The sequence below is a fragment of the Amblyomma maculatum genome, chromosome 4 (assembly GCF_055883805.1).
Source record: "Amblyomma maculatum isolate TAMU_Amacu chromosome 4, ASM5588380v1, whole genome shotgun sequence".
NCBI lineage: Eukaryota > Metazoa > Arthropoda > Arachnida > Ixodida > Ixodidae > Amblyomma > Amblyomma maculatum.
Window position 1 is genome coordinate 120,860,097 of NC_139347.1, and position 144,179 is coordinate 121,004,275.

The 144,179-nt window shown below is 46.7% G+C and overlaps 1 protein-coding gene across 2 annotated transcripts; it reads right to left on the reverse strand.

The window, feature by feature from the left end:
* Positions 1-15,447: 15,447 nt before the first annotated feature.
* On the reverse strand, positions 15,448-112,281 carry smo (smoothened, frizzled class receptor). 2 transcript variants are annotated; one of them, XM_084602413.1, is made up of 13 exons: positions 111,254-112,281; positions 104,677-104,913; positions 89,303-89,512; positions 78,823-78,995; positions 67,928-68,147; positions 61,436-61,559; positions 61,298-61,348; positions 53,745-53,837; positions 48,721-48,829; positions 44,165-44,359; positions 29,607-29,752; positions 19,049-19,192; positions 15,448-18,107 (listed from the first exon to the last, which is right to left on the reverse strand). In XM_084602413.1, the coding sequence occupies exons 1-13, from the start codon at positions 111,704-111,706 to the stop codon at positions 16,201-16,203; spliced, it is 4,062 nt and encodes a 1,353-aa protein (XP_084458539.1). In that variant the 5' UTR covers positions 111,707-112,281; the 3' UTR covers positions 15,448-16,200. The 2 variants fall into 2 exon arrangements, with proteins under 2 accessions (XP_084458539.1, XP_084458540.1); XM_084602414.1 differs by lacking the exon at positions 61,298-61,348 and having other exon boundaries at positions 111,254-112,280.
* Between the last annotated feature and the right edge of the window lie 31,898 nt (positions 112,282-144,179).

Here is a 144,179-nt window from a genome sequence, read left to right on the forward strand (position 1 = left end):
ACATGTGACACCCCTCATTTAGATGCATTAAGTCAGTCTGTAGGATAACTGCGTCAGTGGGGTCAGCTATCTTTCTATAAATTACACAGTCATCAGCGAAGAGTCGTGCGCTGGATGATATATTAAACGCTATGTCATTAATATAAATTAAATATAGCATAGGCCCTAAAACATCACTGTGGAACTCCGGATATGACGCGTGAACTCTTAGACAATACTCTTTAATTTTGATCCGTTGGGAGCGATTTCTTAAGAATTCTTCGATCCATCGGGTGATGTCGCGATGCAGCTGAAGGTTATAAACTTTTTTCATTAATCTTTTATGGGGAACGCGGTCAAAAGCCTCTGAAAAATCTATAAATATGGCGTCATGATATATTAATTCGTGTACCGATTCATGAAGATCTCTTACGAGCTCGAATAATTGTGTTTGATAAGATTTCTTCTGCCTAAAGCCATGCTGGTTGCCAATAAGCAAGTTGTCGTTTAGATGAGCCATTATGTGCGAGTAAAGAATATGTTCAAGTATTTTGCAACAAATCGAGGTTAGTGATATGGGGCGATAATTTTCCGGAGATGTGCTGTCACCGGATTTCAAAACTGGGCTGACGTTTGCTGTTTTCCAGTCATCTGGAATGCATCCGGTATCTAAAGACCGCTGAAATATGAAAGTTAATATGGTAGCCGACACGTGTGTTGTAAGTTTTAGAGGTTTAGTGTTGATACCGTCTGGACCAGGGCTGCAATTAAGTGGCAATCGCTCAATGGCACGGGCAACACCAGCCGGTTCTGATGGATGAAGAACTAATGGCCTCAGATGTTCAGGAAAATTAAAAGGCACTGATTCGGTAGTAAAGATGTCTGTAAAGTGCTTGTTAAATAAATCAGGCGTTGCCTCTGGAGCCATCACGAGTCCGCCCAAATCTTTCAATACAGGAATCTCGTGGCTATTCTTGGGGTTAATTACTTGCCAAAATTTCGCAGAGTTGCTTCTGAGCAAACTCGGTAATGTATGGTTGAAAAAGTTGTTTTTAGCCTCCTTAATAGCGACTGCAGTTATAGCTGATACGGCTTTGTACTTCTTCGAGGCGTCGTCGGAGTTAATTTCTTTTGCTCTGCGGTACACTCTTTTCTTTTTGTTAAGATATTTCTTATCATCTTTTGTGAACCAGGGGGCATCAGTTCTCTGCTTTTTGTGTAATTTTGGAATGCAGGCATGCTCAATTTCCTTCAGCTTATCGCGAAATAACAGCCAATTTTCGTTCGTCATGCGAGTCTCAAAAGCGGCTTCGAAAATCTGCGCAAAGTCTCTTAGCACGCAGTTCATTTTTTCATTGTCCCACTTTCGGTAGTTCAGTATACATTTCGTAGCAATCTGCTTGACAGGAAGGTGCATGGTTATGAATGATTTGAAGGGCTTGTTTCATGGCCGCCATTAGAGGAGCAGTTTTCCCTTTCGGGGGCTGTATATTCGACATGAAGACTCGGGCCTTTTAGCTCTTTAAGAAGCACGGTCAGATCAGGCTTTGAAATGACCTATGATGAAAAGGGGCCGTATCTGTCACACAATTCATCTCTTTCCGCTTTCATTGCCACCTTCCTCCTTTCCCCTTAAGGCGCGGTTTAGGCGTCCACAAACATGCGTGCGACAGATACGGCGCCTGTTCGTTCGTGAGAACCAATTATTGTTTCTCTGTGAATGGAGGAAGTAAAACCAGAAAGAGATTGCATAGTGAAGGGCTGATGATCTTGAACATGCAGTGACATCGCACAGCACGCGGACGCCTCTCAGTTTCGCCTCCATCGAAACAGCCTGCCTGGTGGTGCAGTGGTTGTGGCGCTCGATTACTGTGCTGAAGGATGCGAGATCGAATTCCGGCCGCGTTTCGATGGAGGCTAGAAGCAAGGCGCCCGCCCATTTGCTGTGTAATGTGCATTCTATGCGGCGGCCCCCATTTCACGGGCTCCCGCGGTTGTTCAGAGCGATTCAACAGACCAGGCAACAAGAGCCTGACACCCTCGACAGCTGGTGCAGACGCCGAGCAAACAACCTGGCAATCCCGAAGCAAGCACTGGACGAGTTCCACTAACCGCGTCCGCTCCAGATCCGCCGCGTCCGCCGCTTCGACCAACGCCAGGAACCGCTCGCCGTCCTTCCCGCCGGAAAATAAGGTGAGCTTGGGCCCACGATCTTCCTCCCTTGTCCAAGAAAATAAGCAAGTTAAAGAAAAGCTTTAAACTCAGGGCAAGCACAATAACAACAGAATGATCATATAAAAAAACTCAATGACCCTATTGCAAAGGTCACTCAGCAAATGCAAACACTAATTCACAGGCTCTCCCCCGCAGAGGGAGTGAAAAGTTTTTCCACTTCCCTCCTAGGTCTTCCCACCCCACTTCCAACACCTCCTCCCACATGCAACAACACAGCATCTGCCGCTAAAACTCATACACCCGCCAAACGCAAAGCACCTCACCAAAACATTTCTACAGTGCATGGTCGACTCCCAAAAGCCTGATCTGGTAGCCTCAATAGCTTTACTCGAAGAGAAGCTTGGGCAAAATTTTGAATCTATGAAACAGGTCACGGGCAGAACACTTAGAAACCTTGAGGAAAACTCAATCCAGGCAATAACCGAACTCTTTAACAAACACTGGCAAGAGGGAACGCTTCCCTGAGAGTGGACACACGCTCAGGTTATCTTTATTCCTAAACCCGGCAAACCACTCATATCAAACCTTAGACCTATTTCCCTAACTTCATGTCTTGGTAAACTTTTTAAACACGTTGTCTTGAATCGGCTACATACACACATGCAAACCCGCGACCTTTTTCATCACACAATGCAGGGTTTCCGCAGCCACCTATGCACCCAAGATGTCATGCTACAGATATCCGAAGACATTCTCCATCCCCTACGCTGCAAACGCACAAGAATATTGCTGGCTCTAGACTTGCAAAAGGAATTTGACAATGTCTATCACTTCTGTATAATGGATGCATTATCCACTCTGAATGTGGGAAACCGAACACATGCTTACATTTCAGCATTTCTCCCTGATCGCACAGCAAAATTCGATTCGGTCTCCTAAAATCCCCCACTTTAACCCTCGATAATAGAGGCACCGCGCAGGGATCAGTCCTTTCCCCTTTTTTATTTGACGTCACACTCATCCCCATGGCTAAAAAGCTGTAGCAGATCCCAAACCTCTCCCATTCCCTACGTGCAGATGACAGCATCCGTAGGACCACCACTGAGAATATAGGTAGCTTGGAAGAAACTCTTCAGGAGGGGCGGACATGGTGTCGAGATGCGCTGCAGCTTCAATAGGCCTTGCATGTTCCTCCACCAAATCTGAGCTCCTGATACTCTACCCAAGCCCGCTGAAGCACCACTACCCCCCTATGCTCATCACCATAGATGGTCAGCCAGTGCCACAAGTTCACAAACTTCGAATACTAGGTATGTTCATACAAGACAACGGCCTTAACACGAATACACTCTCCAGACTCACTAACACAACACATCAGATCACCCGCCTTCTCAAACGTATAGCCAACAAGCACCGCGGAATGTGCGAGCATGACCTGAGATGCTTAGTAGAGACATTTATTATAAGCTGCATTCTTTACTCGCTTCCGTACTTATATCTAACAAAAACAGAGACAGAAAAGGTGGATGCCCTCATCAGACAAGCTATAAGGCAGCCCTCGGCGTACCTAAACGCACCCGAACCTATCGACTCTTATGCAGGGGAGTTCACAACACCCTCAGCGAACTGGTAGAAGCCCACCGCATAGCCCAACTAGGACGGCTCTCCACTACCCCAACTGGTTGCCACATTCTTTCCTATCTCCAACTTAGACCGTTAGGTGCCCCTCCAGTAGAAACTTATGCAGTTCCAAAGATAGTCCGCGATCACCTCACTATCCACACACTTCCTAGAAACATGCATCCCTTCATAACCAAGCCAGATGGAAGGCGAGAGCACGTGCCCTACACAGAGCACATGCGAACAAACCCGGCACGGTTTACGTGGACGCCGCAGAATATCCACACCGCTCAGCTTATGCGATATGCACGGTATCCAGTCACTTCGAGCGCATCACATCAGCCTCTATCATTGCCCGAAAGTCGGTAGAAGCGGAATAATCTGCTATAGCCATCGCAATAGTCTCTCCACTGCCACCCTTATCTCCAGCGACTCTAAAACTGCCATACAAAACTACCTCTCACAAAATCTTTACCAACGTTCAGACACCCCTACCCATAGAACTTGTATGGGTACCAGCCCATTCGGACATCCCCGGTAATTAAGCGGCCCATTCTGCTGCTCGAGCATACGTCGACCGAGCAACAGATACGAAAGACCTAGGCAGCGCCAGGGGTCGGCTGATCAAGTACAACGACATTACACTACACTACCAGTCTGAAAGACTTCCCTGCCCTCCCCCACACCCCTCCTTAACTAAACCACAACAAACAACATAAACGCCTTCAAGCCCGCACCATTCCTTCCTCAGCACTGCTGGCACTCTTCTCTCTCTATACTCATCAATCCGAATGTTTCCTTTGCGAGGCCCCGAGAGCTACATTCGAACATATTATGTACGGATGCCCAGAGTTTCAACCACTGGCCGAATGGGGCCTTGTTATGAAGGCGTTTATGGACAACGAGACTTGGGAGATCGTGGTCTCCAGCTCAGCACCGGCTTCGCAAAGGAGACTGATCGACTGGGCTGAAGCGGTCGCCCACCACCTGTGATCAGGAGCTAGTCCAGCCCTTGTAACAAGTATTTTGCGGCTCCACCAAATGTTTTTCACCACCACCTTTAAAGAATCCCAGGGGATCGAAATATCTGGAGCCCTCGACTACGACGTCTCTCATAGGCCGATTTGCTTTTTACGTTAAACGTTAAACCCCGTTAAACGTTAAACCCCATAAACCAACCGATATAACCGAAACAACTGCCGATGTTCAGGTTCGAACCCGAGTCTTACAAATCAGTGGTCGCTCGTCTTAGTTACTGAGCCACAGAAAAGTGGCATACTCTCACGGGCAGAGGCTCTTTATTTTTCTTTACTTTTGCATGCCTCAGCATAGAATATGTCACTTTCGAAAGGAAGGAAAGAAGGAAAAGTTTTATTTAGCCCTTGTAAGGGACCGACGGGCTCAACGAATTAGCGCGGAAAGTCGGGGAAGGTATGTGGCTATGAGCCCAGCTCCTCTTCAGTCTTGCAGCATGAGGGGACGCACGTGGTGCGCAGACAGAATTGCGCCGCGAGGTGCAGGGCGCGTTACTAGCTGAGTGACAGGCAGTGAGTCTCCGAAGAGGGAGACATACACTGCGCTGTGCACACTAGCTTGAGCGCGCCATCTCGACCCTCACTCAGAGGTGAGACGTCCATTAATCACGCCAGCCCTTGATGAAATGTGGTGGCGAACCCTTAACAAAAGCGCTACAGCCTATCAACAGGCGAGCGGGGGCAAGGCCACTGATCGCTCCTTTCTTTTTCTCGTCTTTTTTTCTCTTTTTTTACACCACTAAGCAGGAGTACCGAATGTGACAAGTCACTGCAGGCGAGGGTTGAGAGACGGCGACTGCCGGCCGGGAGGCAACATTACTCATTCATTGACTCCAATGTTGTAACGGCCAGGTGCACAGTGTACTGTAGGAAGGACTTGACCCTAGGAGTTTGGCATTCCTTTTTTTTTTTTTTTTCAGTGAGAAAGAGTTTAGTCCTTTTAAAGTTGAAGTGGGAGCTGTGTGTCAGAACGAACCAATCAGGTTGATGTTTGTTGTGATTGGACGTTGGGTAAATTAGGCCTGGACCTCACGGGGTTAAAACCGAGCCTGAGGGCCCAGTCCGGCATTCTGGGCTAGGTTTAGATGCACTGCATCGTCGGCCATGCCGAAGTGGGAATATTTCCCAGTTAGCCAGTTCCACCTTGCATCTCTGTTGTAAATGTTGTTGTTGTAAATACTGTGTATATCTTCGCTACATACTGTCTCCGACGGGGCGCCTCTGGCACAAGGAACCTCCGCTGCAACACGTATACCGTCTCTGACGACGCACCCCTGGTGCGAAGGAACTTTACTACCCTATATTATTTTGGCGGTTTTTGGGGCGTCTTCAGAGGTGTCTCCTTGTTACATCCAGGTGTCTTCTCCGTCGACCTCGTCCACGTCTACTAAATGGTCGGTTGCCCTCAGTCAAGGGCTCCGCTGGCCACTGCTGCCCGTTGAGCCAGCGCCAGCTAGAATTTTCAAGGCCTTCTCCCCCTATGTGAAGTCACACTACAATGACCGTTGACCTGCCTCGACCCGTCCGCGAACTCCGCATTCCACGTGCACTGACAAACGCTCTATTCTCGTCTCTTTGAATGTTTGAATCAGCCGTGCAACGTCGCCTCGTGTTGCCGGATACCCGAGTGTCAGCACGTGGTGCTGCGTCTTATTGCTCTTGTGCTTGCCAGTTCCGAGTGGAAAGTGCCTTGTAATATTAGAATGTGAATTTGTGCTTGCCCTGGGCCTGCTGTGGAAGCGATGGGTCGCTGCTGCGTTCCTAACTGCAAAGGCAACTATGAAAACGGACCAAAAGTGCGTGTGTTTTCGTTCCCTAATGATGCTCGTAGGATTAAGGGGAACGCGCCGTTCGTCGCGACGACGTCGAAATCCGCACCCTGCGAGACCTAAGGTATGTTGTTGCTGCGCATTGAAGCAATCGTTGAAGGGTTATAATTTGTAATCATGGTGCTGAAATTCTGATAAGGGGCGGTATGAAATTGTGTCGCGAAATTTGCGCTAACCTGCAGGTCTAAGTAATTTTTTTCGTTATATGCAAGGCAGTGTTGTTTAGAGATCTAATTGGTTAAATTTAAGAACTCTGCAAGCCATCGGTCATAATAGTTGACGGAGAAAAGCTTGCTGAAGATTACGAAAATTTTTGTAACAGATGAAAGGAACCTTCCATGCCAGCTATAGCATATATATCAGATTTCTGTGCTCTTGCAGCACTAAAACTGCCATGCGAAGCTTGTGCTCACAAGTCGACCACACAAGGCAGAGAACTGGAACTTGATAGAAATGTCCTAATAACAAGTTTAACCAGAGGCCTCTGAAATTCCCACAGCCAGTTTTAATCAATGCTGTCTTGCAAACACAAGTAATATTAGAAAAAACTTAGAATAAAAGAAAATTCCACCAGGTTCCATGCGACAGGCGTCAAAGAGACATGGTTTGGTCTCGGCGCATCCAGTAAAAAAAAACAACACTGCAATCCCAGAAAAAATCAGATATGCCGCCGCACGTTATAGTCGTGCAGTGGGAGCGTGTAATCATTCCCTCTGTGTATTGGTGACAGCGGTTCATAATACGTGGCGTGTAAGCCGCATGGGCGGTGAGCTCATTCAAGACATCTTGACATCGGGTGAGATCGGTCTTACGCGTAAAATGCGAGTCTCGTGTGGTCACCTGTGTGCGGTGCTGACTGAGGCTACGGAGACTGGCCCGTGTATAATGCATGAGGGCAAGAAAAGGGTTGTGTTGCTCGCCCAAGGTCGAGTAATTAATGGACGAATCAAGGGGGGTGGAGATATAATGTGGACGTCCCACCTGCCAAGGTAGCCGCGGCGTGCGCCGCCGCATTACCCTGATTCGTCCGCGTGACCTGGGGTCCACTGAATGACGACAGTCCTGTTTGCGAGTTGGTGGCGTTTAAGGATCGAGGTGCTATATGGCCGTAGCAGTTCCTCACGGAAAACCATTTACATGAGTTTCTATAATATTCCTTATGGCAAGCTTGCGTACAAAAAAAAAAAAGAGTAGTGATCTCCTTGTAGGCTTTATATAAATCAGTAATACGCATTGAATCAGTTCCGGTGCAAGGCACTCTTGAAAAGGCTCTCAAAATCACGAGTTCATCATGAAGGGGGTACCTTGAGGTAGGTGGCAGATATAAGTGCCTGAGAGGGAAGAGTTGTCATCGCATACCCAGGCCATAGAGGCAAGTTCGTTAGTAATAGAAGCGTCAGCGAACATGTCAGTCGTATCAGGGATTTGCTCTTGTCGGTGATGGGCAGCGAGGAGCTCCCGGGGAAAGAGAACCCTGTCCAAGGACGTCGCCTGCTGGCCTGGGATCAACAGCTCAACACACCAGCCCTATATGCATCTCTTCCCCCTTGGGAGATTCCAGCGGTTACACGCCTCCATTGCCGACCTATACACAGCTTTACTAACATATTTTACGCTCCCTGCGCTACACCGCCAGTACACACGCGGGTGCACTCGCGCAAGGCAGGCTTGGAGTGATCGGTGTGGCCGCGTCCGACTGCTATTGTTGTGGCTGAAGGAAGAAGGAAAAGAAAATGCACGGGTCTGCTGCTGGCTCTGTAGCTGTGAGCTACGACCAGCAGCCGGAAGGCCACCCACAGAACGACGGAAACATTTTTATTGCGAAAGCAATACTACTTTCACTTTCAGCCTTTGCCGTGGCGCGGTGGTGCCACCATTGACCTTAGTTGACCTCTCTGTGATGTCATGTGTGAGATCACGCTGAAGAGAAGGGCGACCGACTCGCGCCGTCGCAAGACGCGGCGGTGGTGGCGGTGCCACCACCGGCGCCTAACTCCTGCGCTCTCTCATCCTCATCTCAACACTCACGTGACATATACCGCGGATACGTGCACCCCTCTGGCACTGGAACTTCAAGCAATTTACAATGCTATACATTCCCTTCCACCAGTTCCTACATTCAATGAAGTTCCTCTTTACAAAGACTCTCTCACTGCCCTTAAACAGCTTAAGGCCGTTCGACGCACATTCCAAATAACACAGTCCATACATTTGCTATGTTCAAAGTACCCATGTTACAGTGGCTAGAATAGCCACTGTACCCATGTCCTATTCGCATACATTGGATTCGTGGCCATGCTCGCGATCCACATAACATGCAAGCAGATGCTATGACGCATATAGACACATCTGACGATCCACCACCTTCCCCTCTTCCCCCAGATCCGTTCCTGTCCCACGTTTCCGATTCGCAAGTTCTGCGCCAGCGAACACGCGCTCTCATTCCTCCGTGTTCGCACCCTCTCCCCCGTAGTCTTACTCGGCAGGAGGAGGTGACAGTGCGCCGGATCCGGGCAGGGGCGGCTCTGACCCCATCTGTTCGACATCGATGGCGGGAAAAAGACCTCCGACCCGGAGGTTCAACTCCGAGTCACGGAGCGGGCTGAAGAGGTCGCCGAACGACATCTTCGGTCGGCCACCTGGCGTCCGGCCTAGAAGAGGAGCCCACCGCGGGGACGGGAACGTCAACCCACCCCGCGCCTACGACCTCTTCTTTAAATAAAGTTTACCTCCTCCTCCTACCAGTGACTGACAGGTGCCCTCACTGTGAGACTCCACCTGACGTCTGCGATGTGCGTCCCTTGTTGTGGACGTGTCCATCAACAACGCGCATTAGGCAACGGATAATCATGAAGGTGGGCCTGCGGTGGAATCGCGATAGTGATTATGAGAAATGGACAATGGACAATCGCTATACTGCCAACCTTCTCGAATACATAAGCACAACTGGACTGCACTCCTTCTTTTAACTTTCTCTCTCCTGCATCCCATTCCCCCTTTCTCAACTTATGCCTTGTGGCAAACTCTTCAAAAAAAAAAAAAAAACTCCTGCGCTCTCCACTAGGAGCGCAACAGGTGCTGTGACGTCACGCTGAGAGAAGGGCGACCGACTCACGCCGTCGCAAGCCGCGGCTAGACACCCTACCGCGGCGGTGCCACCACCGGCGCCTAACTCCTGCGCTCTCCGCTAGGAGCGCAACAGGTGTTGTGACGTCACACTGAAGAGAAGGGCGACCAACTCGCTCCGTCGAGTTGCCACCAGCAGCGCCTAACTCCTGCGCTCTCCGCTAGGAGCGCGATTGTAGCGTTACACTTTAGTTACACTGAAGAGATTAGGCTCGACCACTGAGCGGCCGTGGCTCGACTCACGTCGCTAGAAAGCAGTAGCTGTGCCAACCACCAGCGGCTTAACATTGCTTCGCGGCGATGCCGCCTACCACTAGGCGGTCGTAATGCGCGTAAAAGAGAGCGGCGAGCTACAGAGACAGAGGAAGAGCGTGAAACAAGACTCGCTAAGCGACGTGCCCAGTATGCGGCTCGTGTGACTAGTGTGTACCTTGGATTTTCCAGGACACAATTACCATGAGTGTCAAGCATGCCGTTGTAGCCAGTGCAGGAACAGCAGTTCTACAGTCTGCATTAACATCACCAGCAACCATATATCCTCACAGCCGCAGCAATTATAGTTTCACTATACTAGTTGTACATAGAATAGCCAATTGTGATCACCACAGCAGCACAAGGTATACAAGTTTCACACAAGCACCACAACAGCCCGACTATCATGTGAGCGAGGGCGTAGCCATGGGTATTGCTTTCGTAATTTCCCGGCATTACCAAGTTGAGCCACAGCCGTTTTCTTTTTGGCCTTCACTAAATAAATTTTTTACCATCACCTCTGCTGCATCGTGCGGACAGAAAACAGAGAAAAAAAAAGAAGAGGGAGACAAAGACGCGCGCCGCAACAGCCGTCGTCCACCCCTGAAGCGGTGGCGGGTGCTACGACGGCCTACAACAGATAAAAATTCGGTGGCAGGCTAGCCCCCGCTGCAAGCGGTGGTGATCTACCTATCCCAGCCCCATCAGGGCCAGGACCAGCCACCCTCCCTGTGCCAGCATCCCCAGGTGGCCAAATTACACCGCAGCCATTCACTATGGCCCCTCTTTCTATCCGCCTCGGCGGCCGCTTTTCGATGGAGGCAAAAAGCAAGGCGCCCGTGTGCTGTGCGATATCAGTGCACGTTAAAGAACCCCAGGTGGTTGAAATTTCCGGAGTCCTCCACTACGGCGTCTCTCATAGCCTGAGTTGCTTTGGGACGTTAAACCCGACAAAACCAAAACCAAACCAACTTTCACTCCCACCTTCCTCCCATCCCTTACGACGCGGTTCAGGTGTCCACAAAAACGAGTGCGACAGATACTGCGCCTTTCCCTTTCTGTGAACCAATTATTATTATTATTCGAACGGACGCCAGCTGTGCAAGACGCTTGTTAACCCACTTGCAAGAAAATTCGGAATACGGCTCCCCTTTCCACTTTCATTCCCACCTTCCTCCCTTCCCTTACGGCGCGGTTCAGGTGTCCACAGAGCAAGTGTGACAGATACTGCGCCTTTCCCTTCCTATGAACCAACCAACCAACCAACCGTCTACCCAGTACGCTCGCGTTAGCAGTCGCTTTCCCGGACGTATACACAAGCGTCATGTTTATAAACAAAGGTGGCGCTTCGATCGGCAGCGACATGGGATGTAGGAAAAAGCGCAGTGTACACTGCGCCAAGCGACGCTGCCTTCGAAATCAGATCGCGCGTGCGGATATTCTGAAGTGTAAGCTTCCCTTCTGCGTAGAAATAGTTTGGTTTATGCCTGGGGAGTATTTCAGCACGTTATCAGCCGATTACTGCTGGAATTACATGGCAAAGAACGCTGCATTGGCTTCCTTATCCGTGACCGCAACAGCACGCGGCTACGGTGCTTAGGCGACTGCAGTTAGTGATGAAGTTAAATTAAAAGTAGAAAGTGCAATGTACAAAAAAAGACTAATAGTCAACATATTGCTCAACCCCCGGGCCTATTAGCGCATGCAAGGAGGAAGATGATGTGAATAACTGGTGATTTCAAATGCCGACTCTTTTGACTGCGCGTCTTTCTAGCAGCTTCAAGCACTTTCACTTAAGGAACAATATTATCGGCAACTATATATAGTGAACTAGAAATTAAATTTCTAGCTCACTTTACCGCCAACTTAAGTCATAGAATTTCATATTTGATAAGAACTCAATCTTATAGTAATTGTAACATGTTCGCATAGTGCGCTGCCAACTTGTTTTCGCCTGCTCGATAAAAACGACATTTGACGTCTGTCTCATCTTACATACGTAGCCAAGGATCCAGGTAGAACGAAAGGAAGAAGATGGTTTGCACGGCATGAAAAAGAACTGAACAAGGGTGAATGGGGCACGCCTCAGTTCGCAGATGAGCGAACGTTTCGACAAGTGGACTTGTCTTCGTCTGGGAAATGGGGTACGCCTCAGTTCGCAGATGAGCCAACGTTTCGACAAGTCCACTTGTCGAAACGTTGGCTCATCTGCGAACTGGGGCGTACCCCATTTACCCTTTTTCAGTTCTTTTTCATACGTAGCCAAGGTCATTCAGAGGTTAATATATACATGAAGGCCTGTGAGAATGCTCTCATTTTTTCCTCTTTGTTCTCTAGGAGAGACGCATGAGTGCAGATGCAAATTAACGTTCTCCACGATCGCTTGCAGAGAAATTTGCGCGATCTGCTGATGTTTTTGAATATACTTGAAAATTTTTTATTCGAATGTGCGTCATCTATTATGCTTATTTTATACCCCTTATAGCCGATTCCACTTCGGGACATTAAACTCCATGTACCATATATACTTAAATATCCTGCTCAACCAGAGCTAGGTTGTATGTGGATATTTAATTCGTACATTCGTCAGGATATTAATGATGTTCAAAAAGAAAATTTAAGAGTATGAGAAATAACGCTGCGGGACTGCCCGGATCACACCGATGTTTAGAACCGGTGATAAAGAGTCAATCAAAACTCGCGAAAATAAAAACAAAGAACAGCTACTTTACAATGTTATATCGGCAATATCGCGCTGGAGTGACCGCTCAAGGTAATTGCAGTTACCTTCGCAGCAGCTTTTGTCTTTTTCTGCGTGAATATATGCACGGGCAATACTGCAGGTGAATGGAGCTAGTGCAGCTTCCCTGCGGGATCATACGCACATGGAATATCGCGTCTAAACTTCTTACGACTAGATGTATATCAAAACGGCAACGAGCTGCAGGCGTTTATTGTTATTGCGCTCTTCGTAGTGCCGCCGAAAAGCAATCCCGACAATTAAGGGTTGCAAACGAACTCATCTAGTTGCAGTGCAGGCCGAAGTGCAACGCACGTTAGCCGCGAAGGTAATCACCGAAGTCTACTTGTCGCGCTCAACGCCGCTGCCCTTCGCTCTCATCTTTATCCGACCGCAAGAAACGTAAAACAAGTGCCATTTTGTTTTTTTTTTTGTGCCTCGTGACACTATCAACCGCACCACAGGTTCCAGAAATATTGGGAATTATGCCCGAAAACGCAGCAAGCGCCGCGCATCCAATGCAGACTGTTCGGGCTTTTGCCCTTTTGCCTACACCACTAAAGTCACTGCTTTTGCCAGCGCCGCCGCATCTCCACTGACGTCACGGGCTGATGGCAGCAAACTTTCGGTAACCTCCAGCACGCTTATCGGAATCAGATACTAAACATTTCGGTTTTCGACGTTAGCCTCGAGCATCGTCCGCATAGTAACCGAGTGCTAATTTTGAGATTGCATTGTTGCGAGTTTATTGCTGTGAGCTATGCATATGCCAACGTGTCATAAGAATGTGCGGCGGTGGGTATATGTAGGCATCGACTTATAATTTTGCATTTTTTTTTTTTGTTCAGAGCGGCTTGCGAGTATGGGGCTTGCGAGTCTGCTTGGCAATGCACCATATAGTATTCTGCATATTTCTTAAGAGCTTTTAGGGCGTGTTCACGAAATCGCGTGAATTGCGCATCCCGTTTTCCAAGCCTTAATTTAAAGACGGGCGTGATATACGCGATAGGCAAGCGTTAACTTTCGCAGAATGATAATTGGGCCCATATTCCGAGTGTTTGTTTTGAATGTCAAATTCAGCTTCACCGAATTGATGGAAATGCCGAAACCATGGTCACAGTCACAACTGAAATGACATCCACTCTCTTTGTTTTTGTCAGTCGGGTGAAGGCGAAAATCGCACTTATGAGATCTATACACTAGAAATGCGGACCTAGCAGATATTTAAAAATGCACTGGGAAATGTACTGTAATGAATTTTGGCAGCCAAAGTAGCAGGTGCGGGCCTAACGCAAATGCGTCAGTTTTGCGAGATTTTTGATCACACGAGGCACAGATCATTTTGATACGTGGTGCTCACGAACAGTGCGACGATGTCTAAGAGGGTGAAGAGCGAAGGCACGAGGGCTAGGAAATTGACAGTTCCATGACGTCCCCAAGCCTTGTAAATAAATTAGTTTTGCCAACCGCTACTTCGTAACAATATCCATGTATCGCGAGGCTTCTTGTCATACAACCGAGGTCCTACACTATGCACCTCTTTCAAATTCTCTACCAGCATATCGCAAAAGCCAACCTACCTGAAGAGCTCTGCTCAAAATTTATCATTACAGAATATTGCAAATCATATGCCATTTTTTTTTCCTAGTCACGGTGACGCTCGACTACTGTGCCGGAGTACACGAGTTCGATCCCGACCGCCGGCGACTGCATTTCGATGGAGGCGAAATGAAGTGGCGTTGTGGTTGTGGCTGTAGGAAGAAGGAAACAAAAAATGCACGGGCCTGCTACTGGCTCTGTAGCTGTGTCACCTCCGCTGCCTCGTGCGGACAGATGAGAGCAAGTAGAGAAGAAAAAGAAGAGGGAGAGAAAGACGTACACCAATACAGCTGTCATCCACCACCTAAGCGGCAGTGGGTGCAATGACGGGCTCCAACAGATAAAAATTCAGTGGCTGGCTAACCCTCGCCACAAGAGGCGTTGACCTACCGTCCCAGCCCCATAGGGCCAGGAACAGCCACCCTTCACCAGCCGTGTGCTATTGGATGTCATTGCACCTTAAAAGATCCCGGCACCCCTTTCTCTTTTTCTGCTTTCACTCCCACATTCCTCCCTTCCCTAGTTCAGGTGTCCACAGAGCAAGTGTGACAGATACTGCGCCTTTCCTTTCCTTTAAACTAATTATTAAGGCTCTTTAATGCTTTTTTTTTATTGCTTTAATGGCTCATACTCCCAGCGTCCGTGGGTCCACTGCCTTGGAACTGTGCTAGCTGTGGCCTCTCCCCTGCACATCGGCGCATTCCTCTTTTGGGGCACAGCTGTGCATAGCAACCATGTGGTCAAGTGTCCGTGGGCTTGCACACAAGCATCGGCGGCAGGTGCCGCGACGCGCTTTCGACAGACGCCTGGGTGCAGTTGAGTGAGTGGGACACAAGGCGCCGCAGCAGCCTAGTGACTGTGTGGAGAAGTGGCGAAAGACGCCTGATTCCCCCAACATAAGGCGTAAGAAGAATCAGTTCGGTTGGCACCATTTCCGGTTCCGGCATTTCCTCCAATTAGAAGACTGGAGGTCAGAGAGACGGGGACAGTTTCAATAACAACGCAAACTCGAAATACGGACCCAGAGGCAGACGCAGTAAAGCAGGAATCACGAGGCATTTCAAACAAACGCTTTCGCCTCATCGCACTTCAGTTGTCCTAAGTGCCATGCAGTATTGTTATTATTATCCACCATATTTTACATGCTCATGACTACACTTCCAGACTGTTCAGTATTTTGGTAGTTCCAAGCGTCGCAAGAAAGTCAGTGACTGCAATCAATTCGAGGCACAATAAATAGACATCACGAAGAAAAGTGACAACAGATGCCTTGACGTATAAGCTATTCAGTTTGGACTACTACATCACTGTTCCAACTTTTCGTCAATAGCTTGATGTTCAGTTTTATCCATAGGCCATACAGACATTCATACAGATGTCAAGGATATCTGGAACAACTGCTACAGACATCAATAACACGAGAACTTTTTGATACACAGTGGCAATGCTTTGGTTGTTTCCCTTTGCCTTTTAAAATTATGCAAATTGTAATGTACAGCTTCCTAAAGCACACAAATGAAAGAATACGAATATGGCCATTGCATCCAAGCTGTCATGAAAATCAGGACAACCCCACACTTGCTTTTTTGAAAAGCATGTTTTAAAATGTCCAGCAAATCTATGAAATAAAAATAAGAATAAAAGGGCTACCAATAGAACATAGAGCAGTGCGCTTCAAAGAGTAAAATTTCAGGCACGCAAAATTGAGGCCCCAAAGGAAAGTGTCAGAAGACTGCCTTGGGAGCAGCATGGGCACAGTCAGTTTTTCCTTCTTCAGCATGCATGCAATATGTGAGCACATTACAATGCAGCTAGCAGCCACCTCGGAACATGTCCAATGGAGACATCACCTCGATACAAAGCCAGGCTCGGCAACACCTTGCGTGCATCCGTTGGCATTCGGCTGGTGCGACGTAGATGAATCCTCGCAACACCCACTGAAAAGAGGTCTCTGAGAAGGCGACGATGCATTACAACCATCCCCGAGCTGCTCCTGAGGTTGTTGACACTGGTGGCATGGTTCTAGGGAATGCGCCGCACAGCCATTTCCAGCACTGTCCACTGGTGCAAAGAGGTAGGTGTGGCAGCTGTGTGGCTCGTCAGAGTTTGTGTGACCTGATGTGGTTGAGTCCAGAGTGTTGGGCTCGGTGCTCCCAGAAGCCAATCCAGGACAGAGGGGGTACTGGTCCATGCACAGCATCCCTTGCTGGTAGCCACTGTTGTGCGATGGGGAGTGCAATGGCACTTCAGCGTTGTAAAGAGGGCACGAACAGTGCTGCAGTCCTTGGTGCACTTGCTGGTGGCATGCTGGCCACGGGGTGCTGTTCAAGTTCGTCAAATGAGTATTATTGTTGTTGCTGCCACAAGGCTCATGCACCGCCACTGCCTGGTAGTTGTCGCAACACCGCGGTGACACACTTTCCCTCTGCTGTTGTTGCTGGACTAGAGGTGACATGGCAGCTGGCGACTGAGTAACGGGTGGGGTTGCGGCACTGAACCTGTGCAATGGACTCTTGGATGCCTGCGAAGAAAGTCTCTGATGTTGAGCCATTGGAGATTTGGACATCCGTGCCAAGGATGTGTTTGACCACCTCGACTGGTTAGACTTGATCTCTCGCATCTCAATTGTTTCTGGTTGTTGCTGCTGCTTATTCAAGGAAGCCAACGGTCGTTCATTCTGAGACTTCCTCAATGGAGTTGGTGTCAAGACAGTCTCTTGGCGCTGCTCGGTCTGTGTCTCCTGGTGTGTCTGAGGTCGAGGCGGTGAGCCCATTGTTGCTGCTGCAAGCGCTCTCTCCCGCTCTTCCACGGCATGTCGCGCCGAAAGCACGTGAGGGCTACATATGCCTGCATCAGTAAAATCCGAATCCGATGTTATTATGGGAATGAATCCAGTCTCACTGGCACTGTCTGGCATTGGGTGCAATGGAATGAGTGGCGTGTGTGCCGGATCCAGCCCCGGGTATGAGGCAAAGCCTTGACCATAAGGGTAGAGCCCAGGTGCATAAAAAGGAAAACCTGGGTAGCCAAATGGAGCAGGGTAGCCAAAGGGAGGCAAAGTAGCCTCGGGTGGAGGATGCCCCGGCAAACGAAGACCATTCAAGTAGCTCAGGTAAGCAGCGTAAGGGTTGGCAGTGGACAGAGAGGGGTAGCCTGGAATCATGCCAGGCATTTGGAGACCTGCTGGATTGGCCTGCCCGGGCTGAGCTGTGGTGGAGCTGCTAGTTGCTGCCATCCCTGCAGAACTGTCCACAGCACCGGCCGCAGCACTGCGTCGCATGGAAAGACGCGTGGCTCCCGACTCGGACATCCCATGTGTGAACGGTGGGTTGATAAGTGGCTCGCCGCGTCTTTGTGCAGCTGCAGAAGGCCTCAGCAGGGAGAGGTGGTTCTGGGACAGCACGCAGCCAGGGTTAAGGTCTCCAGTGCTTGTGGCCCGTGCCACTGATGGCGGTTTAGCCGCGGCCACCGACAGGCCACGGTGGAATGTCGATGATGCCGCAGCAGCAGCAACCAGGCTTTGCACAGATGAGTCACTGCCCCGCCTTGCTACTGCAGGGTGCGGGAAGGGCGAAGGCCGCTGCAGGGCGCCCATGTTCAGCAGCCGCTTTCGCTCGCGTCGAGTCTTCCGTCGCTGGTGGCGAGTGAAGGCACGCTGCATTGCCAGCCAGTGCTGCTCGGCTGCTACCTGGTAGCTCATTTGCGAGTCCAAGGACTGACGGCGCACACTGAGTGACAGCTGCCGGCTCACGTCTGCACAACCAAGAAGAAGGCCACTCAATGCAATGCAGAACAAAATGTAAAGCACCAGCAAAATCTGTTAAGCGGAGTCCCCTAGGGTAGAGTGATATTAGGAACTCAGGGAGAATGTACATCATCTAATGAATAGACTACTCAGATCCATTAAGTTATGAATGAAGAAAAAGAAGCGGACTGTGGCATGGGCAGGAGCACTCACGCTAGGCTTGCCGACATTATTATAAAATCATTATAAAATCATCCCATCACCATCAGTTATGCTCCTTGCGACTGGCTTGGCACCCTGTCACAATATTTTAAAGCTTTTAAGCTAACGGATGTGCTTGGTTGGATGCTATTAATTACTCCTTTGTTTTCAAAACGCATGAATGCTGCAATGGCATAACCACATGTTCAAGAGCCCTTACAAGGAAGCTCTATAATTAGGCGCCAACACAATAACTTGTGGTGGAAGAAAAAGGATCACACACCAGCTGCCCCTGCATCTTGGAACTGTGCAAAGGCTTGGTGTCACTTAACTAAATATGGTTGTCAACTTAAGCATGCTGTCTTCAGGGCACTCCCACATAATTTGAGCCTAACTGCCACAAAACGTGAAACCGTAATGCCAAAACTCTCGTCACGGAATTCTTCAAGCTTTCAAGTAACATTGTGAAGCCTACAGCTGAAGACTTCGCAAGCATTACCCTTGCAACAACGTCACTGCAAGAAAAACGAAGTTGTGATTACCAAAAACTACATGTGCTTAAAGACACTTCAGTCAGTGAACTTGCTTCATGAGACTTGCAACTTGTCCTCTGACATCCCTAACAGGGTGGCTACCAGGACGAGACTGTCTGATTCCGAGGAACCTTCAAGCTTCTACTCAGTGTTTTCTACGAAACCGAAACCCATGAACAGGAGAGAGAGAGAGAGTACAGGAGAGGTGCGCTCACCAGAAGTGGATGAGTAGCGCCGTGCTGGTGGGATAGCGGTGGGGCCTGCCACAGCGCCACGCCTGTGCATAAACCCTGGCAGTGCAGCGGCCCAAGTGGACGACAGGTCCTGGGAGGTCACACTGTTCATGTCCAGAGTCATACCTGCAAAATAAAAAAAATTAGCTGTGGTTTAGCTTGTGGCTAAACCTGGAGTTACGCGAAAGCAACCTGCATGGCTACGCTTAGGTTCAGCTTCAAAGTAAAGACATGGCTTTTGCGCATAGTAGTTTACTCTATGGTTTTGCTTTTATTTATGCCATAGGGGAATAACTTCACGTATGAGCACCCTTTGCCCCTCGTCGTTGACCATTTTCATTCGGGTGTAGAAGACTTCTAGGGGTATGACATCGTCTCTACGTCGAACTCCGGGGCACATTGCCGTCACAGCATTCAAACGAATATTCTGTCCTAGCAACTCGCTGTTGTTGTTCGCTTCTACCAACTACCGAGTTATCTGTCTTTTTCTTCTTTTACTTCTTCTTGGTCTTTTTCTTCTTCTTCTGTTATTTCTCTTTCTTCTTCCTCTTTTTCTTTTTTTATTTTTCTTTGTCTCCTTCATTGTCTTGCACAGTGGCACAGTAACACGGTGCCACGCCGACAGCTTGAAAACCTACCGTAGTGTAGCTTTCACTACAAAAATGGCGGGATTCAACCTGGCTGGACCAAGTTGGCGAGCATAAGCTCGCGCTATGAGCATGGGGTCAGACTTTTCGCTGTTCGGGAGCATTGGCTGCAAACCTTAGACATAAACTAAAACTTGCCCCACCTGAACTTAAAATATTAACCTACTTTTCAATAATAAGGCCATCACTAGAATATGCGTGCACCGTCTGGGATCCCTACACTAAACGTAACATCGAGGCCCTTGAAATGATTCAACGCAAAGCCGTCCGTTTTATTTTTTCAAAGTATCGTGTAACTGACTCACCAACGACCCTCATGAGAACTCACGGTATTGAAACATTACAGCTGCGCCGGAAAATTCAAAGACTGAAACTACTTTTCTTACTAAAAAACCATAAACTGCCTATGAATGCAGACCCCTTCCTTAAACCTAACACTACGCGCCAAACACAAAATCATTATGCACAATCATTAACCCCTTACAGTGCTAGGATTAACGCCTTTAAATACTCATTTTTTCCACGCACCATTGAGGAGTGGAACAGGTGTCCGCCAGATCTTTTAACCAGAGCTGATTCTTTTGACTCAATGTTTTCTTCACAGCATTTAATTTGAGAGCCATTTATTTCTATGTTTACTTTTTGCATTTTGCATCTGAGCCTTGTATTTATTGTTGTATTTTGTGTTACAACTTGTATTTAACATTTTTCAATTTTGCTAATCCTGTTCTTTTTGCATATAATATGTATTCGCCCCTCCTGCTTGGGCCTACTGTAGGCCTGCAGTATGTTCTAAATAAATAAATAAATAAAACCTGGCATGAGTGCATTCCCTATGGATAGCGAGATAGGGCTTGTGCTGGGCTACATCAGCAGGATTGTCCGAGTCAGCCTGATGCTTGCTCCAGCATGTATACATCAATGGCCCGGGTACCGCATCGCTCACAGCTAGACTGAAGAAGCGAGCTGCAGTTAGGCAGCTTATATACCCTTTCTAAGCAGCTGTCATATGGCGGCGAGAGCATCAGTTTAAACCAGCGGGGCAAGGCAGAGGAGTGCACGGTGCAGCTGCTGGTCACATGATTGCGAAGCTGACGTCACTCGCGGTACGGCTGAGGATGAGTCGAAGGAGCACGCGCGTGGTATAGATGTGGCGAGATGCAGATGAAACTGGCGCATGACCAGCACCGAGCTTGCGCAGCTGAATGACTTCGGAAAATGGTAGCAATAGAACTTACACTCTAAGAGTGCGCAGTCAATGGATTCAAGTGATTTAACAAGGAGACTAAAGCAGTATTCGGAAAAGCACTGCAGTGCAACGACACTGAAATGGCGTATGTAATGTTTTTCCTGTTCTGAAATCACTATACTCCACTTGTGGACCTTTCTAGAGCCCAGCCCTTCAGTGCCCATTCGTAGGAAGAGCTGCGGCATCAGCATCATAACTGGCAGAGTGGACAAGGAGCGTAATGGGAAGCACGAATAAGGAGGTGCCATAAATTCGTCCTGCTATCAAAAGATATGGGTTTTCTGCCGGTGCTTTTCTCAAGTATTTCACCCCTGAAGAGCCAAACGCCAGGCCAGGGGAGCTCTTGTACCCTTTGGAAACCGGTGGGTACCCAGCAGCACCAGGGATTGAACCCGGTACCTCCCAAATGCGAGGTGGATGCTTTTCCAAAGCGCACTAAAGAGCACCTCCAAGGTCCCATGACCTTACTAAAAATAATGTTGAGCCCACAGTATAATTTGTGCTGCTCACTGATTATCCTACAACAGGAATGCATGCGTGCTGTTAAATGTATCTCATCCAAATACAAGGAAACCCACGAGGAAGATTACCACTGAAGAACCCTTTATATCCTCTTTTGTGACGTCACTTGTAAGCCAGGAGGCAGCAGCAATGATACAGTATTTGCTTTCTATACAGTGTCAACGTTCCAGGTGAGGCCGGTGAGGCAAAAGCAAGAAAAGGGGACTCCAGCAATGGCACTGTCCTCCCAAGCACAGTACACCTGGAAATTGTGCGGCTGGAGGTGGCATTGTCTGAAAGGCTATTCTCTTTAGTGCACACCAACACCTCTGAAGCACATTTTCGAGTAGCTTGTTTATGCGTTCTTGTTGTGATTGTTGCGTAAGGTGTCTATGGCTCCGGCTTCCCACATGTGTGCTGCATCCAGACAACAACACTCCAACTCGGCTGTGTTTTTGGGCACTGTCTCAAGAACGTTGGCCTCACTGCTCCTAAAATGCCAGCATAGAAAGCCCCCCCGGTTACGACACGCTTTCATCCACTAGTCAAATGTAGCTTGTGACTGCCCATGAGTGCACTTTGTGACTCACTCCTGCAGCCCTTTCTTTCACTATCAAGAGGGGTGCCCAGATGTATTACACTGCCAAAGGCTTCGAAAGCAGCAACATATTCAAGCGGTCTGCTTTTGGTCGTGAGGTGAGGATCTGTTCATTTGTGAGTGCGAAATTTTCTTCTCAATACTAATAATTTCTTGTTTTCATCCTTGTGCTTAACCCTTCTCAAATTTTGCACCATTTTTTACAAAGCTGAAGCTGTTGGTATTGCACTAACTGCAAGCTGATCTATACATGAGCACGTGCCCTTTTCAGGGGTCTGTTTTTGCACCAGTTTCTTGGTTCTCTAGGGTACTTGGGGGTTTCTGTTGCTGCAGCAATCGCTTGGGAGGAAGTGGCTGCGGTACCAGTAATGCACCCCTTTTATTCAATGTTCCCTTTTCGTTGTCAGTACACGTTAAGAACCCTAGGCGGTCAAAATTATATAAAGTACCTTACTACAGCGTTTCCTATAGCTGGGGCAATGTTTCAGGAGCAGTTTTCGTCACTTAGGCTGCAGAGACCAGTTTGACGCAAAGGATTGCCACTAATCTCTCAGGAATAAGGTTGCTACCAATCTACCTACCTTAGATGTATTGAATGTTCCACTGAATGAAAGTTCAATGAATCTAAACACTGCTGTACTTTTGCATGGGACTTTTAATGGTATATTCTGAGAGTACAATCAGCTGTACTGTCAGCACCTCGGTCAGGAGCACGTGACCACTTTGGAAATCTCAGAAAGCAGACTGACAGGGTTTTGTTCGAAGAAACAGACATTCAATATGAATTAAGAAAAAGAATTAAAAGCATATTTTTGCCTTACTTCATATATTTTTCTTTTATGGCAAGTCAACTTACTACCTGCTTTGGGTACAATGAACGCAAACTGCTTGACTGCACATCCTTACAATGTGAAGAAACTGAAATCAGGCTAACACCTAATTGGCTCAGGGAATGCCTTGTATAGAGAGTACTTTGGAAAGAGCATAATTAAGGTGCTTTAAGTACGTATTTACTTAAGAATGCTGACTATAGCTGAAATTCCGAGGCCGGCCTATTTATTTACTGCACATCTATTCTATCACAAAAATAGGACACAAACACACGAGCACTCACACTTAACCTTAATTGCTACTTATCTGAACTTAATTAACGCCGCCTGCGTGTGGCTTCCCCTGCTGACCCTCATTTGCGTACACTTCCTCTCCAACCTGCTCAGTCACCAATCCCTTAACTTGAGCCTCTATTACCTCATAAACACTTGTTAGCGTGCAGTTGTAAGCTACCGCATTATGTGAAAAATAGATCGACATGGGTATGAAGCCCCATTTTAACCAAGCCACAGAACTGACTTAGCGCCAAAGGGTTCCATGTTAGATTCCCATCTCAATAGAGCTACCAGAAATGTCAAGCTCCAGCCAAAGGGGCCACCTCATACAGTCTCACAACACTACGCAACCTGTTTAGCAGTCAGTGCATGGTCATGCCAGCTGCTAACCACCACATACCAAAGTCATGTCCATGATTTCTCGCTCACAACGCCGACAGACAATGGAGTTATTGCAGAATGGGGCCCTTAAAACTAGCGCGTTACAAAGCAACGGTCTCAGTCAGCATTCTTAGCCATCAGGGACAGCAGAAGTATGCACCAGCACCGAGAGCAGGGGGCATTTTCAGCACATTTAGTTTAGTTGGCGTTGGTGCGTTGGGGTTTTTGGTACATAAGCAATTAAGGCTATAATGCGCCAAGAACAAGGCTGTTTGTCTTCACTTTTTGGATGTGACTAATCATTTTTAAATTGTTATAGCTTGTTAAGGTTCATTGCTCCTTTTCGAAACCACAAAATGCGAGAAAATTCAACAATTGCATTTTCTCCCTAAAGCAGTCTAGGATGAAAAGGGACCTGTTCAGTGTAAAACAGTGCAAAATATTTCTGCCTTAATTTCTCTAGTTTAGTGCCTGAGAGTAGAATGTGATTTGTTGTTACTAGTTCACCTCCGCACTCTTCACATAAAGGTTTGTCTTCTTTTTTAAGAATGAAGCCATGTGTTAGGTGCGTGTGCCCAATGCGAAGCCAAAATAAAATGACTTCAACAAAACGTTTTTGGTGGCTGCACGATGCCCATTCTTCAACGACTGCTTTAACAAAGTGTAATTTTTTGTTTCATTCATTGTTCCATAAAACCTGCCATTTTGATCTCAGTTTTCCCTTTATGAGCTTCATAACATCTCTATCTGGCATGCTGACTAGTTGTACTTCATCATTACAGTCTGCTGCGGCACATGTGTCAGCTCTCTCGTTGCTGCAGATTCCAACAAGGCTTGGTAACCAGTAAAACTTAATCGACTGCCCCTGTGTTTCTGCGTCTCCGATTAAAGGTTCTGTAGCATTTCTGTGATGCAGTGCTGTGATTAAGCTCAGAGAATATGTATAAATGATGCTGTTTCCAATACTTTTCTGTAATATTTCTTCTACAACCTCAGCTACAACCTCAGAAAAGACACGACACTCAGCTGTGAAAACCGATGAACACTCAGGCAACCGGACTACTTTCTCCCATTTACCTTGTACTATAGCACTTCCAGTGTACAGCTGTATTAGAAGCATCTGTATAGAATTCTATATAATCTTTGTATTTTTCATTCAGTGTCAAGAACTGTTGAACTATGTGTTCATGCGGTGTTTGTTTTTTATGAAAGTGGGTTAACGTGAAGTTGCACACAGAGGGAAAATGGTATCAGGGTGGCAGTGCACTTGGTCTCCGGGCAAGTAAGACCTCGTTACAAGAGGACACTCCAGGGACCCAAAAAAGTTGTCTCTTGTAAGCAATGTCTCTTGTAACCAAAAATTCTAAAAGCACTGTGTTGATGAGTTTACTCCACATCAGCATATAAATGCATTCACACACATTAACAGAGAATTTTTCAGGAAAGCTTAAAGAGGTTATTCGTAGTATTTTTTGTGAGTGCAGAGTACATTCCTTCCCAAATTCTGAAGGTAAAGCACTTCACTTTGCAAGCCTTCCTGTTGGTCTAATAGCCTTGAAGCACTATTACATGCTCGTCAACCTGCGATGCTGACACTTTTCCTCTGAAATGTCCTCGTTGTCATCCTCTGTGGCACATGTGCCATTTACTTGCGCGATACTTGCACAGTCTGTAAGCTCTTTGGGAGCACACAAGATCCATATCTGCAGATATGAGTTCCTCAAAAGATTCTGGTACCTCAGCAGTCTCTTGGATGCTCCCCCAAGCTTCATTTTCAAGGAAGCTTTCCACTGTAGATATGGGCCCTCTTACATTATGCCACCACATTTAAAACCTGTGTCTGAAACAGTTTTTCGCAGCTTCACTTCTCAGGCCATTCCAGACACCTGAAATCACCTGAACAGCAAACTTGGCATCAGTTACTATTGTACGGTCTTGCTACCTGTCGAGCAACGGGCATTCTACCATTCTTGTTTTGCACAGCAACTTGACAGAGTGCATAATGCCTTTGTATATTAGTTGAAGGTAGCGTGTGGAGTTTGGAGGCAAAAAATAACTTTGGTGGCTTTGAGCACGAGAACTTTGGTGCTGCTAGAAGCATTGTCCACAAAGAGAAAGACATCAGGATTCTGAGCTTTCATCTTGCGATCAAATTTTAATGAGGAGTTAAAATGCTGGATGTCATTCATGCATTTTGATCTGCTTCGCAAGTGACGGTAATGCGATGCCAGTGGTTGAAACAACGGGGTCGTTTTGACTTTCCAATCATCGGGAAGCACTCCTTAGTTCTCGACATATTGCAACAAAAAGGATGCTGATATTGAACAGAATTTAGCTAAAGGAATCTGAAGTGCATCACGTACGGGTTGGTACGCTTCAGCTGCATTGCATAAGCACACCTGGGTTGTGTCTCTTCTAAATAGTGAACAATTTACACTAGGGACCTGAAAAAGTTGTCCTTTGTAACCGAGTGTCTCTTGTAACAGTGCCTCTTGTAATGAGATTAAACTGTATTTGGAAGTGAATCCAGTATGTTTAATTCATGGCATGCCTGTTCAAAACGAAGGATTAGTGGTTTGATTGCTCAGGGTTTGTTGTTAAAGAGGGTTCTAGATGGGCAGCTTGTGACTATCGGGTGACATAGGTGTTTCGGTAAGGATCTTATTTTCAGTACATATGCACATGCAAGCACTGTTCTCCTGTCTTTAAGGGGCGGTTAACTTGTTCCAACATAAAGGCTTTTTATTGGAGATGTCCTATATGCTCCAGTTGAGAGGCGCAATCCCACGTGTACCGGATCCAAGCATTCCAGATAAGAGGGTTTCGCTGAACCATATACAATGCTTCCATATTCTAGGGTAGAGCGTATTATAGATCGATAAATATATAGAAGGCATGTTCTGTCAGACCCCCAGTGTTTTCTTGACAGTACTTTAAGTATTTTTAATGATTAAGATGTTTTCATTTTTGAGGGTGTTTATGTGGAGTAAAAATGTCAACTTTTTATCAAAGGTAATGCCCAAAAATTTATGTTCATTTTTTAACTCGTCTGAGGGTGAACAGAACAGCCACCGATTTCTGTGGAGAGAATTGGAACACATTTTTATCTGCCCATGTGGCTAGTCTATATATAGGTAGCTGCACTTGCCATGGTTATGTTAGAGGACATACATGCAATCTGCAGATCATCAACATAAAGCAAGTACATAATGGATTTCGGGATTTCTCTGGTTATTGAAGTTTTACAACAAACAAAGTCGTACTTCAAATACATCTTTAGGGAACTCCGTTCTCTCGAATAAAGCTCCTCAAAAGGGCGTACTTTAAATGGACGGTTTGATAGGAAATCATTTAGACAGTTTAACATCCGGCCTCGAATTCCTAAATCTGCTAGGTCACGTAGAATGCCAAATCTCCAGGTTGTGTCCTATGCTTTTTCCATGCCAAAGAAGACGGCAAGACAGTGTTGCTTATGTATAAATGCTTCTCGGACAGCATTTTCAAGTCTAAGAAGATGGTCTGTCGTTGAGCAAGTTTTTTAAAACCACACTGATGATTGTTTAGAAGTTTATGTGATTTTAAAATAAAGGTTAACCGAATGTTCAAAACACTTTTGAAAGATTTAGCAAGGCAACTCGTGAGGGTTATAGGCTGGTAGCTACTGGGGAGTTTGGCGGCTTTCCGGGTTTGAGAAATGGGACTATAACAGCTGTTTTCCAAGCTTCTGGTATCTTTCCTGACATGAATATTTTGTTAAAAGATTTTAAAAGTGCATGTACAGCCGGAATGGAAAGATGGGCCAGCATTTCACAGTGTATTCTGTCGGGCCCTGCGGCAGTTTGTTTTCCGGCACAGTACTCTATTGATTTCATGGACAGTAATTTGGCTGTCATAATGTTTATTTTTGCAACCAGCTGTTGGAAGTCTGTTTTTCAGCAATGTTTTTGTGCTTTAGAAATGACTGTGCGTAGTGGGAAGAACTAGAAACTGCTGCAAAGTGTTCGCCTAATATGTTTGCTTTCTTCTGTAGGGTTATTTGAATACTAGGTGCTGTTAAAAGAGGAAATGTAAATGGTGAGAAGCTGCCATTTAGCTTCTGCACCTCCCCCACATTTTTTTCGACGTAGTTAAGCTATTTGCAGACGATACATAACGTTTCCAAGAGTTTTTCTCGGCATTTCGCCGGATGTATCGTGCTTTTGCCTTTGCTTTCTTGAAGTGTATGAAGTTGTCCTAGGTTAGGTACCTCCTGAAAGTTCCCCACACTTTATTTTGCTTCTCTTCTACCTCCCTACAATCTTTAGAATACTAAACTTTGTAGTTGCACTGCACTATTTCAGAACATTGAGGGATGGTGATTTCTGTTGCAGCGATACTGTAAAAGCTCGTTAATTCGAACTTCACGGGACCGGCAAAAAAGTTCGAATTATCCGATGTTCAAATTATCAAATGGCCTCGAAAAAAAACTGACAAGAAGCATTTGCATTACGGAAAAAATGTACCGTATTTAGTCTCGTAAGGAAAATGAACCCACCCAGTCCCGATTTGTGCCTGCGAATCTGGAGAAAAAAAAAGCGGTCAGTCGTAGGGGGTCCCTCGGTTTCCCGCAGTCACCCCGGTCACGGTCCACAACACATTTCTTGGCAGTGCGCCAAGATGCTGCGCAACGATAATGGCGCGGGTGCCGTCTGCCACTCCAAATGCATGCTAGAACGATGCTAAAAGCCGGCGTCATGATTGCAGCTGACTTGCGTGCTTCCGTTGACGACTGGTGGGTGGAAGGATGGATGGCTATCGCAAAAAAAAAAAAAATTTAACCTATAGTGCGATCATAGCCTTTCATGGGCATTGGCTGGGACTGCGCCCGAAAGTACTTATCCGTATTTCCAAATTAGCAGGGCTGGAATTAAAGAGTAGTTGAAAGCGAAGTTGCGGAGAAGAGAGAGCAGGCAGCCGCCGCCGCGGCCATGCATTGACCTTGCCTCTGCCGCCGTCCCCTCCCTCCAACACAGCCGGCCGCCACGCCGGTCAAAGCACCATTTAAGTTTTACCCTCTCTTCCATGGTTTCACCTGGTTCCATTTTCTGTCCCTGTTCTGGACGTGCGCAGCCTCTAATTATGCTCTTTTACTTACCTGGTTCTATTTTCCGTCCCCGTTCTGGACGTGCGCAGCCTCTAATTATGCTCTTTTACTTTACTGTTAACTGTGTTTTACTTCTTTTTTTCACGTGATGTGCGCCAAGCCGGCCAGACATGGTGGCGTGTAGTTCGAATTATCTGTAGCGGAGCCGACTCGCGTTCGAATTAACGGGCTTTTTTATATACAGATTTCTATGGAGCTTGACCGGACTAATTAGTGTAGCTCGAATTATCTGAAAATTCGATTTATCGAGGTTCGAATTAATAAGCTTTCACTGTAGTACAATTTGTGAACTTTTCGTTCAGTTCATCAACATTATGTATGTCTTTTTCTTTAAAAGTTTGCCAATCAGCTAAATGCGGCTTTCAATGTTGTGGTTTCGTTGGAATAAAGGCAGGTGATCATTTAGTTCAGTATCGTGTTTGTGTTTTCCTTGCCTTCCTTTTCTTTGGGTGAAGGAAAGGCACGCATGCGTTTAGGTGCCCAGGAAACCCAAAGAACATCCCACAAAACCTCAGGTGTGTTCTGCTGGACCAAGCATGAGAACCATCGTCCTGAGCCTCTGGCCACACACCTGCCAATCCAATGCTGGAAGACTAAAGTTGGTGCTGAATCCGATAGCTCTCTTGTGCCCTATGCTAAACACCTCCCACCCCGTTTATTATTTAGATATGCCATGGATGCAATGCTACCAAGCAGGTGGGCACCTTTGTACAAACAGTTTCAGCAGCATCAAAGAATACCTGCCCTCTAGTGCCAAATGTATTGAACAGAAAAAGGGAAAGGAAACAGACATGAACAAGCTGGCATTTCAGAATGGAAATGAAGACACAGTGGTCTGAAGACAGCAGCAGAAACACCAACCCCATCCCAAAGCTCCCCAGGGAGGCTGAGCCTGGGAGGAAAAGCGCCACTCACCGACGGGGTCGTCGTGTGCACTGTGGAAGCTGATGGAGCCGTGTCCTCCTCCCCGGCCGAGTTCATGCCTCCGGGTGAAGGCTTCTGCAACGAGCTTGTGGCGCTGCACGCGGGGGGGATCCTGCGCCGGCTGCCGCAACACAGTCCTGCACACGGTAACACCAAAGTGCTGAGGGTCACACCAAAGGGTCATGGTAACACCAAAGTGGGAAGTAGCAGTGTTTTTTTTACTCCGGTGGAGGAGAAGTGAGTTTGTTAAAATTTCTGTAGAAACCAAACTATACAGCTTTCAGCGGCATGCACAAACCATCACACAATGTTCATGTTTAAAAAAAAAAACTTTTGCAAGTCAGATTATGACACTTGTATTCACCTACATGTACTGCAACCCAGACCAATTAACATACAGTGAAATCTTGCCGACTTTGTCCCGCATAATATGTTTTTCTGCATTTTTTTTGTTCCTGACCGAAGGCCTACAGAGGAAATGTATTCTTGTATTGTTAAAACGATCATATTAAGGCAACAAACAGCCTTTAATGCTGTTGCTGTCGGCAGTGTCGGCAGAGGTGTCACGCTTTCGAGAGCGAGAGTTAGAAATAAATTAATAAACCTTGTCTCCACCGGGAATCGAACCTCCATCCTTTGGATCCCCAGCCAAGCGCTTTACCAACTGCGCCACGCCCCGGATCGTGAAACGCTCTTCATAATTCCACTTGTCTACCGTGATGATGATAGCAGGATTCCGCGAGTGACAGACGCTGTGCCTTTTCCTTCCTGTAAACGAACTACAAAACACTGGTGAGCTTTGATGCGGTCAATGAAATGCTGGTTCTGTTTGACAAGGGGCGTGCGATGTACTGTCACAACAGGTCATGACATCACCAGGCGATTCATGCATATACGAAGCTGACCCCGCCGAGCGTCCGATCCAGGCATTCGTGCGGAGCCTTTCATTTGCCGCTTCTTCGAACGCCACACCACACAGAAAACAGAAGCAGACCCAGATGTCTAAGAGCCATTAGTACAACAGGCATTAGCAGCGTTCGAAATTGATTTACAGAATAAAAAAGCTGCTGTATCTGTAGCAATTTTCCACGAACACATGTACCACAGCGTAAAGGAAGGGAGGAAGGTGGGAGTGAAAGAAGAGAGGGAGATAGAGGTGCTGAGTGGAGGGCTACGATTCGCTGTGCTCTAATGGCTTTTGCCTCATCACACTTTACTGGTCCAAAGCGCCCTCTAGAAATTTTTTTTTCACGTGGGTCGCAATAGTATGATCGCAGACACATGTGAAAAACTCACAAGGTTTCAAATTTCCATCCAAGAGGCAGTGAAAATGTGCTAGTAGGGGCTGACAATAGCCTCATGGTGATTTCCACTGGTCGATCGGAGCTGGGCGCCCGAGCCGACCTAAAGCGCTACAGAGCGAATCAGCCTTGGTCGACCAGCGGAACGCGTAGAGCGCGCGGCGGAAGTAAAGCTGAGCCGGTTTCCAAAGTTGTAGTGGTTGTAGCCGCATCCCAGCGCCAAAATGTTTGCGGTTGATAAATAGGCAGGATTGAGGCCCTCAACAACTTGCTTTCTCATTTTTTTAACGCTGCAGACGTTTTTCGATAGACGCACTTCGACGTATTCGCTATTCTAGGCACTATATATTCGCGCAAAAAACGGAGACATCCAGCCATAGAGTTAATACAAAGTCTTTGTATTAACTCTATGCATCCAGCGTCCTCTGCCGATGTCGCTGAAACGGTCAAAAACAGCCAAAAGAATCCAGCAGCATCCGGAAGTGACCGCGTCAGCGACTAGGACTTCCGGCGAGATCCGACTTCGGTCGGCGGATCGAGCTCCAGCTCGATCCGCCGACCGAAGTCGGATCTCGCCGGAGCGCCCCGAGCTGCCCCAAACGACCAGCGGAATACGCGCAACCTATCTTGGTCGACCAGTGGAAATCGAAATCGTCGTCCCGGAGCAAGAAAACGTGCTCCGTAGCGACCAGTGGAAATCGCCATCAGTAACATTAACACTCTCGTGGCTGTATGCTTGCATTCCTGCCACTGCAAATTATGTACACGTCGTATGTGCCATAAAAAAAAATTACAAGGGTTCAACGCTGCTGAACCAAATATTGAGCGAAAGCATTCGCTGTGGGTGACCGAGCGTTCTTCACTTTTTCTTCTTCCTCAACCCACATACAAACCCCCGCTTTAGGGAACCAAAGCTGGAGTTTGCTCAGAGAGGGCAGCGCTCAGTTTCTAGTGGAGCGGAGAGGAACTACAAAACCTAGGCACATCCGCACCCGCGCTACGCACGGCTGTCTGCGCAGCCCACTCGCTTGGGAGCGTGTGCCACAGGTAGCCGCACGTGCACACAGAGCGGGAGGAGAAGAGTGAGGACGAGGAGGGTGGTCGCACATCTGCGCGCGCAAAGCCGGTGCTCTTTGCCAGTGGGGTTTCTAATTTTTGCTTTTTTCTGTGCCCCGGCTGACATAGAGGCTGGGTGGAGGCATGTTTTTATTCAATATTTTCGAAAGCAAGAAATTATGATTAATTGATCGTCACGGACATTGTTTTGAAAAAGCGCTTGTTGGCAGGCTCAGACATTAAAAAAAACAACAAAAAAAACAAAAACAAAACATGAGCGCGTATTCGCTACTCGAAGGCAGAAGCAAGCGATAGGTATTTTGAAGGACTTGAGGCGGCACCTCTCGATGTCTCTGTCCATGTTGTTCAGAGAATGAAGGGTCCGGCCTTCTCGTTGAGAATTGAGATACTCGTGTACACAGTGACGAGCGCTCCGGCCGCTGGCTGGGGAGCATCCTTTCTATTTGCGATGCGCCGTATTTAAGGCAACGGTTTCCCGCTTCGCCTCATTGTGAACAAGGCTCCCGTGTGGGAGCCGAAACGTCATTCCATCTTTCTTCTTTTGGCCGGTGTCGTTTATTTTCCGTCATTTCTATTTGCGACTCCTCACTTGAAAGGGGCCTATTCAACTCTTTGGGGACAGACTTTTTAGGCGATGCTTTCGGCGCGTTTAGGGCCCGTTCCCTACAAAGGCACAAAGCATGCCGGCAGAACGTGTTCCCTACAAAGGCACAAAGCATGCCACCTTACCCTTTGGTTCCTGCTGACAGAGGTCAGGGGGAGTTCGCTGCTGCAGCGCTTCCATCCGAAATCAATGACCTATCTACCTTTAACAATGAGGGGTTTCTTAGCGGCCAAGGTCACTGACGAGAAGCCGAGAAGCCGAGGCATGCCATTTTTGCGGCAGTTTCCTCTCTCCACGAGACGAAGAGCGAGAAAATGCCTGACAACTTTCCATGCAGGCAGGAACATCTCTCCAAGTAAACCTTCGTCTTCTTAATTCCACAGCTACGCTCCAGTTCAGTTATCTTCTCTAGCGAATGCGCAGTTTTGAGCTCCCGAAGCAGAATCGCGTATGAGGATAGAACGATTGAAGTATGTGTTTTTCCTTTACAGTAAAAGCTCGTTAATTCGAACTCGTGGGGGACTGAAAAATTGTTCGAATTAAGCAGAGTTTGAATTAAGGAGCGGGCGGCAAAAAAAGATGGCCACTGCATTTGGCTGCTAGGGCCGAAGCCAAAATAGCCCTATCTGGGATCGTTATCGAGGAATACGCATTACTACTCTTTGAGGTCGGCGATTGCGGGTATTAAAATCATGCGAGTCCAAACACCAAAGGAAATAAAGATATCCAATCAATTTATGCGCCTGGAACTAATGATAAATGTACCCACGTGAGCGTCAGGCTTAATGAAAAAATATGACACTATTTATGCTTCAAAAACATGTTCATTAACAAAAGAATAATGATCGAAGCATATCAACATGAAAAATAATCGGTGATTTGCATTTGTTTGCGCTTTCTTCGCCGCGACTCGAGAAGCATTGTCTGCAACTTGCCCAACATCTCCAGCGCAGCATCCGAATTCTCATCGGTGGAGAAATAGCGCGCAGCCAGATCGAGTCCCGATGCTGCTTCACATGTGCTCGGAGGAGGCAACGGATCGTCCTCTTTGTCGGACTCGTCGTCGCTGTCAGGCGTGCTCGCCGCGCGTGAGCCATGCTGCTGACTGGACGCAGCCTCGATAATCTCGGCGTCAGTTAAAGGCCCCGTTGTCTCCACGCCGTTGTCTACGTCGACAAAGCTCTCGAAGTCCACACCCTCCGATAAAACAGCGTAGGCAGGGTCCAGCACGATGGAGCCATCATCTTGATCCACTTGAACATCTAAGTCGGCTGTGCAGCAGGCTTCTGTGGCTTCACTGAAGCCACACTTGCGGAAACAGTTGGCGATAGTGTCTGCCTTGACGGCGTTCCACGATGTTGCCAGCATGTGGCAAGCTCCGAGCAGGTTGACATCATACGGCTTCCCGCTTTCCATGCATACAAGAATCCGTTCTAGGAGGTGGCGCTTGTACAGAGTCTTTAGATTTTTAATAATCCCGAGGTACATAGGCTGCAGTACAGCAGTAGTGTTTTTTGGCAAAAATGCCAGACGGATCGCCTTCAGTCCATTGATGTCACAATGCGCCGAACAGTTGTCGACGAACAAAAGAATATCTCTATTCTGTGCCGCGAACTTTATGTCTAGTGTGCGCAACCAGTCTGTGAAGATTGCTCGCGTCATCCACGACTTCTTGTTAGAAGTGTACTCAACAGGGAGAGTCTTCACGCCTTTAAAGCAACGAGGCTTCGCTGCTTTGCCTATCACGAGCAAGCGGCACCGTTCCGTGCCCGTCACATTCGCGCACACTAGCACGGTAACTCTTTCCTTGCTGCGCTTTCCGCCCGAGCACGTATCACCTTTATAGCTCACAGTCTTGTTTGGGAGCAACTTAAAATAAAGTGCGGTTTCATCAGCATTGGAAACATCGCTGAGCGGGTAATCGGCAAGATATTCCTTCAATTCACCTGAGACCCAATTTTCACAGGTTTCTTTGTCGACTGCGGCTGCCTCTCCGCAGACGTTCTTAAACGTCAGCCCGTGGCGGGCCTTAAAACGTGATAACCAGCCTTCCGATGCATTGAAGTCGCTGATGCCCATTTGGTTGGCGAAGTCCGCTGCCTTCGCAGCAATTATGGGTCCACTTAATGGAATATTCCTGCTGCGAACATCCTTTATCCACGTAATGACAGCAGTCTCCATCTCGGGGTGAGTGGAGGTCCGTAGTCTTTTCCGCGAGGGCTCAATCTCCTTTTGGTAAGCATCGATGATAGAGTCCTTGTTCTTGATGTAGGTAGACAACGTGCTTTTTTTGATGCCATACTTTTCGGCAATCGCTGTCTTCATTAAGAGACCACGTTTAACCGCCTGCAATATTTCAACTTTAGTCTTTAAATCCTTTGTTGAGTACTTTCCACGGCTCGCCATGATCGGCACAGTCGATGAGACGTCAGCGGCGAGATACCACACAAACGAGCAAGCTCATGCAAAATGCGACAAGAAAAGACTACTCGTGCACTCCACCGATCGCAGCCGCCGCAGCGCAACGAAAATCTGAAACGGCTTGCTCCGGAGCATCGGCGGCGGCGGAGCCCGCGCCACCCGCGCGTCAGAGAAACGCGCTTCTTTTCTTTTCTTTCTTTCCTCTTATCTTTGAACTCTCCTCTATCTGCACGCGGCAGCGGCAGGCCCGTGCACTTTCCTTTTCATCCTTCCCTCAGTCGCAACAACAACAACGCCGGAGGCTCCAGCAAGGAAATAGGCGGCTCGCCTCGTGCGTGCAAAAATGCGCGCTGCTTATTTATTCTCGTCGCTGTGCATATTAAAAAAAAAAATTTCAATGCATTGTACTCGTTACGAGGCGACTTCTATTTACAAGAAGCAATGTCGGCTGCCGGCTCCTAGTTCGAATTATCGGGCGTTCCGGCCCATTGATATACATAGGGCTTTGCAGGGACCCGGGCATCAGCTCGAATTAACCGGCGGTTCGAATTAAGCGATTTCGAATTAACGAGCTTTTACTGTATAAGCGCCAAGTGATGGCATTATTGACGTATATCTGTTTCTTGAGGCCGACTTGGTTCCGTGATGGCTGCTGCGGTACCGCCAGTTACAAACAGAGGTGCGAGATACGAGCGGTATGTGATACCTAAAAAAAAGCCGACAACCATCTCGTTACCGTTTCCACACAAGTTTTGCGAAAAACCGCGCCGTCACTTTATCATTCCAGTTCTTTGTTTTTTGTTTTTTTTTTGCCCCCTTGGTTGGAGCACGACGGCGGCCAGAACGCGGCCGGAGGAGGAGAGAAACAACCGAGCGCGCGCGCGCAAACATGTGCTAGAAAATAGCGCGGAGCGAATGACAGCATGCTTTTCGATGTGGCGGGGAGCAGACGATGCGGCCGCGCTGCGCAAAGGTTTGGACGGGGTCTCCATGGAGGGCGCTGACGCACAGAGCGGCGCAGCGCCTCCTGGCCCAAGCTTTCTCCCAATTAACCAACCCATATGAATGTGCCTTAGTGGCCTATAGGGGTAACGAGAATGCCGGGGTCCTAGCAGGCTGATTCTGACATAACCGTCCCATGTGAAACAAGAGACCCAAGTTGGCAACTACTGCCAGCCCACATATAAAGCCCCGCTTTAACCAAGCCGTATGAACATGCCAAGCTCTCACCGTAGTGTCACATGGGGTGTGATGTCACAGCGTCAAGTGGGTGTGGCCGCGCCACGCTGAAGGCTCGAAACTTATACAGTCGAACCCGGTTATATCGAACCCGGATATATCGAATTTTGGTTATATCGAACTCACGAAATATCCCCTTAAAAATCCCATGTAAAAGTATAGGAAAGCTGCGTCATATATCGAACTCAATTTCACCGGTCATTCGATATATCGAACTCCACACCACGCACTGGAAAGTGTGCCTTCTCCAAAGACGATCGCATCACCCTTGGCCGTTTGACGCGTGACGTTTTCAAGCCATGCGAGGAAGGAATGAGAGGGGCCAGTTAGGCGACGGCTGGTCTGGGCAGCGCCGCGCCCATTCCCCAAAGGCGCGCGCATCTGCAGTTGTCGTTTCCCGCGCGCCAACACATGACGTTTGCAAGCCATGTGCGTGGGTGTGCCCATTCTTTTGCCGAGCTATCTCTCTCCTTCAGCACGCGCAACGCATGCGCCAAGCCAGCTCAGCGCGCTTTCAGACAGACGTTTTCAGACAAACGTCGGACGCTTTCTCTAGCGTGGGTTGTGAACCCTCTGCGTGCGGCGGCGCGGCGGCTGACGTGGCTATGGCGCCTGCGGATGTTAAAAAGCGGCAGCTCTGTTTTTTGTTTTTTTTTCGTAGGAGTTATTCTTTCTTATCGTTGTGCTGTACGCGCAGCGTAACGCAACATATGGCGGCTGCGGACGTTAAAAAGCGGCAGGGTCTTTTTTTTTTTTTTGCGGGGATGTTTATTTTATTTATTTTTTTATCGCTTATCCTTGCACGTGTGAATCAGCGAAAGCACGCGGTCAGCTGCTGCGATCATGACGCCCGCCCCAAGCGCGGCGTGATAAATCGAACCAGGCTTGTGCAATCAAGCTATCACGGGCACTCTGCCAAGTTCGCTCCCCGCCACCGCAGGAGCTATCAAAAGATAAACGCGCCCCGACGTTATCATTGCGCAGCATCTTGGCAAGCTGCCAATGAGCTGTGGGTGAGACGACCGAAACGGACTGACGCGCGCCATCGACATGCAAGCGAAAATGCTCACGATTTCTGCCGCCGCGGCGACACAGTAACCTTGTTTTGAGCTGCCGCAGTGACTCGAGCGGCGAGAGGGACGCAGTTCCAACAACTTTGAAAATTTTCGCTCTGTCGCTGCCGCTCGTCGCTGAGATCGCTCAGTCGCTTGCATGTAAGTGAGCTGGCCTTAACGCATTTTTTTTTTTTTTTTCAAATTCTCGGGTGCAAAAGTGGAGGGTGGGTTCATTATGCGAGTGGTTTGATTACGCGACAAATACAGTATCGTTTTTTCGCATCGTAAGTGCCGTCACAAGCCGATTTCTGTATATCGAATTATCGATATATTGAAATATTTCGCGATCCCCTTCGAGTTCGATATATCCGGGTTCGACTGTAGTAGTATTGCTTTCGCAATAAGCTCATCAAGCCTAGGCCTGGCGTCATTCCGACATCTACACAACAGTGTTCAGCAGTGCATGTGTTAAAATCTGCATGTGTAAGCAAAAGAAAAAGCAAGCTCCATTCAATTCAGCTGCACTCTTTGCACCAGTTCTATAAAGCTCTGCGGTGGTGCTGCAAGCGTGCAGTGCCAATTCCAGCAGTTCAGGTGCAGCATCGGCACCCGCTGCTTCCAAATGAATGGTGGAGTGTAGGCCGGGCCATCTGCTAGCCTCGGCGTCGCCAACAAGCTGCAGGCGGATGTGTGCGACTCGCGTCAACCGACGCCAATTTCGACAATGACCAGCAGCGATGTTTCTGGCTTGTGCGTTGTAATAAATGGCGAAAAGATCAGAGGTGATTATCCCACTTGTCAACAAGAACACGAATTTGCCAAGAAAACGGCTACGCGTAATTCACATCTAAGAAGCAAACGCACGCATGTGGTGTGATGCATGCTGATTATATATACTTCAGTCATGATCGAATGTGTTTTGATCGCCCGCTGCCGCAATTAATGTGCATATGTATGCGTTTGCACAGTACGTACACATACTTATTGCGATGTGCTATTTGAAAATCCTCATGTTTGGGCCGGATGACAATATGAGCATCATTGATAGCATACATTCACTAATGAATGCATTGCACAATTATAACAGCCAACCACAATCATGTGGTCGGCTGGCTGTGAATAACTGCCCCTAATAAATGTCGAATATGGTGATGAATTTTCAAATAGTACACCGTAGTGAAGCGTTGATACAAACCAGCCTCAATGCATGTGCACCATGCGGCAGCTGGCACCAAGAGACACAGCTTTTACTGATCATGATTGAAGTCAGCATGCATGACAGCACATGCCCATGCTTTCTTGCTAGACATGGTTTGAAGTACGCGTTGTCGTCCTTTTGGCGAACACTGGCATCATCACGCAAACTGTCGTCTGCTTTCGTGCGGTGGCAGCAGCTGCATCATTTCGGCACTGACCGCTAAGCTAGTGGACTGTTTTGCTGAACTTTTCAAGACCTCCACGACCTCTGCACTTTTTGAAACGAATAGCACTCATGCAGAGGCCGCCATGCTGCATCGCTGAAACGAATGGTGAAGTGCAGCACCACATGAACCAATTCACGCAGTGCAAGTGATTTGAACGACCTGAAATTATGGGCGTATTTAAGGGGAGACGTGGGTCTTAGAATGGTCGAAAATGGTTAAAAAAACCTCAAAAACCTTTTTTCAAAATGGGATTTTGAGAAAAACCCATTTTTGGAAAGTTTAACCTTTCGAGCACCTGCACTCAAATTATTAAGGCTGAATTCGGTCAAGAAATGCGATAAAATCGGTTTTCAAAACATCACGGCAGCATCCTGGGCTTGGTTTGAAGCTGTTTTCTTTGTGTGCAATTTGCGCCATCTCAAACGCTCAAGCGGCATGGCTGCGAACACCAGTTTTTTGAAGGCCGTTCATGGTCTCTGATTAGCTCTCTCGCAGCGCGCTTCTCAAGCGCGCCTTCCCGCATCTCCCATTCGCTGGCGTGACCAGCGCGTCGTTTTTTTTCTTTCTGTTTTACGTTCACCGTCCTTTGCGCTCGCGTTTCTCGACGCACCGTTCTGTGCAGAGTTTCTTCTTTTTTTTCCCCTTGCGATCGAGATGCTGGAAAACGGTAGATTGTAACCGTGCACGCAGCGAGCCTTTGGAAGCCGTAAGAAACAGCGCTGAAAGCGTGCTGTCGGGACTTGCGTTACAACACCGCGGGTTCAAATTACAGTGCGAACTGCATCTCGGATCACGATACACCTTGTGTTGATGTCGCCGCTGCGTACTAGGTACTTTCCGGCGCTCACTGTGTTGAGCAGTTGGCGCAAAGTCCGTTCTGTCGGGAAAGTCGGCGAACCAATGAGAGTTTCACCGTGGCCTCAGCACGGTATGCGATGCCAGTACCAAGTTCACTATTGTGGACATTTATTGCACACACGAAGCGCGGAACCTGCGGCAAGATCGCGAAGATGCGAGCGGTCAACCGCACAAGCGTCACAACAGAGCTTTTCAGGGCCACCCAACTGTTTGCCAAAGGCCTCCTTGGCACCGGATCGCTAGTTCCCTTAAGAAACCGTTTTCAGGGCTGAAAATACTGTCCTTGGAGCTGGACATCCTAGCCCTGCGCTCCCGTTGGCTAAAAAAAAAAAAAAAGAAGTCAGCCCAAAACTTCGTTAACTTTTCTTTTTTTTACAATTTTGTCATGTACACATCTTCAAAATTTTTAGGAAATGTTTCCTTGAGTGGAATAAGACACTTTTTGTTTTGTTTTGCTCGAGGACAGATAGGGAACACTGAAATAAAATCTGCAGTTCAAGATTCCTCCCAAAATTTTCTGCAGTCAGAGTCAAAACTTCAAATGCAATTTTCTCAACTTCATATTTTTCGCCAACATGACTAGCCTTACGGAACTTTTCATTATGTTCTTGCAGTACAATTTTAATAAGTCTTACACCGTTGCATTCAGGAAGAATTGAACTGTGGAGCTATGCTATTGTTATGTTGTTAGGTTGAACATATAAAATTGGGGGGAGAGTAATGTCAGCTAACTATATTAAAAATTATGGGGCATCGGCATAATTAGACATTTTTATATGGTAACGCATCTTAGTGACAATATAAATAGCATAACTCAACATGGCAGGTCTTTGGATACAGCTACATTTTAATCAGAGCCAAATAATATTGAGGGAAAGTGTCTTAATCACCCGTAAGAAATTACCTAATTAGGCACCAGTTATGATTCCATAGTATGAGAACTAATTGAGATATAGTGAAACAAATTATATTTTTGAAAGCAGCAGGGAGAAATACATATACACACCGAATTTCATTGTGATATTTCTAATACAGTCGAACTCGGATATTTCGAATTTTGGTTATATCGAACTTGCGGAATATCCGCTTGAAAATCCCATGTAAAAGTACAGGAAAGCTGCGGCGTATATTGAATTCAATTTCACATCGAACTCCACACCACGCATTGGACGGTGCTCTTTCCTAAAGATGATCACATCACCTCGGCCGTTTGCCGCGTGACGTTTTCAAGCCACGCGCGGAGAAAATGAGAGGACACAGCTCGGCGACGGCTGGTCTAGGGCAGCGCCACACCCTTCCGCCAAAGGCGCGTGCATCTGCGGTGATTGCTGCCGCGCTAGCACGTGACGTTTGCAAGTCATGTGTGTGAAGAAACGAGAGGGAACCAATGCAGACGTGGTGTTCGGGGGAAGAACGCAATAGAGCGAAGTGCAAGGGTGTGCCCATTCTTCTGCTGAGCTTTATCTCTCTCTTTCCCGGTCTCATTCACAGCAGCACGCACTACACATGCGCAGACACGCCAGCTTAGCCCGTGGCAGACGCTTCTCCAGTGTGTGTTGTGAATGCTCTGCGCGCGGTGGCTGGCGTGCGATGAGCGTCTCGTGTCGTTGTGCTGAACGCGTGTAAGCTACGGCGGCTGCGGACGCTAAGAAAACGGCAGATCTATTTTTTTTTTCTTTTGCGAGAGCCGTTTATTTTTGCCATCGGGCTGAATGTATGCTATGGCGGCTGCGGTGGTTAAGAAGCGGTAATTTTTTTTGTTTTGCGAGAGTTGTTCTTGTAGGGCTAAACGTGCGGCGCAGCGTAAGCTATGGCGACTGTGTTAAGAAGTGGCAGTTTTTTTTTTTTTTGCGAGAGTTGCACATTCTTGCATCTATAAATCAACGAAAGCATGTGGTCGGCTGTGGTCATGCCACCGGCTTTTAGCATTGTTCACTCCAAACGGCATTTGCATCTATCACGCTTGCCAATGATTTTGTAGCAGTGGACTAGGCCCGCCCCACCTCAAGCGCGACACGATAAATCGAACCAGGCTTGTGCAATCAAGCCATCCCGCGGGCACTCTGCCAAGTTTGCTCCCTGCCACCGCAGGGAGAAATGCGTCCGGTACTGGCGAGCGCAGAAAGTCAAGCTGTCTGCATGCAATGCGTGGAAGACCTCCTTTCGCAGGCGCCGTGCAGTGCATCCTGAACTTGAAGACAAGATGGCAGATTTTGTTCGCGAGCATTGTGCCAGATCCTTGCCAGTGACAGCGGAACTCATCTGCATCAAAACTATTGAGCTCGCCAGTGAATCCGGACTGTCCAAGGAGCAGTTCAAGGGGCTCCATTTTCTGGGTTCATCGCTTCATGTGATGCAAAGGATTTGCACTTCCTCGGCGCACATCAATCTGCCAGAAGCTGGCAGAAGCATACGAAGACAAGCTTATCGATTTCCAGCGCTATGTTATCCGTCTCCGGCAGCAACATGGCTACATGCTGGTAAAATCGGCAATGCTGATAAAATGCCGGTGTGGCTTGACATGCCGTCGTCCACTGCAGTGTGCGAATGCGGCGCGAAGGAAGCCAAGCTTCTTTCGACGGGCAACGAGCATTTGCGCTTCACGGTGATGCTCGCATGCACTGCAGATGGCAGAAAGCTGCCCCCATATATAATCTTTAGGAGGAAGACGCTTACTTCCGAAAGAGGCTTTCCAACAGGATGTTGTCATTCGCGTAAACGAAAAGGGCTACATGGACGAGGTCTTCATGTTGGATTGGATCTATACTGTCTGGAATCGGCGACTCGGCGCACTCCTGCAGTGTCGAAGCATGCTAGTCCTGGATGCTTTTCGCAGGCACTTGACCGCAGGTGTAAAGTGGGCGCTCCGCGACAGGAAAATAGACCTTTCTGTCATTCCAAAAGGGTATGACATCAACGCTCCAGCCACTGGACGTCGTGCTGAATAAGCCCTTTAAAGACCGTGTCCATGAACTTTATAATCAGTAGATAGCTGGCAACAACCCTAAAACTCCAACCAGTCAGTTGCGCAGGCCACCTCTCGCCACTTTGGCCGCATGGGTGCCGCATGCATGGCGCTTGCTGCCCGACAATGTGGTCGTGTGGACATTCAAGAAATGTTGCAATAGCAACTCACTGGACGGCACCGAGAATGACATGTTATGGGGAGCAACCAGTGAGAAAAAGTTGTCTTCGGAGGAGAGTTCGGACAGTTCTGAAGAATAAGCAGGCAAGGAGTCTGGTGGCACGTAAATAAAACGTCAAGTTTTGTGCTTATAATTTTTATGTTGAGTTCTTTACTTCAAAGTAAAGGGGTGGACCTATACTCTGCCTCGACTTATATTCCACATTATACGGTATTTTTTACTTTTTTTCAGCGCTTACAGAAAATTGTGGATCCAGCCTACCATCACTGCTCTTGGCACCTGAAAACTTGGCCAAGTGATGTGGTCTCACAATGTCATGCACTTTGGTGACGAATCAGCACTTGGCCACCTGTCATCTGCAAACCCGCTAGGACTCCTGCCATCGAGGTCACGTCACATGGTCTCCTAGCATCGTACAACCGTTGACCAATCACTGCCAAGCCATGTTACCTGTCAACTGCTGGAGCACCCGCTGAATCAACCGGCTTTTTGCGTCACGTGGTCTCATGACATAACAGACTCAGCAGGCCAATCATGCTCAGATACAGAATGATGTCACGTCTACATCACAACTCTCTTGACCTGCCACAGTACCTGCTAACTTGGCCATGTCACATGGCCTTGTGATGTCATAGAGCTTGCCGACAAATTCCCTTGTCGGTCAGCCGGCTGGTGATGACAGTGATACGGTCTCATGATGTCACACAACCTACAGACCAATCAGTGTTCAGCAGCGTTCGGCAGCCCGCTGAGCGCTGATTACTCATGAGGTTGACGAAGTTACAAGGCCACGTGACCTTTTTTGACCAATAAAAAAATCCTGTGACGCGCCTGCTTTTTTTCTAGGAATGTGGACTCTAATACAGTGACACATCCAGAACCTCCAATGTTCACCTGCTACAAGAAAGCAGGACTACATTGCCCTAAAACTGGTGACACACTTATTGCAACAATGTGCCACCCGCTAGCCTTCCAGGGAACGAAGAATTGTTGGTGCCTAACATGCTCTGCACTGGATGCAGTAAAACGCACTTTTGAATTAGGCACTGCTGACTAGAAAAAGTCTAATCTTGCTACTGCTTAGCACTGGCATATGTAGTTTGTGATGGAATGGGCTATTGGCATCAAAAGTAAGAGACCGTCCCTTCCCTAAGCTCCAAAACATGCCGTACTGCATGAGGGTGTTGCCCGATACACTAGTGGTGTCAAGATCTGCCCCATGTGCCTGCCTCAATGGGGTAAAGAGAAAGAAAAGGACAGGATGCATGGTACACAGTACTCATCCCATGTTCTTCTCTTACTCAGTGCGTATGTGCAGTGCCAAGTGCCACTTTCTCATTGAAGAATACAAAAGAAAAGCGTGCAATGGACAGGAAGTTTGTGAGTGGTCTCCGAAAGAACAGTGCATCCTTCCTCTTAAATACCTGCACCAGAAGTGGCGCCAGGTGGCTGCGGTTGCCGATGTGAGTACCCAGGAGGCCAGGGCCAGGCAGGCACCCAGGAAGGCCACCAGGTGGAGTTGCAGCATGGCTAGGCTAGGTCTAGCATCCGGCTCACATGGCCGCACAGGCAGCTCCGGCACAATGGGGTGCTGTGCCGCCTCAATATTGGCACGACAGCTGCGCACAAGAAAAACACAAAACTAGGATTCACAACAGGACCTGCAGATCGGAGCCATTAATGCTATCACGCCATACTCTTAAAGACAGAGTTTAAGTGTCTACCAAATTTTTTATCTATTCTGTGAAACAAACATTTCGTAAAAATAATAATTCAACATATTCAGTGCCAACTGTAGTACTAAACAACTTTGTACAGCAATTTGAGCAAAACTTTTCAGTATTAAGTAATTCTATCAGTGGAAGAAGAGTGAAGTCTGATAACACTCACGGACAAACCAACAAATGCCTCTCAGAGGAGGCCCTGTGACCAATGGTGTGGACCTATTTTCATGATCAAAGAGAAAAGTTGGGCTGGGCTGAAGCCGCATTCACACTGGTGACTTGCGAAGGTCGCAAGACAGCTTCGTCGACCTGCGACAACCACTGATCGATAACGAGTGTTCACACTGGCATGTGACTCGCTTCATGACAACCCTCTCTCCGAACGTGATTTGAACAAAGAGCAGACTTTTGCACTTTCTCGGCCCCTTTTGTTTACTACCGCGCTCAGTGCTATGGGTAGATCAGCTTTCACTCTTTTCAGGTATGAATATGTGCAGTTATTTCAGTGAGGAAGAAGATATTATTGTAATGGCCATGCGCAGGGCTGTCTCGGCAACCACAATTGGTCTAGCTTGACGGAAGCGACAGTGGAGTGCTTGTTGTTCTGCCACTTCAGTGATAGCAAGAGAAAACTATAATTCCTTACCATTTTTGTTCTTTAGACATTGCGTGAATAGGTTTCAACAGTAAATACCGCTTGTTAATTCAAACCTTTCGCAACTGGGGGAAAAGTTTGAAATATCCGAAGTTCAAACTTTCGAATAGCCTTGAAAGAACTGACAAGAACCTCTTGCATTACTTTAAACTTCTTTGGTGAAAAGCAAGTGTCGAACCGGAACCGGAGCGAAAACCGGAACCGAACCGGAACAAAAAGGAGGAACCGCTTCGAACCGGTTCACGGTATTGTTCCGACCCCCTTTTGCTGGCAACTTACCCTTTCTATTATTTTCTTTTATGGCTGCTTGATGCATTCTGTTGAACGCATCAAGTTCATCGGTGTTCTATAATTGGTTTACAGGAAAGGAAACACGCAGTATTTCTTACTCGTGATATTTCGCTGACACATCTCTCGGACAAATCTTGCCGACGCGAGACTTTGACACTCATTGCACATTTCTGATCACGATCAAGCATCAGTTTGGCTCATTAAGTCAGAAACACATCCACTTTCGGTTGGCTTGACGTCACATGCCTTGGACGTCGACATTGGTCGCATGGTTATTTCGACTTCTGATTGATTGTTCTTTTGGATATAATTTAGCTAAACTAATCACCCTATTGACATAATTTTATTTCTGCAGCATCCTTGCATCATCCTCTATCGATCACAACCTTACGTTTGATCCTATTCCTTCTGAAGACAGAACAGCTGCGGACACTTTCTGTACACAGGACCCCATCGACATAGCCAAAAAAGGCTTTTGATCACCTTAAAAAAATTGGAGGGTCTTTTAGATGTCTCTTAACCCTTTCACTGTCGGGCATTTCCGGCCGTGATGCACCTCCAGTGTCGGCTTGGTTTCAAGGAACGAGCATAGTGATTTATTTTTTATTATGATTGCTATACATATAACATAGTCATTGGAATATACACATTTCAGTGTTCTGCAGGTATTGTTAATTAACACCATCATCATCATCAACCTGATTATAAATTAGATAAATGAGGATATTATAAGAAAAAACCGATCGATACTTCTTGAGAGTCCCATTCCGAGCTCGGCAGTCGAAGGTTTCGCGTGGACAGCCATCCAAAGTGACCAGGCGCAGAGAGGGCGCACTTCCGATGGCCCAAACACGACAGAGGGAGGTGAAAAGAGGCTAAAACAACCTCCTTTGCTGCTGCTAGCAGCAAGCAAGGGCGCGGCAAGGGACCGAAAGCTGCGATCGAGTCATGTGTCGACCTATTGGAGAGGACACACACGCCCAACAGAATAAAAATAAAATCCTGCAAACCTGCGGCAGATAGCAGAACAACCCTTGAACCTGCACACACGCACCGTGAAATGCGAGCACCGCATGATCGCTTACTACGATAGAGTAGCGCACGCGGAGTGACCGCGCCCTGCAGAAAAGAAGGTGGCGGGGGTGGGCATGGTTGTTCCATACTCTTAGTACATACATACCAACACAACACGGGGCGAAAATACGAACTTGTAGAAAGATATTACAGATGGCGCAGCCTGTACAAGTGCGCCAGCTTCGCACTCAGGTGCGAAGTTTTGAATGCATGATAGAGAACGTACCGGTACGTCGGTAACACTGTGGAGGGGAAGCACGAAAACGTACTGGTACGTTTGTGACAGCGAAAGGGTTAAGAAGAGAATGGCGAAAGCCTACCCTTCCTTTACTATCATTTGCCTCTCATCTTTTGCCTCTTATCGACGTTCTTTGCAGTGCTACATATAATTATAATTCATTTACAGGAAAAGAAATGCACAGTATCTGTCGCTCTTTCTCCGGCAAGTGCACGGACGATATAACATCGCTCCTGGTATCATCATGATCCATTTACAAATGGAGGCAAGAGCCAATAGAGTTAATATGAATCTTTAGATCAGCTAATTTTAATATAAATCTCTAGATCAGCTTTAGATCAGTGGAATGGCTGCGCGCACCGGTTTTCCAAAGGTCTCTGATTAGCTCTCATGCGGCATGCTCCTAAACCGCGCCTTTCCGCGTCTCCCATTGGCTTGCATGATCGGCACGGCATTTGTTTCCCCTGCTGTTTTGCGTTCGCCGCCGCGGCCGCCACTTCATGCGACTCTACGTTTGTGCTTGTGTTTCTCGATGCACAGCTTTGTGCAGTTTTTCCTTGCGATCGAGATGCCGGAAAACAGTAGATTGTAACTGTGCATGCAACGAGCCTTTGGAAGCCATAAGAAACGGGCGTGGAACAAAAACCAGGAGACGCCGCAGCCACACGAGTGCCATTGGGACCAGAATTACAGCCGGTGCCAGACTTGTTAGATGTGCAGCGAACATCAACCCCGCTGTCCGATGACGACGCAGCAGGTTTAAATTACAGCTCGAATTGTATCCTGGATCACGGTACACCGAGTTGATGCCGCCGCCGCATACTTCGCTATGGCGGAAGTCCATTGTGTAGGAAAAGTCCGCAATCCAACGCAAGTTTCACCTCGGCGTTGGTGCGGAATGCGATGCTGGTACTGAGTTCATGATTGTGGACATGAAAGTGTCAAGCAATTTTATCTTGCACACGAGGTGCGGAACCTGCAGCAAGATCGCAAGGACATGAGCGGTCAACACTGGAGTGTCACAATGGACCTCAGCTGTAGCTCACAGCTCGCTGATCACTTTCGTGCTGGCCGCTGCCGGCGAGATTATTCCCAATTTTTGTCGCATACTGCTCTCACACAGCGTTACCGCATATTTTATTGAGTACCCATTACATGTGCGTATTAGTTTTTCTATTGTGGCAGCTCAGCCATGTGCTGGCGTCAAAATAATATATCGCGCCTCACCTTGCAACGTGGCCATAGTCACTGCGCTCAAAAAAAAAAAAAAATCTGCATGAATAACATAATTGATGTGCGCCAGCTTAAAATGAAAATGCACTGCAGAATATATCGTGCCATTTTCCCTGACTTCACGAAATTTTTGTATGAAATTTCCCTGACAATTCCCGGTTTTCCCAGTAGCTAGACACCCTGATAAGGCTTTTATAAATCTTCACCGGACTAAGCAGTGGAGTTTGAATTAACCCGAAATCATATTATCAAGGTTTAAATTAGCAAGCTTTCATTGTACCGATTAACTGTGACACCAGAGCAAGTTACAAGACAGGTAGAAAGCAGTCTTGCAAACTAAGCAGCCGTGCATACTTTGCAGTTAGAATAAAATGTTGTACCATAGTTTATATGCTTATTAGGGATGTGTATGTTAGATGGATGCAGAAATGCGGCGATACATCTAGCAGGTTAGTACAGTAAGGAGGGCTCGTAAAACAGCATTCATGGAATGACCATCCCTTTGGGCTAACTGCAAACCTGCACAGCTCAAAGCACTTATGTGTTTTATGAGAGACACAAACTTGATTGAGAAACTGTGACTGTGCTCCTCGCCGCCTTACCTTTCCTATCATTCTCTTCTATCTTTCTCCTTTAAACTCCTCATTCCCCTTCCCCAGTGCAGGGTAGCGAACCGGAAGCTTTCCTGGTTAACCTCTCTGCCTTCTCTCTCTTTCTCTCTCTCTGCACAGCTCCCTTAAATGTGTGCTACAGATAGCCACTTACGCAATGTAGTTGCGTAAGCTGCTCTCCCAGATGGGCTGGTTGCGGAACTCGTAGATGTGGCAGACGTACGTGCACGATACAAGCAGCACAGCAGTGATCAGGAACAGGCCTGCAGCGACAAAGGCATCAGAGAGATCAGTAGCAGTCTCTCTCAGAAAGAGGTATTGTTGAAGCCATTTATAAGCGACATAGATGCAACAGTTACTAAAGAACAACAGACATTTTTCCCTCAATTGACCTCCATAGCCTTTCCATCAGGCGGACCACGTTTGCAATAGACATTGTTTACGGAAGATGTTCGGTTATAACTGATAAGTTATTTTCGAATTTTGGTCAAGAACCTTACGTTACAAAAGATACTTTATTTCTGTTGTGCGGCTTTCTTCCCTCCACTACTGGGAAATAATGGTCATGCCTGTGCACCATGAAGGAAGCAATGTGTGATCCCTCCAGTGACGTTTATTATGACAGAAACTAACACAGAGTGGGCTCGCGAGATGCAAAACATCGAGTAGGGCACATTAGTTCCGAATGTTGCATGAAACACCTCCTTGAAGCTATGCTGAGCTGGGGCATGGGTGAGAGTGTGTGCCCATGGCAAAAATGTCAGAACTGGGCCTGCTCATGTTCCTCGTTCAACCAGGAAGCTCAAAAGCTAAAAAGAATTAGAGCAAGGCTATGCTACAAACAAACGAACATGCCTTCACAGCATATCGCAATGCGTGACCCTTGCCAACGCACTACAGCTGGCATGAATTTGGTGCAGTGTTGAAATCCATTTCTAGCTTCGGACCTTCAAAAATATATGGCGAAGGCCTTGAAAACGTTGCAGCAGGACATAAAGTAGGTCTACTTCCAAAGGCAGTAACAGGCATGCTAACGAAGGAATGAAAGGAGCCAATACTCTGTGAGAGTCCAAGGTAAACGTAGGAAATATTTCTTTATCTTTTGCAGTTGATACTGACCAGAATTAGTCATGTAATAATTTTAGGGAGAAAAATTATTAAATACAAAGTGGAAGAAAAAACAAAAACATTGACAACAAAACATTAAAAAATAAAGGTATCCCCTACGTTTACTTGCACTCTCGTAGACTGTTGGCTCCTTTCACTGTATCATATCATATTGTATCAAAAAAGTTGACAATCTTCAGCTGCATTGTGACATCACCTGATGGATCAAAGAATTCTTAAGAGATCACTCTCAATGTGCCAAAATTAACGGGTATTCATCTAACAGTTCATGTATCATATCCAGAGTTCCATAGGGACCAGTTTTAGGGCCTCTGCTTTTTTAAATTTATATCAATGACATTAGACATAGCATCTATGCATCACCTAATGTACAACTCTTCACTGATGATTGTGTAATTGACCCCACTGACGCAGTTATCTCACAGACTGACTTAATTAATCTAATTGAGTGGTGTCAGATATGGCAGATGGAAATTAATAGGAAAAAAAAAAAAAAGAACAAGCTCCAAACGCAGTAATACGCCTTCTAATGTGTACATGATTAACGGCAGTTTAGTTGAAAGAACAGATTGCTTCAAGTACTTTGGAGTTTCCTTTAGTGCTGGAGCGCCCATATGGATCACATCACAAACAAAGCATTTCATAAACTGGGACTCATTAAACGTCGTTTACACCTTGCCAACTCAGAGACAAAACTTCACGCGTACACTACTCTCATAAGCTCAGCTTTAGAGTATACCTCAATAATATGGAATCCAAGCAGCGTTTCATTAACAGTCTTGAGTCTGTCCAAAATAAAGCTGCCAGGTTTATTCTTTCATCATACTCACCGCACCACAATGTGTATAATCTTAAACAATCTCTCAATATTTCTGACCTTGTCACTCGACGCAAGTTCTCTGGTTTATCATTCTTTTATTCCTTACATCACAGTGACTCTCCATTTGAAGCATCACCCCTGCCTATCATATTTCATTCCAGACTGATCATACCTGCAAAGTACAGCCAATATTCGCACGAACGCTAAAATATCAAACCTCACTCCTATAGAAAACTGGAACTCATTACCGAGTGATATAGCTACTGAAACTACTTGATCATAATTTCAAATAAAACTTTTAGGGCAATTGGTTGTCTATATTCACCATAATATTGTTTTAACTATTGTCTTCTTAAGGGGGGACACGGGTCTTTCGGACCAAAAAATCGCGAAAAAAATCACTTTTTAGAAAATGTGATTTGCGAAATCAGTAGCTCTTTATCCACCTATCTGCTAAGTTTTTCATCTCTAGGGTCGGTATTTTAGTCACAATGCCAATTTATATAATCGATGTCGCCCAAATTTGGGCCGAAAACGACCCCCGAAACAACCATTTTCCGCGAGGCGTAGCTCCCATTTTGTGCGCGGCACCGTAGCCATCTTGGTCTCATTCGAAAGAGCTGCCTTTCGTCTTCAAATTGCCTCCTCTGATGTTTACATTCGCCCATTGGTTGCATAAAAAACAGCAAAAAAGAAAATGTGGCATTTGCAATCCCATTGGCTTTCGGGGTGCACGTGACGATAAGGCGTCACCGCATTGGTAGAGCTGGCTGACGGCGTCTGCTCGGCGCGCCTGAGCCGCGGGGAGACGGCGGAGACGTGACGCCGGCCGCGCTTGGCTCCGAACTGCGAGGTGCGTTCACGGCAAGAATTTGTGAAAAAAGTGAAAAAAAAAAATAGTTGAATAATCATCTCAAGTGACGCCCTGCCCCGACTGTGCGCGCTCAGGCCGACGAAAATCGTGCGTCGAACGATCACGTGTACGAGCTTAAAGTAGGCCTAGCGTGTTCCCAACCCCAGCACGGGGGACTGCTACTGCCAGCGGTCGCACCCGCCGCGACAGTGATAACGGAGGCCGCAGATGAGCAGAAAGATAATAAGCTCAAAACAGGAAAAGCTTGAACTTACGCCAACTCCAGCAATGAAGCGGTAGACGGATTGTGTTCGTGACAATGACGGCAGCGCGGCGGACAGTCCGCTTGGCGATGCGGAGTTCACGATCGTCAGATCTAAACAGTTTGCCGAGATTGGCGAAGCGTAAAACATACGGCGGCTATATTGGCATTTAAAAAAGTGAACGGGGATAAGGAATCGCCGTCAAACTTATTCTCCAATGCGTAAACTGCGGGACACGTCGTCTTCGTAGAGCTCGCCGCGCGTTTGTGCCGATCGGACCTCGTTCATAGTCCTTAGAGAATTCACTTGCTTCCAGTGCAATGCAGAGCACTGGGAAGCAGCAAACAGCTCCAAATTACATTTCTTTTCCGCAATAAACGTTCCTCACCGCGGTCTTGATGCGAGGACGTAGCAAAACGACGTACGTAAAAGAAAAAAAAAAAAAAACGCTGCCTGCATATGACTCGCGCAGCCGGAAAAGTGACAACTGAATGTGCTGCAACTGCAAATCAAAATGAAAGAGGCGACACTTGGACGTTGGAAAGCAATGAGACTACATTCCTGGATGTTTATAGCCATTTTAAATTGTAAACGTGTGCATTGCACCAGTGAATGTCTGTTAAATAATGCCCTGTTTCTTTTTTGCTCTTTTCTCAAAACATGCATTCTCGACCACTTGCAGTTTTGTGGCCTTAATATTTCGGCAGCTATTGCTGATAGAGTAATAATTTCTTTTTCAGCATGAAGCCAAATATGTGGAGCACACAATGTTGCAAGTAGATTTTTTAATTTCTTGTTCAAAATTTTTAAAATGGCTTTTTTTTGTGACCTTTATATGCTATATTTTGACCTTTGAACTTTGTTATGCAATAAAACAAGAAATAATTGCTTAATCAAAAAACTGCTTGCAACATTGTGTTACTCATTCTTTCTAGTGTCCAGCAATGTGTTCACCTGAAGTTTTTCTTCAGTGATCATTTTGTAACTGTTCTTGTAAGAATTAGACTAATTGGTGTAATTATCTCATGAAATAATTGGATCACAAAATAAATAATTGCAGTTTTGGAATCTGCACAAAAAACTACACAAACCCACCAAGTTGCATCAATTTTGATTGGTAAATAACGAAAATAGTTTTAAGACCAGTGTCCCCCCTAAAGCGCTATGTGATGTGCCCCGCGCCTAGGGTATCCATTAGTGAATATAGTGCTGTGTACTTTGATCTGTATGTATAATTTTTAAGTGTATTTGTTAACTAATATGTCTCAAGATTATGTATTGTGCTGTTTTTCAAACTCTCGCTGCATTCAAGCTGAAGCGGGACTTCCCCGAGATGTAAACACAAAAAGTTAAAAAACTGATAACTGAAGAAAAAAATTGCATAGATAGAAGACAAGAGAAGTATAAAAGATATTTCAGAGTGTTTCTTTCACAAACAAGATGTGTTTAGTAAGTAGCCCCTTAACCACCAGAAAGCATCTTCATTGGATGGTATGAAGGTGAACTGTCTCTAGAAGATTTAATTTCAGCACACTGAGCACTGTAGGTGATTCGAATACAACTCAATACAGTAGACAACACATGAAGTGGAAGTGACATAGGAATCGGCGCATTTAGATGCTAGCAGAACATAACCAGCAATGAAGTTGCTGCTGGTGGACATGTACCTCAACTGTTACTACATCTTGTGCGGACATCTGCAGAGTAGATGGGTGCGAGCTAAGCTGAAGATGGCAGTGAGAGCACCACATTAAACCCACAGGCGAGTAGCGGATCTCTGCTAGGAAGTCGCGTTTTCCAGCTTCTACCGCAAGAAGTAATGCTGACCCAGCAACCCTGTTGTGTGGCCAGCATAACAAATCCCTAAAGTCTGGCAGTGTTTCACTCGAGGCAAAACATCAACACATCATTGTAAGAGGTCTGGTCTGTTTAAGACCTGTCCCACGTTTGCCAGCACAACTTCGGCTTTTGCATGATGCTGGCACTGAAGAGAACCTATCACAATTAGAGCAGCTGATGACTGCCAAATCATCTACGACACAAAAATTTGCCTTCCACAATGATAAAATGTGCTTACTGTGGCGACATGAAATAAGAATCTGACGTGTCCTTACCAATGCGCAGTATCATGCTTTGGATCTTGGCTCGCACCCGATCGTTCATCATGTCACTGGTGCCACCTTTCAGGCGGATCAGCTTGTACAACTCTGCAAGTAAGACATTGCCAAGCAATAACTGAGAGCTTACGCAAACACCAGGAGAGGGAGAAAAGCAGGCATCTGGACTTCCAAAGAAGGGCTCAGAATGAGTGCAATCATCACAAACGGCAAACACTTTGCAAAGATGCAGTCTAACAAAAAAACACGCAAGTACAAAAGAACTCTGCACATGCAAGCACACAAGCGACCTGTACCATCAGCATGAAGAAAGCTGAAGGACACACTCAAAGGTTCCTTTGTGGCTACATACTTTGTCTTCAAGTATAAAATTTTAGTCAAAGGAGTTGAGACACAGATTTTTTCCTTGCGTAACTTAAATTTGGAACTGCGCTTATGTCACTAAACATGGATCACTACATAAAATTCACCAGAACTCAATAAATAATTTAAAAATAATTTTTCTTTTCTTTCAGCTCCAGGTTTCAGAACAGAGACTCCCGACATCACACGAGTGAGTATGAGATCACGTGATGCAAATGAAAGCTGCAATACATTCACCGCTTTGTAGTTTTAATTACATAAACTCTTATACTAAGATGCTCCTGAAGTCATAGTGACAGCGACTGGATAAAAACCTATTACATTGCAGCTCTTGGTCTCAATGACATCATACACACTTGCGATGTCGGTACCAATGTTCCGCAATCTGAAAGTTAAACCAAAACTGTCTGGTAGGATAAATTCAATTGTAAGTTATTTATGAAGCTGAGGTGAACTTTACAAATATGCTAAGAAAAATTTGATGTCTTTACCTTCTAAAAGCCAGAATTATTACAAATTCCAAGGGATTATTTTTCTTTCTTCCATGACAAGGCTATGAAATCTCTGCTGGTGGTTTCTGGCCTTGCAAATGTAGAGAAGTCGCAAAACTGTCTACAAATTATCCCAAATTATTGGCACCGAATGCAACTGCAAAAATGCAGCTTTCTAAGTACAAGTCATTTACAGCACCTTTAAGCAGTGTGCTGTTGCTATAAGCAATAACAGACCTGCTCAAACAAAATCTAAAGAAGTTCATGCTTCGGTCGTTTCCATAAAATATTAAACCCCAGATCAGAGTGCACAGGACAGATAGTTTACTTTCCAGATGTTAATCGCACATACTTCGCTAATGAGTTCCATGAAAGCAGAAATTGATGTAAGCAATAAATTTCCATGGGCAACTTGGTCTGTAAGTTTTGTTCTGCAAGCTCCGCTAATAACTATCCTCTGCTATTCCTAGAACTTTTGTCAAAGTAACCCCCTACCTGGTCCCTTGCCTGCTTCTTGTCTATTACGGCATCTATGTAGGATGCTGTACTGCATTTTTATTCTGCTCATTGCCAAGTCTAAATAAAACCTTTCGACTAAGTGGCCATCATGACTCGATACAGATGCATAGGCCAGCACAATCTTCAATTTGCGCCTCTTCAACTTAACTGCAATTAACTGCCATCCTTCTGTGAATGCAGATAGAATGCTTCTACGTTGTCCGCTACGCATATGCTTGCGGACCAGAAATCCATGCGCTGCTAGCATGCTAAACCACAATAGCCTAGTATAGGCCCAGCTTTTTAATGCTGTGCATGCTTCACCTGTCTTCCTAGATTCACTAAGCCTATGGCCTGCAATTTCTAAAACAATCGTACTAGTTTAACCTCACTGGATAGGATAGTAGTGTAAACATTGCAGGTTCAGTTCAAATTGCTGCCTGTCCTGAGCCAGGAATATTTGGCACCCCACGCTGCATCACAGATTATGACCGCCGCCATGGTCAGTTGTCGCTGCAGCCACTGGGAACTGAGGGGAGTGAGGCTGAATCGTGAGTTTAGACCAGGTGTTTTAGCAAACAATTTCAAACATTCCAACTATAGGGATAGCAAAACAGAAAAATAAGCACTTTCAGGAAGGAACCATCAGCTGTGACATACGTAATTTGTTGCAAAAACCTTTCTACTTAACATTTCTTTAACACAGTTGGATGGTTAGTCCTGAAGGACAATTTGAAACTATGCATAAGATAATGCTATATCAGTTTTTGAAAGGAATAAAAAAAAGTAACCTTCCTTTTGTAAATCCTTGAAGAATTAGAAATCCAGTGCCCTTTCGGCCCTAATCCGGAAGTGTGCCACGTGCGCACAAAGCTTGGTTGCAATGCAATGTGTGATGATGATGTTTTCCAGTGGCTATGATGACCAACTTGAACTGCAAGTGGTGTTGTGCCAAGCCATGTACAAGCATAACAAACTGTGTGGTCATTTATTTTTGAGAGAGACGAAGCAAAAGAATGTTCACGATGACACAACACAGTAGAGACGTCTCTCATAGCCTGAGTTGCTTTGGGACTTTAAGCTCCATAAACCAAACAACATAGCACCCTTTGCGTGGCTGCGATTGTGATGATGATAGTGCTAATTTTATTCTGTTTTCATCGCATATCCCCGTTTGCCGCATATGTCGAGTTCTCACGTCATTGCCTTCTAAATATTTTATCTTTTATTGAATATTCAGTCAAATTTTTGTGGTAAACACCTACCAGGCGGCGATAAATCTATCATATCTGATGTACCGCCAATAACCAATCGTTATACTGTATCTGGCTTATGTTTACACAGGCGCAACGAAAAAAATGATAAATCACAGGCATTTGATCACTATAAGTGATATAGTTATATCTGGTATCGTTATAAGTGGACTGCACTGTAGAACAGGAAGTTTGGATTAGGTGCCATAGTCCTTACCCTATGTCATGATTGAATATGTATGTTTCCACTGAGCTTGCTGTGCATCTAATGTGCTTAGCTTGTTTCATGTGAAGCGTGAAAAAAGTGGCAGATGTCTTCATACTCCATTGCTTAAAATATTGGCTTTTCTTAGTTTGAAAAACTGATATGGTACTGTCTTATCCATAGCTTTCAATTCCCCATTGCCACTAATTGCACAGATGTACCATTTACTTTCAATTCCCCATTGCCCCTAATCGCTCAGATGTATCATTTAAAAAGGTAACTTGCAAGTTTTACCCAATTATGTACGTAAGTGTTTCGTTAGGAGAGCTTGTACAGTAAAATACCTTCGAAGTGACAATAATTTGATCCTGAAAATATTTCCTTCTTTTGAACTCCCTGGTTTTACAGATTTTTTTGGCAGCGTTCACTTAAGCACCCAGCACCCATAAGCAGCAGCCAAGTATGCTACACCACAATGGTAGAAACTTGTTCTGGTGCAGGTCTGCGTCATTGTATCTGGGTGCCAGGTTAAAGATGCATTTGACGCCCGGTTATTCAATGCCATCAATACTATATTTTTTTCTTGCAGTGTGAACTGCAATGTTAACAGGCTTCAGATCATGCTCCGCTTGCATGTGAGGTGGATGTCCCACCTGTCTACCACGGCTATGTTAAGCACCCAGTTGGAGGTCACAAGCAGATTGTCGACACATTCGTTTGAGCAAAAGTACAGTACTTTCATCCTTTGCTTCAAATACTAAGCAGGGTAATTAGTGCTACAAAAAGCTGTGCACTTTCTGCATGGTTCTCATGGCCAAGCAAGCACGACAGGAGCTTGCGCTGGCACAGAAAAAATAGGACACTTGCAGGTCTACAAAGGCCCTTATGCCCTAAACTAACCTGAACAAAAATTGAGTTGGTTCTCACATGTTATGAGTGACCATTACAGCTTACTAAAATGCTAATGTGATTTGATAAGAATGGCTCTGATGCCATGAGCACGGCTACTCACATGCAAATCGTCAGCTGCAAGGGGAGAGAAAGAGGCAAGAGGAACAATGAACATGACAAAAAGCAAGACTAGTGACAATGCACAGCAAAGCAGGCAAACCAGATTACTGCAAATGCAAACAAAAATGAGGTTGCAGCTGCATAGCACAAGCCATCGCAGAGAGTTAAAAGAGAGCGCTGCCTTTTGCCAACAGTAACTTAGCAGTGCAAGCAGCTAGAAACACCTTGGCTATGTTTCTTTCCCCACAGTTATTCCCACATAGCCGATTCAAGTTACTGCAGCCCAACTTCTAGGTTTCAATGCACAGATGCTTCCCAGGATGAGGAAGCAGTGTGGAAGAGGAAATCGCGCTGTTTCCTCCACCCTATTCTGTCCCATTTAGTCGTCCCCACCAAGGCTGCAGCCAGTCTGGCCACGACTCATATTCTTTATAGTTAAGAAAAACTCAGCTGCAACTCCCCACCTTGATACTGAGGCACGCGATTACGAAGGCTTTGACTGAGAAGAAGAACAGCAATGGACATTCTTTATTATCGAACTATTTCGAATTATCGATATATCGAACTATTTCACGATCCCCTTCGAGTTCGATATATCCGTGTTCGACAGTAATAATAATACCAATGGCAGCTGCAGATGGCAGCTATTAATTGCGCTGTGCCTTCCCTCACATATAATCAAACGCTGACGACCGTCCTCCAGTAGAGAAGCATGTGGCCATCTTGAACAGCATTAAGAAAGCCGCTTTCATAACTGTCGCAACAGGTTGTACACTGAGAAAAATTATATAGCCCAAGGAACTAACTAGTCTACTGGAAGCCTGCTACTGTTGCTTCTATATTGTTCCTGCTCTCTGGTGAGGCTTACGGGTATAGTAAATTATGCTCGTTATGCGTGGAAACACAATTTGCGACACATTTGCTTCTTTTTATATCAATACTTTGTGGAAATGTGCGGGTTTTCTATATTTAGTTTTAACTCCCAGCATTGCTATTCAATACTAGAAAATTTAATTTCATTTGCAGATAATTTTGATTGTTCATATTTGATTTACGACCGAAATTTTGATATTCAAGCACCTCTACTAACATGTCGACTTGGCATACGGCCCAAGCACTTATGACAGTGAATCCTTGCACACAGGAGTTATCTCTGTTGCAGAACAGCGCACAAACTAAGCCTCCCGTTTTTGGCTAAACGGAAACATTAAAGGGACACTAAAGAGAAAACCGAAGTGGGCTTGCATTGATAGAATGCCAATTCTTGATTACAAAAAATCCACTCTTACTGAAAACAGAGCTGTTATAAGGAAGTAAAGAGTAAGAACAGAAATACAGGTATTGCCGCCACAGCCAAAACTTGCAACTACAAATCATGTGACGCGCTAGGGATCCCGGAGGCTGACAAATGCGAATTACGTTGCCCATTTGAATGCGGTCGTAGGTTTTGTCTCGAACATGATAGCATGCTTTTATCACACGTAAACGACGACGAAACGGCAATGTAAATGTTGCAAGGCAAATATAAAAATATACGTGGCGGCGTCCACTTCGGTTTCGGTTATGTTCCGGCTCAGGCACTTCGTGCATGCTCATTAGTTTCAAATTTGGACCTGCAGCGCCTAAATTACGAGCTTGGAGCAGCAGGTGCGCCTGGCTCGTTCACATTTGAGCATTCAGAGGTGCGAGCGAGCGAAATCCGCTGCCGCCGACACGCTCCTTCGTTCACACTTCTGCGCCAATATATCGCTGCCGTTGCCGCTTCGACTGCGAGCTTCCGTTAAACCTGACCTGACCGCTCGACTGCAGCTATGTACACCACGAAAAGCATACATATGCTAAGTACCGAAGGAAAAACTTATTATCATTCAATTCTTTACTAAATCATGGCACATCTGACCAAATACTGCGGCAACAAGACCTTCAACGTGCTATTTGCAGGCATCGTAAACAAAAGGAACATACTTGCCGCTCATACCAAGGAGAGCGTCGATATATTGCGCTGGTCGCCCAGCGAAAAAAAGGGCCTCGGGTAAAAAGTAAACACTAAAAATAACGAAGCACCACAAGTACATTACAAAAGGTAAAAAAAAAAAAAGTCTATTTGCAGCAGTAGCAGTTGGATTCAAACTCGCCACTGCTTGTTCATTAACGTTCTGCGCTAACCGTTCGGCTACGCCATGCTTTTTTTCTTTATTGCTAAATGAACATGACAAAATATACAGTATAAAATATTTAAAAGGTTGGCAGGCCACTTGCCGGCCGCGAAAAATGCAGTCGTTTCATTTTGGAAAGATTTCCACGCAACAGGAACCCCCAAATATTTCTGCACTTTACGTCATGGCCGCATTTACAATAGAACATGCTTCTGCTGAAGGTCTAAAAATTACAACTTCTTGACCATCGGAGCATGCTGCCTGCTCTCACGACTTGCAACTAATGTTCTGGATGCCTATGCCTACTATATTGTGCACTGGATTCATTTTAACATGGAATTTCACAGTGCTGGCACATTTAGTGGTGCCGGCCCTTCGTTCATGCTCTGCTATCGTGGCCGTAGTTTTCGCTGAACACGGAGCTGTAGCATAAACCTTAAAGGAAAAAAGTGTGATGAAGCTTCAAAACTGGCAAGCGCAGCAGCGAGGACACTATATTTGCTGGCAACTAAATCTTATTTGTATCTAAACATTTCGGGAAGCGTTGCGATGACCGAGGGCTCGGTTTGTTTATACGCAGTGCAAGAAGGAGCGCAAAAGCTTGAGAAACATGTAAAGTATTGTGCATTACAAGTGCTCTATGTTGTTGTTTTTTCTTCCTTTATGGGCCCATCACTCTGTAAATTGCTCTCTTCATCGTTTTATTTATTTCGGCTGTGGCCGTCATTGCGAGTCATTGGCCCCTGAAAAATGCTAATCGGTCGACACCGCGGGCAGCGCCGGCTCGCTAGCAATCACGGAGACTCCGCTTACGTCATAATGTGCGTCACTCTACTCCGACTACGTAGTCGGAGGGAACAGTCTGAATTCGACCGGCGGGAACAAGAAAAAAAGCTCAACTTCTTATCGCAATATCTCAGCAATTATTCGATTTTTTGCTGCCGGATATGCAGCAACAGTGTCCCCAAATGTAGTTTATTAGATTTTCATAGCATCTTTGGGTATCTCTAGTGTCCCTTTAAGCCAACCTTGTTGGACTTCTTCTCAGAGGCACAATACAGGCTGTTCAGGTACAAGAGCAGAGTTTAAACTCGGCATTGCATGCTCTGCTAGAGGGGTGTAGAACTACACCACTACATACCATAAATCCATAAATAGTCTCTCAGATAAGAACTTTCGAAGGGAGGTATAACCTCTGTCTAGGAAGACATGCAATGACGATGCAGAACTGGGCATCCTTCATGAAATACTGGGCCATCAATTCAGTTCTTGGCGTTTCCGCTTTCCCTTGTGACAGGAAGAGTGAAAAAAAAAAGTGGCATTGGCTAATTCGAAAAGCCGTCGCTGCCCTGTCAAACACAGTAGAGGCTTACAGTACGAAGAACATGGACGAATAGCTGGCAGACATAACATAGCACATACAGACCTCTTTTTCCACGGCAAGTAAGCGAGGAAAGCTAAACACTGCACATGTTCACACCACTCAGCATCTGAAAGCCAACTCTTGTCGAAAACCATACTCATCAGTCCCTCAGCTTACAGTAAGTTCAGAAATTGCTTCAGACTGATTTACCTTGTGACTCTCGAGCACAACCAGCCCATCTCAACCTTTTCCAATTTTGTTCTGTAAAAGAGATTTTTTTATCTTCCTCCACAAGCAACAGCACACCAAGAAACACAGCAGGACAAGCAGGGGCAGACAAACACACACCTCGGACAAGAAAGTAGCCCCCAGCGAAAAAGGCAGCAGTGACGGGGAAGAGCACAAGCATCAACCGGGCGTGTGGGTTGGCCGCCGTCACAAAGCAGATGCCTGAGACGGGGTCCCCATCCACCTGCACATCATACCACATTAAGCACACTATCAGCAGACAATGGATGCTTCATTCCCAGTAGCGGCGGCAATAGACTCTTGCTATAGATCAATTTGAGAAAAATTCACATTTTAGGCTGGTTCTAAACTTGCACCATTTATTAACACTGCATCAAAAGGTTACCACACAACACAGTGCTTTTCTGGGCAAGAAATTTTACAATGTGGCTGCTCTTCTTTTTCAAAGATGGGAGTAACTGCTAAGTAGTATCTACGCAAGCAGAGCCATAAGAATACAAAGGAAAGGTATAGAGCTTTCACAGAAACATCGCCACTAAAATAAAGAACTCATCCTTCACAAGAGGTCAACCCCAGTTCAACATCTGTCCAAGGCAGCAGCTTTACCATGTAAGCTAACCGTTGGATAGGTTATCAAATGCCAAATGAGGCGAAACTGATCAACAACTGGAACACTGTGTATAAGGGAATGCTGCAAGTAAGCGAATGTTCCAGGTAAGGGAGTGATTACTCATTATCATTCACCCAAACACAGCCAGACGGCTACGAGAAATGCTAATGAGCAGTTACTCCCTTAACTGAATCCTACTCAACCTTGTGGGATTCCCCTTAACACATCTGCCTAGCTGCGCAGAGGCACCACTAGGATGGCACATACTAGCATACAAAAGGAGGAGCCAGCGGGAGAAGAAGCACCCCTAATTTACAACTTTTACTCTGTAGAAGGACATATTCAAAAATTAGCATATCTCATTGGCAGTCTATGCACAAGACACATCCGAAGTCATAGATAGGGAAATGACAACAGAAACCCATCATCATCATCATCATCAGCCTGATTATACCCACTGCAGGGCGAAGGCCTCTCCCATATTTGTCCACTTAACCCGGTTCTGTGCTAGCTGCATCCACTTGACCCCTGCGAACTTCTTAATCTCATCCACCCACCTAACTTTCTGCCCCCCCTGCTACGCTTTCCTTCCCTTGGAATCCAGTTTGTTACCCTCAGCGACCATCGGTTATCCTCTCTTCGCACTACATGTCCTGCCCATGTCCATTTCTTCTTCTTAATTTCTACTAGAATGTCGGTAACTTGAGTTATTTCTCTGACCCACTCTGCACGCTTTCTATCTCTTAATGTTACCCCTACCATTTTTCGTTCCACAGCCCTCTGGGCTGTCCACAACTTAAGTAGAACTCTCTTGGTTAGCCTCCACGTTTCAGCCCCATGGGTGAGTACAGGCAAGATGCAACTGTTGTATACTTTCCTCTTGAGCGATACCGGTAAGCTGCTAGTCATAATCTGCGAGTGCTTGCCAAATGCGCTCCATCCCAATCTTATTCTTCTCGTTATTTCCTTTTCATGGTCCGGATCTGCGGTTACTACCTGTCCAAAGTAGACATATTCGCCTACTACTTCCAGTATTTCGCTACCTAATGTAAACTGCTGTTCCTTCCCGAGGCTGTTGAACATTACCTTAGTCTTCTGCATATTGATTTTCAAGCCTACCTTACTACTTTTCCTGTCTAGGTCATCAATCATTATTTGCAGTTCATCCCCCAAGTTGCTTAACAAGGCAATGTCATCAGCAAATCGCAGATTACTGAGGTATTCTCCATCTACCCTTATCCCTAACTGCTCCCATTCCAAGTCTCTGAATACTTCCTCTAAACAAGCTGTGAATAGTACTGGGGAGATTGTGTCTCCTTGCCTAACACCTTTCTTTATGGGAATTTTGTTACTTTCTTAATGCAGAACTATGGTTGCTGTGCAGCCACTATATATATCTTCCAGCACTTTCACGTACGGCTCGTCTACCCCCTGATTTCGCAATGCCTGCATCACCGCTGAGGTTTCAACTGAGTCAAATGCTTTTTCGTAATCAATGAATGCTATGTATAAGGGCTGGTTATATTCCGAGCATTCTTCTATCACCTGATTGATGGTATGGATATGATCGAGAGTAGAGTACCGTTTCCGAAACCCTGCTTGATCCTCTGCTTGATTGCAGTCTATGGTTGTCCTGATTCTATTAGCGATTACCTTAGTAAATACCTTATATGTAACAGACAGTAAGCTGATTGGTCTGTAATTTTTAAGGTCCTTAGAGTCCCCTTTCTTGTGAATGAGGATAATGTTTGCATTCTTCCATGGTTCCGGTACCGTCGATGACACCAGGCACTGCGTATACAGGGCGGCCAGTTTTTCTAGCACGATATCTCCCCCGTCCTTCAGCAAATCTGTAGTTATCTGATCCTCTCCAGCTGATTTCCCCCTTTTCATAGTTTCTAGTGCTTTCTTGACCTCGTCCTTCGTCACTGGTGGAACGTCTGACTGTTTTTCCCTACCGCCAATCTCATTACGGTCCTGACTACTTTGGGTACTGTAGAGATCTATATAGAACTCCTCGGCTACTTTGACTATCTTTACTATATTAGTGATGACGTTGCCCGCCTTGTCCCTTATCGCATACATCTGGTTTTTGCCTATGCCCAATTTCTTCTTTACCGCTTTAAGGCTTCCCCCGTTCTTTACAGCATGCTCAATTTTCTCCATGTTATACTTCCTTATATCGGCCACCTTGCGCTTATTGATTAGTTTTGATATCTCGGCCAATTCGATCTGGTCTGTTGGATTGGAAGCTTTCATACTCTGGCGTTTCTTAATCAAATCTTTGGTCTCCTTAGACAGCTTACCGGTATCCTCTCTAACTATCCTACTACCTACTTCTACCGCGCACTCAGTGGTAATATCTCTGAAATTATTGTTCCTTGCCTCTAGGGTAATGTCGCCATCCTCAGTTAGAGCTGAATGCCTATTCTGTAGCGAGATCCCGAACTCTTCTGCCCTCCCCCTCACGGCTAATTCGTTGATGGGTTTCTTTCTTACTAATCTGTTGCGTTCCTTCTTCAGATTTAGGCTAATTCGGGACCTCACCATCCTGTGGTCATTGCATCGCACTTTCCCGATTACCTCTACATCTTGCATAATGGCGGGGGTTGAACACATTATGAAGTCGATTTCATTTTTAGTCTCTCCGTTAGGACTCTTCCATGTCCATTTCCGGTTCTTCCGTTTGCTGAAGAAGGTATTCATGATTCGTAAGTTATTGCGCTCTGCAAACTCAACTAGTAACTACCCCCGCTATTCCTAGAACCAATGCCATAGTCACCTACTGCCTTGTCTCCTGCCTGTTTTTTCCCTGCCTTGGCATTGAAGTCGCCCATTAGTACAGTATACTGCGTCTTTACTTTTCGCATTGCCGATTCTACATCTTCATAGAAGCTTTCAACTGCCTGGTGATCATAACTACATGTAGGTGCATAGGCCTGTATAACCTTCAGTTTATACCGCTTATTAAGACTAATTACGATGACTGCCACCCTCTCATTAATACTATAGAATTCATCTATATTGCCCGCTATATACTTATTGACAAGGAAACCTACTCCTAGTTGTCGCCCCTCGGGTAAACCTCGATAACACAGTACATGCCCATCCTTCAGTACAGTATATGCCTCATTCGGCCTCCTAGCCTCACTAAGCCCTATGACATCCCATTTCATGCCCTCTAGTTCCTCTAACAGCACTGCTAAACTAGCTTCACTAGCTAGGGTTCTAGCATTAAACGTTGCCAGGGTCAGTTTCCAATGGCGACCTGTCCAGCGGAGCCAGACTTTCTTAGCACCCCCTGCTGCGTCACAGGTCTGACCGCAGCCGTGGTCAGTTGTTCCGCAGCCGCTGGTGACCGAGGGCCGGGGTTTTACGGAGCTCATCATAGGAGGTTGCGGCCAATTACTGCACCAGGGTGGCCAACTCCTGTTCTGGTGAGGGAGTGCGTTGCCGGAGGTGTTCACCGGCATCAGGTCGCACCCCAAACCTGTGTATGCAATTCCATCGTCACGCAGATTTTTTTTTTTTTTTCATCCGGTGGAGAATTGCGTGGCACCGGGATTTGAGCCCCGGTCCTCTTGCATGCGAGGCGGATGTTCTACCGCTACGCCACGGCTGCACCGCCAAGAAATCCAAGAAACTCCTTAATACGTAGACATCTGCAACAAAAACTGCAGTTTTACAGACCCAGTACTCTGACAAAAAGAGAAAGGGATTCCAACAGTTTCTTGGTTATATTTTTTGCTACTGCCAAGATCGGCCAAATTTTCAGGACTGTGCGTGCTATGGAAAGTGCCCACCCTCTTCGTTATGCATGAGCGCATGTTTCTTCAATCGCCATTCTATACATTACTCGGATGGTCCTGCACAATACTGCCTAACTAGCACTGTTTTCTTTCTTAGCTGTTTTAGCATGCACTTTTAATTCCTCGCTTCCATGAAGGAATGTTTATTAAAAAAGGATGAATATAACTGTGTACAGCTTAGGCTTTTCTTTTTTTTTTTTTTCTCATCATTGTTTTTGTTGATTACTGCCATCACATGGTCTTGTCTTCTGCTGCTCACTAAAAAGCTAATTACCTTAAAATGCTGTCAGATAACCCTACCTGCTCACAATGACAGAGATAATCCGTGCGTGACACTGTTTGATTCTGAGCTGCTTATGCTCCTTTGAACTTCAATCGAGTGAAAAAAATGAACAAAAACATTCCAATTATCCGTATGCTAGATTATCGAATGGCCTTTACAATAGTGCCAAAAATGCTGGTGCATGTTGAAGAATCCCAGGTGGCCGAAATTATTGGAGCCTTCTGCTGCAGCATCCCTCATAGCCAGTGTTGCTTTGGGAAGGTGAAAATTCATTTGTTTATATGCCTGTAACTGGATTCAAAGCATCTTTGCTGCGGCCTTGATGAAGAGCACGTTAGGCCTAGCAACACCAAGTGAATGGTGCACTGGCGCATGTTCCACTTGTGCCCGAGTCTGATGAAAGTGTATTGCGACGTTGCAAGTGAGCTCCCACAATGTAGACGCACCCTATTCTGGCTTTTTTGTAGAGTAATGTTTTGTCCCTTGTGATGCAAACACTGAGCACACAAGACGAGCTGGCAGTGCTGGAGCACAACATGCTCCACGCAGCCTCCACAACCTCCAGCTTGCTCCATGCTTTCCAAACTCCTGGCGGAGTTTGGAAAGACGGACGTGCTTGTGGCTGTACTGGCGATTGAAGAAAGTTATCGTCTACAGTAAAAGCTTGATTCACTTGAACTTCAAGGGACCAGAAAGAAAGTTCGAATTATCGAATGGCCTTGAAAAACCTGACAAGAATCATTTGCATTACGGCAAATTTACATGGGTTCATTACTAGAGTAAATCGCTTAAGGAGGTTTTATACTCCGAAGTAGCGCGCACGCGGCATGGCGACGTCATGTCGGCCTAAACGCGACCTGCTATACTCCGGCGGCGCTCGACGCCGGTGCGTTCGGCGGCTTCCGGCGTGGTTCGACGGCGCCCGCCGCCGAATGCATTCGGATGCATTTCGCGTGGGTCACGCCGAGGTATTGAGAGAGTGTTGCTCAGGGAAGGCCGCATGTGCACCCTCTTCCCTCGTTGCTTCTCGCCTTCTGCGCATGCGCCTGTCCAGTTGCAGGTGTCTCTCCGCGGTGGAACCAGTTTCACTGTAGGGAGCCGGTTTCGTGCCTAGTGCGGCGTCGCCGACTTGACGTATCCGACTTAGACCGACGCTTGCTGCGCGCCGAAAACGTCGCAGTATAACTCCGCCTTTACAGTGCCATGCAATCGTGCCCGGACACGGTCTAACTGGGACGACACCCGTAGCGCTTCTCCGACGCCATAGCCTAACACTGAACAGACAAGCAGCCGTTACTACGGCCACCGTCCTCTACCAGCCGTCAATAACATACTACACCCTGCATTTGGGTCTCATCAGACAATGCTAGATTGGACACATCAGCTGACTGTTGGCAAGACAAGAACACACTCCTCTGCTGGCTGCAAACATTCCAACACACGAAAGGTTTGCTATCCACATCAACAGATGCCACTACACATGCATTAACACTTCTAGTTGTATGCACACCCACTTGACCATACAGAAGTTCAGCCACTAGGGCATGCTCTAGTTTCAGTGGTCAGATGCATCGCAAGTCATGTAGTCAGACTAAGGCGAATATAAAAAAGGCCAACAACAAACGAGACTATGAACACACTAGTGACCAGTCTCATTACCGAATGGAGTGCAGTTAATGTTACAGCAGCGTGCCACTTCAACAAAAATACGGCAACAACCAGGATGACCGAAAGACGCACTGGCTGGTGCCATGTCTTGCGTCTTGGGTTCCTACACTGTTCCTTTTCTGGGTATCCAGAAAGGGGTCGAGCTGTACATGTACCCACTAGTCCTTTCCAGAGTTCCCAGGAAAGGGTAGAGTTGTGGAGTTGTGTGCGTGTGCGCTTACCAGTCCCAAGGCCATGACCACGATGAAAAGGACGAAGGGCACGCTCCAGGCCATCAGGTGGAAGTAGGCAGCCTTGGCCTGCAGCTGTGGCACTGTGCCCCCTTGCAGCTGTAGCCGGTGTTCCCAGGCGTACGCCAGCAGCACCAGCCAGCATAGAGCCGCCAATAGGAAGTAGTAGCACAGGAAGAAGATGGCCACGCATGACAGGTTCTCACCCGAGCTGCAGGGTTTTGGTGGACCCTCATTCGCACATTCCAAGAAATGTTCAATGCAATAACACATCCTGTCAATCCAACCTGCGAATTCTTGTCATTTCACAATTAATGTAAAAACGCAGCTAGATGACATACAGTAAACCCTCGTTAACACGAACTCGCATATCTCGAAAAATCGTTAAAGTCGAAAATTTTCCACACCATGCTTTCACCTCCCATAGGTGCTACGTATTGGCTCCCGTTTATCTCGAAGCATTTTTCGGACATAATGTGGATATCTCAAAATTTTGACCGGGAGGACCAAAGGCAAAGGTCAATACCGAAAGGTGATAGGGGCTCCGAGCAAGCGCTTTTACTTATACTAAGGGCCAAATGCAGTCACGTTCGAAGAGTGAATACGAAATTCCGCCTCGGGAGCAGTCACGTGAGCGCCGATCGCGCCGTGGGGCTGATGGGTCATGCCGGCAAGAGCGATTTATGATTGCGTAGTTCTGTTTCGTCGCACTATATGCACGAGGCGTCGACTGATTTTTGTTGTGTATGTGGTGTCCACAACGCTTGCTTCGCAACGAAGTTGAATGCCGCGGCGGCGACCAACGGCTTATGCGACGCGTTTAGCAGCTCGAGGACGCTTTTGTCGGGCCGAATGCCAATGCGAAGCGGACAAGCATTACCCAGTTCTTCCTTCAAAAATTATGATGTTGAGTTTTTCCAGAGAATCCTTTTCTGTTTATTACAAAAGCTCCCTTTGTGCAGTGGAGCGTCGACGGACGCGACGGGCCGAGGGCTGCCAGAGCATTTTCGCTCGTCGCTGTCACACTCGGGTTCTGGGTTAGTAGAAAATTTTGTGTATCACCCTGGCTAGACAGCCAATCGCATAAGGCTTTTGGCTACTCAATTTCTGTCCTCGCTTTTCTTTTTTTCTTTTTTTGCACGAGCAAAGTTGGTTTTCCTAGTCCGGTTTGAGCAAAGAACTTGCAGACGCTCACTTTGTCTGATCCGCGCGCATATGAGTGCATCGAGACAATTCAGTAAAAGCTTGGTAGGGTAGTAAAGGAAAATATAAAGGCTAATGGCTAGATAGTGTTAATTTTCAAAAGAAGCAAAAGTAAGTCGCTGCTTGCATCGCAGTGTAGTAGCGCATCGCTTAGCTGTGACCTTTTTTTTATTTTTTTATTTTACACGTGATGCGTTACAAAAAAATTCATCACTGTTTTACCGTTCGTCACGCTGTTTAGTGTTAGAAAAGGGATACAGCGTACAGTCGAACCCGGATATATCGAACTCACGGAATATCCCTTTGAAAATCCCATGTAAAAGTATAGAAAAGCAGCATCATATATCGAACTCAATTTCACCGGTCGTTCGATATATCGAACTCCGCACCACGCGCTGGAAAGTGTGCCATCCTCAAAGACAATCGCATCACCCTCGATATATCATTGCATCACCCTCGAGTTCGATATATCTGGGTTTGACTGTAAATGTACTCCCCCTGACCGAAAGAGGCGGCGGTAACAAAGCAACGCTGAAAACGTGCCTCTGTCGCAGAGTTCCACCGCTCTGTGCGGTGTGCACCAACGGCAACGACAAGTATTGGTGGCGGCGGCGCGCGACTGATCGCCAGGAATTGTCACCAGAAATTTTTGGCATTTTGCTTAAGGGGGGACACGGATCTTTCGGACCAAAAAATCACGAAAAAATCAATTTTTAGAAAATGTGATTTGCGAAATCAGTAGCTCTTTATCTACCTATCTGCTAAGCTTTCCATCTCTAGGGTCAGTATTTTAGTCACAATGACAATTTATATAATCGATGTCGCCCAAATTTGGGCTGAAAACGACCCCAGAAACAACCATTTTCCACGAGGCGTAGCTCCCATTTTGTGCGCGGCACCGTAGCCATCTTGGTCTCATTCGAAAGAGCCGTCTTTCGTCTTCAAATTGCCGCCTCTGCTGTTTACATTCGCCCATTGGTCGCGTAAAAAATAGCGAAAAAGAAAACGTGGCATTTGCAATCCCATTGGCTTTCGAGGTGCACGTGAAGATAAGGCGTCACCGCATTGGTGGAGCTGGCTGACGGCGTCTGCTCGGCGCACCCGAGCAGCGAGGAGACGGCGGAGACGTGACGCCGGCCGCGCTTGGTTCCGAACCGCGAGGTGCGTTCACGGCAAGAATTTGTGAAAAAAAAAAAAAAAGAAAAAAAAAAAATAGTTTAATAATCACCTCAAGTGATGCCCTGTCCCGGCTGTGCGCGCTCAGGCCGACGAAAGTCGTGCGCCGGGCGATCGTGTGTACAAGCCTGAAGTAGGCCTAGCGTGTTCCCCGCATGGGAGACTGCTATTGCCAGAGGTCGCACCCGCCGTGACAGTGATATCGCAGGCCACAGATGAGCAGAAAGATAAGTTCAAAACTGAAGAAGCTTGAACTCGTGCCAACTCCAGCAATGAAGCGGTAGACGGATTGTTTTCGTGACGATGTCAGCAGCGCGGCGAGCAGTCCGCTTGGCGAGGCGTTATCACGATCGTCAGATCTAAACAGTTTGCAGAGACTGACGAAGCGTAAAATATACGGCGGCGATATTGGCATTTAAAAAAGTGAACGGGGATAAAAAATCGGCGTCAAACTTATTCTCCAATGCGCAAACTGTGGGACACGTCTTCGTAGAGCTTGCCGCGTTTGCGCAAATCGGACCTCGTTCATAGTCCTTAGTGAATGCACTTGCTTCCAGTGCAATGCAGAGCACTGGGAAGCAGCAAACAGCTCCAAATTACATTTCTTTTCCGCAATAAACGTTCCTCACCGCGGCCTTGATGCGAGGACGTAGCAAAACCACGTACGTAAGTAAAAAAAAAAAAAAAAAAACGCTGCCTGCATGTGACTCGCGCAGCCGAAGAAGTGACAAATGAATGTGCTGCAACTGCAAATCAAAATGAAAGAGGCGACACTTGGACGCTGGAAAGCAAAGAGACTACATTCCTGGAGGTTTCTAGCCATTTAAATTGTAAATGTGTGCACTGCACCAGTGAATGTCTGTTAAATAATCCCATTTCTTTTTTGCTCTTTTCTCAAAACATGCATTGTCGACCACTTGCAGTTTTGCGGCCTTAATATCTCGGCACCTATTGCAGATAGAGTAATAATTTCTTTTTCAGCATGAAGCCAAATATGTGGAGCATAAAATGTTGCAAGTAGAATTTTTAATTTCGTGTTCAAAATTTTTAAAATGGCTTGTTTTTGTGACCATTATATGCTATATTTTGACCTTTGAGCTTTGTTATGCAATAAAACAAGAAATAATTGCTTAATAAGAAAACTGCTTGCAACATTGTGTTCATCATTCTTTTTAGTGTCCAGCAATGTGTTCATTTGAAGTTTTTCTTCAGTGGTCATTTTGTATTTGTTTTTGTAAGAATTAGACTAATTGGTGTAATTATCTCATGAAATAATTGGATCACAAAAGAAATAATTGCAGCTTTGGAATCTGCACAAAAAACTACACAAACCCACGAAGTTGCATCAATTTTGATTGGCAAATAAGGAAAATAGTTTTAAGACCAGTGTCCCCCCTTAACTCGAAACTCCGCTTATCTCGAAATTCTTCCTGGATTTTACAACTTCGAGTTAACGAGGGTTTACCGTACCTTGTTCGATTCCCCTGTAGCCTTTCCGTTAGAGTGGCGTTATGTAATTTGTTCGATTCAGTTCGAGTAGCATCGCCGCGTAAAAGTCGGTCTCCCAACATGCAGTCCTTGTCCTTACTGGCTAAAAAAAAAAAAAAAAAAAAAAAGAGAAAAAGAAAAAAAAAGAGCCTTGTATATAATTTGTCGCTTACCCCCCCAATCCACTCCCCCCCTCGTTTTGCCCCACTGGTGTACATTGTTTTGTATTAGTTTCCCACAGCAGACTGATGCTAATGCAGATCAAAAGCAAAATAAAAAATTAAGCAGAGACACTTAGGACCGCCAACGTCTGCAGCCGCCAAGCTATGCCCCACATTCAGCACGATGGCACAAGACACATCGCACGTACAGAGGGTTTGCAACACACACTGGAGAAAGCATCAAACATTCTGTCTGCCATGGGCCGAGCTGGCTTGTCAGCGCATGTGTAGTGTGTGCTGCTACAAATGAAGACCGGGACAGAGAGAGAAAGAATGGGTACATGCTTGCGCTTCGCTCTATCGCGTTGTTTCCCCCCTCTCGAACACAACGGCTGCATTGGCTGTGTCTGCTCTATAGTGGCCATTGCCAAACCAACTCCCCCTCGTTCCTTCACGCACATGGCTTGCAAACATCACGTTTGCAAGCGGCAAACGATCACCGCAGGGCGCAGTGCCGAATGGTTCTCTCATTTCTTCTGTGCGTGGCTTGAAAACGTCACGTGGCAAACAGCCAAGGGTAATGCGATCATCTTTGAGGAAGGCGCACCTTCCAGTGCGTGGTGCGGAGTCCAATATATCGAACGACGGGTGAAATTGAAGCTCGATATACGATGCAGATTTTCTATGCTTTTACGTGGGATTTTCAAGGGGATATTCCGCGAGTTTGATATAACCAAAATTGGAATGATCCGTGTTCGAATGTATTAGATATACAGTCGAACCCGGTTATATCGAACCCAGATATATCGAATTTTGGTTATATCGAACTCACGAAATATCCCCTTGAAAATCCCATGTAAAAGTATAGGAAAGCCGCGTCATATATCGAACTCAATTTCACCGGTCGTTCAATATATCGAACTCCGCACCACGCACTGGACAGTGTGCCTTCACGAAAGACGATCGCATCACCCTTGGCCGTTTGCCGCGTGACGTTTTCAAGCCACGCGCGGAAGGAATGAGAGGGGACAGTTCGGCGACAGCTGGTCTGGGCAGCGCCGCGCCCATTCCCCATAGGCGCGCGCATCTGCAGTTGTCGTTTCCCGCGCGCCAACACATGACGTTTGCAAGCCATGTGCGTGGGTGTGCCCATTTTTTTGTCGAGCTATCTCTCTCCTTCAGCACACGCAACGCATGCGCCTAGCCAGCTCAGCCCGTTTTCAGATAGATGTCAGACGCTTTCTCCAGCGTGTGTTGCGAACCCTCTACGTGCGGCGGCGGACGTGGCTATGGCGCCTGCCGATGTTAAGAAGCGACAGCGCTCTCTGTTTCTTTTTTCTTTTTCTGCGAGAGTAATCCTTTATCATTGTGACATGCGTGGCGTAGCTTAAAGGGACACTAAAGACAGCCAAAGATGGTATGAAAATCTAATAAACTACATTTGTTGACACTGTCGCCGCATATCCGGCAGCAAGAAATCGAATAATTGCTGAGATATTGCGATAAGAAGTTGAGGTTTTTTCTTGTTCCCGCCGGTCGAATGCAAACTGTGCCCTCCGACTACGTAGTCGGAGTTGAGTGACGCACACTATGACGTAAGCGGAGACTCCGTGATAGCTAGCGAGCCGGCGCGGCTCGCGGCGTCGCATCCCTCAAGGGCCAACATGGCAACGGCGTACTCGCAATGACGGCCTCAGCCGAAATAAATAAAACGATGAAGAGAGTAATTTACCGAGCGATGGGCCCATAAAGGAAGAAAAAAAAAACATAGAGCGCTTGTAATGCACAATACTTTACATGTTTCTCAAGCTTTTGCGCTCCTTTTTGCACCGTGTATAAACAAACCGAGCCCTCAGTCATCGCAACGCTTTCTGACATGTTTACATACAAATAGGATTTAGTTACCAGCAAAATAGTGTCCTTGCTGCTGCGCTTGCCAGTTTTGAAGCTTCGTCGCACATTTTTCCTTCAAGGTTTGTGCTACAGCTCCGTGTTCAGCGAAAATTACGTCCACGGTAGCAGAACATGACCGAAGTGCCGGCGCCACTACATTTGCCAGCGCTGTGAAATTCCACATGTTAAAATGGATCCAGTGCACAATATAGTGCGCATAGGCATCCAGAACATTAGTTGCAAGACGTGAGAGCAGGCAGCATGCGCCGATGACCAGGAAGTTGTAATTTTTAGACCGGCAGCAGAAACACTATTGTAAATGGGGCCATGACATAAAAACTAGAAATATTTCCGAGGTTCCTGTGGCGCGGCGTAGCCGAGCGGTTAGCGCCGAACGTTACGGAGCGAGCAGTAGCGAGTTCGAGTCTTACCGCTACTGGCGTTTTTTTTTTTTTTTTTTTTTTTACAAATCGATTGCTTTTTTTTTTTCACCTTTTCTAATGTATTTCTGGTGCTTCGTTATTTTTAGTTTTTACTTTTTACCCGACGCCCTTTTTTTTCGCCGGGCTATGAGCGCAATATATCGACGCTCTCATTGGTATGAGCGGCAAGTATGCCCCTTTTGTTTACGACGCCTGCAAATTGCACGTTGAAGGTCTTGTTGACGCAGTATATGTTGGTCAGATGTGCCATGATTTAGTGAACAATTGAGTGATAATGCGTTTTTCCTTCGGTATTTAGCATATGTACGCTTTTCGTGGCGTACGTAGCTGCAGTCAAGTGGTCAGGTCGCAGTCGAAGCGGCAACAGCGGTGATATGTTGGCGCAGAAGTGTGAACGAAGGAGCGTGTCGGCGGTAGCGGATTTCGCTCGCTCGTGCCTCCGAATGCTCAAATGGGAACCATCAAGGCGCATCTGCTGCTCCAAGCTCGTGATTCAGGCGCTGCAGGTTCAAACAAACTATCCGAGTGCGCACGAAATGCCTGAGCCGAAACATAACCAAAACTGAAGTGGGCGCCTGTGGCGCCTCCAAGTATATTTTTGTATTTGCCTTGCAACGTTTACATTGTCTTTTCGTCGTCGTTTACGTATGATAAAAGCGTGTTATCATGTTTGAGAAAAAAACGTACTACCGCATTCAAACATGCAACGTAATTCGCATTTGTCGGCCTCCGGGATCCCTAGCACGTCACGTGATTTGTAGTTGCGAGCCTCGGCCGTTTGGCTGTGGTGGCGATACCTGTATTTCTGTTATTCTTTGTTACTACCTTATAACAGCTCTGTTTTCAGTAAGAGTGGTCTTTTTGTAATCAGGAACTGGCATTCTATCGATGCAAACCCACTTCCTTTCTCTCTTTAGTGTCCCTTTAAGATATGGCGGCTGCGGACGTTAAGAAGCGGCAGGGTTTTTTTTTTTGCGGGGATGTTTATTTTATTTATTTCTTTTTATCGTTTATACCTGCATGTATGAATCAGCGAAAGTGCGCGGTCAGCTGCTGCGATCATGACGCCTGCCCCAAGCGTGGCGTGATAAATCGAACCAGGCTAGTGCAATCAAGCCATCACGGGCACTCTGCCAAGTTTGCTCCCCGCCACCGCAGGAGCTATCAAAAGATAAACGCGCCCTGATGTTATCGCTGCGCAGCATCTTGGCACGCTGCCAATGAGCTGTGGATGAGACAACCGAAACGAAGTGGCGCGCGCCATTGACATGCAAGCGAAAATGCTCGCGATTTCTGCCGCGGCGGCACAGAAACCTTGTTTTAAGCTAAGTCGAGCCCGCTTATAACGAACCTGAGCGTCACGCGGCGTCCGTTCGTTATATCCCGAAGTTCGTAGCAACTGGACCACAAACTAAACAAGAGAAAAAAAAATGTTGGCGGTCAAAACACGAAATTTATTTCTTAGCAAAAAAGTCTGTGATGCTCGTCTGTTTCTGCAGTGCAGATGCGATGAGGGCGGTCTCCAGTTTATTTAAAGCACTAGCGTGCTCTTCGCCGAGTCCCTTGGTATAGACAAGTTGTCTGAGGCCCTCTATAGCCCATTGCTACAGATGTGCTTACGGGTGCTGGCCGAGACGTTTCATCTTCATCTGATTCTTTCGCGTCGCTCTCGGCCCGCACTTAAGAAACGATGCCTTCGTCCGTGCACGGTTCCGCAATATCCGCGTCTTCATCCGCAGAAATAAAATCCTGCCAACCAATGCCAGGGCCTCCCATGTCGGAGTCGACGACGTGCTGATACAAATCGCCGCCGGAATCATCATCATCGGAGGCATCAGGCTTGACGTCCGGTACTGCGTCGACGAAGCCGGCCTTGCGGAAACAGTTTCGCACGCAAGCGGTCGTCACCTCCGACCAGGCTGCCTTCACCATCTCAAGGGCTGAATACAATGAAACTCGGAGCGGCAAGTTAGCGGCCGGACGGTCAACGGTGATGAGCAAGCGCTGCACAATGCGGCGCCTATACGATGCCTTAAAGGAGCGTATTATGCCCAAATCAAGAGGCTGCACTTTAGAAGTGGCATTGGGCGGCAGGAAAAGTACAGTCACTGCCGTCAGAGACATTTGCACGTGGTGCGCTGAGCAATTGTCGAGCAACAGCAGCATGCGCCTGCTTTGCTTCTGCATGTCGCGGTTAAACTCGCCCAGCCACTCTGCGAATAAATCCCGTGTCATCCAGGACTTAGTACTGTGCCTGTAGCGCACGGGTACATGGTTCCGAAAGCAACGTGGCTTCTTGGATTTTCCGATTACAAACGGCATGCGCCGGTCGCTGCCATTCATATTAGTGCACAGAAGAACTGTAACGCGCACTTTACTGTGTTTACCGCCAGCGCATGACTCCCCTTTCATGGAGTGCGTCTTGTCTGGAAGCATCTGATAAAATAATGCAGTTTCATCTGCGTTATACACATCCTGCTCCGCGTAGCTTGCAATAATGGCTCGATTTGTTGCAAGCCAATTGGCAACGTCCTGGTCACTTACCGAACGCGCCTCACCGACAATCGATTTAAAAACAATCCCATGCTGCACTTTGAACCGATGTAGCCAGCCATTGCCTGGGCAGAAGTCGGAAAAATCTAGCAGGAATGCGAAGTCTTTGGCTTTGCCCAGCATCATTGGTCCACTTATCGGAATGTTGCGAGCCCGTGCGTCGACGAACCACTTCAGCAGCGCATCCTCTACGTCCGCATAGGTGGCCTTCCGCAGGCGCTTTCTGTCCGCTGCATTGGCGTCGGAGCTGGCGATCTTTTCTTTAATCTTCAGAATTGTCGAGATGGTTGATTTCGACACGTTGTACTTCTTCACCAGCTCGCAATTTTTAGCACCTTGAGACAGTTCCGTCACAATTGCTCGCTTCGTTGCCATGTCCAGCGCTTTTCGTTTCGTGACCGCTGGAGGCAGGCAATTCCCGTCCGCCATCCCGAATTATACGACTCAGGCCCGACAGACGAAGCGCTCACACCACACACACGAAAATGACAACAAAGCGCCGCAACTGACGGAGCACGTAAGCACGTGCGACAATCACGCGAGGCAAACGAGGAAGTGCCTAAGGAATGGAACGGAACGGAAGGGAACGGACACACAGCGGGGCATGGTATGCAGCGGGGAGACCAATGAGAGGCATCCCTGAGCGTTAGTGCTGCCACCTGTTGGCTCCTACTGTAGTTGCTTTCAACAGCCCATGGCCTCCGAGATTACCTCCGCAAATCTCGGAGGCCACGAACCGTCACCGCCGTACTGAATGCAGCGGCGCGCGCGCGCCGCTGCGCATTCAGTCCGCCCGTGCAAACAGTACAACCGCTAGCGTATGGAGAGGCCTGCCTCCTGGCGCCCCGCGCCCCTGGCACGGCCGCTCAATGGAACAGCCAGGAAACGAAACGACGAAACTTCGAAGACTATGCCGGCGGCCGGCGCCGTGGAGACAGGCGAAGACGAAGGAATGGCGAGAGGAGAGGGGAGCGGAGTTGCGAGGAGGGGCGGCGCCGTTGCCTTGGAGGCCACACCACGCGCCGACACTCGTAGGCAACGCGCGTCGACGAGCAAAGGGTAGCTCGCTTGCGAGGAGGATTGCGAAAACAGACCAAAAGGGATGGGAGCCCATTGTAATCTCGTATCGGGGCGCCGGGTTTACGCCGTCCGTTCGCTGTAACCGATTGGCAGCGCTCATGGACGTTTGTTATACGTGCGATCTTGTGCCATTGAAGTAATGTATATTTTGGCCGTCGCTCCGGTCTCGTTCGTTATAAGCGAAAGTTCGTCTTAAGTGGGGCCGTTATAAGTGGGCTCGCCTGTACCTTGCATGTACCTTGCATGAGAGCGAGCTGGGCTTAACGCTTTTTTTTTTTTTTAAATTCTCGGGTGCAAAAGTGGAGGGTGGGTTCATTATGGGAGTGGGTTGATTACGCGACAAATACGGTATTGTTTTTCCGCATCGTAAGTGCAGTCACAAGCCGATTTCTGTATATCGAATTATCGATATATCGAACTATTTCGCGATCCCCTTCGAGTTCGATATATCCGGGTTCGACTGTATAAGCCACGCTTTAACCAGGCCACATGAATGTGCCTGCGTGGCTTTAGAAACGATCCTCATAGAGTAAATTTCCATCTAACACCCTCCCGTCTCAAAGGAGAAGCCAGAGCTGGCAGCGCCTGCCAAATCAGACATGTCGTGCGGTCTCATGGCTGCACATGAACCAGCAACCAATAGGTGCCTGGCCATATAACTCGCAAGCTGCAGCCTGACAAAGGCATGTTTGCGATTTTTTGCACACAATGCCGATGCTGGATTTTCTGGAGGATGCGCAGTTAACATCACGGCATTAATGACAGTGTTGTGCAAGGAACATTTTCCAACAAGTTCCCTGATAAGATGAAAAGCCACACGTAACTGCCAAATAGTATAAAGCTCAGTGGCATTTGCATATTAAACGAATGAGCAGCCCATACACAATACCTGGGCTCCCCGCTGCGCAGCGTCCCGTCCCGGCGGCAGGTGATGTCTTCACGGGCACCGGGCAAGAACTGGGCGAGCCAGCCGATGCACATGAACAGCAGGCACAGGTTCATGTAGAACACCATCACATTTGGGTACTGCCGTGACTCATGCCACCCAATCAGGAACGTCAGCTGCACAAACCAAGCAAGAGGCGAGAGGGGATCAACCAAAACGCACTGACATGGCTCATCACATCTGTAAGTCTGCCTTTCCCGAGTTTGTCCAAGAAGAGTACGCTGTAGTTAGCTTTACCACTCTGAGGAAAGGAATAGCAAAGCCTTATGAACTCTTTCCCTACCGCGCCCATTGAGCATCGTTAGCCCGCTAACGATGACTTCGCACGCAGATTTTGAAACCTTCCGCGTCGCTCACGGACACACTATAGTATCTAGTGTGTAGTCGGACAACTGAAGTTTCAATTTTGATGCTGTTTACATTTTTCCCACCAAGCGGCTATTTTTGAGTGTGCTCCGAACACACGGCAGCGTTTCAATCGCATGCGAGAATGGCAGCATCCGCATCAACAACACACGGCTCGAAATGTCACAAATCTGATGACTATGCACTATCTATGATCGATTTTATCGATGATCAAAGCAGAAGTCTCTGAAGATGCAGCCAATTGTTGTCAGAATTCAGTTCCGACCAAGCTGACGACAAAAATCAGCCAGGAACACTAGAGGCCGCACTCCAGCCCGCTAACGATCACTTCGCATGCAAACTTTGAACCTTTCCGTGTGGCTCACGGACACCCTACGCCACCTAGCGCGTAGTCGAGTAACTGAAGATTAAATTTATTGCTGTTTACATTTTTTGCCGCCAGATGGCTATTTTTGAACGTGCTCTGAACACGCGGCAGCGTCGGAGTCGAATGCAAAAATGGCGGCATCCGCATCGACAACGCATGCTTTTAAATGTCGCAAATCTTACAATTCTGCACTGCGTACAACAGATTTTATATATGCCCCAAGCAGCAGTGACTCTGAAGCAGAATTCAGTTCCGACCACAATGACGATGAAAACCAGCCCGGAACATTGGCGGCCACTCTTTATTGGCCTGTTTTGAATGCGTCTGGGACAGCCCTGGATGTTTAGTTTGTATTGTTGGTGTCATTTACTTTATTCCCAGGGTGCCAACATCATTTGGACATGACATCTTGCCTCCTGCAAAACAGAGAGTGGCTTTCTGCCTAAGAAGGGAACCAGGCATCCGTTTCGGCATGGCGCTCTGCAGCGGCCCTCGTTGATACTGCACTTTTATTTTTTCACAGGGAGTGGTCAATATAATGCTCTGCATTTTGTACACCTAAAAAAAAAAATTAAATTTTTGTAGTTTCAATTACAAGTGCATTTCTTCAAATTTTGTTCAATTTTTTTCTGAAATCTGATTTTTGGGAAATTATATTGTGTGTTACTTGGAACTTACAAAGGGTTGACAGCGAGAAAAAATGCAATCCTTTCGAGCTCAATATTCTGGCTAGTCGAGCAATGCTGTCGACCGGTAATGGCCAGACAGCAATGAATGATATCTTTTCAATGATCGGGTAGTTGCGGTGCGGGATGCATAACAAGACGTTTTAACGGCACCTGAAGAACACTCAGCAACCAGCTGCTACACGAGCAGCTACGGCCGCTGCGGCACAGGCCGCGCAAGAGTGACGAAGGTATACGATGACTTGTATTTTGGACACGGGGAACATTGCCGTGTGCTACGACGGCACAAGGATGACGCACGGGCACTCATCACGTAAAGGCGTCGGTGCCATGATGGAACTCTTCGCTGGTTATGTGCTTGATTATGTGGTGCTAATCAACTTTTGTCTGGGCTCTGAAACTGGCCCCAAGCCGAACACCGACAGCTACGAACTCTGGAAATTGTGCCACCAGTGCCAAAAAAAAAATACTAACTGCAAGGCTGGTCAAATGGATGTAGAGGCAGGCCAAATTCTATTCGAGACGTCTCTACAACGCCACAACATGCGCTACACAACCATGTTATGCGGTGGGGACACTCGCACATTCAATGCCCTTCAAGATGTGGAAATCTATGGCTACATTGAAAAAGAGGATTGCATAAACCTTGTGCACAAGCATATGGGAGCAGCTTTGCGTACCCTACACAAGGGTGCAGGAAAGCCAACTCTTGGTGGCAGAGGAACAGCTGATCTAGTTGATAAGATGGCAGTATATTATGGCCGAGCACCGAAATCAAATGTACGTAATGTGGATGCCATGCAGCGAGCTGTAACGGCGACATATTACCACATCACATCTACTGATGACTGCCTCAACCACACTTTGAGTGCTACTGGTGAGCAGTCTTGGTGCCACCACAACGCTGCAAAAGCAAAAGAGGAACCTGAACCCAAGCACGAGTACAGTCTGCCAAGCGATGCAGTTGAAGCCTCTTTATAGTCGCTTATCAGAGAAGAGCCTGCTGCAGAGGTGCATTCGGGGGAAGACACAGAACTCAAACGAAAGCTTCCACTCGATCCTCTGGACCCTGATCCACAAAGGGCGGTACTCGTCACTGTTTGCTGTGGAAGCAGCCACAGTAGAAGCTGAGCTGCGCTTCAATGCCGGCTGCAAACATACAGCAGCAGCAATTCTGCAAGAATGCAATGCAAACGTAACAGCAACTGGCTCCAGGAGAACTGACGAAAAGGACTTATGGCGTAACACACGTTCTGCAAAGAAGTGGGCTTTGCTAAAACAGCACAAAGAAGAAGAAAAAAAAAAGCAACACGGCAGCATGCACCCTGACTATGCTCCTGGTACATTTTCAAAGCATGAGAAGGTCTTTGGGGTTGTCTTTCCTGATTAAATATGTTGTGAGGCTTGAGCGCTTCTCACAATCCCCCAATTTTGGCGGTGTTGCATTTTTTAAAGATCAATATCACCGGTCCTGTTCTTGCTATTGCTATTATTTTTTTTTGGCTAGGAAGGGAGCTTTGCAAGTCTCATGAAACCAAGGTAAATGCAATGACCACAAGGGAAAATTTACTGAGAAGGTTATCTTGTCTTGCGCACCCAATGGACCTTTTCTTTCAAACATTTTCTATTGCATAACTTTGGCTCAAATTGGCATATGCCATTAATTTTTGCTTTGTTTTTGATCTTGTTGAAATAGCATCAATCTCTCAAAACTCCAATTTTGAAGAAGCAATATCTCTTAAGCTATTTGTGCTATAGCTCTCATTCTTGTTTCGTTAGAAAGAAAAACTGTGCAATAGAACTAAAATTTAGGTGCCAACTTGGGCTTTAGCCATAAAAGTTTGACTAAGAGCAACTTTGGTTCAAATTCTTCTAGTAACATTAATTCCTCCTTTTCTCAAAACTCCAATTTTGAAGAAGCAATATCTCTTAAGCTATTTGTGCTATAGCTCTCATTCTTGTTTCGTTAGAAAGAAAAACTGTGCAATAGGACTAAAATTTAGGTGCCAACTTGGGTTTTAGCCATAAAAGTTTGACTAAGAGCAACTTTGGTTAAAATTCTTCTAGTAACATTAATTCATGGCTTGTTGTGCTCTATGATCCTTCTAGATCACCCTGGCAAGTCTATTGTGATCATGCCATACAGTGTTTAGTAATCAGCTTACCTCCAAACGAAGAACATCAATTAGGTGAAATTTTAAAAACTATTTCATCAAAACGAAAACTAACCAGACATTTGAAATCGGCATGCAAAAATACAAGAACGGTGTAAGTTTCAACCAGATCCACACGTAAATAAAAAAAGTTTCAAGGGGGGAGCAGGGTTCTGCAGGGTAAAAAAACAAAACGATTTTTTGAAAATTTGATACTAGAAATTGTGGGGCTCCCGCGCCCCTCTTGGCTTTTTGAACTATGTGCGCTCCTTCCAGTGCGCCTTGGTGTGCGCAGAGGTAGTGCAACTGCGCATGTCAGTGCTTTGTCATGGGTCGAGACATGTGCTCAGCTTGAGAATGGGCCTTGATAAAGACGACGGAAAGCAAAGAACAGGGGATTCCGTGATGGTGTGGCTGGTATGAGGCCATCCTGTCAGCAAGAGGCACGATGTATCCGGGGTGAACACGAATGGCAGAGCGGAGCCCTACCAGGATGAAGACGGAAGCTGTGCCTCCGGAGAATGATTAGGCTGTTTGCGTGCGTTGTTGCCACGCGCAAATCAATGTCTCTGGTGCCGCTTGGAGCGATTTTGCCATGCCGCATCCCCCTATTCGCACCCTAGTTTGATTTGCTTTGCCGCGCCACATAAAAGCACAGTCCTCCTCCCTTTTGTAATCATGGCATAGCGCTGCCGCAAGCCCCGAATGTATGCTTCACTATGCAGCGTCTTCAGATGTTTTATCATTCCAAAGTGCCTTTTTGTTGACCCGGAATAAACTGGTGTTTTTTTATAAAAACTGTGGATTTGTGACTTGTCGGGCGAGACCATTTCCCGCAGACCCGTTTCCTAGAAGGCGGAGCCTTCAAAATGTGCACATATTTTGCTATCATTTCACGATTTTTCTTGCACCAGAAGCCAATATTTAATTTAGAAAACGACTGCGCAAGTCAGATTTATGCAGAATTTGATACCAAAATGGCATTTTTTTCAGCGATGCGCAGTGATCGTTTTGTGGCTCCAATCGGACCTATTATGATCTCGTTCGAAGCAGCAATCTTTGGTCTTGAATTGCCCACCACCTACAACCCTGTTTGGCGATTGGTCGCAAAGAATAAAGGCGGCAAAAAAACTAAGAAATAAATAAACAAAAACAAACCAAAATGCACAATTCTATTCGTGTGCATTCGACCTCAGGGAGTGAGCCGATTGACCCAGCTGGACAAAGCCATCTGCTAGGCAGCGGCTGCGACACGCACAGGACGCCATTTTGCCGAGCCATCGCTGACGGTAAAGGAGTATGTTGCAACGTCCGGATCTGCCGGAAAGTTCCACACGTGGCACAGATACGGTAAAAGGAGGAAGAAGTCACTAGCGGATAACTTCAAGAGGGTATCTGTGTAGGACTGCACTGATGACAATGGAAATACTATACTCCGTTTCATACATCAGGTGCAACGCAGCGAAAGCTACGCAAGTAGTCCGCAAGAAAAAAAAACAGGAAGCGTATCACTACGCGCTCGTTCTGTGGCCGAGTGGTTCCTGCGGAAACGGGCTCTATTCCGAGCATACACATTCACAATAACCTGCTTCGCATGCCTAGACATCTTCGCAGTGCGGATCTTGTAGAAAAAATGCGCACCGAAGAACCATTTTCTCAAAAAGAGATGCGCAGCGTGGAAGGCACAGCCAGCGCCATCTAGTGGCACAGCTGGCAAGGTTGCGGGGCAGCGAAAACGCGGCACGAACGAAAACGACATAAAAAACATAAACATTCACCAAATCCGACCCTTTCTCCCTGAAAAAAAGGAGCTTTTCATGAAGTTGATGGCAAATGTAAGATGCATTTCCCCTATCATTTCCCCTTGTCAAGAGCAGGCACTATTTTTCATCGCGGATGCGGAGAGCGCAAACAAGAGCTGTAACTTTGGCAGTGTTGCACTTGATGTATGAAACGGAGTATACTTCTAACGACCAAGCCAGCAATGCCGTAGAGAACAAAGGCCCAGCGGTTCTGCCAGCTTCCGAGGATTGCACCGACAGCGGTCACGTTCGGCACGACACTGTGATGTTGCAGCCATCCGGTATTCAGCAACACAAGGCCAGAGCTGAAAAGAGGCTGCAGGAGCTCACGACAACTTTGACGACGAAGCAAAAATCTGACTTTTTAGTGGTGGTAACAATGCAACAAACTGTGCATTTGACGAGACCTGCTTAGCGATCGTCACCTTGGATTCGGTAAATCATCCCCTGAAGCTTGCAAAATGCAAAACCTGTGGCGGTGAAATTAGTTTGACCAAGGGTGAGCGAGAAAATGGCCTTGCCCTGAGGCTTGTTTAAGCATATGCCGTTTGCGGTGAGATATCGGCAGGGTGGAGCTCAATGTGCATCAGTGGCGGCGGAAAAAAAATTACAGGAGTTCAATGCTGCTGAACCAAATATTTAGCGATAGAATTACTGCAGGTGACCGAGCGTTCTTTTTCTTCTTCCTCCGCCCACATATAAAGCCCCGCTTTAACCAAGCCGTATGAACGTGCCTTAGTGGCCTATAGGGGTAACGTGAATGCCAGGGTCCTAGCAGGTAGATTGTGACATAACCGTCCCATGTGAAACAAGAGACCCAAGCCAAGTTGGCAAGAGCTGCCAACTGAGCCACGGCTCCGACTGTGTCACACCAACCGCTTGAGTTGGGAGCCTATCTCTAGCTTTTGCATCACATGGGGTGTGACGTCACAGCGTCACATGGGTAACACATGGCTACCGCTGTACTATGCCGACCGCTTGAGTTGGCAGCCCAGTTGTCACCCTAGTGTCACGTGGGGTGTGACGTCACAGTGTCACGTGGGTAAGACGTGGCTACCGGCTGCGCTACGCTGAAGGCTCGAAACCTAGAGTAGTATTGCTTTCGCAATAAAAAAATATACCCTACAGCGTGCTATGTTGAGTACGCATAATCGGCAGACTGCAATCAATGACATTTTTGCGGCGATGAACATATCGCATCATAAGCTGCACAAGAAATATGTCGCTGGGTTACATAAAAAAATGCTGACGCCTGCGGCGACCCGTGCTGCCGAGGAACTAGCAGCGAAAAACGTAATCTGTTAAGCATCTGTACAGTGAATTGTACCTCAGAAATGTGAGAAACATGGCAGTATCTTTTGACGGGTTGTGTATGACACGCGGGCACACTTCTCATATCAGTGCAGGCACTACGATTGAGCTCTTTTCTGGGCTTGTGCTTGATATTGTTTTCTTGAGCAATTTTTGTGCTGAGTGCGATCAAGGGCCAAAGGAAGGTGACCCCACCTACCAAGCTTGGCGGACCAACCATTTATGCCAGAAAAATACTGAGAAAAAGGCAGAAGAGAGGAAAGTGCAGGCAGGGCTCATACTATTTGAAAGGTCACTGCAGAAAAATGGCCTGCGCTACACTACAGTTCTCTGTGATAGTGACAGCCATACCTTTCCCGCCCTGCAGGAGACAGATGTGTATGGCTACATCAAAATTGAGGATTGTATTAATCTTGTCCAAAAGCAAATGGGATTTGCACACCTTGCTTTCAAAACACCGAGAAGCTGGCAAAGAGAGTACTGGTGGCAAAGGAAAGTTGACTGAAACTGACATTGTACTATGGCTGGGCACTAAAATCCCATAAAGGAAATGCAAAGGCAACTCAGACGGCAGTAATGGCCACTTACCACCATATCATATCTAATGACAAAGCCTCGAATCATAGTTTCTGTCCAATAGGGATAGACTCGCAGTGCCACCAGAACGCAGCCACAGCAAGTGGTGACCCTGTGCCACAGCATCGCTACAGCCTGCCGCCCCATGTGTGCAAAGCCCTGCTTCCTGTGTATGAAAGGCTCTCAGACAGGAAGCTTATCGTACATTGCAAAAGGAGAAAAACACAGAACAATAATGAGAGTTTGCATGCTCTCATATGGTCCCTGGCTCCAAAACATCGCCATGCTCCACGTTTCTCAGTTCAGGTTGCTGTGGCTGAGTCAGCGATGTGTTTTAATGCAGGCAATTTGAGGACATTTGAAAATATTTTGAAGCAACTCTCCTTGAATCCTGGCTCAAAGTGTCAAACGATTAACAGAAAAGGACAAGCTGCGGGAGACCCGATCTGCTTGCAAGCACTCAGCAGCCAAAAATGTGAAAAAAGCGCTGAAGAAACGCCACTGCCGTGCTTAAAAACAACATGATTACATTCTTGATGCTTTTTAATCACGTCTTAATGTGAATATGCACAGAGCACTTAATTTTTAGTAAATGAAGTGTGTGTGATGCATTTTCTGCAATTTTCTTGTCAGCTGACCTTGCAGTTGCAGTAAAACCCCTCTATAGTAAACTCGGATATAGTAAAGTGAAACTCAAGTCCCAGTTCATTTTCCATAGACAGCTGTACATTTTCCGCCCATTATAGTAAAGACATTTTTGGTAAAAATCGTTTATAGTAAAGTGCGCATGGCCGCGGTGATGACTCCCGTGATATAACATTGCTGCCCGTGCACTACCTAGAATCGTGAGGCAAAGATTATTTGTATTTGAATACAGAAAAATAACACCGAATGGTCTTTTAGTTGGCTTTACCACCAAGCTCAGCAGCAATAGCTTACTTTAAGGAGGCCTCGAAGCCGTCAGGAAAAGCATGCAGCACTTAAGAAAAAAAAAAAAACGTAAAGCTGTCTACAAACATATAAAGGAGATGGCGCGGTCCGTAATAAAGTGCAGAAAAGAAAAAAGAAGGGGAAGAAACGGGCAAACATTCACAGCACTGTGCAGCATGAAGCATGAGGTAGTGAAGGCAAGAAGTGGAGGTGCAGCATCTAGCAGCACTTGATTGCCACGCGCATTATCATTTATTGCCTTTTAAAAAACAGAAACTGCAAAAAGTGACACAGTGTTCATGCAAGGCTTTGGTTTTCAAATGAAATCAAACTTGGTTGTATTCGTAGCCACGCTGTCCTCATGCTAAGAGGTATTTCCACAAGATGTAAAAGAACTTTATAAAAAAAAATTACACTGAGAGATGACAGAGAGATAGAAGGTATTTCAAGATTTTTTTTTTTCGTTAAGCAAGAAGACGTGTTCAGTAAGTAAGTACCAGAAGTAACTTGGGATGATGTCATCACCAACAACTGATATACTAGTAAAGACCCTGATATAGTAAAGATTTCTGCTGGTTCCAGTGACTTTACTATAAAGGGGTTCAACTTTATCTGAGCGCCTAGAGCAGATACATCAAAATTTCTTTTTGCAATAGAAAGCTGCATGAGTATTGTATGAAATGTTGGAAGCAGATTTTTAAATTTTCACCCAGAAATAAATTATGTTGAACTGTGTCTAACACTTGATTTCTACATTTCAAAGACTAAACTTTGATGCAGCATAAATTAAGTAATTTTAGTCAAATAAAAAAACTACTTCCAACACTGCATTCATAACCTTTTGGGCTATCTAACAAAGTGTGAAAATTAAATTTCTATTCATCCTATTTCCCACAATTAGGGCTGAATACAATAATAATTAATTACTTATTATCTTAAGAACTAAATATCTGTGCATAAACTGGATGCATATATAAAATCAGTGCAAAAAACTGCGTAAGTGCATGTAATTTTGTAAAAATATGTGAAAAAAATAATAATGTTGGTCTCAGAACCAGGCCTCAACCCCCTTAATTTGGACTTCCAGAAACCAGAAAAAAAACATCTCAATTATAAAATTTCAACCCCCCCAAAAATGCCAGAAAATATTTTCTGCATAGCTTATTTATTTGGTGTCTATAGCCCCCTTTCCCTGAGATGAAAATTACACAACTTTGATGACCTTTCACTGTTTTGTTGTTGCATTATAACATGTATGTGCATGGTGTCAGGAATAATGAAGAACTGCCTCAAAATCTTAAAGGTGTTCGCGACTTTGTTTAAGGGGGTAATGTATTAGCAGTAATGCCTCTTCCCAAGCAGCAGCATCATCACACGTGACAAAGTTCCATTGCACTACCTATAAACGGTGGCGACATTCCCTGCCGGAATTGAAAATTTCCTTAATTAGGCACACGAACATCCATTTCAAGATATTTTCTCCCGCAGCAGCTTGAGGACTCGGTCAATTTGTAGAGTGCAACAACTCCGGTAATTAGTGTTCTCCAAAGTTCAGCAAAAATTCTCCTTTACCAAATTTTGTGCCTCAAATTCCGTGAAAAAGGAGAAATTCTCAGAACAGAACATTACTGGCCTAGAGAGCAACGGGCATGTAGTCTTGGCACTCTAAAAGAACAGAAGAACCACAAAGATGGTAGCAAGGTTGAGGAGTGTTTGCATCAGGACGGCGAGATGTCTTTAAAAAGAGTTAAAAGATCTCAGAAACACAAAACCTTAATCTGTCCCTGATGGTGCATGCCCCTTTGCTTAGCTGGCACATTGATTGGCGCCCATAGTCATCATCGTTATGGGCTGGTGCGAAGCAAGAAGCGAAACCAACGCTACTAAGAGACTGGAGCTTTTTTGGAGACAGGCCATCCTGAACATCACAGCGCTGGTTGCTGTTCATACATCAAAGGTACCCCGTCCAAAGCTGCGCCTAAATTAATGAGCGCACAATGCCATGAACTTATATAAGATGGCCAGTAGCTGAGGCAACCATATAAATTATCCATATCTGCATGTTGACGAGGGCTGCATTATATTACTCTGAATGAATTACATTACCAGATACCCCTTAATTTCACTTGTGAGGCTAAAACTGACGAACAATGTTACAGTACTCAGTTTTGTTTTACAGAGTAAAGGTGCCTGAAGACATGTCAAACGAAGAAGGCTGCACTGGTGACTCACCACGGCGAACAGGCAGGCCACGGTGGCCAGCGAGACGATGACACCCACAAAAGTACGCATGCTGGTGCGCTCGTCCTCGGTGAGCAGCGGGTGTCGACAACCAATGCCACAGCCTTCCACCTCGGGGTACCAGCTGGTGTCGCGGGGTGTCCCCACCAGGGGTGCCGCACACCGCCCTGATGTGTTGAACTTGATCTCCCGCATGCTGTCCTGCAAGCCAAACGGGGCATTACATGGCTAGGCTCACTAGACAGGAGCATACACGATAGAGTGAGACAATGCATGAGATAGAGTAGGCGAAAAAGAAGACACACGGAAAACACAGGGAGCACTGAAAGAAGGCTGAAATAGGCCTAGAATGTTGGCAGACAGGCAATGTTTATTCCTCAAAATCTGTCAGCGTTGGTCTTTCCCACAATGAAAACAGTGCCATGGTGCAATTTTTTTGAGTGATCTGGAAATCTTGGCGATGCATGTACTATTACACAACAAACGCAAATGTTACACCAGCTATCAAAATTTTTTGTACACGCATCATAAAGTGCTCCTACTTTTATCCTGCTAGCTCTATGCCCCCCCCTTTCCCTCGCAGCCTGCTGCCTCTGAGCACTTTAGCACAGACAAGGTATGTGTGTGTTCAGCCATGCACATAAAAATAAATGGCCAATCAATGAGCAATGTGCCAGAAAAGGAGTTGCTCCAATTCATTGGAAGTGTTTTGTTACACAAGGTGTGACATACTGGGGATGTGCCAATTGTTCTGTTGAGAGTGCACCTAGAACTTGTGTCATTCGGTCATTTACTCACCAGTGTCTGTTTGGTTCGGTTTGTTTTGTAGGGTTTAATGTCCCAAAGCGACTCAGGCTATGGGAGACGCTGTGGTGGAGGGCTCCAGAAATTTCGACCACCTGGAGTTCTTTAAACATGCGCTGACATCACATAGCACAAGGGCGCCTTGCTTTTCGCCTACACTGAAAGGCCGCCGCCGAGATTCGATCCCGTATCCTTGGGCACAGCAGTTAAGGGGAGACACTGGTCTTAAAATGAAAATTTTTATTTTTAGAGATATAATAACGAAATTGGGTGTGTATATGTATTTCTTCCTCCTGTTTTCAAAAATGTAATTAGTTTTACTCTATCTCAATTAGTTCTAATGTTATTGGGAAATAACCAAAGCCTAATTTGGTAATTTCTTACGGGTCGTTAGGACAATTTCCCTCAATATTTTTTCGTTCCGATTAAAATGTAGTTGTAGCCAAAGACCTGCCATGTGGAGCTATGCTATTTATATTATCATTGATGTACATCACAGTATAAAAATATTCAGTTATGTAGATGCCCCACAATTCGAAAATATAATTAGCTGACATTATTGTTCAATAAATTTGATATGTTCAACTTAGCAATATAAAAATAGCATAGCTCCACAGTTCGAACCTTTCTGAATTCAACGGTATAAGATTTATTAAAATTGCACCACAAAAACCCAAAGAAAAGTTCCGTAAGGCTAGTCATGTCACCAAAAAACATGAAGCTGAGAAAAACTCATTTGAAGTTTTGACACTGAGTGCAGAAAATATTGGGAAGAATCTTCGACAACGGATGTTACTCAGATGTTCCCTATCAGTTTCCCTACAAAACAAAACAAAAAGTGTCTTATTTCATCCAAGGAAACATTTAAAAAAAAAATGTCGAATGTGTAAGTGTGATGAAATTATAGAGGTTACTTTCGAAAAGTTAGGGGTTGACTTTTTTTTTTTTTTTTTTTTTGAGGTGAAAGTGAGGACTGGAGCCGAGACGAGAGCTCCACCAGGCAAACAGTTGGGGAAGAGAACTGCTTCGCTTATTCTTGGGGAAGAGAACTGCTTCTGTTCGAAATCGCAGTTTTCGCAGACAAGCAGAAGCTTTACAGCAAGGCCGTACTCCTTATCTGTTGCCTTGCTCAAACGCAGACTTCCTGCGCCGCAGTTTCCGCACTTCGCTTGCGCGAAAAAATTGTTCAAAACCTTCAAGTCCACAATCACGAACTGGGTACCGGCATCAGCTGTCTGGTAATCCGCACTGACGCCAAGAAGGTCAAACTTGCGCTGGGTTGCCGACTTTTCCGACAGAACGGACTTTGCTTGCGCCGATCGCTCAACACGCTGCGCCTGCTTGGTCGACGAATAGTACACAGCATCAACACGAAGTGTACCACGATCCGAGATACGATTCGTGCTGCAACTTGGTCCCGCGGTGTCGTCATCGGGCAGCGTGCTTGATGTACCCGGCGGATCCAACGAGTCCGGCACTGCGGGCCCCGGCGACGCACTGGTGGCCGCTGCCTGCCGTTTTTTGTTCCACGGACGTTTCTTCCGGCTTCCAAAAGCTCGTTGCGTGCTTGGTTTCAATCGACTGTCTCCCGGCATCTCGATCGCAAAGAGAAACTCCCGGCACAAGGCGGAAACACGGCGTGTAGAGAAACACGAGCGCAAAAACAGACGCGCACGAAGCGACAGCCACAGCGGCGAACGCAAGAGAAAGAAAAAAAAAATGACGTAGATGGTCACACCAGCCAATGGGAGGCGCAGAACGGCGCGCGCGCGAAGCGCGCCGCGTGCCAGCCAATCAGCGACCCGAAAACGGCCTTCGGGAAACCGGCCCGAACCGCCGCTCGGCTTGAGCGACGCCATTTTGAGATAGCTCAAATTGCGCACAAAGAAACCAGCTTCAAAACAAGCCCAAGATGGCGGCGATCGGCCGGCTGCAACGCCGGCGGCGCGCGCGGGAAGTTCGAACAAAGTCTCTCTTTTCGGGGCCATTTCGTCGCTGCCGTGGTGTTTTGAAAGCCGATTTTATCGCATTTCCCGACCGAATTCAGCGTTAATAATTTTACTGTAGATGCTCGAAAGGATAAACCTTCCGAAAATGAGTTTTTCCCAAAATCGACTTTTTGACCATTTTCGACCGTTTTAAGACCCGCGTCTCCCCTTAAGTGCCTTAACCACTGCACCGCCGCGGCGGAAGTGGATCACAATCACTGACCAAGTCTGAGGAAATTCTAGATGTTTCAGAACCGCATACGGGTTCCTTGTTCACTGAGCTCAAGAGGTGCAGTTGCAAGCGAACTTCCCTGCCACAACGAGAGAATGTCATCACAGAAAGTCGCAAGAGGGAAAACTGCAGGCACTCCGGCTGGAAAAGTCAGAAGGAGCACAAGACGTCATCTACCTCTCCTTGTGCACGCCAGCAGAGAAGGAGGCTGAGGTACTGTCCCGTGGTTTGAATTTCAACACGGAAACATCAGCAAGGCCAAGCGAGGTGGCGTGTGCAGTGGAACAAGCGGTTAGTCAACTTCCCTCTGAAGTGATAGAACAGGCACGCACCCGTGCCATTAGAGTGGAAGCGCGATGCAAGAATGTAGTCGTCAGTAGCAGAGGAGCAAGCCACTCGCAGCCTGTGGAATAACAGTAGCATTGCCATCCTTTCTTCAGACAAAGTCAACGCTACAGCATTGCTTGACAGTAGCGAGTACAACACGAAAATCTTGGCTCTTCTCCAAAACTATCAGACATATGCTCCTCTAGTCTTTGACCCAACAAGCAGATTAGAGACAAAACTGCAGAAACTGCTGGCCAGACTGTTCAAGTTGGTCTCCCCGCACCATAATGGCCTTTGCCGCTGGTTTCTTTCCACTAATGGCTTGGCTCCTACAATGTACTGTCTGCATAAGGTCTGCAATTATAGTGCTCTTCTCCGGCCCATTGCCGACTTCACCAGATCACTGTTCTACCGATCCTCAGACTAGTGTCTCCCCTAGGTGTTGAGCCCTCTAGCTGGTAAGACCTCGACGCTAGTCCAAAATTCGTCTGCATTTGTACTTAAGCTGCAGAACATCTCACTCAGTGAAGACATCACAGTGTCATTTGACATCACGTCGCTTTTCCCTAGCATCCCTGTGCAGTAATTATGCGTGAAAAAGCCCTAAAAGACGACGCTGGCCTTCCTGGCCTCACACCTTTTGATGCTCCCGAACCCAGTCATCTGCTGACATTTCGCCTTGGCAACATGGATTTTCTTACGGCAGCAACTTCTCTTAGCAGACGCATGGCAAGGCGATGGGAGCGTCTATATCGGTTACAACGGCCAATTTTAGAAGCCTTGGAAGAAAAAGTACTGACCGCCTTCGATCCGGCACCAAAAATTTTTTACTGCTGCGTAGATGACTGCTTCTGCATTCTGAAGAAGCAGCACGTCTCAAGTTTCCTGGACAGCTTAAGCGCCCAAAATGCACTTATATACTCAGTTCACCCTGGAACTTGAGACAGCTTAGTACCCTTTTTGGATGTTCTGGTTCAAGGGGATGAGGGTGCTGTCACCTTCTCGGTCTACAGAAAGCCTACGCACACAGGTCATTACCTGTTTCATGTCTCGTCTCATCCGGCCGGCCACAAGATGTCAGTAGTATCATCCTTGATAACATGCGCTGTACTCATCTGCTCAGATTGCAATGTATTAAAAAACGAATTAAGGACGATCATCCGTGAGCTGACTAATAGCGGCTATTCAAGTCACTTTACAGTAAAACCTTATTTACACGTTGTTTAAAAAAATGCTGAAAAATAAAAGCATGTTTTCCAGGAACACGTATGATCTGAACTGCCTAATATTAAAAAAATTAACTGCTGGATGAGGTAAGAAGGCATTTAGAATTTAGACTTTCCCTGCATAAAAGTTCAGATTAGCATTTATAGACATCCAGTATGCACAGCTCCTTTTTTCAGCTCTCGCAGAATTCAGTTTGTATTTGCATTGTCAGTCTGGCATGGCGCGGCACGGTGCACATGTTTCTGCCACATTTCGCAGTGTGCGGCTGCAATTCTGAGCTGTTTTAAACGCGTTCTTTTATTTTGTATCAAGATCTTGCGTTTGCATATCGTTGGCAGAGTAACCCCCAGCTGGCGAGTACTGTGCAGAGTTCTGCGCAATGGGAAGAAAGTGCTCCGTGCCAAACTGTAATTCAGGCTACTGGACTTCTGCGAAGCGTGTGCCATTATTCAAAGCTCCACCCAACAGTGTTGATTTGAAGAAGTGGCGTCTTGCGATTCCTAGGGCAGACCTGGCATTAATTCCCACTGACCATGTCTGTGCCAAGCATTTTGCAGAGTACGTGATATCCCATGCATACTACGCGGAGATCGATGGAAGAGTGCTACTTAACACAGAAAAAAGGCTCATGGTTTCTAGAGATGCAGTTGCTACCTTACTTTTGAACTGTTCTAAGTCTCTAACGTGGCCAGAGAGACCTAGAAAGATACATCGGAAAAGGAAACCTCCTGCGCAAGCATCCAAGCAACATCGGCCGAAGGTCGACCATAACATTGCGATGCAGCCTCTCAAGAAAAAAAAAAAAAATCTTGAAGAAAGCACAAGCGCGGCAGAAATTTGCACCTAGCAAAGTGACCTGCATCGGTGAGTGTCCTTTGCTTGAAAGTGTCGAAGCAGTGCTGAGCCAGGGACCAAAGTTTTGTGTTGAGCCTAAAGAAGACACCGTGCTGTTTCTGTCCATTGTCAGAGATGTGGCGGCAACAGCCAGCTCAGATGACCAGGAATGATGCATTCCAGAAGGTGTAGTTTGCTTGCGACATATATAGGGACGCCCCGCTTGCCCCAAGCTCCTCCTTAGATCCGTCGTTAATTACTTGAAAAGCATAGATATTTCCCTGTTGGTTGCGAACTAAGAGGGTGGCTTTGATGCCGAAAACAAGCAAACAGAAAGCCAATGAGGCAATGAGTAAAAACTTCATTCCTACACCTGTGTCACTAGCTATGGCGCAGGAGGCGGCTATTGCTTTATGTAAAAAAAAGAAAAAAGGCATTCGTGCTGTCTCTTCTACATTTGTCAGTGTGTTTTCGTGCGCTGGAAGAATGTCTCACAATTGTAGTGGGACACAGTAGATGGTGTTCTTGACACCTATACCATTACTTTTCCATGTGATGAGCACAAGGATGAAACAGTGGCTCAAGTTGCCTTACTGCTATGTTAGCACATGGATGAGGCAGCACTGCAGGCATGTTAAAAGGAGCATGAAAAGGAGGTTCAAGAAAAAATTAAAATGACTAAGCTTTGTTCCTCTTAGCTGCAATTATCATTAATATGTTTCTATATGCCAGAGCTTTTGCGCTTTTTGCTGTTTACGTTTGATGGAAAACTGCTGTTACCGTGCAGTGAGAGTATAACTTAGAACATTTAACCCAGTTACTGCATTTTTTGTTTGCACTGTGGACATATAGTCTGTAATAAAGCTATAAATTTTTTTATTACGTTATTTTTTTTTAAATGTGGGAGTGCATGACAGTCTAAACTTCTGAGATGGTGATTTCCTTATATTTTTTCACCTCATTGTGAGTTCCGCAAGCGTACTTAGCTTAACGCTGTCCCCTGCGCACTTGAGTCCTTAAAGAGCTATTTAGCCTCCAGTGAAAAAGAGCTTATTGAAAATTATGCCTGTGTTATAATTTGCCTCGGAATGTTTTCTCAAGCTTTCGTGTTGGGTTCTGGTCCATGATCCAATGAGCTCTTTCATCCAGTCTGACATATTTCCTGCGTGAGAAAGCTTTTACCTAATCCGCAACCTCTTCACAACTTGAGTCGTAAATAGCCGCCGCTATGCTAGCGCTGCATCTTGGGAGGTTAGTCCAGACAGCGAAACAATGTTTTAACGGTCATAATATGAGTGAAGAAGCAACGATAAGCGTGAAGAGAACAATTTCCAGTGCAATAATTTTCTGCCATGTGAGCGGAAGGAAGGGGGCACAAGGATCCTCACTTATATTTATTATGCTTTGGCCCATGATTACATCAAATGAAACATGAATTGAGCAAGGAAGCGAGACGTGAATGCACTTTGAGTGCTGCCCGACCATGGTCATATCATTAACAACTTTACACAAGATAATTTCAAACTAAGTTTTTAAGACTGGCACACTACTGATTTTATTTTAAACAATAAATTTCCTTAGCATTTTGAATTCAATTCGCGCTGCCGCTGAAGCAAAATCGAGCTTGGGCAGCGGAATCTCCACCGGCTGCCGCACCGATCATAGTGGCATTTCGAATTAATGAGCTTTCACTGCAGTTGTAATTATCAAATGGTCCAGCCCTATGCCCCTAAGGCACTACAAAAGAAGCAACCACGTTTCTCTTCATGAAGCCATGCTGCAGGAACAGGTGCCTCGTATGCCAGCTCATTGGCTTTCTCTGATGCTTCGCCCCATTGCACCGAGTCACTGCAGAAAAGCGACAGTGGTAGGTGATCGCCTCTTATAGTTTTCCACGTCGCGAGCGCTCGTTAGCATATGTCCGGTTGATCGGAAAATGTATTATACGACCCCAGTTTTTCGAAATTTCGAACTTAGTAACCAGGAAACTGTTTTATATAGGAACATATTAACCGAGAGAAAAATAGTGCAACTCTATGAGATTTGTTTTATGACCCGTAATTTTGAACGTATGAAATCTGAAATTGCATGAACCGGAAGTGCATCAGCGAGGTTCTACTGTATCTGCAAGATTGAGAAGCGGATATTATTGCTGGAAACATAGAGAAACAAGACATACTAAGCACATGCAGCCATTCCTTACCCGCAGGGAGTCAGCGAGGCACTACTGCGCATATTTTCGAAGTACAGTAAAATCTCGTTTACACGGATTTCATTAACTCGGAAATTCGGTTAACTCAGACTTGCTGCGCGGTCCTGGCAAGACTGTGTATAGTTCAATGGCAGCAGACGCTCATTATCTCGGAGGCATTTACCCGCACATCGGTTAACTTGGAGAACTCAGAAGATGAGGGCTACCGACTTTCCTGCGTTACCGTGCGATACAGCATGGATGTTCATCCACAACGGGTGGGCAACAGGAAACCTACGCGAGGCGAGTCGGTCTGGGTACTGCTCGGAAAAAAAAGAAAAGAAAATCTGTAGGGCGCGAAATGTGGTGATGATAGTGGATCGTGTGAGCAGTGGCTAGGTGGCACTGGTAACCGCACATTTCTACACATTTCAAAGGGAGAAGCCATATCATCATCACCATCGTCAGGGTGGCCAATGTTGCAACGTTGAGGGCGGCGACTCGTGAGACTGTTTGTATCTTGCTGTCAAATGATTGCCACTGCTCTCCCGTGGCTGCGATGGCTGCATGCCTGATTTCTTTGTCTAGATTGTTTGTGATGAAACGGTGACTGCATGTGAATCATGAAAATAAGCACCCGTTGCTCTGTTCGACTGTGTTTGGGGCTGTGTTTGGGGCTGTGTTTGGGGCCTCTTGCCATTGCCGTTGCGCTCCACAACGACGGCGACCGCCACTCCAGTGAAACGACGACAATGTTGCCTTTGCTGGCATGCTGACCGATGACGACATAGTATCAGAAGTTCTCCATGAAGACGGAAATTGTTCCGGTGATGAAAGTCATGAGCAGCCGCTGCCGCAATGTCGCACTGTGCAAGAGGCAGCCGAGGCTCTCGCTGTACTGGGGGAATTTTGCGTCGGACCATGTTACAATGAGCGTGCGCACCACAACTTGATGGGATTGAAAAAAATTATTGTGCAAATTCCGATGAAACAAACAAAAATAATGCAGTTGTTCGTTAGATAAAGGTATGTGTATGTCTAGTACATTTTTTTGTTGTTTTCATGGTAAGTTTGATAATCCGGAATTCGGTTAACTCGGACATTTTTGCCGGTCCCTTGCGATTCGGAATTAACGAGGTTTTACTGCATGACGTGCGCACTGCCCACACTCTGACCAGCAAGCTCAGGAACCAACTCGTGAACATGAAAGACAGGCTGCTGACTGAAGCTTTTCCAGGCATTATTTACCAGATTCTACGCGCTAATTGCCCCCAAGTGTACATTGGCGAAACAGGAAAGTTTTCAAGATGGCTTAACGACCACTAACCAGGGTGTCTAGCAAAAGTACTATATTCAAAATCCCTGACTTTTTCAGGTTTTCCCTGACTACTTCAGTTCAATTTCCCTGACAAGTGAACAGGCTAAAAAATGTAGATGCTGATGATAATGAGCATAGACGAATAATTCCCAACAAAAATTATTTATTAATCATATTGTTACGGACGAGCAAGGAAGAAGAAGCGGGCAGTGGCGTGGGCAGGAGCACTAGGCCCGCTAACATTTTTATTACACGTCATCTCATCATCATCATCAGCCCGACTATACCCACTGCAGAGTGAAGGCCTCTCCCATATTTCTCCAATTAACCCGGTTCTGTCCTAGCTGCATCCACTTCACTCCTGTGAACTTCTTAACCTCACCCGCCCATCTAACTTTCTGCCGTCCCCTGCTACGATTTCCTTCCCTTGGAATCCAGTTTGTTACCCTAAGTGACCACTGGTTATCCTCTCTTCACACTGCATGTCCTGCCCATGCCCATTTCTTCTTGATTTCCACTAGAATGTCAGTAACTTGAGTTATTTCTCAAATTACTCAAGCAAACGGAAGAACCGGAAATGGACATGGAAAAGACCTAATGAGGAGACTAAAAATAAAGTTGACTTCATACTGTGTTCAAACCCCACCATTATGCAAGATGTAGAGGTAATCGGGAAAGTGCGATGCAGTGACCATAGGATGGTGAGGTCCCGAATTAGTCTAAATCTGAAGAAACATCATCTCACGGTCATCTAACATCTTCTCCCTGTTCTCTGTTCTCATCGGCTTGCCGCATCGTAACATTTGGTTGGAGGTGCGGGGTACTTCATCATCACTCCCTCATCCTGGTCCAGAGCTTCGGCGCCCTGTAACTTCTTGCGCCGTCGGTTGAAGGTTAGGAGGCATCACATGGTTGTTCCCTAGCCTGCCGGACCCAGCAAGACCTTGCTGTTCCTATGCCCCGTCCCTCCGCCCTGACCACAAGACATGACGAAGGAGAGACTGACCCGAGACGCCACACATGACCACAAGACACAAGAAGAGACCCGAGCGACCATATGTGACCACACCGACCAGATGTGCCGACTAAAGACCCCACGACCCAAGACACCGCTAAGACACCCTCCCCTGCGTGCCTTGGCCTCCGCCATCGAGTCGTCACAACGTGTGGCCCAAGAGTGTCCTGGGTGAAGGTTCATCAGGAATCACCGTGCCGGTAAGCCGTTCTATTCTTCCTTCTTCCTCTTCTTCTTCAAGCGTCCAGACACGCCCATCATCATGCCATGGAATCATCAACATTGGTAAACTTTCTTGTCCACGATCGGGACGATCGCTCGGTGGCCCTGGGTCATGTTACGGAGAAGCAAGGAAGAAGCGGGCAGTGGCACGAGCAGGAGCGCTTGCACTAGGCCCACTAACATTTTCATTAAACGTCATCTCACGGTCATCTAACATCTTCTCCCTGTTCTCTGTTCTCCTGTTTTCATCGGCTTGCCGCATCGTAACAATATTCTTCAATATACATACAATCGTGAAAGGCTGTTATTAGTGTTAATGGCGGATAAAAACGTCGCAAGTTTACTGAAAATTAAAAGCGCACAGATGCCAGCCTCAGCAGAGCTCTTTGATACTAACAGTTGCGAAATTTTCTATGGGCCTCATGTATTAAAAAACGGCAGATTTCATTAGTAAAAATTTGGGTGTTATAGGGTGCCTCAATGCGAGGCACCCCTCGCTCTCCCTCGCAACCGGCTGTGCCTATGTGTTTAATAGTGGCTGCACCCGCGGCCATTAAAGAAAACGGCCCCCCCCCCCCCCCCATTTTTTTTGTTACGCAAGTTTACCATAAGGCATATTATAAAAACCCATGTAAATTATTTTCCGTAAGGAACCAGAGAACGCTCCTGCTCTTATCGTTGGTTGCAAACTTTCAGATTGTTGATAAATGCGCAATCAGCTGGAAAATAAAATTAGTTGAAGACTTGCAGTAGCAAAAATTCTTAAAAGATAACAACCGTAGAGCTACTTAAGGGATGACGCGATTCTTAGAATGGTCGAAAATCAATTTCAAGAAAAACAGATGAAGGGGATTTTCGGAACGTTTATCCTTTCGAGCACCTGCATTAAAATTATTAACGCTGATTTCAGTCAGAAAATGCGATAAAGACGGCTTTCAAATGTCATGGCAGCCATGAAATGCCCCCGAAAAGAGGAATTTTGTTCGAAATTCCCGCGCATGCTGTGGGCATTGCAGCCGGCCGATCGCCGCCATCTTGGGCTTGGTTTAAAATTGCTTACTTTGTGCGAAATTTGCAATATCTCAAAATGGCTTCGCTCAAGCGAACTGGCTGCGCGCGCCGGTTTTTCGAAGGCCGTTTATGGTCTCTGATTAGTTCTCACGCGGTACGTTTTTCAAGTGCACCATTTCGCGTCTCCCATTGGCTGGCGTGACCGGCGCGTCATTTTTTTATTCTTGCTGTTCTGCGTTCGCCGCCGTGGCCGCCACTTCATGCGCATCCCCGTTTGATCTCGTGTTTCTCGATGCACAGCTTTGCGCAGAGTTTTTCCTTGCGATCGAGATGCCGGAAAACAGTAGATTGTAACCGTGCACGCAATGAGCCTTTGAAAGCCGCAAAACAACAGGCGTGGAACAAAAACCAGAAGACGCCGGTCACGAGCATACCATCGAGACCCGAGTAAGAGCCATTGCCAGGCTTGTTAGATGCGCAGGGAAATTCAACCACGCTGCCAGACGACGGCACCGCGGGTTCAAATTGCAGCGCAAATTGCATCCCGGATCACAGTACACTGAGTTGACGCCGCCGCTGCTTACTACTCTTCAGCGGAAGTCTGTTCTGTTGAAAAAGTCTTCGATCCAACGCGAGTTTCACCTCGGCGTTAGTGCGGAATGCGATGCTGGTACCGAGTTCATGATTGTGGACATAAAAGTGTTAAGCAATTTTATCGCGCACACGAAGTGCGGAACTTGCGGCGAGATCGCAAAAATGTGAGCGGTCAACCGCTGGAGTGTCACAACGGACCTAGCTGTAGCTCAGCTCGCCAACCGCTTTCGCGCTGGCAGCTGCCGGTGCTATTATTTCTGCTTTTTTGTCGTGTACTACTCTGATGCAGCGCTTCCGCATATTTTATCGACTACTCAACTTACTGGTTCTTCTATTGCGGCAGCTCGGCCATGCACTGGCGTCAAAGTAACATATCGGGCCTTGCCTTGCGGCGCGGCTTCGGTGGAAGCCGCGCTCTCAGCACACACACAAAAAAGATCTGCATGAATGACATACTTGCTGTGTGCCAGCTTCAAATGAAAATGCACTGCAGAATATATTGTGCCATTTTCCCTGACGTGGCGAAATTTTTGATGGTTTCCCTGACATTTCCCTGATTTTTCCCAGTGCATGAAATTTCCCTGACAATTCCTGGTTCTACCGGTTGCTAGACACCCTGCTAACGTGACGTGAGAAATGATAATCACACGACGAATGCCCCTGTCGAGCATGTACAAGAACATTCTTGCAAGATTGACTGGGACAACGCCACTATTGTTGCCTATCATCTCGGCGGCTGCTGGAGTAACTAACCATTAAATCGTCACCAGCCACCACAAACTGGATGTAAGGGACTAAGCCAGCCATCTACGCACGCTCGTTACAGGAGTTCAAATTACAGCGCTGCTGCATATATAAGTGGTGACGATTGTCCAGCTCAGTGAACAAGAAACTCATACCCAGTTCCGAAACGTCTAGATTTTCTTCAGATCTGGTCAATGACCTTGGATTCATTTCATTCAAATGACTGACCAGACGAATTTTCCTCGAACCATTGATTACACTACAGTGAGTTAGCAGTGCCTGTAGTACTAAGGGCAGCAGAAGTGAAAAACAAAATTATACGATAGCCACTTGCGGTGTCGCTAGGCCTAGCGTGATCTGCAGCGAAGTCATAGCAAAAACACTTATGAAGAACAGCCACTTTTCATAAAACGTGCGATGGTGTTACCTGCCACTGTCGACGCCATAACTTCACACTTAAATACTAACGCACAACTCTTTTATTTACACCTTCCTAGATGAAGCCAGAGGAAAAAGCCAAAAGCCACCTCTCACCAACAGCCACAGTTCGCATGTGTTGAGTTCCGATGTGGACCGATAAGAAACTATTGCGGGCAGTCGTACGCCAAATCGCGTCGCTATGCACATGTACATGCCTATTAAATATGTCAGAATGTTTCCAGCCCTACAAAAAGTAAGCTGACTTCGGCAGATAATATCAGTGAAACAAAACTGGATAAACCATATTTGAAAGTGAAAAAACCCGAGGCTACAATAAGGCATGTGCATCGGTCAGTTGTGACGTTTCAGATGTTGCCTGGCGTGTCACTGTTCTTTTATTTTTATTTTGGGATGATGTCACGCTGTTTTAATGCCTACGTGTATACTCCTCCTGCGCATCCATATGCTGCTTCCAGTACACTGACCCCACAAAACTGCACGACGATGGTGCATAGTTTCACTGCACTGCATCACCATGAAGTGAAGCATCCTCAAAACATAATGGAGCTGTTTTGTGAAGAGGTACCACTGCCGCTATATCACACAATGGAAACGGTAACACTAACTTTCCAACAACAAGCCGATAGGGAGTTTGAAGTATTACCAGTAAGGCTTGGTTTGCTGCACCTAAACAGTCTTTGCCATGTCTTCCAAGCCTTGGGGGAGTCTAATTTGTAGCTTCCACATTCAAGGACCGTTTCAGAACCCCCTTTGGTCAAAAGTGCTGGCACCTAAGGACTTTAGCAGAGCACACTAAAAAAGTGGCCGCCTTTAAATCATGCGAACCAACTATGCTCTGTGACAGCTTTACTCAGCATTAAAGGGAGCATTCATAACTGTGTCAACTAAAAAAAAAAATGAAAAGAAACAGCTTGGCTGCATGCTGGTGTACGCATGGCTGCCGGACACATATTGGTCCCTGCACATCAACTTTATTCCATTGCTGGCGGTATCTATGGAAGCTTCAGGTCCTCTAAAAAAAATGTGTCGAGGATATTCGCTCTAATCAGGGAATTTTGCTTTTAAACCTAAATTTGGCAGGACAACGCGATTAAATATTATTACATTAGGATCTCACAGATATGAGCTCAGCTGTTAAGGATGATGCTAACTTCTAGAGTTCCCTGGCCAGAGGAGTCCTGGCCAGAGGAGTGGATCGTGTATAATAGGCAGAACTTCTGAGGTTCTCAACACTCTCCTGTGCTACTGGATGATAAGGATGTATAAGCTGTGGCCACAGACTTTAGCACTTCACACTGCCTGCTTCATAATTTGTAGCAGAGCTCCCTGAACGAGACAGGCCCTTCCAAAATTGGAAATGCAGCTAGAAACTGAAACAGGCCTTCCAGACACATGATTTGTCGAGTCAGCCCATCCCCGTTCCAGTTTTAACTAAACAGAGAAAGGGGTGATCAGTCTTTCTCTACTTTCTGCTTGGTAGCCTCTGCTCTGCATGCATTAAGCATCAGAAACTTACTCAGCACCGTACACACAGCACGGGCTTATTCAGATGTACATCTAAATTCAAAGTACTTTTCCATGCCGAAATCCAACAAGCTCATGAAATCATACAACTTATGACAATTCATATTCCCATGGCCCAAAAGACTTGAGACTGAGCTAGGTGGCGAGCTCTGCCGCACTTAAGTCAATGCAAGGGTCCATTAAAATGTGGGTGAGACCAAGAGCCTGCCTTTGACCTTGGCTGTCAGCCATCGCTGGAAACCAGCAGTATTTCCTTTTACACCATATCCATGCTTTGAGTATGTCTAGGCTGACTGGCCCATTTGTACTTCAACAAACAAGCAAACAAGCAATGGTAAAGGTGAACACGTACAGTGTGCACCGAGTGTAATTTTTTTTTTTTCGTTTTCCATGTGCACTGGTTACTGGCTTGTCTTTTTCATGTGTGCAGTTATTTTCATCCTCAAGTAGCTCACTCAAGCAGCGTAACATTCGGCATACTGCCAAGTTTGATGGCCTGATGTAACTTAAGTCTGCAATAAAGCACCGCTCAATTTCATGGCCGTACGACCGTCACATACTGTTCCTCCATGAGAACAAAACAGCTGTCGAGGATTTTCTCGTCACCCAAACAAAAATCCAACAACAAGAGCAATTTATAGGCACGAGAGTATCACTGAATCCGGTTCGTGCAAAGCATTAAATCTTTGGTTTCGTTCACTGCACGGGTAACTTAGCAAAGTAACACAGGATATGACTATCTTCTCTTATCCCTTTTTATTACCTTTTTTTATTTATTTATTATTTTTATTTTGTTTTACTCAATTACTTTTTAAATTATTTTATTTAGTTATTGTATTACCCTACTCTCTCTTTTCCTTTCTTTAGATGAAATGCCAAGCAATGGGGCTTACTTTGCAGCCCGAAGCGAAGGTGCCTTCCTGCTGGCAGCGCAGAAAGAAAGGCCACTGGTCAGGGTTGCCCCGCGTGGTGAGTCGACAGAAGCCACGCACCAGGCGGCACGTCTCGTGGCTGGGTAGCGTCACCAGGCCATCGGCACAGCGGGGCCGGTAGACGGCGCACAGAAGAGGCTGCACCACTGCCCAGCACCGGGGCACCTGGCGCAGGCCCTGCCATAGCTCCAGCCGCTCCTGGAGGATCACACACGAGATTACAAAGATTACCACAGCAAGTGGAGAGGTGCAATCTCTTTAATGGCATAAAGTCCCTTACTGAAGTCAGCACGAACTTTTGTGGTGCGCCTCATAAATAGTGTGCAAGAAAGCACTACAAAATTCTATCTATTCCATTGCCTGCAGCGCCCTTCGTTTTGTGCTAGCTCCACTTCAACTGTGTAGGGCTGAGGTTTGGTTTGGTTTGTGCAATTTAAAGTCCTGATGCGACTCAGGCTATGAGACGTCATAGTGGAGAGCTCAGGAAATTTCGACCACCTGGGGTTCTTTAATGAGCACTGACATTGCACAGCACACGGGTGCCTTGCTTTTCGCTTCCATCAAGAAGCGGCAACCATGGCTTACAATTATAGTTTAGAGCTCAGATCAATTCATTCACAGAGGCATTACAGAATGAAACTAAAAGCACAAAACACAAATATGAAGGGCCCTCTGTTGAGTTTGAAGAGGCTCTCTCCCATATTTCGTGCACGAGACCTCAGGGTGTGACTCCCTGATCGCACCTGGGCATTAATTCATCAACAAGCTGTAACGACACATGGCGCATCAGCCCATATGTTACCAGCAGCAGCTGATGCAAGTGTGCCGAACTCATGGCAGTGACTGCTTCTTGCTTGCCTCTTGATGCTTTGGTGATGACGCTGAAGCCATCATGGAACATATATCCTCGAAAGCTATTGGGAATTGGGAAGCAATTACAGTTGTTCCGCTGCGTCGGAGAGGTCAGCCGGTGAAAGAAGAGGGTGGATGATACAGTTCCTACCTAGTGAGGGCTCTGACCCAATCATGTGCCCTACCTTGTGGTCTGTGATCCAAATTCAGCTAACCATCGAGTTTGTATGTTTTACTCTCGATGATCACACCTGCATGACCGTTTGTAAATGCTGTCAAATAAATGTACAGGTGGGGCCAAAATATTACACAACAGAATTCTGTCATTTAAGTTCCCTCATGTGTTCCACAGGGAACAAATATTAAGGTTTTTAGGAGCTTTAAATACAAGCACAATAGGTTATAACACCAGAAACTCATGACACAAAAATTTTGAAAACTGAATTTGGATACCGTTACACAAGATATAAAATATAAAGATATACAGTCGTGCCTCGTTAATATGGACACTTTGGTTTCCGACCAAAACTGTCCATAAAGAGAGTCATCCATAATAACGAGTCATGAATAAAAACAAAAAAGGATTTTATTGAGAAAAGAGAATTGTAATTAACGACTGCTTTTGTACATAACGGTGTGCACTGGACTCAAAATTTCACAGAACACCGGCACTTTTGAGTGCATTATCCTTGTCATTGTTGTCTTCGAAAAATTGTAGTGCAGTCTGAAGCGACTCGCTTACCATGACACCCGTGATGTTGGGCTTTGTGTTGGTCGAACTTTCGAGCACGAACTCCTCACTGGGCGATGAATCAGCGCCTGATTCTCTACTCACCACCACTTCCAAAACGGCCTCTTCACTGAGCTAAGTAGCTGCTAAGTAGCTGCTTGAGATTCTCCTGAGGCGAGGAAACAGCTGAGCTATCGATACTAGTCCCTCACTGCTTGGATTGACTGAGATGGCTTTTGCCGCTTGTATTCACAAATTTCTTCGCGCCTACGTTCAGCTCCGTTTTTTCTGCGTTTAACTCCCGCCATGCCAAAAGCCAGACTCAAGTTCAGGGCTACAGGCTCCTGATGCTGTGCACTTTTTTGCCTAGTTAACCTTTCTGCCTTTCTGTTCTTCTGATTCTTTCTTTTTTTGCCTTGTACTGTTTCTGTAAGAAAGCAAAGGAGTCAAGCTGGCAAGCTGCTATGCAGAGGGCTATCGAACATCCCATCTTCTTGGCGCCGTTTTTATGTGTTCCCATAAAACAAACACTGAAAGCTGAAGTACAGTTTAGAAAGACGGCTAGCCGACTACGAAGAGCTCAGACCTTGTCAAGGCCGCATCGTTGACTCAAAGCGAAGCCGACATACGGACCGCCTAGTGTGCAAAGTTTGGCCGTTCGGCAGCGCAACAAGGACGAAAACCAGGAGCATGAGAGGGAAGTGCGTCCAGGACGGGACGCCCGGTCCGGGTTGCGTGTTCGTACGTCGCCTCTTTTGTCACTGTACTTTGTGAGCGTGTCTTAACTCTCACCGAAAAGCGTTAACGGCTTCATGGAACACACATTGCGCTTTGGGAAAGAAAACTTCAGTTCCCACCACCACTGTAGGCACTTGTCTTTCTTCCTGTCCTTTCTTTCTTACGCTTTTACCAGCATCTCTGTTCACCATGTTGATGAAAACAGCACTCGCCGAAGTCACAGACGAAACAGAAAAAGAAAAAACAAAACATAAACACATTGACGTTTCGGCACCGCTACGGGTGCCTTGTTCACAATGGAAATAGCACGAAATGGGCCGTTGCTTATGAAGTTAAAGTGTTGCGTACAAAGTGCATGCATATCTCGGGTAGATTTCCCCGCGTCCTGTTTATCGCTTCGCTTGTCATTTGGATGTGTAATGATTCCTTGAGTAGGCGGGTAGATAACAGTTTTTCCCTTTCAAGTATCTGCGCGGAATCCCAGTCAATTGTGAACAAGGCACCCGTAGCGGTGCCGAAACGTCAATGTGTTTATGTTTTGTTTTTCTGTTTCGTCTGTGACTTCGGCGAGTGCTGTTTTCGTCAACATGCTGAATTTCCCTTGCCGGACGGGTTTCCGTCGAATCCTCAACTATCTCTGTTCACGTTCAGCAGAATTTATTGCAATCACATGTTGCTGTTTTGCCGACTGCGGCGGCACTTCCACTGCACCCAGAAGTCTCCTGGTTCCCCCTTTCGGGGCCTTTCTTACGCTGACCCTCGGTTTGCTGTGTACGCCCTTCTCCGCTCTTGCGCTCCCCTTCCCCTCCCCCCCCCCCCCTCCCCCTTCCTTAGAACGGCGACACGCCGGCTTTGGTTCTTTCCAACCCCACAGGACTCGTTCAGGCACCCCGCCGTATCGGCTGTCGTGTAGGTTCGCGGGCGGCGCGCCCTTCTTTAACTTGCGTTCGGACTACTCTGCTTTTTTTTCAAGCACTGTCCATATTAACGAGACAAAAATACATGGGCCCAAGTGGGGCGCGTGCATTCTTCCCCTGTACATTGTCCAGACAGCGAGTTTCCATATTAACGAGGCATAAATATATTGAAAAGGTTTCGTCCCCAGAAAAACTGTCCATAATTCAGGTCGTCCATATTAACGGGGCATGACTGTAAATACAAATATAAATATATATAATATAAATATATAAGGTAAGCAAACATCACGTGAGCATGCAACCAGCAAAAACTGCCACGGCAGCAAGTTTTCTCCGTATAACCGCTAGTGCAATACTGGCAAACCACTGTTAAATAAATTTTTCTGCACACAAGCAAAAGGAAACTCTATGGCTGTGATGAAGCTGGGGCAGGTTCCATCACAAACAGATGCAAAGCATCATACAACAAGTGAACGCATGAGAAGGCAGAGTTTCTTTGTGCCTAGCCAGGTAGGAATGTAGCATTTTAAGCAGCTTTCATAATCAAATCAATAGTAAGGCAGTTTTGGTGAATGCAGGACATTAGCAGCATGGCCACCACTACAAAAAAAGCAGGAAAAGTTCTTTCTCTGGAACATGCTTGGAAGCATGCACACCCTAACACACAGTAGACCCCCTCCCCCCTCCCTTTTCTCACAATCTTGCACGGATTGCGCACGGATAGCGGGTTTGAGAAAAAACAAGACCTGTGTGAGATGTGCAGCAACATGTGAGCAGTTGTGGCTACACCCTCACTCAATGCAGCTGGCTGGATTTATGTTTTTTTCTTTCCCAATTATTTCTTTTCCCTTCTACCACTGATATTTGCATTTGCAAGAGATGGCATAACAAGTGATGGCTAAAGAAGCAATTTCATTTGCTAGTTCCGGCACAAAATATATGGCGCTAACCAATGGGATCTAAAATAAAATTATCGAAAACAATCATCGCAATATACAACTCATCTCGATGACGAAAAAGTGCAATGTTCCTTGACATGATATCAAAAACTAAGAAAAAATTGGGAAATTTCACTCGAAGGAAAAAAAGGCCCTCGTGCCTCAATAACAGTGACTTTCAAGCTGGAGACCAGAAAAGCTCATCAAAGTGTAATCTGTGAAGTTCTGGTGACACAAAAGACAAAATTTTATGCAAGACAGCATGGTTATCTTTGGAAACTATTCATGCTTCTGTGAAAAGAAAATTGGCGCAAGGGGTAACTCTATAGGCACCTCACATCTGCCAGACGCTACCACCATCAGTTTAAAAGCGATCCCACACAGTAGCCATTATAGCAGCCGTTTTTGCGATCCCGGAGGGATAGCCTAGCAATTACACATAGCGTGCTAGGCAGCGGTGTGAAGTAGCAGGACTTGTGCAAATTGGGGACCAAAGGAGTGGGTGGAGAAGAGGTTTCTAAAGCTCCAAAATGTTGATTTTCTTATCGGGCTGCAAATTTGGACAGGTGACATCTAATACTTGAAGCAGGTTGTCACTGGAAAATGCATTCTGCAGGAAAGAAATTCGACACGCCACCAATGCAGGTCAAAATTAAAGTTGCAGTTGTGTGACAGCACTGCGTAGGTGTTATTTTACTAGCATGCTCTTCAAGATGTGAATGACGTTTCTTACGATAGTATTGCTGTTTTAGGCCTACGACAGCCGATGTATCAGTGCTGCTTTAGCTGCGAGTACCATGCTGGCGTGGGTGGAAAATTCAGTCACCCTGTGGTTGTTTCCAGGTGCATTAAGACTGCAGGTAAAATTGATGTACAGGGGCGATAAAAGAAATGCGAATGACATGATGCCCTCGCGTTGGACTCTTCAAATTTCTTGTAGGCAGGCTTGTACCTGTATGGTCACAAGAGGTATAAGTGTGACAGCAAAAAAAAATTACAAGGGTTCAACGCTGCAGAACTAAATATTGAGCGAAAGCAGTAGCTGCAGTTGACTGAGCGTTCTTCTCTTTTTTTTTTCCTTCCTCAGCCTACATATAAAGCCCCGCTTTTAACCAAGCTGTATGAACGTGCCTTAGTGGCCTATAGGGGTAACGTGAATGCCAGGGTCCTAGCAGGCTGATTCTGACATAACCGTCCCATGTGAAACGAGAGACCCAAGTTAGCAGCTCCTGCCAGCCCATCTCTCGCTTTTGTGTCATGTGGGGTGTGACGTCACGCTCTGCGCCGCAGCTGCGACCGCGCTACGCCGACCACTTGGGTTGGTAGCGCCACGCTGAAGGCTCGAAACATAGAGTAGCAATGATTTAGCAATAAAAATTCGAATGAAGTGTGTAGGCATAGCCCAGCTGGGATCTATTTTAAAAGTGATGGTAACAGGCGTGAGCGTGTAACATTCTGTCTTGGTGCAAAATGAATCTAAAATTTCCACAAGTTCATTTGCCAGGTGTTAAAATGTTTTAGGCTTAAAAAGACTGAGGCCCCGACAGCACAGGAAACAAATCGCTCGTGATTGTTTACTATCACTAACGCTGTCTGCTCCTTTTCTGTTCGTGGAAATGATGCCATGTGTCCTTTCACTAACATCCTCACGTGGAAACAAACTACTTGTTAAGTGAACTCACCCTTTCTGGCCTCGATTAAAGTCAAGGGGCTCTAGTACACTTTATCAATGGCAGAGAAGAGGTGAAACAGTTTTAGTCATGATGTCTGGACAATAGCAGAAGTGAACATGTTCATAACAGTACCTTGCTACACTATTACTTCCATAATTAGTTTCTAATGATGCACCTACTCATTGCCCGACTATTGTAAGGCAATACATACACTATGCTCACTTATTAGTAAAGATGCAATGCCATTCTTTGGCCAAGCGGCTGCATGCTCGCCTTGCAATTGAAGGAGCAGAGTTAAATTCTGTGAGTGAGCACAACTTTTGTTTACTTTGTGCCAATTTTCCGCAACACTGACTCTTCTGTGCGATGGGACCCTTCACGCAACTGCATTAATATACACTTCACAGCAGTGGTCACTGGGCACGTTGGTACATACCCAAGTGTTCTGTGTGTACATTTACACTGCTACTTTCTGTCCTTCGTGTAACATGATTTATATTTTCAGTGAGGCTGGTTTTTTACACTGCTACTTTCTGTCCTTCGTGTAACATGATTTATATTTTCAGTGAGGCTGGTTTGTTATTTCATAATGGAACGGTGCACAGGCTGCCAAGTTGGTGCATGGGGGTAACTGTTTCCCATGTTACGCATAACATCCAGTCATGATAAGTGTCGCTAGGCACGCATTACCTGTATTTCGAACTGGGACGACGAGTCGTTGACCAGCTCGACGGTGGTGTGGCTGTACGGCAGCGGCACGCCGAAGCAGGTGGCATTGACGAGCGGTTCGCACTTTGCTGGCCTGACGCACTTCTCTGGGCTGGGCCACGTGTGGTCCAGCGGCGTGCCGTGGTGTCGGCCCACGCCGCCCGCCTTGGCGCCGCGACCACCGCCGCTCTTGTCGGCTACCAGCTGCCGGAACTCGTCCCCGCCTGGTGTTTGCTCGTGGCTCAGCGGGCCATGGGTGCTGGCGTTGGCCGTGCTCGTAACTTCTGTCGCCACGACGTTACCGTGCCTCTTCGCACGCGGGCCGCTCCAAACGGCCGCGCTATTCAAGGGAAGCTCGCCACCGATGATGTGCGGTGCAGTCAGCGAGAACAAGACGAACAAGCCGAAAAGCGCCGGCAGCCCGCTCAACTGCATTTCTGATCCCGCTCGGCGCCCCTACGGTCCCGAAAACAAACGTGCGGGAAGCTTACGAGCAACCTTTGAAGACCCAGGGCGATCACGAAACGTGACGGAGCTGTCATGGGTAGCTATAAGTACCGCACGCGGAAATGTCGCGGAGCGCCGACTCGCGCGTTGTCTGCTCGTTGTTGGCAGTCGCCGCGGTGCACCCCATCTCTGCGGTATGGACTGTTCACGAGTTAGCGAGCACACTGTCGAAACATAGCGGTACGGACACGGCGAAGTGACACGGCCCGTTAAATCAAAACGTGGGCACAGCCGTAAGAATATTTTCTGCCTTCCTCCGCTGAAGCAAAGTGAAGCACGAACACAAAATGCTGCCAAGTCCGCGCACAGTTGTAGCGAGACAAGCGGACGCACTCACACGGTACACGACCAAACACGCGCGGAGAGAGACTCGAGGTTTCAACCAATTCAACGCTCTGAACACGCGAGCAGCAGGCACTCTCCTCGCGACTTGCCAGTGACAACAAACAGACCACCAACGTCGTTTGAAACTCGCGTGCGGTTCGCTCCTGCGCCGCAGTGCTGAACGCATTGCTGTAAATTCTGCACCAACTTCGTTCGAAACAATCAAATAGCGCACTTTGGCTACTGTTGAAAAAAAAAAAAAAGACACCAAAATGCCTGTAATTTATTTAATAAAGTAACAATTACTTGAAAATAGCACTTGTCTGCATATATTGTAGGCATTGCAATGTATTTTTCATAACAAATCGCCAACTTTGAAAACAATCAATGCCACTCGCCCTGCACTTGTGCACTCGAAGGTCATTTTGGTGCAGTTCCAGTTCATGCGCTGGGAAAGGAACACGTGCTCTCGATAAAGCGCACAAAGGAAGGAAAGTCATGTTGGTCGTGTGCTCATAGAGGTGTTTCTCTATGGTGTGCTGCGGCCATGTTGCGTATTCAACATGTGCGCGGGATTGTGATATTTCTGCTCATCGCTGTTCGAAATGAGACGGCTCTTGAAGAAACCTGTCAGTCTTAAAAGTGGTGAGGAAGGAATTTTGACTCTGCCCTTTTTGTTGTGTTTTGCAAAGTGGCGCCGGTCAACCGCCGAGGAGAGAGGTGACGATTGACGATTTGTGTGCTCTGTCCGGGCCGTCACCGTTGTACTCGAATAGTATGGTTTGGTTTGGGTTCTTTGACGCATTGACATCGCACAGCATACGGCTGCCTGGCTCGCCTGCATCTTGCATCCTGGCTTTCACTTGATGAACTCAAGGAAGCGTATTTAATAGCGCAGTACTCCAGACTGGCGCGCACCAAAGCCGGGAGGCTTGTCTTGATGAGGCTAGGCATCAATGCCGAACCCATGGCGGACGATCCCAGGCAAATACCCACAGCAATCAGGAAGGAGCTTGTTATCAAGCCCCTCCCTAAGAATATGCACCCCATTCACCACGAAGGCAGGCGACTAGCACGCGCACGTGCACTACACACCAAATACAAAGGAAACCATTCGGTTGCTTACGTAGATGCGGCCGAATATGAAGAGACGGACCGCGGTTTCGCGATTTGTGCGGTGACTGGGGCCCGTGAGTCCACGCCTACCAAAATCTTAGCTTCAGCTACTGTACGCACCAGAACCTCCGAGGCTGCAGAGGAAGCAGCCATCGCGCTGGCTATCGCTTCTACCGAAGCAGATGTTATAGTCAGTGATTCCAAAACAGCCATACGGAATTTCGGGAGAGGCCGACTGTCGGCTGCCGCCAGGAATATCCTTAAAAGCTACCGTCCAGTCCCTGGTAGGACGATAGAGCTGGTATGTGTTCCGGCTCACTCGGGCAATCCCGGGAACGAGAAGGCTCACGAATATGCCCGAGGTTTCGTCGGCCGGGCGGTGAGCACCTTGTTTCCCGCGGGCGCGAGGGAGGGCTTGCTCTCGTTCCATGATATAACTCGCCATTTTGGCCTGGGAAGGCGCATCTTCCCTCCACCACACAATTCATTAAGCAAGGCCCAGGAGATACTCTGGCGCCAGCTACAAACCCGCTCCTTCCCCTGCCCCAAAGTTTATTCATATATATTCAAAGAGCAGGTTTACCCTGAATGCAAAGAGTGTGGCGTCGACGCTACTTTAGACCACATTACATGGGGGTGCGCGGCCTATCCGCCACCCGCCGATTTACTGCCAGCTCCATCTCTGGAGGAGTGGGAGGCCGTGCTGCGCTGCTCGGACCCGGCCATCCAGGCTCGGGTCACTGAGTGGGCCGAAGAGATCGCCGACAGGACGCAACTGGCGGCCATCTGGCGCGGCCAGCAATCATACTGAACCACTTAAAGCCGATGAAATAAATGTTTTTCCATCCATCCACCTATGCATCCTGGCATTTCGCCTCCGACGAAAGGCGGCCGCCGCGGCTGGGATTCGATCCCACATCCTTGGGCACAGAAGTTAAGCGCCCTAACCACTGCGCCACCGCGGCGGGGCTACCCGAAAGGTAGCTACTACCAATTGCATAAGAACTGTCTGATAATTCGAGCTTAGGCTAATTTGAAAATCATAACTTGTGTTCATGTTGGCGGGCGGTAGCAGCGGACATAAAGGTCTTAGGTGGCGACCTCAAAACCAATCATGCTATTTTGTTCCGCTAAACAGCACAACTTTAGTCGAGGAGACTAAATTCAATTTTCTAGCCGATAGGTGTGCCCTTTACCGCCGGATTAACGTTAGTGTGGACTTAAATATTCACAGAATCAATTTCACTCGGAGCAATGATGGAGTTTACCCCAGTGTAACCAAGACCGTTGATCTTGCATAACGTATGCTGCAAACGTGACCGCGTTGGCTGGAAGATAAGTTGTCCACGCTCTCCAAAAGAGCACAGAGAAGTTGTATACGAAGAAGACATCCTCGTTATTTATTTATTATTTATTTCAAGATACTGCAGACCAGTATTCCGGTCCTAGCAGGAGTGGCATACATATTGTAAGGTAACGCGAAGGTCGGACTTGGGGGATCAGGCTTTATTGCAGACCTGAAGCCTTGGTCGCACACTGCAGCCAAACACACTCCGCGATGACGATGGGTATCTACAAGAGGGAGCAGGATGAAGATGAAGCAGCACGTTCAGCCGTGTGGAAGATGAAGCACCACACAGTGCTCACACTATTTCGCCCGCGCAGTTAAAGCGGCCAGCCTGGCCGCAGTTAGTCCGCAGGATTGCGCCGAATAAAAGGTTTCATACGTGAGACGTGGACAACTTCAGTGCCACGGTAACGACTGTCCGGAGGAGGGTGAACAGGGGAGACGCGATAGTTGACCGGGGAGGTTTTTGCAAGAACTGTGTAAGGACCAATGTAACGGTGCTGTAACTTGTCAGAAAGGCCAGGAGTGCGTAATGGGGTCCAAAGTAACACCTCGTCGCCGGGACGGAACGAAACTTGGCGATGGGTTGCATCATAGCGGCACTTGCGGTCTTCCTGGCTGGCTTCCGTGTTGACGCGAGCAAGCCGGCGAGATTTGGCCACTCGGGAAAGGAACTGGTCAGGAAGAGAGGGTGAGGAACTGGCATGTGTAGAAAGGAAAGAGGCGTCAAGAAAGGTAGCAGGAGAACGGCTGTAAACGAGGAAAAACGGGGTGTAACCTGTGGTCCGCTGTACAGCCGTATTGTAGGCGAACGTAACAAAAGGAAGTATTACGTCCCAGTTTTGGTGGTCCTGGTCGACGTACATAGACAACATGTCAGAAAGCGTGCGGTGGAACCGCTCAGTCAACCCATTGGTCTGCGGGTGATAGCTGGAGGTCAATTTGTGATGTGTGGTTGAGGCCTCAATAACTTCGGCTACAATCGTCGACAGAAATGTCCGACCACGATCGCTGAGAAGCACTTGAGGGGCCCCATGACGCAGTACGAGCGATTCCAAAAAGAAGGTCGCGACCTCATGTGCTGAGCCATTAGGCAGGGCAGCGGTCTCAGCGTAGCGTGTTAGGTGGTCGACGGCGGTGACGATCCAGCGATTACCTCGTGCGGACAATGGAAGTGGCCCGTATAAGTCTATGCCAACAACGGCAAAAGGAGTAGCTGGGCAAGGTAGCGGCTGTAGTAGGCCAGCAGGAGGAGAAGTGGGCCGTTTGCGGCTCTGACATGGCAGACAAGAGGCGACGTATTTTGCCACACTTGAGGCGAGGCCTGGCCAGAAGAAACGGGTTTTCACGCGGTGGTAAGTTTTATGAAAGCCTAAGTGACCGGCTGTAGCATCATCGTGGAAAGCCGCCAGGATACGGGTGCGAAGCGCTCTCGGAATAACGGGGACCCAACGGGTGCCTTCAGAGCAATAAATATAACGGGACAGCACGCCGTTGTCAAGTTTGAAATTTTGGAGTTGTCTGCGCATCCTAGCGGTAGGAGGGTGAGAAGCACCGGTGAGAAAGTTGATTAGGGAAAGACAGTAGGGATCGGCTTGCTGGTGTGAAATAATGGCGTAGCGATCTGGAGCAGCGGCAGGAGTAGCACAATATATACAGCGCACAAGAAACGCAATAAATCACACGAAGCACCCACAAAACTAACAAACAGAGGCAATGTAATGACATGAAATGTGTTGACCAACAGCCGGAGAGACAAAAAAAAAAAAGGGAAAACATGAAAAACCTTTTTGCGACATCAAAGTAACAATACAATACAATCAAAGTCAACCAAACAGATGTTGCTGTAGAGCCTGGTCAAAGTCTGGAGACTAAATTAAGCTTTGTGGGAGAGTGTTCCATTCAGAAATTGTCCTTGGATAAAAACTATGCAGAAAGGATTTAGATTTTGCATAAATTGGCTGCAGTGAGTGACTATGGTGATGACGTGTCCGCCTAGTGTTGGGAACTTTCACACACGGTGGAAGACTGAGGTTTATTTGGTTGTTTAAAATTTTATACAAAAAGAGTAAACGAGTCATTTTCCTGCGAGTTTCTAGGAGCGGAATGTTGTTGGCGGTCATGAGGTTAGTAGGAGAGTCCGTTCTTTGATATTTATTAAAAATGAACCTCACCGCTTTTCTCTGTATTTGTTCAATTCGATAAATGTCTTTTTTAGTGTGAGGGTCCCAGATGATCGAAGCATACTCAAGTGTAGACCTGACGTATGTGGTGTAAGCCAGTAGTTTAAGATTGGATGGAGCATCTTTGAGTTTACGTCTGATAAAACAAAGTTTCTTAAAAGCTGATGAACAAATATTTGAAATGTGAGCACTCCAGGAGAGATTATTGGTAATAGTAACGCCAAGATATTTATAACTAGAAACTTCGGAAATGAGACAGTTGTGTAAGCGATACTGAAATGAACTGAAATTCTTTTTACGAGTTACTCTAAGAAGCACCGTCTTTTGCGTGTTAAGTTCCATACACCAGTCTTTACACCACTGTTCTATGGAAAAAATAGATTGCTGCAATAGCGCGTGGTCGTTATCTGAGGTAATGCTTTTATAAATAATACAGTCATCTGCAAACAGTCGAATGGAGACAGAGTCAGGAATTACTTGGGTTAAGTCATCAATATAAAATAAAAAAAGCAGAGGGCCTAACACACTGCCTTGAGGCACTCCGGAGCTTACAGTGAGGACATCAGAAAAATTTCCATTAATTTCTACGAATTGATCTCTGTTATTAAGGTATGAACTTATCCAGTATATAAGGTAACTCGGGAGGCCAATGTATTTTAACTTATAGAGTAATTTTCCGTGCTCAACTTTATCAAACGCTTTGCAAAAATCTAACAATAGCACGTCAACTTGACCGGAGTTATCAAGTGTCGTAGCGAATTCGTGTACAGTGGTTACCAATTGCGTAACAGTGGACATTCCTTTCCTGAACCCGTGCTGGTGTGGCGATAAAAGGTGGTTTTCTGATAGGTAATCCCAAATATAACCAGCCAGAATATGCTCTAGTAGCTTGCAACATGTGGACGTTATAGATACAGGTCTGTAGTTAGACACTGTGAATTTATCTCCCTTTTTGTGCAATGGTATAACACGTGCCCGATTCCAATCAGAGGGTACTTTACCAGTACTGATAGAAACTTGAAAAATCTTTGCCAGAAAAGGTGCAATCTGCGGAGCGTAGCGTTTTAAGAATGAATTATGAAGAGCATCTGGGCCTGGGCTTTTCTTTTCATCCAGGTTGCGTAACAATGTTAGGACTCCTTCAGCCGAAATGACAGGTACATCCTCAAAATTTATCTCTGAGTTTAAGGAATTTTGCTCACTGCGAGTTGAAAAAACAGTTTGAAAGTACTCATTGAAAACCTGCGCAATTTCTCTGCCTTCCTTTACTAATTTACCATTTACCCTAAGTTCCTTAACATCGTCCTTCCCTTGCGCGAGATAACGCCAAAATTTAGATGAATCGTCCTTTAAAAATTGAGGAAGTGTTGTATTAAGTAGCGCTTTCTTGCAATCTTAATCTTCTCAGTTAAACTGCGCTTTAAATCGTGGAACTTTTGTGATTGCCTTTCGCCCCTTTTTCTTATACGTTTCAGTTTGCGGCTGGTGTGTATCATGTCCCTGTCAATCCATGGGTTTTTGCGATTTTTATTTACATGTCTTGTGGGCACGAAATGTTCAATACAATATCGAATAGCACTAGTGAATCGATTCCATAAGCCATGCACATCTTGCTCAATATTATTATCTAGATTATCTGCCAAGTAATCAATGATGGCCGTGTCATTTGCGCGGCAAAAATCTTTTTTTATGGTCTTATAATTTTGGGCGGGCCTCGTGATTTGTTTTGTTTTCCAGGAAAAATACACTAAACGGTGATCGGAAATACCAGGTTCGATGCTGATAACACTATTACACAGCATTTGGCTAACAAAGAGAAGATCTAACACAGCATCTTCGCGGGTACATTCAGTCACGATTTGTTCGATACATAATCCATACATAATGTCCAGTAAAGCGTCAGCATTCTTGCAGTTCCCATACACAGGGCGCTTCCAGTCAATGTGCGGTAGATTAAAATCACCGGTTAGAATAACATTTTTGTTCCGTAAATTTAAAAGATGTTCACTCAGTTGTTCAAGAAATAATTCGGACGCATCGGGTGTACGATAAACAGTGCATAACAAGAAAGAAAATCCATGCAATGAAACTTTCAACAATAAGCTTTCATGTTCAGGGATTTGGTCCAGAACGGTCACACAGGTGTCAGATTTAACGATAACTGCAACGCCCCCACCACGTGAACCACGATCTCGCCTGAATAAGATGTAACCGGGTGGGATTATTTCGTCATCACAAATCCCGTCATGTAGCCAAGTTTCTGTCATAGCTAAAATATCAGGATCGTAAGAAAGAAGCAATGCTTCTAGTTTATCAACCTTGTTCACTATACTTCTAGCGTTGAGTGACAGCATGCGCAGCTCATGCGTCGGATGCTGTAATTGCTATTTATCACACAGCTCCCTGCCTACCGCTTCGACTGGTCTTTGGTTATTCACAACGTCATCCCATATGAAGAACCTATTGTCAATTTTAAGCCTGTTGTTTATCAATGCTACCTTTTTGCCATTTGCTTTTTCCTTCTTAGCGCATTCCCAAAGAAGTTTTCGTTTCCTTAAAGTATCGGCCGAGAAATCATTTTTAATGTATATATTCGTACCCTTCAGCTTAAAAGTATTAAGCAAAACCGCTTGCTTTTCTAAATAGTCCTGGAAGTACAGTATAACTGGCTGATGTGTAGACTGTTTACCGAGGCGATTAATACGTGCTACAGATGAACAGCTCACGCCAAGTTTATCACGAAAGACATCATTTAGCACCTTTTCCCGGAGACTAGCTTCAGTTTCGTCCGATTTTTTCTTTATTCCAAAAACCACAAGATTCGCTCTTCGGCTTCTGTCCTCAAGATCTATTAATTTTGAATGCTGCCATTTTATTTGTTCCTGAATTTTTGTGACACAGGCACACATGTTATCAATAACATTTGTTTTAGCAGATATTGTTTTGACACTGTCTTCAAGGTTAGTGACGCAAAAACTAAAGTTGTTCAATTTTCTTTCGGTTTCGTCCACCATCTTTTTCACCTCAGCTATATCATTTCTAATAGCTTGTTGACCTTGTAACAAGGGCTCTAACATTTCAGCAACTGGGGGACCAGGGTTCTCTTCCACATCACCACATAATAAAAGCATGCATGTATAGACAAACTCATATATAACAGTTCTAACAGTTCTAAAGAATGATAATTTCTTGCTTTTCTGTTGTCACAATGCTTCAGTGATGCACCGAGGCACTTTTTGGGGAGGCGGGAGGGGAAACAGGGGTACAGAGGGCAAAATGCATGTCTAGAACGACCGAACTGCGTGCTCCGGGCCGCTCGGAGCTACGTGCGCGACATCTAGCGATAACGCCTGGTTCGAGACGGGCGGAGTGTGGGCATGCGCGGCCAAGCTGATAGCACTGCCTGTCTTTTCGGGGCTCGCAGGCTGCTGCGGCTTTACCTTCTGCTTCAGTCGTCAGAAGCGCTGATGTGCGCTGCCAGTCTGCGAAAGCGCATACGCGGCGGATCGCACGCCACTGGCTTCTCTTTTTTTTTTTACTTTTTGTGCACTATCAAAGCTCTGGCAGGGAGCATTTCACCGCATCATTCACGCGCCGGTGTACTGCATCGTCATCCTAGCCGCGAGCCTTATATCAGTGATCGAGGTTTGGCAGGCTGCATTTGCCGGCAAATGCCAAAATCGGCATGCCATTACTAAAAGCATACTTGGACCTTAAGTGTGGCATATACACAAGATCAGATATGCGATAACCTGAATAAAGTTTTTATCCCTACAAGTGAACAGACGAGATGCGTAAAGGCATCGACGATGGCGCCGCGACTCACAGTAGACCAAAGGAAAGCCATCACAGAGATGGGCCGGACAATGACCCAAAGAGCTATAGCTCAAGCTACTGGGCGCCCTTTAGCCACAGTCAACAGAGTACTGCAGGCATTCCACAAAGAAGGCCGACTTAAGGATGCTGCGCGCGGCCGGCCACCAAGAGCGACGACGGAAGAAGACAGGCTTGTTGTCGCAGGAGCAGCAGATGATCCGTACCTCAGCGCCAGAGAGCTTCGTGACATGTTCGCTTTGAACGCATCCACTCAGACAATCAGGAGCAGGCTTCATGCAGCAGGTGTGAAAAGTAGAATAGCTGCGCAGATAACACAACTGAGACAAGCGGATCGGGACATGCGCCTGGAATTCGCGTCTGTGGTGGAAGACTGGACCCCAGACAATTGGAGAGCAGTCGTCTTCAGCGACGAAGCCACTTTTTGCACGCGCTGGGACCAGCAGAAGCGGGTGGCGGCCGGAAAAAGCACGGTAGGACTGTAGTCTGTTTCAATGTGCTCGCACGTCTGAGAATATACCCGGAGTTTTTTTTTAGGCTGTCAAATTTATATTTTAAAACCAGTGAAAGGTAGGTGAGTGCAGTCTGAGTTGTTAAACTGTATAGCACGGTGGGCATTATGTAGGCAATAGAGATGAAACACGCATAAAGAACTTCAATTAGTATATTTTATTTTCGGCTTCAGGGCGAAACAATAAATCGCAAAATTAAAGGTCGTGAATGCATAATGCGAGCTCAGTTCTTACGTTTTCGGAATCGGCAATGTTTTTTGAAGTATAGAACATCAAAATCACACTTTTAAATGTTCGTTAGGTTACCTTTTCTGCATGGCACACCCACAAAATTGTATCCTTAAGCTAAGATGTGGCGAATTTTGAAACAGCGTGTGTATTTTATCATATAAAAGATGTGTGATTGATTTCGGGTATTATACTGTGCGCTGCGACGCCATATTAAAAATCTACAATGCTGGAAAGCCAGCTTAACGAGCTCGCGAACGGACATTTTGACGCTCCGTACTTTGAACCATAATGGGCTTCAATCTCTAATGCGTTGCACTCTCGTCGTTTCCAGTCCTTCACTGCTACCACATCAGGTATCATTAGCTCTGATGGCAATTTGATTCCTCTAATAAAACCGGATTTCCCTACCACCATGCAGGGACGAAGAAAAATACATTTGGAATGTGCGCAGCAGCGGCCGTGTTTCAGTCAGCGTGTGGGGAGCCATCAGCTACGATGGACTAGGACCCCTGTACCGCATTCCTGGGCGTGACGGCAGAAGTCTACGTGGAGGTGGCAGAAACGGTCCTCTTGCCTTATGTGCTTGATTGGCCGTTTCCGGATGGGATCACTTTCAACAAGATGGAGCTTCTGTGCACTCAGCCAAGACTGTCCGAGACCTTTTTGAAAGGCTTGGCGTTATGACCCTTCCATGGCCTGCAAGAAGCCCTGACCTTAACATTATAGAAAACGTGTGGGGACTGATGAAGAAAAGCCTATCCAAGAAATCGGGACTCTCCAATTGCAATCCGGACGGGCTATGGGAAGCCATTGAAAATGAGTGGGGACACCTCCGCAATGACCACGCTCTTGTCGACTCCCTCTACGAGTCACTGCCAAAGAGGATTGAGATCCTAAAGAAATCTGGAGGAGCCCCTATTCGCTATTAGTTTGTCCTCTCCATCCCCTAATAAACAGTAAACTTGTGGAAAAAATAAAAGAACGTGAAATGAGAAGCCAGCAATCTGTTTTCTTTAATGACCAAAGAAGAACAGTGAAATAAAGACAAACCCGTCGCTTACACTTCGCGGCACCTTTAATACTAATTTGCCTTCCTGCAATTGCCGAAGAACGAAAACTGCCAAACCTCGATCACTGATATAAGGCTCGCGGCTAGGGTGACGATGCAGTACACCGGCGCGTGAATGATGCGGTGAAATGCTCCCTGCCAGAGCTTTGATAGTGCACAAAAAGAAAGTAAAAAAAAAGAGAAGCCAGTGGCGTGCGCTCCGCCGCGTATGCGCTTTCGCAGACTGGCAGCACACATCAGCGCTTCTGACGACTGAAGCAGAAGGTAAAGCCGCAGCGGCCTGCGAGCCCCGAAAAGACAGGCAGTGCTATCAGCTTGGCCGCGCATGCCCACATTCCGCCCGTCTCGAACCAGGCGTTATCGCTAGACGTTCCGCACGTACCTCCGAGCGGCCCGGAGCACGCAGTTCGGTTGTTCTAGACATGCATTTTGCCCTCTGTACAAAGGCACTACTACTTCTGTAAGAATGCCGGTTGGACTGTTCGTGTTTGAGTTAAGAAAACATGAACCAATAAAAATATGCTGAGCTCAGTTATAACTGACAAAGGTCAGTATTCTTGGCATGTAAGGCACAGCTAGCTGGCTGTTGAGTGTGCCATACAAGTGACACACTCAATACTGAGCACTGACGCACAGTGAAATTCTAAAGTTCGCTTAAACACTACGGACACTTAGGCTCCCCCTAACGGTTGTGACATGACAGTGGCGGCCCGTACGCAGATCTTCAGTCACTTGCATGGGCTTTGCTTCTCACTTTACTGAACTGGCACACAGTGTTACATGCATGTCTGTAAACTTTCCATTTTGGAAATCCTGTAAAGCTCAGGTTCATTTTCTTTATGTCAGCAATGTAAAATAGTTTTGACCCAGCAGTCGGTTCAGTAATGCTATGTTGCATATGGTTGGCGGGGTAATATGCCAGTTTTTCCTTCTTCCTCTACCACCTCCCTATCTGAGGGGAAGATTTCTGAAACATTTATCTCACATTTCCTCATATGGCTCCCATTGCAGCTTCATGTTGGTTTTGGACAGACTACACCAGGTGGGGCTCAAGTGCTTCAAAGCTAAGTCCCATTGGGAACCGTTGACATCGCAATGGTGCCAAGAAGCAACAAGGTAACATTTTCTTTCAGCTCCCCAGCAAAAGCAAGATATTTATTGGCTCCTATGTCACGCAGGTATCCATGTTTTAGCAGGTGGCAGACACATTTTCTTGAACATTTCCTGGAATCACAGGAAAATGGATATCTTTTTCTTCCCATATGTGAGCACAAAAGCCCGCAAGTTAAAAGGGCTAGATATTTGTGCCAGTGGGAACATGTGAAGATCCATCAACTTGCAGCCCGTATCATCTAGATTTGCAACCTTCGGTTGCATTCGCCTACAGTAGTGAGCAAAAATATGTGATATTTTAGTTGGTAGACTTGTTCTTTTCTTTATCACATTGAAGTTTGCACATGTACTTAGTATGGAAAAGGTCAGGCTTTTTACAATATAACAGCTGGTATTTGTCATTGTATTAAGCTGGGGCTTGATTTTATGGCAAGCTTTTTAAAGAATTGCTTTCTCTACTGTATGTCAGCGATAATAAAGGACTTATTATAAGCTGGGGCACCAATTTCAACAATTTTTTTGTAATGATCTAATGTCATCATTACTTTGCACGGAAGCCGTTTTAATCGGTCGCTGCTTAACGCCACCAGAGCGTGGAGTTTAAGAAGCTGTCAATAAATGTTTAGCCTATGCTAATTTTTTTGCAGCGGCTGATAGAATTTCTGCTTGGCACTACCGGCTTTTTTGTTCTTTGGACAACATATGATGCCTAGCCAGAGATATTCATTTGAAATAACCTCAGCAGGCTGGCTTGGCCACTCTACAAGCTCCATCTTTACATTCATGCAATTTTCTGCAAGTATAAAAGAGTGCTTCAGGTCATCATTTTGTTGAAATATATATCCAAAGCATATTGAAGCATTATCTGTTCATGAATTCCCTACTAATGAAACTTTATTTGCCAACAAATACAGGACAGGTGTCAGCCTATCCACCTATTCCAGCACAAGTGAATTTTACAATTTTCTCTTTTGTGGTCTCAATTGGAGAGATTTCTGTGAGCAACCTTGTGTGCGTGGGACTTCATTAGATGCACAGCCACATATACTTGCTCTGGTTTTTGTGAAGGACATTTCAAGCCTCTGGTCGTTTCGCGCAAATAATACCCTTGTCACACGGGCACTTTCAATCGTGATCAAGTCAATCGAAATCGAGCTCGATGCAGATCTGACGTTGCTGCACGCCGAACTCAATTGCAACACCCCCGGTCCTACTCTGTCTCGACCGTGGTCGAGTCGTCGTTGCCATCCTCATTCACAGACTTTAATCAAATATACCTACAAAAGTAAATATTACTAATGAAATTTGGTATAAGAACGCACGATTTTGAAATAAATTACTTTATAGTTTTTATTATATGATTTGAACTGCAAAGTTATGTTCAACTTCTTGACACCACATGTGTGTTTTGGCAGTGGTGAACAAACGTGCAGGCTTGACCACACTTACCAGTTCCCGCGTGTGCTAGCCACCTGGTTCCTGCTGTGTCGTGCGCTGAGACTTGCGCAACAACGTTATTGGAGCGGCCGTAATTACTAGCACAACGAAATTATGCAATGTTTTCAATGAATTTGAAAAGCTGATGTAAAGGAGAATTGGTGGAAAAAGTTCAAGAGACCAAAAAAAATTGGTTGTCTTCAGAAATTCTCATTGTTCACTGTTTTCTTGAAATTGGTGCGATCGCACGTCTGTATGAAACGTTATATAAATATAAGCTTTCGCAGTTTGATAGATAAATATGCTGAGAACATAGTGTGGAAGTATTGCCGCTCTACCACAAACTTTTTTTCAGACAAAGAACTGCAAAATGATAGAGCCGATTTTGCCCCGCCGCGGTGGTGCAGTGGTCAAGATTTCCGACTACTGTGCCCGACTATACCAGGGTTCGATCCCAACCGCCGGTGGCTGCGTTTCGATGGAGGCAAAAAGAAGAGCCATTCGTGTGCTGTGCGATGTCAGTGCACGTTAAAGATCCATGGGTGGTCGAAAGTACTCCTTAGCCCCCCACTACCCGAACCTCTTTCTCTCTTTCCGCTTTCACTCCCACCTTCCTTCATTCCTTTATGGCGCGGGTTAGGTGTCCACAGAACATTTGTGACAGATACTGCACCTTTACTTTCCTGTGAACCAATTATTATACTTTAAAAATAGGATAAAAACAGACCAGGTGTTTCTTATAAATTTAGTGGGAAGCAGTAGCCAGAACCGCTATGCGGCACCAACCTCTTCTTTGTTGGTCAAGCAAATAAAAAAACCTACACTTCCCAAAAAGACAAAATTAATTGAATACAAACAAAAACTTGCATATTTTTAGTGAGACCATCTTCAGCTACCTAACTTTATTACTTTCTGTAATTAATAACGAAAGTTCTCAAAAACAGCAGAGAACACAACCGCGTACTCCACTCCTTCATTATTATTAATTTCCTGTGCCCCGAAAAACAAAATGGCAGCAAAACCAATTGCAGATATCTTCTTTCCAGTCATCGGTCAACAATATATCAAATTTTAAAATCAATTTATAAGGTCGGCCGATCATCTTTTGTTTAATCTTACATAGAATCTACCAATAGCATCATACCTTCATATTGCGCTGTAATGTGCAACACGCTCATGTGCATGGTAATAAAAGGAAATGCGAGCTTACCGGTTCCGCTGTTTAAATTTCTTGCGTCATATTTACATTCGGGTTGCAGCAAAAGCCTTCTACAATTGTCCGTAATGCAATAAATCAGGACATTAGCGTTTTTTGTTATCAACCGGAAAAAAGAACGGCAAGAAGAAATTCAAACATCGGAGTGCACGAACGTAGCTGTTTTCTTTTTTTTTTTTCCCGGCTTGACAGTACCTCAAGCTTCGCACATATTGGGAGTTGTGAAGGCTCACATGGTCGTCTTGTACTTCTTTAGATGCTTTTTACACGCCGCTCACAGGAGTGCTTTCAGGAAACATTCTATTACTCGTGTTTGTCGTAAACCTCAAAGCTGCATGTCAGTTCAGAAATCATTCATGCGGCCCCAAGTCGAATTATAACCCAGAAAAATGGCAGAAATATAAAGGTGCATACCTTCCATCAAAAAAAATAAATTTTTTTTAAGCCGGCGAACATCCCTATGTGTCAAAATCAACCGCCCGTCCCAGGTGCGCCCATAGAAATGCAAGCGAAACGAGCAACGAGATAGGCCCCCAGTACCGGTGCTGCCCTTGGCGGCCACGTCATGCGTGAAAGTCGCACTAAGCGGCCACTCCTCACGGCGCCGTCGGAGCACCTCTCTTTCTTCCACCGTGATTGAATCTCATTACGGTGTTGGCTACAGAGACCTCCACCGCAACAATGAGGCATGGGACTTAGGAGCAAGTATATCGTTGAATGAAGGCTCTCATTGTTTTGAGTTTTTGCCATGCAGGTATTGCCCAAACAGCTTTCTGTCTGACAGCCGCTGATGGGTGGCAAGCGGGGCCACACAAACTTGAGGAAGCAGGTTTTTGGTATGCTTACCCTGAGCCTTTGCAGCAGTTCGCTTACACTAGAATATAGATCCTGGTGGTCAAAAGCTGTGGTTTGACTTTGCGTCATGATGCGAAAGCATGTGGCCATTACTGCCCTGCTTATGGCAGGAATGTCTCCTTTACGAGTTAGGCCCATCCATAGTAGGAGTAATGAGAGCTCAGTTTGTTGACGAGGTCTCCAGTCAGTTTGCCCTTTCCACTGAGGCTTTTTGAGCCAGAGTTTGTGCTTGGCTCAAACGTTGCGGAAAGCCGTATCCATGCGTTTCTGCACATGGTTGATGCAGTCATCTTTATCTATGGATATATATACGAGGTATTTTTGTCTGGTTATTCATTCAAATATGGAGATGTGGTGACACACGTCTTGGCACTGATCACTTGTCGCCACTAGTGGTCAGCTAGACGATTTTCTGTCCATGTGCAAGACGGCGAGTGTTGGTGCCAAAGTGGTGATGGTAGTATGTATCATGTGCATAGGCCTCCAGATTGACTTTGCTCATGCTGTCTGTGCTGGCAAGGCATTGAGAATCGACGACGGCGTCCACGGCGTTGGGGCGGTTCCGAGGCTGTGGCTGCTGCAATGAGTTGCTCTAGCCAAGAAAAAAGGCGGTCAGCCATGGAAGTGGTGGAGGCAAGACGAGGCGGCTGGGGGAGTAGTGGCAGGAGCGGCCAATGGCAACAATTGCATGGATGTATTGATGACAGCGACAATACAGTGGCTGGAATAGGGGAAGTTTGCTGAAGGCGTGGCCGCTGACGTGTGCTTCCGCAATGCAGCCACGAGGCGGCGCTGGCGATTGCTTACACGCTGCTTCCTACGGGCCTGCTATGCGTTTCGCGCTAGAAATGCGAATTTTTAATGGTTCTTTGGGTTCATAAAATAGTATATCTGGATTGCAATTCGTTCATTTGCATGCTACAATGGCAGTGATGATGCATTATTATAGCTGCGCTTTCCATCAGCTTTTGTTCAAATAAAACTGTGGCTACAGTAGTTATGCTTTAGTTACTCAGTCGCGATGCGCTGATGCTCTATCACGATTCGACTTTGCCGCTTTGAAGACTGCGAAATGCAACAATCGTATTCTACAGGCTTTAATGGGGCCTTTTGTACACTCGCCCTTTTTGCCATAAAAATTGACTTGTCGTGTACGCTACCTCTATGTACAAAAATTTTGTACAGCATGGGTGTAGCAGCCGCATTCGTGATTATTGATTGTTATTAAAGAAATGGCTTGAATTAGAGTGGGTATCCAATGCGTATGAAATTATAACTTGACGTTTATATGAGTGCTGATCATTTGGGCAAGGTTTGCTGCCGTAGTGGCGCAGGAATCCGGTTAGGTGTCGTTGCTCCATGATCGATGGTGGAGTGGTGGAAGCGTTGACCTCCTGCGAACCCTTGGGTTGATCATTTGTGAGCGAGGTTGATGTCGATTGGGTTGACGGTGAGGTGGATTGCAGCACATTCACATAGGAGCGGTGAGCTTGCTTGGATGTCTGAGTGGTCCGTGCCGCGAAGCAGAGGAATGGGGACTGTTGTGGCTGCATTTTCGGGGGTTCCGCTGGCGATTCAGTTTTGGTAGGCGGCCGCCGCGCATATTTTGTCCTTTTGTTTCAGAACTGGGCAGCTCGCATCAAGTGGGGTGGTCACTGTGGCACTGAAGGCACCATGGCTGGCAGCGGTGTGGGAAGTCTGGCTACGTGAACACCGTGGTACACTTGGCGCAGCGAGGATGTGGCGCAGGGCACTGGAACACGTGGTGGCCGCATTCAAGGCAGCGGGTGCATCGTAGTGTCTTGGGATGGTGGGAACATCGATAGGCCACATGTCTTAAGTAGAGCGTGTGTGGCACGTGGGAGCCTGCAAAGGTGACCAGTACGATCTCTGTAGAGCCCATCATTCGGGTGGAAAATATTTCTGCCTTGTATGATTCGAGGTCCCTCATCAATTAGTGGGTAGATAGCCCCGATTCGACGCCGTGAATAACTCTCTTGCAGGAATCCAGCGGCGCCACAGCGTAGGTGCTAACTGGGTATACCTTTTTGCTTAATTTTATGGATGTAATTTGAAGAAGTCGCTGCGCTGTTAGGACAGAGTGCATTTGCGCGAAAACGAGGCGCTGTTCTAGTTTCAGATGAAGGAATAGGTTGCTGTGAGTGCGAAGGGGCAGGTAGGCTGCGTCTGTTATGGCAGAAAGAAGATGATATGGTTTGGTTGGTTAGGGAGAAGCGTGGATGGCAGCTACACTGCGATGAATGAAGCTCGTACCTTGATCTTGGTGCGGTCGGTGCTTTGCGGGTGGAGCCGACAATGGTCCAGCTGTCGTTTTCATTGTGGCAAAAATCCGCCATAGCAGACTCTGTAGGTTGAAGTGAAGTGGCGGGTGGAGTCTGGGAGGTCGGAGCAGCAGACATCGGAGCTCTGGGTTCCATTTTGGCTGGCGTGGTGGCGATGAAGCGAGCAAGCGGCCCTCTGCAGCCGTCTGGCGAGAGCGGCGGGGCCAGCAGCGCGCGGCGCTTAGGGAGGTCCACGCAGGGGCGGCGAGGCGAAGTTCACCATCTCGGCAGAGTGTTTCGCAGGAGCTCGCCGAGGCACGTCCATCCCGGGCGAGAGCACATGCGGTTCTCGATCATTATTTGATTGTAAAATAAGCATTGTGCTTGACTCATCCAAATAATGTGATGAGTTTCATGCAAATAAAAGTGGAAAACATATGATCCCTACTGTACATTCCTGATGGAACTGTTGATTGCTTTCACACTGAACAATAATTCATATTCACTTGATAACAGAGTTCATAGTAATTTGGGTCACATTCGTTTAAAATAGATTAGTAACATAGAAAACACACTTGAGAGAAAGTTTAACAATACATAGCTGAAAGCGCACCTCCATTTGGTCCACTGGATATTCTGCTAAGCTTAAAATGGTTTTTCTTCTCCCTTGTGGAAGTGCGGTCCTTGTTCAGGGGCTTTGTGTAGAAGTGAAGACGGGTCATGATGGAAAACTTTACAATGCTGCTTCTAAGTGCTTCCTTGTAGTTCATGTGACATTTGTTGCATGTGCTGTATAATCTCTGTAGTGCTATCTTTGTGCAGCTTATTCCAGCTTAACTAAATTAAATCGCGTAGTATATCCTGCTAGGTACCACAACAGTCTGGCATCGCCTGTTTGCTCTGGATATATGTGATTGGGTGCTAATGAAGTTGGAGAGGTCTGGAGAATTCTTGATGCTTCATCCCGTTTACCAGAGCCCAGCAGGGTGTCGAAGTGGCTTGCTAATTCAGCGGTCCCAACTAGAGCCTCGAGCGTTCTGCCTGCCCAATTCCCAGTACTTGGAGGCTTTACCAGATTATAGAGGTTAAGGCACTGCTGTGAAACTGCACTGCTGTGGAACTGCACTTCTGTGAGGAACTGGGCTAATGTCGGGTGATCATTGCAGCCATTAAATTGGCGTATTATGCCAAAAGCCTTTTCGATCGCATCTTGACTAAGACTAACCCCACATTGCCCGATTCCATAACGCCCCATCACAGGTGACAGTCGCCCTTCAGACTGGCATTTTCAGAAAGCAGCACAACTTCCAAAAGAATCTTCGAGAGCAACGATGATTTAAAATTTTCCTTAGAAGCAAAAATACCAAGGATTTGATGCCATGACTCTGCAAGAGGCTAACACATAATAACCAGACCATGGTCACATGCAACTGTCTTGTCAGCCTCGAGAGTGTAGGGGCCAAGATCAGTGAACCTGTCGCGTCTAGGTTTTCACAGCCTCTTTTGCCGTGGTGCAAATAAGGATTGAACACGCAGATCAACTGTACTTTTGAGGGAGCGCGCAGCGTGAGTCTGACAGGGGGCGTGGTCTTTGCCTGGGTGACAACAACTGCATGGCGCGAGGAGTCTGGTCCGCTAGCTGAGAGAAGCGAGGGCTCGTCTGGTATGAAGCCGGTGCCACTGCGCTCAGAGCGTTAACTGAGGGAAGCGAGGGTATAGCGAGGGCTCATCTGGTGGTTAACCAGTGCCGCTACGCCAAGCTGCCGCTCGTCTGCCTCTCTGGTTGGTCGGCTGCGTCCTGCATGGGTGCCGCGTGCTGCGGGCTCTCTGCCAATGGGGGCGCTTGCTGCTTGACGGGGTCAGCAGGGCCAGGATCGTCTCTCCGAGAAGCGGAGGAGTTCGGCGCGGCCTGCGGTGACAAGTCGGAAGCGGTGAGAGGGATATCACTCACCATGGCTGCGACGCAGGTTGTAGTCTTCGGCGGTTGTAGTCCTCGGTGTCCTCCGGCGGCCGTTCGGAAGACAGCGTGCCGGTCGGCTGGCTGCAGCGGCTACCACCATGGCGTGCTTGGCCACGGACACGAAGTTTCGCGCACCACACTTAATCAGCGCGTGGTCCGCACCGCATTGAGGGCAGGGCAGGCCACACGCAGCGCGCACGTGGTCGCGAGCGCCGCAGCACCGGCAAGCATGTGCGACCCCCTCGTACTCGCACTGCAGGATGAACTCGGCCACCTGCAGGAAGTTTGGCAGCGATCGCCGCAAATCCATCTTCACACGGCGGTTGCCGCTCGGGATGCCCTCGAACTCCGGCACGAACTTCATGGTGATGGACTTCACGGGCCCGTACCGCTCCAGCGCCTCATGTAGCTCCTCCACGCCCAGGTCTTTCGGAAAGCCAAACCCACGTACGGTTGTGCTGAGCTTGCCACGGTACGCGAAGCACACCGCGGTGCCTCGCACTGTGACGACAGGATCCGCGAGGAAGGCTTGCACCGCCCTCTTGTTTTTCAGAAAGATCGCGAAACGTCCGGCTTGGAAGTCTTGAACTCCCCCGATATCGGACTTGCTGAATTGCTTTACCAGCTTCTTACATATATCAGTGTTGTTCGCCCCCTTCGGCACGCGGTCGAAAAAGGTGACGGACGCAACCTAGGCTGCGGTGGCGCCATCGCTAGTGTTTATAACTAAATGAGTGACAAATCACGAAGGAACACTGGAAAGCCAACCTCAACCAACCTTTCTGACATGCTTTCAGAACGTGCAAAACGCCTCAGTGTTGTTTCACTGCTTTAAAGTTTGTTTTCGTTTGGATGAGGGACGCTTGCATTTCCGTGTCAGCCTTCACTTTGTTTTTTGAGCTCAAGCTCCTTCACAGAAGTGGTGGCACGCTTCCTTTCCCGTTTCTTCCCCAGTGCATCGGCCCTTTCTGTTCTCGTCCTCTCCAGCTCCTCTTTCCACCGTGCACTAGCCCCACGCACCATTTGGACCATCCTCTTGGTCAGCCTACGCTGGCAACTCCTCCAGCAGACAACACAGCGTCACAGACGATTCGTTGGGTGACCAAACTTTCTCATTTTCAACAACACACTCCTTTGTTGACAGAAAATCCCCGCTTAACAGCCGCATTTTCATATGAAAGAGTGAGAATTACCTTCAGAAATGTGTACAGTTCCTTATTTGAAGCACAGATGCCTGCCCAAAGAGATCCAGTCGGTGCGTGCTCCTGTAGAAATTTTTCAGTGCCACTTGTGTGGCATGCCACTGCACTTCCTTGGCTGCAGCTGGTAATCGGAACATAAAAAAAAAACTAAGAAGCCGATGCCGCGGCAGTATAGAGTGATATGTGCCTCATAACAGCATTTAGACACCAAATCACTTCGGCATTTATGACCTCCAAGTCACACTGAAATATATCCTTCGGTGCATGCTCGGGTTGGACATCTGAGGCTGTAGTTGAAGCCCTTGAAGGCTGCGCAGGAACTGACAGCACCTCTGGCCGGCATTATTTACAACAGCGGCTGCAGGTGTCAAAAATGAAGCCACAGAAGGTGTTCTGGCTCCTGTAACGGCCACTCTGTGCTTCTTACTTTCTGCGTGACTTGTCACATCTCTTCTTCCCATGTTGCTGAGTGAAAACTGCTTTCTGCATAGCGCACAGTACGCTGTGTTTGCGTTACATTTGACGGGCCTAATCCAGGCTGCAAACTCTCAGTGTTTCGGATTCGTCCAGTCCTGGTCGAAAGTGCACTTAAAGGTCGCCATGCTTGACGTGTCGCGATATCGATGCGGGTGCATCTGAGAAGGCGGAGCACGAAGTTACAGCTCAGCCAAAGTCCGCATCTGCTCTCACACTGACAAGGGGAAACAAACTAAGAAAGACGACAGCAAGCTGCACACAGTAACATGGTCCGCGGAGCACGAAGCTATGCTGCTCCCCCCCCAGCAAATTGGCTTTTTCTGTATTGCTTCATGATGATGTGGCCTTTCAATTTTATCATATGCTTGTCAATGGATTGACGTTTCGTCGTTGAAAGTGCAGCTTGAAGCGCCTGTAGCAGTAACAGTATTCATAAATGCTGTCTTGAGCTGCATGAGGCAGCAATGCAGCACTTCATACACACTTTTAGAAGCCCGAAATCAAGGGCATGGTTGTGTATATGTTTTTACGAGAATGAACAGCACTGACTGCTAAAGATGCTGCTACAGAATAAACTTGGGAGTTTGGCAGATCTTTACTGCATGATCAGTTCTTTAGGGTCTTGAGGTCGCCTAAGACCCTAAGTGACCCAGTGTTTTGGCTACATTTTGGCAGACCATTTGGTCTAACTGGGGGGCTCCCCAGCGTTAAGTTCCATTGCCTGGGGGAGGCTTTGCTCCCAACATGCTTGTGACAATCGTAGAGGCAGGTTCTGGTTTTCGGTGTTTTGGCTACATTTTGGCAGACCATTTAGTCTAACTGGGGGGGCTCCCCAGCGTTAAGTTCCATTGCCTGGGGGAGGCTTTGCTCCCAATATGCTTGTGTTCTCTTCTTGTTGTCTGTTCATGTTTTGGTTTTTTGGTCTATTTTTAGATGGCGTCGACCACCGCCACAACTGTTTGGGCAAGGGGTCCAGAACCCGTAGCAGAGTGCTGCTACTTCCCGACATAAATGCCATCCATGATTAATTTTGATTCCATTATTAAACCAATCAGAGAGGTCGGTGCAGCCGTTCTTCCTTTGCCATGCTATTTGTGTATACTTCCACATATACGAATACCAATACCTTTATTTCAACGTCAAGGATGGTAAGAGTACATCCAGAGCATAAGACTGGCTTTACAGAGGGATGCACTTTTTTGTCTCGAAAGCAGCTGAAAGGGGTAAAAAATTTTAAAATTAGTGCCTCTACCACTTAAGAAGATGATACTAGAAGATATGAAGAAATGAATCATTTGTCTCACTACTGTTTTCCATTGCTGAATAAAAAATTTCTCTTTGTAGTTCATTCTATTAAGCTGTGCAGAAGAGGCAGCAATGTGTTGACAGTTGGAGCCGATGAGGGTAGCAGAGAAGCTCCACACCAGCCAACGATGCAGGGCCTATCATGCAAGCAGATGCATGTGCCCTGGTAGACACTTTTTTAGGGGGCGAAGCATTTAAAGTCGGTTTTCAAGGCATCAGATAGATCATTGGGTACATCTTATGTATACAAATAATTTGTTTCAGTATCAGGGATGTTGGAAGCGCATCCAAAAAGCCTGTCTGGCTTGACGGAGAGATGTGCCCCTCTCTCTTGATAGCAGCTTAAAGCAGTAAAATATATTTTAAACATATACGAAACGTTTTGAAAATTATAGTAATCTACCACTTTAAGAAAGTGTGCTTCATGCGAAGAAATGATTCCTTTGTCTTATTACTGTTTTTTATTGCTGAATAAGAAAAAAAAATCCCTGCTACCATATTTACTCGTAATGAACACACTCGCATGATGAACTCACCCCCAACTTCAAGTAATGATCTGGATTTTTTGTCTCCCACGTAATAAACGTACCCCAATTTTGGTTCCCTGCAATCCTGTGAACAGCCGCGCTGTAGTTTCCCCACTTCAAGGTGCCTCCTCACCCTTCCGTTTTTTTTTTTATTACGCTGTCCTCTTTTGCAGTCTCTGCTATATGAAAATGTGAGGAGCTGGCCAATGAGCCGGTGATAGTGGTGCATGGAAGACAACTAATCAAAACGACGCTAGCAGTGGCCAGGTTTGCCAGGTTCTAGCCCTACGTTTTTCTGGTAGACTAGGTTTGCCTACGACTTGGTAATTTGCCGACTCTTCCTTGGAATAACCACGTGAACTGCTCGATGTGAAATTGTCTCAGTCAGGCCGAAAGTGCTGCCACATGATGATATGCAAGGCGTGTCCCTCGAAAGAGGCGGGATACAGCATAGAAGGAAGCTGTGTTTTTGCCTGCTGCTGTGCCTTCCAAGGGGCTATGCTATAGTATGAGAGCAGTGGGGATCTGTCCTCCTGGCAGGTTCATGTGGCCGCGCTCTGACGCTCCCTTCCACCAACAGCCTGGCTCAGTCATTAGGAGCCTGATTATATAGCATCGAAATCAGCAGGACCCACTTGTGCACTCTTTGCTGATATGATTTGCTGTGACTTGCAGTCATGAGCCATGCTAGCATTAACAAAATGCACTTGACATACGGGCTGTACTCTTCATGATAATTCCAATGCTGTTATTTTCTTTCTCTCACCGCTTGGTTCATGCCTTTGCAGTCGTCCAAGGGGGCCCCAAAGGCCATGTTTGGTGGGTGTTTTGTCGCCAGCCCTTCTGGAGGCTGCAAGCCGAGTTGTCATTCATATTGTTACGAGGTAGTGACAATGCTGTAGACAGCAGACGTGTACTGGCGTGGCACTGCAACATGCATTTTATTGGCCTGGCTTGCACCCATAGTGGGAAGAACAACTCTTCATTGCTTACAGCAATAATGTGCTTAGCAATCGTCAAACTGCAGAATTACTGCTGCTGCTGGCCTGGAACACTTGGAGCAATGAAGTAAATAACAAAGTACGCCTGTTAAAGCCTGTGTTAAAAGAATGAAAATCATATGCACACCAGGAATGTTTCAGAGAAGTGATTTCATACCATCCCAACACAGGGCACATCTCTCACATAACTTTGCACTAATACAACAAGTCATACTCCTACAGGACACTTGTGTAGGTGAACTAACAAATACCACATTTTACTCCCGTGCAGGCAACTTACAACACTAGGGAAAAACATTTAGCTCAGCGATTGCATTGAACATGGAGTCTTCTCTTTGTGGGTTGAACTTGTATCCCCATTCTGCATGGGGAAAGTTGAAATCTCTATGACAAGCTGACTTATTTGTGCTGACTTGTGGGCTTTGATGACATTCATGAATGAGTGATAGCTTCATTGGTTTGGGGTCATTGTCCCACCCCAATCACCATTGGTGGGAATAAAAACCTGTTGTCTGATCTTACTAGGTGGGCAGCTATCTGTGGCTATTCATGGTTCAGTTGTCTTGCTTGGGCCACATTTATTGCTGTTAGTAGGCTCATTGCAGCAATGTGTTTTGCCAATAAATGATACATTGTTGCATAAACAAGGACTGCAGAAGACATGAGGTGTATGTATTCTACTGTAACAAGCCTTTATAACTATCTCGACTCATTCATATACCCATAGTACATTATGGTCAGTGTGCACTGCTTCGACTCAATATATGCAAACCGATGTAGCCTAATGGTCAATAACAGTTGTTACTGCTTACTGAGAAGGAATTCCCCTTTGTCCAGAAGGCTTTCTCAATGTCTTGATGGAGCTAGCTGTACTGCCACACAAATGCGTCGTGGCACGAGCCAGGGTTACGGGTGTCTGTGGCAAGGATCCGCATGTTGGCATCGCAGACCTGAGAGAAAACAGGTAAAAGCACAAGATTACTCGTGAACATTCATTGTCAAAGTGCAACTTATATTCGAAGATAAGTGGTCAATAATGCAGTAGTAGTATACTCACAATCATAGTGTGCACTGCGTAGTAGCCCTTGCAGTTCTGGAGGCTGCCTTGTGAGCAGCATTGCCCTGCGGCACCATGATGGCAACGAGTGTAACACCCGACGACGCCGGGGATAATGCAATGGCGAAGGAAACCCCCTTTTGCCTCAGACTTCTGGGAGCCCTGTGGGAAATCCACTCAGTTGCACTCCGTGCCAACCTTTACTATTGCCTCCGCCACCTGACGCTTACGACGGCTAACCTCTGGCTGGGACATTCCAATGTATACGTAGTTACCAATGGCTGCCTGAAAGGCACCGGTTACAAAACGGCACAGTGCACACAGCATGTGCCGTCATACTGACTCTGCACTCACTCACAAGCCTCCCAGTTCATTCGCAAGTTCAGTCACAACCACACTGCAGTATCCTTCTCTAGTTGAAACTAATTGTCCAGCAAGTCAAACGTGTCTTCGCATACTCTCCAACGCTGTTGCTCGCGCTGACTCAACTATCTCACTCGGCGTATTGCAAAGTAGACAGCCGCCGTTTTCACTCTACTCAAGTTGACTGGTTTAAGGCTCATTGTTTTGCTCACAATTTCAGTCAATTCAGCGTGTGTGCAATCTCCCCCCCCCCTCCCCCCTCTCTTGTGCACAAGCTTTTCTTTGATCTATATTTCACAAATCTGTTATACCTTTTTCACACAGGCAACTGGTTTGTAAAATGTACTTTTTCAGGGTGAGGCAGGAGATCTGAAAAGTAGAAATTTTTTAGCCTAGTAATGTGCATGAAATGTATTTAATGTCGATGGGCACATTCACAAGAACATTGCTCCCTGCTGATCAAACAGAACTGTCAGCATGTTTTGCCAGAGCAAAACAAAAGGAACCTTACCTGAATGCAGTACCTATGTTTACCTCTTGAAGACAGCACCAATTCACCATTGACCATCTTCACATCATACTTGCCACTTTTAATTAGGTGCCTGTAGTTAGACAATGCAGGACACAGATTCCAGCTGTGCATTGCACCACAGATGGGCAGGGCTTGCAGACAGCCAAGGATATCTCCTGGTCACTACCATCCCTGAGTGTGTCACAGTAAGGCCTGTTATTATATTTTTATAAAGGTTTCTCATCATACTTTCATGTCTATGTTTTGTGGCAGCATTACCAGGAAATGAGGCATAGTGCATCATTTACCTTAGATCTGTCTTTTCTCTTTTAGGACATCACTGCTCTATCGAGGCAGCAGAAATATGTAACTTTCTTAGTTACAGCTTGATTGGCTCATTCTGCTCATCAAAAGTAGAAACCCCTTTCTTGAACTTATGAAATGGTACAAACCATCCCCTGCTCTCTATAACAAACCAAGATGTTTGGTATCAGTGCAGTAACATGGAAAGTTGAGCTAGTTGGTACATATTTTTAAGGAATAACAGCGCGGAGACGAAGGACAAGGAAGAAGACAACAACAGCGCAGGTGTTGTCTTCTTCCTTGTCCTTCGTCTCCGTGCTGTTATTCCTTAAAAATATCAGTGCAGCCCTGTTAAATAACTTCATCCCACAGTTGGTTATCAAAACAAATCCTCTGAACTGATGCAGAGTGCTCCACTTCATGGTGGCTACAGTCGCACCATAGTGTGTGAGTGAGATCAAGTCCCCGTATCTGGTAAAATTAAAAAAATATGCATGTGAACGCTTTTGACAATTCTCCCTCAATGACTTCCACATAGAATGCTCTGTGACTGCATGCATTGAGCATGGCTTAACCAGCTTTTTATGAGCATTTCACCTTCAGAGGCGCAGCAGAACTTGAACTGTTGATTCCGAATCTGTTCCCATGGCACAGATGCTGGAATGGTGAATGCCAAGAATCAACCAATAAGCTATACTTCCCTCTTCTCTCTAGAGGAGGCCTAGAGGACATTCTTGTTAGGGTGAGCTCTGAGAACAATCTTCACATGACGGTCTGGCGATGCTGCAAAGAAACAATATTTTTCATGAACCTGGTGGCCCATCTCACTGCAGCATTCTGTATTAAAGATGCTTTAATTGACTGCTGCAGTACAGCTGCTTCCTCATTTGCAGGTCTGTACATTCTTGGGTTGTCATGTCAGACTGCTCGTCTTCTAGGATATAGAATATCCTTTGCCACTTAGCTAAGTGTTCAGCAGCAGAGAATTCTCTCGGAATTTGAAGCTCTTAGCTGACCAGTCCTTTCAGCAGCTCATAGTGCATTCTCGCCTTGGGCAAGTGTTTTCATGAGAATTTCCTCGGACTCAACTCGTAATGGGGTGAACTGCTTAAAGTGATTCCTTGTTTCTGCGAAACATTTCTCCGAATGCTAATATTCAGTTTCCGAAATCGCACTAACATTGTGGCGTAGTGCTGACTTGCTTTTGGTGCACCGGTACCACACTAATGATGGATTTCAGTGGGCAAGCAGGAGCACTTCTAAAAGTGCTTCACAAGAGCGGATGGCTTCCAGTGGGAGAACAAGAGTGGGAGCACTTTCATCCAGTTGTTGCGAGTACGATTTTCGCTTGACACGCTGGGAACAAGTATACTGAACACGCAGACACCCGGATCGATGTTTTTGAGGGAGCGCGCAGCGTGAGTCCAACAGGGGGGCGTGGTTTTTGCCTGGGCGACAACAACTGCACGGCACTAGGGGGCTGATCCGCTAGCCGAGGGACGCGAGGGCTCGTCTGGCATGAAGCCAGTGCCACTGCACTCAGAGCGCTAACTGAGGGAAGCGAGGATACAATGAGGGCTCGTCTGGTGGTACACCAGTGCCACTACACCGAGGTCCGCGATGCCGGACCCGCTAAGCTACTCTAACTAAGCCGCGATCCATCAGAGCAGTGAGGGCTTCTGATAGCTATCAGTGCCACAACGCTCACTCCGATAGACCACGGCAAGCTGACGGAAGGGGAGGTGTTTACTCCTACTCTTCCCGGTAGCCCCGGGCCTCCACGAACTCCTTTGGCTCCCGGCTGCCCTTCCCTATCAAACCTGCTTTACTCTGTGTGCGAGTTTATTCCTCTTGATTCTTAATCCCTTCTCGAGGCCTCATGTAACTTGACTGTCCTCCTATATTGCGCTACATTATTTGGTAGCGCAGGCTGAAACCTCTTTACTCTCCGAGGCTCTACTCGCCTCGTCATAACTGCCAGCCCTCATATTCCCTCACATTACATAATCGTTGCGCCCAGCTAAATAAGAGATAATGCAATAATCTAAATTCAACGAATATAGTTAGAGCTGTGGCTCCACCTGTCGGACATCAGCGCAGGCTGCTCTCATAATTTTATTTTCAGTTATGGCTCATAGGTGGCGCTGCTGCGCTACATTCCTTCCCGGTACACAACAATGGTGAGTGTCCTCACTCACAATCTCAGCCAGTTAACTCATACAAAGTTATAATAAAAGAAAACACAGAATTTGCAATACTACATGCTGCACATGCGATGATCGTCCTTTGATGATGCACTGTCCAACGTTACTGCGAAACACTGTTCCAGTAGTTGTCACTGTCACTGCTCGCGATTCGCCGTAGGTGGCGTCACTGTAGGGAGAGGGCGGTAGTAGCCCGCTCTCATTAGCTCACCTCCATGGCTCATGTAGTCCGCTGTCCACAAAAGTCAGTTTCCAGCTGTCTGGAAACGCACTGCACTCGTAGAGTCTAGTTCACCTTAGCACACACGTACCCACATACTCCTTTGTGGAAGTACTTGTTTGTACACGCACTGCGCACATGCGTTGAGTCCCGTAACGTGTTGTCCTGTAGGCTCCCTTAGTGTTGCAGGCACACACACACGCCCGCACTTCTTGCCTAATAGTACACAAAGTCGTCTCTTTGTGGAGGTAGTATACGTCGGCCGCTTCTTTCGCGTCTGGTTGGAACAGGGTTGTCCGGGACTGTGTCTGATGTATAAAGAACTCTTCGTCCGGGACCATGTCCGATGCGTCGAAGAATTCTTCGTCGTTACTGATGCCGGATGGCTGCTCGTCCTCAGTGACATCTAGGCATGGCTCTGTTGTGTCTTCTGCCCCGACGGGATTGTGTTCTTCTGAACCGACTTCTGGGTTACTATCCCGGTCTATATAGGGCTTAATCCTGTTAATGTTCACAATATCTTGGCGTCCTCGGCGACTTTCTATTTCCCAGTCGTTTTCCGCGGTTTGTCTCACGAGGCGGAAGGGGCCGTGGTAAGGGTGCAAAAATTTTGATGTGTGACCACGTTTGGATGTAGGCATACGCACGTAAACAAGATCACCGGGGGTTAATGGCAGCGTGCGGCGTGTCTGATCATATCGCAGCTTATTTGCCTCCTGTGACCTTCGTTCCCGCTCTAGTACCAGTTCCCTAGCGTCATTCCACCGGCGCATCGTCTCCTTGCTTGTCAGGCCCATGGCACCCCCCGGGGCTGCGCCTACGGCTACGTCGATCAGCAGTGTTGGCTGGTGTCCGTACAGCAAAAAGAATGGAGAGTATCCAGTCGTCTCATGCACGGATGAGTTGTATGCGAACGTCACGAAGGGAAGAAATTGATCCTTGTCGCGGTGATCGGACGAGGCGTATTGGCTGATCATTTCAGCGAGTGTCCGGTTAAAACGTTTGCAAAGGCCATTTGTCTGAGGGTGATACGCCGTCGTGCGCTTGTGGTTCGTTTGAGTGAGACGGAACAGCTCTTCGATCATGTCGGCCACAAAATGTTGCCCTCGGTCTGTGATCACCTGTTCAGGTGCCCCATGCCGCAGAACCACTGCTTCCAAAAATGCTTTCGCGGCGCTTGCAGCTGTGGCTTCGGGGACGGCGACGGTTTCCACCCACATAGTGTGATAGTCGATCAGTACGACTACATGTCGATTTCCGCTTGAGGACTGTGTCAGGGGACCCAGGAAATCCATTCCGAGCCGCTGAAAAGGCCGCCGAGCAGGCGGGACGGGCTGCAACAGGCCGGATGGCTTAGCTGGAGGGGTCTTGCGAGTTTGGCAGTCTGGACAGGAGCGGACGTACTTGGTTATGTCGGCAAACATTTTTGGCCAAAAATAGTGTTGGCTGATCTTGCTTAGTGTTCTCTTCATGCCCAGGTGCCCTGCTGTTATGTCGTCGTGACAGGACGCCAGAATCTCTCGGCGGAGTGGTTTAGGGACTGCCAAGGCCAGTCTGTCTTCCTTGAAGCCTTTTGCTCTTCTGAACAGAACTTCCTCTTGTAAGCTGAAGGCTCGTGCTGTACGGCGGGTTTTTCTCTGGACAGGCTCACTCGGGTTCCTCAGGTGCTCAATTATAGGTCCGAGGAAGTGGTCTTCCCTCTGGAGCTCAGCAATTCTTTCCCTCTGGTCGTCCGCAAGGAAGAGCAGCATATCTTCACATAAGGGGTGTGTGCCTTCTGTGTCATATGGGAGACGAGATAGTGCGTCTGCATTTGAGTTCTTAATACCTGGGCGATGCTTGAGGCTGATGTTGAATTCCTGAAGGAGCAAGCTCCATCGCGTGAGACGTCCACTTGGATTCTTGGTGGTCATGAGCCACGTCAGGCTGGCTTGATCGGTGACGATGGTAAACGGTATGCCAAATAGATACGGACGAAATTGCCTGACCGGGAATATTACCGCGAGACATTCCTGTTCGGTGACGCTGTAATTTCTTTCGGCCTTATTCAGATGTCGGCTGGCGTAACTGACCACATATTCTTCCATGCCGTTCTTTTGCACAAGCACTGCGCCGATCCCATACCCGCAGGCATCCGTATGGACTTCAACAGGTAACTCGGGGTTGAAGAGCCGCAGCACTGGTGAATTGGTAAGGCACTGCTTGAGTTCTTCGAAGGCGTTTTGGCATTCGATGCTCCAGTCCCAGCCTTTGCCTGTCTTGGTGAGCTCGGTTAATGGTCGTGAGATGCCGGTGAAATCTCTTACAAAGCATCTGTAGTAGTTGCAGAGCCCCAAGAAGCTGCGGACCTGCTTCACGTTCTTGGGTGCCATCGCCTGCTCGATTGCTTGAATATTGCTAGGGTCAGGTCTTGCCGAACATCCATCGATTATGTGGCCCAGGTACTTAATTCTGTCGGTTGCGATGTGGCACTTCTTGGGCTGCAGCCGAAGGCCCGCTAAGTCCAGTGCGTCGAAAACATTTCTGAGGTCCCTTAGGTGGTCGCCAGCGGTCTTGGAGAAAACAATGATGTCGTCAAGATATGCGAGGCACACTCTCCAGAGCTGGCTTGCTAGCACTTTGTTTATCATGCGCTGGAAAGTGGCAGGGGCATTGCAGAGGCCAAAGGGGACAACATTGAACTCGTATAGTCCGTATCCTGTAGAAAAGGCAGTCTTTTCTTTGTCTGCCTCCTGTATGGGGACTTGCCAATACCCAGACGCCATGTCTAGTGTTGTAAAGAAGTGGGAGCCTTGCAATCGGTCCACAACGTCGTCTACCCGAGGAAGCGGTTGTACGTCTTTCTTCGTGACCGTATTAAATTTCCTGTAGTCTACGCAGAAGCGCCAAGTCCCATCTCGCTTCCGAACGAGAACCACGGGCGATGACCATGGGCTGCTGGACTCTCTTATGACTCCCTTCTCCAACATCTCCGAAACCTGGTCTTGGATTCTTTCTCTTTCTGTTGCCGAATGGCGATATGGATTCTGCCGGACTGGTCTTGCATCACCGGTGTTGATCTCGTGCTCAACTATGCTTGTACGGCCGAGGCCCTCATTTGCATTGACAAAGAGGTGCTCATATTCTTCCAGTAAGGACAGGAACCCTTGACGCTGGCCTTGCTCTAACTGGGTGCCATACTGGACTGCGTCTATTCCAGACCTAGACTGAGTCGGAGGCCTTACGCAGATTTCAACGTTCAGGAGGGGCGTGGTTTTCCCGAGTGCTGTTCCCTTGTTAATAGTCAGGGGTGTAGGTCCCGGATTGGCGATGCGGATATACGTCATGTTGTTCTGGATGCTAGCCAGGGCTCGGGCTACACTCGGATGGGGCCTGTCTGGCGTAGGGCTTAAGGGTTCTACCAGGCATGGTCAGTTTCTGCCAACCGTAACTGGAACCATAACCTCCGTAGAGGGTGGGATCTGTAGGTGTTGCTGGCAGTAAATGACCTCTGGGTTTACCATGTCCGTGTCGAAATCATCCAGATGGAGCTTCAGGCTGTGTCCCCGCAGCGTGACTGTTCGGTTTGGGAAACTGATTGTCATTTCACAGTTCGCGCACAGCGGTATTCCACCCAGGAGGTCATACGGTAGTGTATGCATTACCAGGAATGATTCTTGCAGCTCTATCGGTCCGATATATACATTGAGCTTCACTTCGCCTGCTGCACTGACAAGTTTTCCATTGACGTTCCTGACATTGGCTGTAGTTT

Excerpts from the sequence above, each read along its gene's own strand:
- smo (XM_084602413.1), bottom strand. The coding sequence starts at position 111,706 with ATGCAGTTGAGCGGGCTGCCGGCGCTTTTCGGCTTGTTCGTCTTGTTC. Across the intron at positions 48,830-53,744 it reads AAGCATGATACTGCGCATTG|GCCTGTTCCTGATCACTGCT; the intron begins GTAAGGACACGT and ends TTGTCGCTGCAG. Across the intron at positions 29,753-44,164 it reads TGGCGCCACTTCTGGTGCAG|GACTGTGTTGCGGCAGCCGG; the intron begins GTATTTAAGAGG and ends TACCGTGTGCAG.